At 37.6% G+C, this 144,179-nt stretch overlaps 1 protein-coding gene across 2 annotated transcripts; it reads right to left on the bottom strand.

Moving 5' to 3' along the window:
• Positions 1–32,067: 32,067 nt before the first annotated feature.
• On the bottom strand, positions 32,068–94,262 carry HNF4G (hepatocyte nuclear factor 4 gamma). Of its 2 annotated transcripts, none has more exons than XM_065053836.1 (10): positions 94,018–94,262; positions 50,147–50,315; positions 48,330–48,424; positions 45,175–45,281; positions 40,899–41,054; positions 38,778–38,865; positions 36,520–36,672; positions 36,103–36,339; positions 35,494–35,616; positions 32,068–35,098 (listed from the first exon to the last, which is right to left on the bottom strand). In XM_065053836.1, exons 2-10 carry the CDS (start codon positions 50,290–50,292, stop codon positions 34,980–34,982), a joined length of 1,224 nt encoding a protein of 407 aa, XP_064909908.1. In that variant the 5' UTR covers positions 50,293–50,315; positions 94,018–94,262; the 3' UTR covers positions 32,068–34,979. The 2 variants fall into 2 exon arrangements, with proteins under 2 accessions (XP_064909908.1, XP_064909907.1); XM_065053835.1 differs by lacking the exon at positions 94,018–94,262 and adding an exon at positions 53,261–58,401.
• Between the last annotated feature and the right edge of the window lie 49,917 nt (positions 94,263–144,179).

Genomic DNA, 144,179 nt, shown 5'->3' with positions numbered 1-144,179 from the left:
AAGAGGAATAATCAGATTTATAAAGGGTCTAAATTACAGAAGACTTTGTCAGTCAGAAGCACATCTCACATTTAATTGAGAAACAAATGGGAAGCCAGTGCAACCTCTGGGGAAGAGATAACAATGCTGCCCCCACTAACCAGATACATCACTGCTTGCTGAACCCTGAGACACCCTTAGGGGCTTGTTGCAGCCAAGCAAACCAGAGGTAGCAAAGGTTTAGATAGTGCCAGGAGATCTTGCATCTGAACAAAGATTTTGCCACAGCTGTGCCTAATACGAAACGAAAAGGACACACTTGGCCAGTTCAAGTATCCTGCCCTTCATGAACAGCCAAGGTCTAAAAGGACATCCATGGTTGTGAATCTGAGTAAAAAAGCACAGGGGCTTCCATTAAAATGATACTAGCCTTGAACCTGCAGACAGTGAACCCCAAGGGCAAGCACACTTGTACATCTGCCACACCCAACCTTTCTTCTTTATTTTTTTTCTCTTTCAGTGTTTAGTGGTATCCAGCACTACAGGTCTTGACCCTTCTAAAAAGATGATGTGATAACTATATGCTTAAGGCTGGTATAAGGGTGTTGAGGTCCCACTTGAATAAGCTGTCCAAGAGGACTAGATGATCTCCAGAGGTCCTTTCCAACACCAACCATTCTGTAAAAGAAACAGAAAAGGAGCTTTCCGAAAGGTAAACACCGTCTGGTCCCTTAGTTTTGGGTACTGAACACTGGACTCACTAAGCTTTACAAAGACAATCAAATCCTTGATTTCACCTATCTCTGAATAATGTATTGGCATTGTGGACATACTAGACATTGCTCTGTGCTTTGTCACTTCATTCATAACAGCTGGGAAGACACGGCTTTTTCTTCTTGCCTACAAATGCAGAGAAACACACACATGCACACATATAAACAAATAAGCGCAGGCATACAGCCACATAAAAATTCACAGTAAAGCTCAAAATCAAACAGAAAATTTGCAAATGCTCTAAATGTAACATGCAGGCTAACTAGACACACAACAAAAGACTTCTGAACCTTTATCAAATACAAATTAACAGGAATACATTTGAATGGTTAAGACGAACATTGCCTTTCAAATAGGTTCATGACTATTTCCTCCTTAGCATAAAGCCGGGAAAAATATTGTTGCAGCTCCACCCAGTGGAAAATGGGGAAAAATACAGCGACGAAACAGTCCCGGGGGGCCGCGACCCCTCGGGGGACGAGTCCCCGGCAGCGAGCGGGGGCAGCGGGGCCGCCGCGGCCCGGCCCCGGCGGGAGCAGCACCGACCCCCGCGGCCGGCGGAGCCGCAGCCCCAGGCGCAGGCAGCGGCCCTGCATGCTGCTCTTGCTTACGGGGTGCGGGGAAACGGTCTTTTTCAACCATAAAAAATGCTCTGCTTTGGAGATCAAAGATAAGAGGTCAGTTGTTTTATTTTGTTTTGTTTGGTTCTTTTATTTCTCAGGTGAGGCAGCTCTGTCTGAAAACAGCGCCCTTTAATACTGGCAGGGTCATTCATCAAAACAAAAGATAAATCTGCCAAAATTATATATGATTTGAATCAAAAGGAGTCTGGATTTTCCTATATGTTCAGTATTTTCCTATGACCTCTGCCAAATTAAAGGTAAGAGGATGTATTGTACACACAGTTTACTGCACTGTTGATTTGTGGCTCTCTAATACATCTAATTGCTTCAAAGTTCTTTCCAAATAGAAATGTGGCAGTATTGTATACGTAGGTAGACATGGGAGAATCAATGGGATGGTTACTTCACCTTTGCTTGACATTTCCAAGTTGACAAAATATGAGAATCATGATGTCATACAAATGGATTACCTCTTTATAGCAGGTATTGAAGGTAAGAACTGCAGAAGAACTGTAGGCAAGGGGGGGGGGGGGGAAGAACAAAACAAACCCCCACCCCAAACCTTGTAGGTTTTAGCTCTCTAGCAGCATGGTTTTCTGAAAGGCAGTGAATGCAATGGAATGTTCTCAGCTGAATCCCTTGATTTACTTTGTTTTTATTATTCACTCTTTGAATATTTTCTTACTGTTTCTTTCACGAGCAGTCTGTGTTCTATTGTGGCCCATTAAAAGGATCCATTTATTTTAAAAAGTCAGAGTACTCTGTTAAGACCTATTACATGAAAAACATCTTTTGCTTCTATATTTTTACCAAGTTGTTGCACTACGCGGTTTCTTTGCTCTGCATGTGACAGCCAGAACTGACCTAACATTTTGCAGGGCTTTAAACCACTGGCACTAAATATCGGGGCTTGAACAGCCAATGCTCCAGCCCTGCTGCCAGAGGGTCAGTCTGACACTGAGCTGTTCCCTTCTGCTAGAAGAAGTAATATAGAAGAGAGAGATGCAAACAGCAGAGATATTAATGGTCAACAGACTGCAGATGAGTGGGGCTATACTGCTTCTCCTTAAGTAGAGCATATCCATAGATTAAGTTAAAGCAGAAATAGAAATCATTTCATCATACAAATAATTTCATTCATTCCAAAATATATAGTATTTGTTCTATACCGTAAAGAAAATAATGGCAATCTTGTGCATGCTCTTACAAAAAATGCTTGGTACCGTATGGGGTAAAAGTGAAAAGAAAGAAACCTTACTGAATGTCGTTTAAATAATGAAAATATTTAGCCAGATTGAAGCTTTCGAGTATTACAGCTAATTTGACAGTTTACAGACTTTAATTCAGTACATGAATATATATTTGTGGAACTGACTCCACATAAGCAACAGTGGGAAGGAATCCATCCACCACAATTATTTACTTCAATACTTGTATCTATTTTAGTTTGTTTCTCTTGAGAATGTAAATATTTTTTTCCCAAAGAAGAAACCTGAAAGGTGCATAATGATTTCACTAAATTCACATTAACTATACAGGGTAAATTAAGCAGAAAACATAAAGGCCAAACACTGTACACAGTAATTAAGCTCAATATTACAGGGCTGTACTGTAATAATTACAGCCAGTATTGCATGCACACTCTGATAATTCACTTAAATTGCCTTCAGAACATGCCAAGAAAATCTCCTTTACTCAGACAGCAAAAAAGATTTAAAAAAAAAAAAAAAAAAAAAGAGATAGAAGGAGAAGCAAATTTGTACTTTTCATTTTGAAAACTATCATTTTTTCTTTCCCCCATCTTGTCTCTTCTGGAAAAAAAAAAAAAAAGGTCTAAATAGAAATAGAGCATTTGCTGTTGTCTTTCTACTAAAGCTTTTAAATTTAAGGAATAATAGATGCCTGTCTAGACAACCCTAAAATTGTTTTAGTTACTGATGTATGGATGACTGATAAATGTCATCTTTTCTGCCTGCAGTGCATTTTGCATCCAGTCTAGTGACATTTGTCTCTAGCTGACCTGAGTCTGCATTTTTCATTTGCATTAAGCATTTAAATTTTACAACTCTGGAGCTTCAGGATTCACTGTTTACCGGAAAATACAATACCATTCTCTCCTCCCCCCTCCACCCCAAAGGAGAGATGCTTTCTTTGCATGTCACATGGCCATTTTTAATTAAACCAGCAGGGAAGATTCTAATCAGACAAAGGCAATGGAATTTGCTTCATACCTTTCCAAGTGAAATAATTATTAATTCCCTAGTTTCACATTTCTCATACAGATAAAATGAAATATGTAGCATGGGCAGTGAAAGGAGTTTTTTATTTAAATATGGAGAGTTTTTCAAACAAAGCAAAAAACATCTAAGTGTGGCAAATAACAAATACGTAGAGATGTAAGAAATTAATAGGTTTACCGCTTCCTTTTAAAATATGCTTTACGGTGTTAATATCTTTAGGCATGTGATTGCAAGATGGTAGAATCACCTCATATAGAGATTTCCATTGCAAAACAGATCACTGTATTTTCGAACACTTCTATTGAGAAATGTTTGTTGCTGCCTACTTTGTAATACAGATGGTTCCAATATTTTACTGTGTGTGAACCCTATTCTCCAAGCCACCATTGCTCAAAGTATGATTTTTGCAATACGTCACCTCAGAGGACTGAACTCAATCAAAAAATCTTTGCAACCTATAAGTAATCCCCCTGATTTTGAGCATGGCTTGTATTGTAAAGACCATGCAAATCTGGGATTGCACCAAGCCTTTGCTATTCACAGTTACTGCAGTTATTTCAAGCTTCAGACTTCTTAAAAAGTCACCAAAAAATAATTCCTCAGAAATTGTTTTCTGTTAACATTTTTGGTGACAAAACTAGAACCCTTTTCATTATAAACACTTAATACCATTTTTTCATTGCAGGTTTTTCCTGCCAGTACTTTCACAAATGTTACCAAGGTAAAAGCTGGAGGGACTGTTTTGCTCTTTTGTTGAACTAACATTTTGTTGAATGGCTTGGGAGGAACTAATGGAGACCTGAAGCAGTGTCCAGCTTTACATACACGAACAGTGCCGTCGAGGCCAAGGGATTTGCATACTTCCCGCTAAGCTTGCACGCAAGTAGTCCACAATTGACTTTTTGTTCTACTAACAAAGATACGTCAGGTATCTGCCCCACTACAAAATGCCTGGGCAAACATTTTGCTCCACTGACTGGCACCAGCACAGTTCCTCACAGCTTTCGGAGAGTCTCACTCCTGTAAACCATTTTCTTTGACAGAATTATGGAAAGGTTTCTCTTTGGTGTAAGCCTATCAGGACTGCTCAGCTGATACAAGGAAAGGCAGGCGCTTATACAAGCACCTATGTTAGCGCAATCTCACCCTACCTGGTAGGGGACTCCTTGTAGTGCCCTTGGTCTAGAGAAATATTTTCTTGGCAGTTTTTTTGTCAAGCTATACCTTGCTTGCTTTTCATCCTACAGAGCTGGCTCTAATATTTTCACCTCTCCAGCACAAACTAGCACAAAAAACCATCAACCATCAAGCGCTCCCAGCAGTCACAGTGACAGTGGGAAGAAAGAATTTGGGACATGTATTTTTTTACTAACCACTGCTGCTAAAAATACAGCTGGAGCCTAGCAAACAAAGCAAAGTGGAAATTATTGATGTACATTTTTCACAAACATAGAGGGTACAAGTTCTAAATGGGACTTTTCACCACATCTAGTCAAATAACCCCACCCTCCAAAAAAAGGTTATTTTGAAATAGTATCAAGAAACCAAGTGCTCTGAGCTCGGAGGAAGTTGTAGCAAAAGGAAAACAGAAAACAGTTAACCTCCACCTTGTATATAAATCAGTGCAACAGATGTAAAAGTAAGTGTACATTTGGAACCTACTGACCCAGAACATCAGCACTGAACCTTTGTTTTCTTTCCAATACAACTCCATCCTGTGGTTTTTGCTCAGAAGGCATAGAAGACAGAGTAGTTTAATTCTTTTGCAGGATTCATTGAAAGTAACATTTCTGCCTTGTCTTCTAATGCATCTCCTTTCCTCAGGAGAGGTGAGGAAAGGTGTCATTGTAGGACAGCATCCAGTATTCACGCAATCTAAGCTGCCTGTTATCTTAAATGCAGGGATCAGGTATTGCCAGACCTGAAGGAAAAAAAAATAGCACAGAATCACTCTAGGATTGGCTTAAGTAGTCTCTCATCAACATTCAGCTGCTGTGCGATGGCGAAGAGGAGAAAAAATAAAACGCCCCACAGACACATGAGAAAGAGAAAAGATAAAAGGAGGCCTGAATGAAGAAAAATGTGTTATTTCTTAACTGAGCTGTGGATTAGGAGGAGGAAAGAGGCTTTGACATGGCCTGCAGCTCTTTATTTATAAGAACATCCTTCCAGTGATCTGAACCAACATCAGATGGGAGCACAGAGATACTCTTCATCTGCTTTCAGTACCCTGGCTCCTATGCAAACTTAGGGAGATACTAAGTGCAAATTTGTGTGAAAAGGCTTGTTATCAAAGGCTAGGAATGGATTTTATTTCAATGTTTCATGCAGGATCTTTAAATTCAATGCTAGGAAACACACTAGAGGTTTACAAGCTTCTCGGGAGTGAAGCTCTCTTACAAGAGCTCACATGTACTATACATCAAGGTCCCAGTCCTGCAGTTAAGCCTCTGTGAGAATGTGAGGAGCCCTGTGCAGTCCATCCCAACTTCAGGAATGCAGAAACCTATGGAAAGATGAACAGAACAGGAAGAGCAGTTCAAATACTGGTTTAACTTCTAAAGCAGGAGGTCTGCACCAAAAAATCAACCAACCAACCAACCAAAAACCTGAACAACAACAACTACACACACACAAACACACAAAAAAACAAAACCAAAACCACCCACCAAACACCGACCAAAAAACCAACCAAACAACCAAAACTTATAAAAATGTGTATAGTTTATTTTTCCATGTAAGTACTTATAAATACACGTGTACTCTAGTCAACAGAAAATTGGCAAAGCTCTTACAAGGCTTCATTTATTTCCTTTCTTTACGAGGGTCTTCTCAAAGTCTCATTTCTTTTCTAAAGGGCTAAGTAAGCATTTTTCTGTGAGGGTCTGGTCTACTCTACATTGCAAACTAAAACTCTTTAATTTGCAAAAGAACTGAACATTGTCTTCCTGTGACATAAGAACTCTCTCTCCATAGAAGCAGACCCTTATCAGAAAGCTTAGGTCTTAGGATCCAGCTTGTACATGTTGGAGAACAGTTGTGTTAAACTGAAAGTGAAAGCACTTTTAAGGAACTCGTTTTATGTCACTGAGACAGGCTCAAAATCATCCTTCTGAAATTTCTTGTGTTACACCAGTACAAAACTGATCCAGATTTGACCATTCAGGCTTTTTCAGGAGAAATGGAATAAATGTGTTTTCTTTTACAGAGGGGCAGATTATTCTCTTTCGTGGGGCTTTTTTGTTGTTCTGACTGCTGAAGGAGACAATTATTAGGACTGTCCTCTATAAATCTCTCTGTTTATCATTTTTATTTCTTTATTTGTCTATTTTTAAGCCATTCTTCTGACTCACTTGCCTTGAAAATTACAATAGGGTTTGCTTGACACCTACAGGGAGATTCTTCATGGCTTTCTGTATTCTATGCATCCATTTATGTATATAATGTAGCATTTAAATACAGAAATAATGCCATACTATATTGGAGAAGATTGCATCCACCAAATATTTGCCTGGGAGAGATAGGACGCTAGATAGATGGAAGTTTGGAAATGACATTAAAGGAAGGACAGATTGCAAATTGCTTGATCAATACAGTGGAGCAATGGAGAGAAGAACTGAAAAAAGTCTATATCCTATAGGGATAAGGAGGAATATGGGTCAGTGATGAGAATTCTATTGCCATAATAAAAGAGATGGAAATGAAAAAGCAGAACTTTCATGCAAGGCCAATAATTGTGTTTGCATCCAATGGCTAGTGCTTGAAATAAGAAACAAACCTATAAAAGCAGAAAAGTAACACAAAAATAATAATGAACAGTTGGGTCCCACTGTGCGTGACTGCTCTCTCTGTGCCCATTCTGCCTCTGCAAATCTCTGCCTGTGCCCAAACACACTTCTGGAGTTGGTCCACACAGTTTTTATAACCTGCTTCTAACAATGCTGATATTTCGTAGACATCTGCACTCAACTGTTGCTTATATTCAGGGATCTCCAGGGGCTGTGGAAATGGCACACACTAGATGTTCTTGGTTTGCAAATGGGGAAACTGAGGCCCATAGAAAGCAGAATTTGCATGTGGTCCCATGGGGACTGAGTGTCAGGGAGCAAAAGCTGCTGTAGGAGCCTCCTTAACAGCAGACTGTCTTCGAGCCCTCTCTCTAGTGACCAGCCAAGTCCCTGTCTCCAAATATGAAGCTCATAGGAGGTTTCGCTGCCGTAAGACAGAAAGAAAGGTAGCACGGCAGTTCCTGGGTGAGGAGGGAGCTCAATACTGCACAGAAGAGGCAGTCTAGGAAGTTCCTAGAGTGTATAGAGGACAATTTCCTTCATCAGCTGGTAACTGAGCCCACTAGGGGCAAGACCCCGCTAGACCTACTGTTTACAAACAGAGAAGGGCTGGTGGGAGATGTAGTGGTTCGAGGCTGCCTGGGGCATAGCAACCATGAAATAATAGAATTTTCAATACTCAGAGATGCAGGGAGAACCATTAACAAAACCTCTACGCTGGACTTCCAGAGGGCAGATTTTTGCCTATTCAGAAGTCTAGTTCAGAGCATACCCTGGGAAACAATGCTTAAAAACAAGGGGGCCCAGGAGGGTTGGACATGCTTCAAGCAGGAGGTTTTGAGTGCACAGGAACAGGCTGTACCAGTGTGCCAAAAGGCTAGCCAGCGGGGAAGACAACCGGCTTGGCTAAACAGGGAGATTCTGAATGAAATCAGAAATAAAAAGAGACTTTACCGACTGTGGAAAAAAGGGCTGGCTACTTATGAAGAATTTATGGAAATAGCTAGATCATGCAGAAAAAAGATCAGGGAAACAAAAGTGCAATTTGAAGTTAACTTGGCCAATTCTCTCAGGGATAATAAAAAGTCCTTCTTCAAATATGTTAATAACAAAAGGAGGGGCAAGGAAAACCTCCATTCTCTGTTGGACTCTGAGGGAAATATAGTTAACAAAGATGAGGAGAAAGCTGAGGTACTAAATAGCTACTTTGCCTCAGTTTTTACCAGTAAGACAGGTGGCCCTAAGGACAACTCATCTCTCGAGGCGGTTGACAGAGACAGGAAGCCAAATAGGCCCCTTGTATTCCAGGAGGAAATAGTTGGTGATTTACTGAGCCATCTGGATCCTCACAAGTCTATGGGACCAGATGAGATCCATCCTAGGGTGATGAGGGAGCTAGTAGAAGAACTTGCCAAGCCGCTCTCCATCATCTTCCAACAGTCCTGGCTCACTGGGGAGGTCCCATATGATTGGAACTTGGCCAATGTTACCCCAGTCCACAAAAAGGGCTGCAAAGCTGACCCTGGCAACTACAGGCCTGTCAGCCTGACCTCGGTGCCTGGCAGGGTTATGGAGCAGATCATCCTGAATGGAATCACACAGCACCTTCAGGATGGACAAGGGATCAGACCCAGCCAGCATGGGTTTAGGAGGGGCAGGACCTGTCTGACCAACCTGATCTCCTTTTATGATCAGGTGACCCAGCTGGTGGATGAGGGGAAAGCCGTGGATGTGGTCTGTCTGGACTTCAGCAAGGCCTTTGACACTGTCTCCCATAATATACTCTTGCACAAGCTGGTAGCCCATGGCTTGGACAAGTGTACTCTACGCTGGGTTAAGAACTGGCTGGAGGGCCGGGCCCAGAGAGTGCTGGTGAATGGGGCTGCATCCAGCTGGCGGCCAGTCACTAGTGGTGTTCCCCAGGGGTCAGTGTTGGGTCCAGTCCTGTTTAACATCTTTATTGGTGATTTAGATGAGGGGATTGAGACCATCATCAGCAAATTTGCTGATGACACCAAGTTGGGAGGGAGTGTCAACCTGCTGGAAGGCAGGAGGGCTCTGCAGAGGGATCTGGATAGGCTGGAAAAATGGGCTGATTCCAATGGGATGAAGTTCAATAAGGCCAAGTGCTGGGTGCTGCACTTTGGTCACAACAACCCCCTGCAGCGCTACAGGCTGGGCACAGAGTGGCTGGAGAGCAGTCAGACAGAAAGAGACCTGGGGGTACTAATTGACAGGAAGCTCAACATGAGCCAACAGTGTGCCCAGGTGGCCAAGAAGGCCAACGGTATCCTGTCCTGTATCAAGAATAGCGTGGTCAGCAGGACAAGGGAAGCGATCCTTCCCCTGTACTCTGCATTGGTGAGGCCACACCTGGAGTATTGTGTTCAGTTCTGGGCCCCTCAGTTCAGGAAAGACATTGAAGTGCTGGAGCGGGTCCAGAGAAAAGCAACACGATTGGTGAAGGGACTTGAACATAAGACCTATGAGGAGAGGCTGAGGGTGCTGGGGTTGTTTAGTCTAGAGAAGAGGAGGCTTAGAGGTGACCTCATCACTCTCTGTAACTACCTGAAGGGAAGTTATAGCCAGGTGGGGATTGGTCTCTTCTCCCAGGCAGTTAGCAACAGGACTAGGGGGCATGGGCTTAATTAACCTCTACCAGGGGAAATTTAGGCTGGATATTAGAAAGAAATTCTTTACAGAGAGAGTGGTCAGGCATTGGAATGGCCTGCCCAGGGAGGTAGTGGACTCGCCGTCCCTGGAGGTTTTTAAACTGAGATTGGACATGGCACTTAGTGCCATGATCTAGTAAACGGACTAGAGTTGGACCAAGGGTTGGACTCGATGATCTCTGAGGTCTTTTCCAACCCAGTCGATTCTGTGATTCTGTGAGGCACAGTGTCCTTGGTGCTGGTGGGTGAAAGGCTGCCCTTCACCAGCTGTGAGGTTTCGCACAATCCCTGTCTGCAGCTGAGGGTCCTCACCCTTTCCTCCCATTTAACCCCATGGTTACCTGTGTCCTGTAGTGCTGGCTCTCACGTAGCATGGTCTCTACAGCCAAAGCAGTGAAAACATGAGAGTTCTGCCTAGAAATACAACTTAGCTCTGTATCTTTTAACTCCCAGCTCCAGACACCATTCTTTTCTCCAAGGCAAATTCCTGTGCATCCCCCACGCTCAACTGCATGACTGTAACACATCTCTGTCTTCCAGACGGTGTCTTTCCTGCCATCGTATGAATCAGATGTATAAAACATGAGTCTTCCTTCTCAGCATGGGAGACTGCTGGTACAGACTCCATTACAATACAGCATCAGTTACAACCCTTTTCATGTTCATCATATCAAATTCAGACCTTCATAACTTCCTGACATACCTATTTTGTGGGCTGAAATTACTTGAGTGTAGCTTCTTCCTAAAGTGAAATTATTTAGGCTGTAAAAGTTTTCCAGCTATTTCCAAGTGTTAGCAGAAAAACATAGAAACAAGAAACACACACAAAAAAAATAGTGCTGTAAATCTAAATGTTGAAGAGATTCAGAAACAAAACAGTTCTCTGTAAAATGAATTTTGGCCTAAGTAAGGAACAGTGTGCAGATTACTCCCCAAAGAGCATATTAAAAAAAAAAAAAAAAAAAAAGAAGAAGTGTATTGGTCATATTGGCAGGGGGAGGGTGTGCACTTTAAAAAAAGCCTATAATGCCTAAAATGCCCACACTAATGAATCTTCCATGTTACCTTATAAAAGATGACAGAGGATGCTTTACGATATAAAAGATGATAAAGCATGCTATACTGAGTGAGATTCACCAGTCTCATGTGAGATCATGATAGTAATTTTTTTGCTTACTATAAATCTCCTCCTTTCTAAAGAATGTAGTTGAGGTTTTCCACAAAGTTTTAAGATGTAATTTTTATGTGAAACTCATGACTTTGGAGTTGCCAATTTCAAAAATCTTGAAAAGTTTAAAGAAATTAAAGGTCTTAAATGTTGTTCGGAAGTTTTGTTGAAAATGTATTAAATTATTGATTTAGGCTAATACCAATGGCTTTATTCTCAGTTGTTTTTTACCTCTTATTTTCAAATGTGCTTCATCATAAAAAGCAAGTGGTATATGAAGTGCTGTGGAGATGGAAAATATTTACAATTATTTTGCACTGGTATAAACAGCTAGATGAAGTTGAACACAACAGGGAACCAGTCCCCTACTTCTGTCTGCAAGAGCCCCTAGCAAGGTGTACATTGCACAAAACTTCTGTTTATTTTGGACACACTGTAAAAAGCAAGGACAAAGGTCAAGTGGTTCTAGTCAGCCAGAAAATGGGAATGCCTGTTAAAACTATACTTTCTTGCATTATTGATTCCGCACTCCTTTGTTTCCAATTTGAAACAAGTAAGTAGCATCTGTCTATGGCTTTAATTTGTACTTGAACTGGTTCTGCCTGCTAGTAGCACATTCCAGGTTGCAGCAGTCCAGAAAACCTAAAAGCCTAATTACAGGTGACTTCACAATCCCTCATGTATTCTTTCCATCAGCAATCCACACGTAGTTCTGTTGTGTCAGGGAGGCATTATTTCTGATGGATTTTTATGGGATAATACCATCCCTCAGTTTAACAGGTTGGTCAAGGAGCTCTACTTTCACCTCCCCAGGACACAGGAAAATCAAGTTGTTTTCTCCCAGCAAAGAAGGATGTGCTAGTGCCATGGCGGTAAAGTCAATGGGTAACTTTACACTGGCTCTAGCAGAGTCTGGATCCCACATCTTAACCGATCTGCATTTTAAATCTGTCTAGGTTCTTAAATATCCTTGACAGCATTGCATGGTAACTAGCAAAGCTCTCAAATGGCATTTAAAAGAAGTAAGATTTGATTATATTTTGTTCAGTGAGAACTATGCAGCCTTCTTACAACTCAAATACGAGTTAATGTCACTTCATGGAAAAAGAAGGAAACCAGATCATTCGAATTACAAGATTGTTGATGGATTAATTTGTGACAGAAGAAAGTGAAAGTGAGGTGGTGACAAGGGAATTAGTTAACAAGATGCAGTAAGAATGCTAGGAGAGCTGCTCTTGCTTTACAAATACACTAGACTTTTTGAAGATACTGCTAGCATGACAGATAAAGGGAATGTTACAGCATTATATATTTAAATTTTCCAAAGGCATTTGAAAAGATACTGCACAAATGGCTTATTTTGAAAATAAAAGCTTATGTGATGAAGCGGAAGCTGCAAAATGAATGAGAATGTAAGAAGAAAGAAGAGTAAGGAAAGGAATAATGAATATAATACACTTAGAATGGAAGGTATTCTGAGAAGTATCGCAGAGCTCTGCAGGCTTAAACCAGGGCACCTGCACCTTGTTATTTAATCTTTGTAATGCTTTGCATATAGACTCTTTTGACTGAATGATGAAAATACTTTATGGGAATGTTGATGTAATTTTTTTACCTTATTTATAGTATTTATACTATATTTAAAGTACGAAGCTCCTTCCTTGATTTCACAGAGATGGAGAAAGAGGTTAGCAATAACCTTACCATTACAAAACTCAAATGTTATAGGCTTAATTGTTACAGAAAACCTTTTCCCCTCCAGAAACAGAAATTACTTTTCTGTAGTACCTCTGTTATGGCTCATCTTATGCTGAACACTTGGATCCCCTGGAAAAGAAATGCCTAGTGCATTCTGTAACCAAGATGCTACAGCTTCTTATAAAGTTTCTCATTTCAGCTTCTGTGAATCACTGGCTCACTATCTTCATGCATTATTGTGTTATTAGATATTCATGCACAGAATTTATGTGGTTCCATTAACATTGTTTTTCAATTTTATAATTGCACTCCTAGAATGTGAGAAGCACCAATATTCCATTTTTGTGGACAAGGAAAGAGACAAGGAGAACCTTAAAAGGCTGGCCCTTTAAAAGTAACAAGATGCGGTACTGCAAAATTCAAGCCATCACCTAATGGACTCCTCAGTAATTAACCCTCCATGAGACTCATGAACCTAAACCTGGTTTGCCCTTTTGCAAAGCAAATTATAGAAAGAGCATAAAGTAAACTGAATCTAAAGCAGTCACACAGAGGTATGAGATCTGCATTCAGGTTCTGCCTCTGCTGGAGCTAAAACAAGAAATTTTGGCATAGCTCTGCCAGTTTTCGTGTGAGTACCATAATAATAAAATACTTGGCTTTCTAGTGAAGTGTAAATTTATCTTATTGGAGATACTCTGTCCTTTATAAATGATTTAGTAAGGAAAAAAGGAGTGTCTCTTTAATGCAGCAATTTTCATCTATCACACAGAAAGTCTTGTGCTAGCTCACGGCCATGAAAATAAAAGCAGAACAAGGATCAGAACCCAGTTTTCCCCAGCCCCAAGGGAAGTGATTTTAACACTTAATCACTTTTTTGTCGGATGCACAAGTCAATAATATTGCTCAAGAAATACCTGTTTCCGATGCAAACTTCATTATCCCTCATTCTAAGCTATGTGTCTGTTCTGGGAAAGTTTTAGCTCTTATGCAGTTCTGTCCATATTTTCTCACATAGCCTTAGACAACGATACTGCAAATGGTACCAAAGAGCTAATTAAAACCTGTTTTGAGGAACCTAAGAACTACCTGGGCCAAGAACCTTGCCGAAAATCCCACAAGGGAAAAAGATGGAGAAACGGAACCCATTGCTCCTGAGTCCACAGATTATGTATGAGACATTCTCTTATCAAAATGGAGAAAGGGAGACCATATTGTGGCATTTCCTTTGACTGATCACAATGCAATTTGTCTCATACCACTTCAAAACCTTGGTATTCTACCATCTTTTCACATTTCCTGGGTAATTTGACCTTTGTAGCCGTAGTTTTGAAGAAAACACTGTAATTGAACAACATTTTGAAGTTGATGTTTTAGCAGTGGTACTTGTAGAGAAAATTTAGAGGCCGTTGAATCAGGTTCAGCATGGATTCCTAATTGGGCAGGAACTTTCTACTTGAATGCTATCCTCTTATTCCAAGCCACGCTACTGCAGGTGAGATCGGCAGAGGTGATTAAATTCTCTGGGGCCTTATCTAATAGAAAAACTCCATTGACTTGAACAAAACTGGGACAGACATTACACAAATAAGAAAAAAACCCTGCTGTCAAGGATGTTCTTGCAGGCTAGTTTATGATAAATCATTCCACACATGCTCAAATTTAACCTCGTGCTTAATTCTTCTCAAACCAAGTATTGCACGCAGTTCTGAAGAAATTTTTGGAAGGAAAGTTGTGCCTACAGTAAATTTTGAATATGCTCAATATTAAGATTTACTGCTTGCTTAGGGTATCTGAAATTCAGTTCTTTTCCAGTATGAATAATATAATCTCTCTTTTGTTGATATCCAGGCATCTGCAAAATACTTTGGAGGACAAGAAATTATGGAAGCACTTTGGCTCAGAAATTGCAAAGACAGAACTTGTTATGAGAGATTGTGATTTATAATACATTTTGTATTGGCTTGTATTTTGTAATTGGGACAGGATATGATGTTACTTTGGATTCTTAAAAAATTCTGCGTTTTCTCCTGAAAATTCATGAACATAAAGTACATAGGCCTCATGTAGGCATGCTTGAATTCATACTGTACCTCCAAATAAATGTGCATCTACCTGAAAGAGAAACTATACATATGGTCCACACTGAGCAGTTAACATGTCTTCAAATGGCTGTTTACTGTGATGTTGAATAGTGGGAAGACATCATTCTAGTCTGCTACCAACAACTGTATTAAAACCAATAATACTCATTTGACCATGAATTATAAAGCAAAATAAACTGTGCAAAAATCCAGCCGTAATTGGAAGAAAAAAAATATCAGGAAATGAACAGCTATGAAGTCAATTCTAGGGACAGCAATATAATTCAAAAGATGTTCCTGATGTGTTCTGCTCTCCTTGAATTTCCTGATCTGTCTTCAAGGTCACTTATGTGTAACATCAAAAGCATTATTCTCAGTTTAATGAAGGCTCATCAGCATGGTTTGAGGAAGTCACAGCCTCACTGCAAACTAAAGATGGAAAATGTTGATGACTGTTACTTCTTCCTAGAAATTCACAAGGAACAAAAACTCCAACAAGGCAAGGGATCTAACTAGCAGAAAAACAATCCTCAGGCTTGCATGTCTGTTGGATAATACAACTTGTAGTTTGATTATTTTCTTGTCTCTCTCCCCTTTTCAGCTCCAGAAAGCCTCAAGGTGGCATGATTTTCATGAACATGCTCTATTGAGCACTGAGGATAGGTTCAGGAGTAATGTAGCATGGACTTTGCATAGATCTCCAGAAATTCAGTGGGGGAAGGCTGAGAACTTGCCGGAAGACAGAGCAAACCCTCAGTGGAAGAACTGGTAGGAAACTATCCGCCCATGGGCTTTCCCATTAAAGCCTCATTAATGAAAGAATAAAATAAAACACAGCTGTGGGTTGTGAGACTTTTTCCTCAATCTGGGCTGCTGCCTGTGCATTTGATGCTCTTGGCTATAACATACATTTTCATTGCCTGTTATAGTTCACTGGCATCTTATGAAATAGAGCCCAATCGTCAGGCTTATCAAAGCTCTTCTGTAACAAACTGCAAATATGCACTACAAGACAGAAAGTATAACAGTTTCATCAGCTTTTATTTTAGAAGGTGGAGACTATACTAGGTATGGAACAGCTTTGTTGCTAGGGAAAATGTTAATTGATGAATAGTGATAGAAATAGGATTGTCTAATTTTCACATCAGTATAGATGCAAAATTGTTTATACTGGCTTATTGCTACAGAGAGGTGTTAGCTGTCAGATCCCATTGATTTCAGCTAAGATGTCTTAATTAGTCAATTCTATTGATTTTGATGAGGATGTCATGAAAAGTAATTACATCTAGCACAGTCATTTTTCTATTTTAACATTTTGTCTCTTTCAAAAAAGCAGACTTTTAAAATTACTAACGGCACTAATACCAAGAAGTCAGCCAGATTATTTGGTTTAAGAGTCAAGCTAGACTCCTAAGACTACTTGTCATCGTTTTGACAATTTTTGAAACAGACCACCAGAGCTACACTCAAAACTGTCAAAAAAAGTTGTGTTTCAATACTTCTTCTTCCCCAAGGCCTGATTACAGTTTGGTATTCTTAACTTACTTATTGAATTTTCCCTCAAGTAGTCTTTGTGCCTGAAAATTGTTGAGCTGTTCCATCATATTAGCAAGAAGTGCTTGTTCTAGTATAGTACAACAAAGACAACAAAGCTCAACCAGTGTTATGTCACTTCATTCATTTTCACCTCTTTTCTCTTCTATACTTCATCGCTGACAAGATCTTCTCTATGTCTTTGTATGATCAAAGTCAGGAAAGTTAGTTTTTGGTGTACTGAATATGGATCAAAGAGTCTTTTTATCTAAAAAACTTGCATTTGGTTAAAATCAATATACATATTTTATAAAACATTTCAGTGTAGTCTCAAATGCTGTTTCGGTCATTCTTTAATTTAAAATTAATCACATTTTACAGATAGATGAGCCCAATTAAAAGTATTAACTCATAGAAGAATGCTAACCACACTTGAATGTGAGTATATTTATCTAAACTGTAAGGAAAGTTCTCCAGAACTAGGACAGCAGGAAACATTTCTTCTACTGCTCTTATTTAAATAATACCAAAATAAAAAAAAAAAAAAACAACCAAAGAATAAAAACTGATAATAATTTTAAAACAAAATCTAATACAGCCAACTACTTTTCATTAAAATTACCAAAATTTTTAAGAAACTTTTTTGATATACAGAAGTGGAGAAAAAAATTACCATACGATGGCCCTTTTTGTGTGACTCTGACTGCTTTTGCAAGTAAAGGTAAGACATTCTTTCAAATTTCTCTTTCTCTGAGTGTCCTGGTTTTGTTAAAAACAAGACCAGTTCTCTTTAAGTTTTCCCACGTTCCACTTAAATTGACCAATTGAGAGTATTCCATCCCATAATTGTCATACCCCCTATATAAGAGGGTGATCACCAGGGTCACGCTCTCTTCGACCACGGCCGGCACCTAGAGAGGACCCTGTCTGTCTGTCTGTCTGCCTGTGATCTACACGCTTGAGGCCCTGCATCCCTGCAACCAGTTTCGGGTTTGCTGCGAAGTCCCTCCCATGACTTCCGGGGGCCTGAGCTGCACCTGCTGGAGCCGCCAGCTCCGCACACCCAGCTCTGCTGCTGCAGTGACGCCAGCTCCACATTGAGCATTCAAGATCGGTTTTGTATATTTTGTATATATTTCCTATTTATTAGTAGCGTTAGTAAAACCCTTTAAAACTTTCCAACTTGATGTCTAAGTCTCTCTTCCTTCCCTCTTATCTTCCGTATCCTCTTTCTGATCTAGAGGAAAGGGGTGGCAGGAGGTAGGAGGGTAACAGGGAGCATCTGCCATGGTTTATTGCTGCCTTGCTGTAAACCTTGACACTGAGCCTTCACAAAACTATTATATTCCAGTTAAGGCCAGTTGTATATCAGTGTCTTTCCAATGTGAATACCAAGAGCAGGCCCAGAGTTTTAGGAGTTGGGTAGATGATTAAGAGATTAGAAGTAGTAGTTTTGGAAGAAAAACTGCACAGAGATAATAAATATATATATTATACATAAAAAGCAGTAGCCTGATGTCATGAAGTTTGATGGTAAACAATGGAGTCCAGTTTCAGAGGAAATTTCAGACTTAAAAAGGAAAAGTTCCATACTTCCTTGCCTGTTCCTAAATTGCTTTTCCCCTTCATAGTATAGGGATTGGAGAAAGTAAAAGAGAATATCAAACGGGTATGCAATTATCAGGTATTTTTTTTCCTCACAGGTTGGCTCACTGCAAGACACTGTCCTCTGCATAACCATGAGTCTCCTAGTTTGTCGGATCAGTCCTTGGAGCCCCACCGAAACAGAACCTCATCCCTTCCAGTAGTCCAGAAGTAGCTCTGATGAGCTGCAAGGTCGCTTCACGTACTCTTCTTAAAGTGTTATATGGTTGTTTTGAGAAGTGGTGAAACAGTCTAAAGAGATTCCCAGTATCTTATATCCAGGACATTGTGATCTTGTACAACTGCTCTTCTTTCACAGAAGGCCATTTTTTTAATCTTGCTGTTTCTGTATCATCTTTTTATTCAGTAAAATGTCAAATCTTCCCATTTCTCTTTGTTCCTGAAATGTTCAGATTTCTCCCCAAAGCTTAAGTTGTGGAAACTATCCGTGAAGCTCGATACAAAAAAAGCAATTCTCAGTGAGATTTGTGGCTACCATTTTAATACTCTTTATTATTCAGGTGCACAAGTTAAGTGTAATACGGTCAACTTAGATCGTTACAGATTCTGTGACTATTGTATTTATAGTGCACAAGATCTAGCAAGCAATAGAGGACTTCGTGCATTTTAATATGCCCGCCTGAATACCAAGAGGATTGTTTTATATCTGTGTCTATGATGAACAGTGTTATAGAAAGGGAAGATCTCTTATTGCAAAATGACTAGACCAGAAATAGCTTTCTGTATATTACCTCCTCAGTTCCTTTAGGATCATCTTAACAAATTTGGGACTAGTTCAGTGTTTAAATTAGGGTGATAGTTTATAATGTGCTAAACTTTTATGATTACGAGAGAAAAAAACCAATGTCTTCAGGTGGTACAGTAAGTTGGAGTTTCCATGGAAGAAAGAATACAGATCTGTCTTATTCTAGATATCTAACTTTGGGTATAGAATCACAGAATCATAGAATGGTTGGGGTTGAAAGGGACCTTATAGATCATCTAGGACACCTTCCACTAGACCAGGTTGCTCAAAGCCCCATCAAACCTGGCCTTGAACGCTTCCAGGGATCCACAACTACTGTGGGAAACCTGTTCCAGTGTCACACCACTCTCACATATTCTTCCTAGTATCTAATCCAAAACTATGCATAAGACATAAAATTATATTGGTCCATGCAGGGACCAGTTCCTTCCTAAAGCTGCTGAAACAGTTGAAATAGTTTCATGTTCATTGTATAACTGACAGAGAACCAAAGAGTTGCATTGGCTAAGAATTCTTACAACATTGTGCCAGTATTTATGTGCATATGATAGTTGATCGATGTAATATAAAAATATATACAAATATAATTCATATGTGTATGCACCATAAGATGCATACTTTATTTAAATAAACTCACAAATATACACATTTAACATAAATAAATGTCTAAAAATGTTGCAACAGAACCTTTTCTATCAAAAAATACAATTCTGAAGGGTCTGAACGTCAATATACATCAGAGTTCAATTCTTTCTAGTAATATGAAGTTGGTTTTATTTTTCTTTTAGATTGCTTTTGTCCCACTAAAATGAGTTGGACCTGTGGATTATTTTGTTTGCTGATGTGTATGAGGGTTATGTGTTAGAAATATGGCATCTCAGTTTCTCATTAATCTCCTATACAAATCTTGGGCTTGTGGAGTTCTTATGAAACATTTGGGTTGTAACCTAAAAAAGTAGGTTATTAATATCCATCTGACATCTTTTTGTTGGTAAGTCAGAGGTCAAAAGCAGCAAAATTAAAAATTTCCATTTTATCTTTGGTCAGAAAGATACTGTGAAGAATAGGGACTGTCAAAGGTGACACTGAGCTTATGAGCAAAGTCAGAGACAAAATACTGGACGCAGAGGCTGTATGCATCCTGCAGGTCCTGGACTTCCCTAATTATTGCAATTGTATGCCAATTTTAGGAATATATTAAACAACAATTCAAGTAGGGCAGAATGTGCATAGTCTAACACCCCTTGACCATTGCACTGCCAGAGCACACCCCTCCCAGCTGTGGGACTCCCCATTGCTGCGGCCAGCAAAGCAAGTGACTGAGGAGCATGCTGAGCCCTGGAGATGAGAAATGGCCATCACAGATGGAACTGCAAATAAGTTTACAGAAAAAATGTCCTGTTCTCACGGATAGTTCCTCTTTTTCTTCTGGGAAAACTTTTTTTTAGTTTTGCTACCATAGGTTCCAAAGATAATAATCACAGTTTTCTGTCTCTCCTGTGCTCCCATTTTCACATCACCAAGAAACATGACCAGTGTTTTCTTACTTGCCCTTTTAACTTTACTGAAACTCATTTGTTCATTCCTATTTCTTTTTTTAGTCTCTTACTGAAAGACTGTTTATTGACTTCACCCTTATGACTTTTGAGTTATTTAATAGACTAAAAAGTTTTTTTGGAAGACAAAATATATTTCTCCTTTCCTTTTCTACTATTTTGTTAGTATGCTCAGGAGAACTGTAGTGTATAAAGCTCTGAGTCGTCAGATCACTTAATCCCAGGTTTAAATCTTTTTGAAACACACAATTAGGTGGGTGTTCTACTGAGTCAGTTCTTCAGGATGTGATATTCTTTTATGAAAGTCATGCGGGTTATAATAAAATGTAGGGATCATTGAACTGGTTCAAAACTGTGAATTTAATTTCTGTGATTTTTTTTCTCCACTGTGCCTGATAAGATTAATATACCTGTAAGTCTCAATATCATTTTATCCAGTTTATTCAGGAGACATATATTGCCTCTTTTTCAGTTGTGTAATACCTAACAGAAAGAAAAACAGATTCTCTTGGTTAAAGTATCTACATGTCAGTACCTTAGGCTGATTGACCTCAATGTGTCTAACTTCCAGTTTCTGTAATTCTTATTTGCCTAGATCACCTCTCTAAGCAACACACATAGACTAATGTTTGCAGTCTTTTAGCATTTATGGCCAGATGATTCTCTGATCTCCAGAGGAGGCATGAGCGATCTGTGGCCTATGCTTTTCCCCAAGGAATGTCCGGTTCCCATGAACCCTGAAGGGTCAGATGGGCTTTTCCATTGGGAGATGGAGCGCCAGGACCTGGAGTGCAGGCTCACACTGGAGCTCACATTGAAGCTTGCAGAATGCATGAAACCGAATGCAGTATCACACACATCTAGCTCTATTGCACTGGCCCTTGAAGATCTGGCTGGAAATAAAAATACTTCCCAGGCACAGAGAAGCTAGCCAAGTCTGTAAGGCTTAGGAGATTAGAGTCAGTCAGTTATTGGTAAAAAGATCAGTTATTGAAAAGGATCTATGCCAAACATTTTGTGGCACAGAGGAATGCTTGTAAAGATGCAGTGCTCAAATATAAAGTAGTGCTTTAAGATGCATTAAGTACTACAGGAGAGAAAAAAAGAAAAAAAATAAAAAAGGAAAGAAGAACACCAGGAGGAAAGAAAAGATTCTTTCAGTCAGTGTATACTTAATGGAAACAAAGACCCACCAGTCAACTGAGTATTTGCTTGAGTGATTCTGGCAGGAACCCTTTAAATCAGCTTCCTTTTCCTTTGTTACCTCAGCTTTCAAGTATTATGGATTTAGTAAATAATTATGAAGAAGACCATATACAGTTGTCTGCTATTTTTTTTTGCTACTAGTGTGAGCGAGGGCATTTGAACAAGTAATTCACTGGGGACTTTTTCCCAGTTTGTCCTAGGTCCTAGTTTCTTCCCATTTGCATTAGTGCCCTAAAGCATTTCATAGTTTTGTTACTTGAAAAAAATGAGCTGCAGGACTGTATTTACCTGATCACTCTCACACAGCAAGTTCAGTCAGCAGAATTTTCTGCAGCCATTTGTTTATTTTTTGTTGGTGGTGGTGAACTGCACAGTGACAATTGTCAGGATACTGGAACAAGACTATGTTCCCTAACATGGAGGTCAAATGATATTGTAGCTGGTAAGTAGCAGCTCAATTAGTACGTGAATCGTTTAAAATCAAATTGAACGCAGCAGTTGACAACATTCTTTTGGGAGCAATCTTGAGCTTGCAGAGAGATCTGCCTACTTTGGAAAGTAGCCTCAGGGCTGCTCTGACCTGTATCTGAGGGCTGGCCCTGCACACAGCAGCCCCAGGATGAATGAGGGGAGGGCTTAGGTAAGAGTTCCTCTTCCTGTGTATTGCCTCTTTCCCCAAATTGGACCATGCTCTTAGCCATCATACCTGGAGACCTGGCCTGTGTATCAGCACTTGGTTCCTTAGCCACTTCACTATCCCGGTTCTTAAAATGAATGCCATGAGAACATGAAACTGAAATCATTCATTTCAATATTATTGCAAAGGCTTCCTTTCTTTTTTTTTTTTCTGTCCTTTTTCCCCCCACAACTTTTGAACTGGCAGAACAACTGCAAATTGGGATGTTAACAGCAAGCTGGGACCACTTGTAGCCATCAGACTTTGGCACCTACTTCCTATTTCTAAGCATTTAGTATGAAACGCCATCCTCCCTTAAGTCTTACAGATTTTCCCACCCCATTTCCAGGTACACCATCTGTCTTCTATATCATCTTGACTATCAATTTGTATAACAGTTACCATATTCAATTATATTTAATTTTAAAATTTACTTGCTTCATCTGCCATGTCTTCATCTGTAGATGTAATCATCTGGATCAATTAAGAAGTCAAACTCAGAGAAGCGACACAGAATCCTCTGAAGAAAACAATGAAAACTGAGTCTACAAAGGGAAGAGAGAAATATAGGCCTACCTTGCACAGTGCAGCATAGGTGAAGAATGACAAGCTAGCACAGACATACCTGGGAACGTTAGCCCGGGTCTGAAGACAGTTTAGCCATCTCGGTGCATTATATCTTTGAGATTAATGTTGTACTGACACAGGAATAATTCTTGCAGCATGACGGCTGGCATGCCAGTGAGAGCCCAGAGGCAGCTCAGAGGCCACTATTTGCCACTTTGAGGACCAAAGAGGGGCTGAGGTCCTAGCTGACATCCCCAAAACTCTTCTCTGCCTAACACCAAGGTCCCATAAAAAGGTCCTTAATTTTTGCTTGTATATACAGCCAGAAGCACCTTAGCCTCAATAACTTTGAACTTGATCATGTTTCATCATGGAGGTCCACAGCCTGCTCAAGAAAATTGATGAAGACGAGGGCAACATGCTGTTCTGCCATTTAATTGCTAGCTCAGTGGTTAGCATGCATGCAAATTCCCATGTAGAGATGTCTGGACTAGGAATGTTTAACTTTCTGGCTCACTGCCCACTGGTCAAATTCTCATTCTTGATTTAGGGGCTGTTTCCTTACCCTGCCTGGGGCATACCTTAAATGATAACCATTGCATCTCCTAGGCTAAATGATGAGTTCCCTGTGTTATCCAGTAGCAAATGACGACAGGTTTCATGCTTGTTCTTCAATTGGTGTTTGCTCAGAGAGACTGAGTGTCCTTATTGAGGATGCATCCCTCCCCATTGCTGGGTGCTTGAGGTAGGTCAGACCCTTGAGCAGAGAGAGATTCTGCAGATACAAAATTGGGCTGGCGCTTCCACAAGGGAAAATATATCACTGCTACTATAAAGATTTCAGCTTACTCTTTTCAGTGATTTATATACTGCTAGTGTATAAACCTTTTTGTCCCTATATGAACTGTAAATGGTAGCCACATTTTTTCAGATATGACAGTCTCATGCAGCAGGTTATTTTTTTCCATTAGAACACATGCCATTAAATCCATTATCCTTTCTAGTTTCTCTGTCAGTGCAATCTGTCTCTTTCCTTTGCTACAGTTAATGCCACTATTAATTAATGTTATCCTTAATTCATACCTCGTATATTTTTTAAAGTAAATGCAGAGCTTGTAATGAGCTGGACTGGCAGATTTTGAGATCAAAGTCACAGATCCTCAGGGATACTTGGGCACTTAATTACCATTTAGGTACCCAATTTCCATATATTTCAGTAGTAGCTACATGTCAAACTCCCTTTGAAGGGAGTGCCAAAGTTTAGGTTCAGGTATTAGCTATAGCACAAAGTTCCCATCGCTAGACTCATTTTGAGGGGAACTGTGTCAAAGGTGTTAGAAGATAGTGCAGACTCTTATAGTCCATTCAGTCACAGACCTTCCTGCGTGGATGTGGGTGTAATTCTACCTGCAAGTTTTGTGATAGGACAAATGTTTCTACCCAGCAGATGTCTGAGTAGTTAGTTCCACCAACACTTTATACACAGTTGGAAAGAACTACTCACCCCCTTCAAAACTGTCACCAATGTCCAGGGATAAAAATGAGAATTTTCAATCTGTGATTAATTTTGTATTCAAAATTATGAGAAGGTAGAGGAGCCTTTGCAATTTATACAGGGCACTTAGCTCCATCTGCATCTTCTTACATTGTTCCCTGTGGACAGGAGAGAGCTGCAGCTTTCCTGAAAGCAGTTGTGTTCTTTTAAAATTCTGTGATGGGCTGAAGCACTGTACTATTTTCCATTCCGCGGGGTGGCATGCAGTGGCATGTTGCCTGTCCCTACACAGCACAGCATGTTAGAGTGCACTCGCCTTTAAGCCTATAAGCAGTTCCAAGGAATTCAGCCATGAGTCTGAAGTTAAACATTGCTTAAGTGCTCTGTTGGATTGAGTCAGCGTGCTAAGTGTTTTTTCAGATCATATCTCAAATGTCTTAGCATCCTGAAGAGCTCTACCTCATGCCCTGAGGGCAGATGCTTAGTCATGTACACTAGGTTACACTGGTGAGTGATACCCAGGTACTCCTAATTTCTGTATGAACAGAGGTAATACAACCCCTATTATCTTTCCTCAAGTTCACTTACTTATACAACAGAGTTTGATCAAACTCCAACGTAGGTTTGCCCAATTCTGTCCCCCATCCCACTGCAGGAGGGGGGAGTACGTGAGTGGCTGTGTGGCATTTGGCTGCCTGCTGGGTTAAAACACAACAGTCGTAATATTGCATTGTAATGTTTTTCATATCATAGAATCATAGAATGTCCTGAGTTGGAAGGGGCCCACAAAGATCATCGAGTCCAACTCCTGTCCCAGCATATTGCAGCCCCACAGTTCACTCCAGTGGAGCAGCTGCTTTGTTGGAGACTGAGCTGTCTTTATGCCACAGAAAAAGATGCAGAAGATAACTCCCTTCCAGTTACAGGGTGAGATAGCCCTACAGACATGCTCGAGCAGGCACTCTTCTGCTCCCTTCTTACATTAGCCGTCATCTGCACCACTTAGCCTCATAACCACCAAGGACACAAGTCACATGGGATTGACCGAGCACTCTCAGTTGTATTCCTCATCATCTGAAATGAAAGAATATTAAAGGAGCTTGACACTCTACTTCAAAGGTCAACAAATAACTCTCAGATTCTCCATATATAAAGCAAATGACAGTGGACAATGGGAACAGCTTTGTCTCCTGTGCTGGTTGTAGTTTAAAGCAAAGTGACAGGAAATAATGAGGTTTAAATTGGTGAATTGGTTTGTGTGTACGGGGGATTAGTCTGCAATACACATTGCACCCAAATTACAGAACTTCAGAGAAGAGCAGCTTTAAAGCATTGTAGCACACACTGACTGCAATCATACCTCATGTACAGAAATACTTGTATTCCTCATTACCATCCCAAATGTCATGAACTTAAATTAAAATCTTAAACTGCCTTGCAATAAAATTGAGTGGTATTAGAAAATGAACACTGCTGAAAACTGATTTTAGTAAAGTGAAAGCTAAGATACAATCCAAATGTTACATTTTTACTAATACTTCAGCATCAGTATTTATGAATGAAATAAAGTGCAAAGAGGCAAAGGATGACTCGTGCATTTATTCTTTTTAAACAAAAGAATAGGATGAAATAACTGTGCTGCTTACATCCTTCCAAGCACTCCCCATAACAATCCAGATGTAGACTGCACAGAGAAAATGAGTGGCAGTACATAGACCTTTGTGTCACCATATGTCTCCCTGTGACATGAGGAACTACCGTGCAGTTGCTAACATGTTCAGAGGTCATAAACAGTAGGTAGTGAGTTCAGCAATAGTGAGTAACAGAAATGACAGGATGCTCTGCATCTTTCTAAATCTGATGCTGGTTTCTCTTGCCCTTTCTAGTTATTCTACTGGGTGCTTTTTTTTGGCCCCAGGAAACTCAGCCTGAGCTCACATAAAATGGGGCTAGCAGTGTGACAACACAAGTGCTGTAAGCTTGATGGGTTCAAGGATTCTCAGGCACAAGATTCAATAGAAATTAAGCTGTAAATAAATAAGGACTCTTACTCTGGGAAAGATAAAATTCAGGTGGGAAAGAGGACAGAGCAATGCAATTAATAGTTATTGCACTAAATAACCTTTATCACCAGCAAACAATATTATTAGGGTTGAAGGCAGTAATTTGGGAAAATAGTTCCATTCACATGCTTTAGTTGAAGTAGGTCACATCAATCTATTTAGTGTGCTCATGGAGGTGTACTCTTTGAATCTGAGAGTTTCCACTGCTTTGGCTTTTTTTTTTCTTTTTTTTTTGGCATTTTAATGTCTTCATTCACTGCTCTCACTCCCCCACACTAGGCAGAACATGATGATGACATCTGACATAGCATGGTCAATTCCAAGCATTTAAAATCTGAAAAGAGCGCTCAAAATACCAGAAGGAATGACTTGTATAAAAAATCAATAAGCTGAATTGTTTCCAAATCAAAATAATATTCATTCTGATTTTTCTGCTTGTAAATGTCATTGCTTAGGGAGGTTCTCTGTTAACCTTGATGCCTTGGAGCTTGCTCTGACCATGACAAAAGAAAGATTCCTTTTCACATACTTGTATACGTCTAGAAGATAAGGCATTGCAAAAGGTGATAGTGCTGTGTAAAAGGCAATACTGCTGTCTTAGCTACTTTGCTGACTGCCCTTCTGTGCGGATCAAGCCTTCTTGAATCTGTCCTCTCTAACTGGGTACCCTTGAGACAAACAACACTTTATTTTTTCAAGGGATTGTTTTCCCACTATTACTCCTATCTTCAAAGTGCAAATTTCTCCTTAAGCAGGAGTTTCCTCCTGTAGACAAAAGCTGAAAGCTCCAACTGTGCTTTCCTCAGGATCAGGGAGATGTGGATTCCTCTCCTGCTCTCCAGAAGGACTCATCCTTATTTTCATTTTCAAATTATTTGTTGGTTAATGAGCAGCACCTCAGGCTGTCAGTCTCTAAACAGGCAAAGTGTCACGGGGTGGAATGTCTGCCTCTATGTATTTAATCACACGATGCAATTTTAATCAACCTGCAAAAAAACACAGACTAAAATAGAGGACAGATCATGCTACAGCTAAATTGTGATTTTGCTGTTGAGATAAAAAATGGATATTAATGTTCATGTTGCAAAAGTGTACTTCACAGTACATAAATTAAATATATAAACTTTGCTATTTTATAATACATCTGTCTGCATATTTTAGAGTATTGTTCCCCTTTTATTACATTTCTGATCAAGACTAATGCTCATTAAAAAATCTAATATGACAATGAAAAATTTTCTATGGAAAATTCTTGTCCTCTATTACAATTGCTATCTGCTTTACTTTTTGGAAACCACAGCAAATTAGTCTTGGGCCATGGTAATCTTAATTATATCTTGGAATAGATGATGTTGGAAATATATTGAATAAACTCTTTTGGTGAGATTGCCTTTGCCTCTTAATGCAAAATCTCTATGTTCATATGCTTGCATTATTTAAATTACAAAAGGCAGGCATCTGAAAAATGGGATGCTTTGTTGGGCAGTCATATTCATGAAAATTCATTCTGTTGTGAGGGGGGTCAAAAAAACAGAGGGGGGAAAAACTGCTTGCTGATCAAAATGTGACATAAGGTGCAGCATTTCATTTAAGCAACAAAATACATAGACTAAAAAATAAAGTTTAATATGACCTAAAAGCTGTGTTTCTATGAATTTGGCATATTTTTAGCAAGATGGCAGCTGTAACACAATCTATTTTGCTGTTTTATTTCAAAAAGATGGGAAATAGGGGCCATGATAATAGGTGATATAAGTAGTCTGCAGATCAAGTGGCTGATGTTACTTGTGAAGCTGACAGATGAGAACATCACCAGCTCCAATGTTTTTCTTTTGCCTCTGCATACGACTAAAAAAACTTGACCAAGTTTTTAGCTCATCTCAGTTGGCTTGTAGAGAAGTATGAAATAAAGCCTGACTTAGCACAAATGGATCAGATGCTACCTTGATCACTTTGCAAGGTAACTCTGGCTGCTGGAATTGTAGAATCAGCTGGGTGCTCACTGTGTTACAGTGTTCCCAGAATGAGGGAACTTGCAGAGCTGCTCGAAGAAAAGTTGTCAGGACATGTACACATGTAGTGCAGGTGATGCAACTGGCAAGTTCGGCTGTGCCACACACAAGAAGATGCAATGATAAAAGGGGACTGTTGACAGTAGGCACTGCCATGGGTTACATGGGTTACACTCCCATGGCATTACTGCCCATTGATGAGGAATGTGCCCAGGCCTCCCCACACTGCAGGCCTGTGGAGAGCCAACAAACTGTCTGCAGGCACCTGAGGGCATGCTAGGTTGCTGGGATATGTTTCATGAACTGCTCAAGAAAATTTGTAAATGAATCAGCTGTTCCAACTCAATCCAATGTTTGCAATATACAGGTGATATACTGTACCATAAACCAAACTATATCGAGCAAAACTGTCTGATCTTATACCTCCAATGTAGAGGTTCTCATAATCTCGTAATGGAATGGATGGTGTCAACAGATTTGTGCCTTCTTTCCTTTCTCCATTCACTAAATTCCTTTGAAAGACTGTCATACACCTTGTCATATGCTCTATTATAATATTTTCCTCTAACCACTCACGATCTCCTTTACAGAATCATAGAATCATTTCAGTTGGAAGAGACCCTCAGGATCATCGAGTCCAACTATAACCTAACTCTAGCACTAAACCGTGTCCCTAAGAACATTGTCTAAATGCCTTTTGAACACCTCCAGGGATGGTGACTCCACCACTTTCCTGGCCAGCCTGTCCCAATGTTAACTTCTTAAGGTAATTTAAATCCCAGAGAGACATCTCCCTGAGCAATCTTTATTGCAATATTTACTTGAAGACTTTCCAGGATTCTAAAACTGAGAGACAAACTGCTGTCTGTTTGGTCAACCTACTACCAAAACTGTGAAAGAGGTTATGTGGGATGCCAAACCCCACAAAGGCCCTGAGCCTAATCAGACAAAGGAGGTTCTCAACCACTCAAAGAGTGCCCTCTTCCTACAGTAACACTCAAAGAAACCATCCAATGCCATTCAAATCCAAGTCAAAGAAATGTAAAAAATGTGAATTTCTAGGCTTTCTTCTGTAATCTCAGAGCACAGTGTCTAAGCTTTAGATGAAACCGTCCATTGATCAGATTGGTTAAAAGAAAATCCTCAAGATTTGCTGCTTTTTACCCCATGAAGCACAACTCATCATGTTAGAGAATGGTGGCATTCACCCTTGCAAAAGGACAAAAGTGGTGTCAGGCCCAGAATCACCGGCACCTGTGATTAAGAGCTCTGTTCTGGTGCAAGGACGTATCACCACTATGTGACCTGAAGCAGCTGTCACATCGGGCACGCTTAGTGAGGAGGTGACAACCCTCTCAGCCCCACCAGTAAATCTTGTGCTGATGTGGCCTCTCTGACACTGAACTCAGATGAACTAACAGATACTGTCAACAGCAATAGTAGCTACACCACAACATTAAGGAATAGAGATAATTGTTGTAAGAACTTTTTCAGGCATAACATGTTAGCTCTCTCATCTTGTTGAGATTTTGCCCATCCTATTCAGAGGCTATTTAGCTATTTTGATATTCAATAAGAATGATTTGTCTCTTTACATCTTAGGGTAGAAGACAGAAACTCTCTTTCACTGTAGGAGTCTTTAAATTTGATTTCTGTCTCTAAGTTTCTTACCCTTTCATAAAAATATTTCTCATTTTGCTTAGAAATTAGGTGTCCATTTTAATTTTATTTTTATGGAAGAGATTTTTGAAAGTATATTTCCTGTAGTTCAGCACCTTTACTCGTCTCTGTAATCAATTTATATTTTGGTTTCACAGAGGACTCTTTATTTATAACTAAACTTTACAATTGATGAAAATATTTGGATTTACCACAAGAAAACAAAGAATCAGAAGGAAGTAATGATCAATGTCGGCCTTGATGACAACTATGTTTCCTTTCTTTTTATATTACAAAATTAATAGAATAGAAATAAACCTGTTAATGCAATGACTTTAAATTTTGGAGTAAATATTTATTTTTTATTTCTATTTTTTTTTTCCCTATGGAGAATAAAGGGAAAGTTAATCGCTCTACATCAGGGACACTATGAAAAAATTAGACATTTGCAAACCCATACGGATGATTTATTAAAGACTTTCAGGAAAATGTGGAGCTAATTATTTTCTTTCTATATATTTTAGCATAAATAACACAAATATTGGAGGTGCAGAACTAGAAATAGTCTGTTGGAAATACATAAAAAATTTTAGTCAGCCACAGACTGACAGACATCCTTCTGGTGAAAACAGCACTGCCAAGAATACAAATATCAACCAAGACCTATAACAGTTTTTTTTCTTATATTCTAAGAACGTTAAATTTTCTGTCACAGAAGGTTCCTGGAATTCAATAAATACCTTCACCCATGTTCAGAATTCCTTAGTTGGGAGGAATTGTGTACAATGTTTGGAACTGAAAGCTAATATATCCATCTCTCTGTAAAATATACAGCCCTGATTCACCTTATGGAGCTGTTTGTAAACTTGATTTATAGAAATCCTTAAAGAAGAGTCTGTCAGCGCTACATGGCTTTGAAGATGTAGGGGGTTTTCCATGTTTTCTTCATTGTAGGCTGAAAAAAAACCCTCTTCTATTCCCTGAAATCATTACCTTCCTTCACCCAAGTCAGCATTTACAAGTAAAGGGCAGAAAAATCCTTCACCTAGAGTAATCAGCCACAGACACAGCTTCCCAAAGGGACCTAAAGATCTCCAGGGCTCAGAAGTGAAGCCTCTTCCACCTCCCACCACAGCTTTGGCTTGCAGCTCTGCACTTGAAGGTGGAGCACATGTGAGCAAAAGCAAGCAGCCCAATTCATTGTGTTATTATCACCCCCTCAATTAAAAAAAAAAGCAAAAACAAACAAACAAAAAAAAAATACAAAAAAAACACCAATTCTATTCAAAATCTACTCAAAGGAGACATACAACTGAACATACTTTCCAATGCTAAGGAGATAATGATTATTTAAAAAAAATACATCTTAAAGAATCTTTCTAAAGTTTACAAAGTCTTTATCTACAAAACAAATAATGGCTTAGTTGCAACTGAAGTGCCCTAAATAGGAATACGCTGGAGCAATGAAAGGGAGTGATTTGTTAAGTTATTCCTGTCCAGAAAAGAAAAAAAAAAGGCAGTAGAACATATGCTTCATTTTAAACACAGCTGGAATTAAGCATGTGCTTCAATTCTTTTCTGAGTCAGAATTAAAATTGAAAACCATAGCTATGTAATACTTTGCCATGTTACAGTAGAATCAACTAAAATGTTGCCATCATATTCTTTCATATGATTTCAATATCCTGCTTGAGCAGAGGGGTTGGACAAGATGACCTCCAGGGCTCCCTTCCAATCTCAGCCACACTGATGTTGTGAATACTGTAGAGATGAAAGCTTGTTTCAGTTTTATATTTACTTATAAGCAATAAAAGGCATTGTCATTGTTTATGTAAATAGTCACAAAATTAGCAAAAGGCAAATGTGTCATTTGGATCATTCATTTTTCTTTATTGAGCTTTGATGAAAAACAGTCCATTTGAAATATTTCCAGCAACCATTTCAATTCCAAATGCTCAACACAAAAACTTGGTATCAGAGTTCAAACATATAAAGTTACATCTCATTATAATTTAATATTTAACAAAGCTAATCATTTCTGATTTTTTCATAATTAAGTTTACAAAAATAATGTTACATTTATAAAATAAATCAGCTTTTCCCAATAAATTACAGTGGTGTTCCTCTCATTCAAAACTGCAATATATCATACAAAATAGATAACAACTTTTTGTCAGATAAAATACTAAAGTATATTTTTCATCCAGTACAATTTGGCAGTGTGTTAAAACTTTTTATTGTACACTTGATATCTAAAGTACCATGTGAAAACTAAACCCGTTCAGCTATTATGCACATTGCTTATATGAGGCAAGGGTGGGGACAACATTTTATTTCCAGTTAAATGTTTTTAGTTAGACCAATACTGCCATGTTTATGCAATTGACTTAGTTAATCTGACCCAGTGAAGTCATGGAGATCCATCTTCAGCCAAACATTCTCTCTATGACTAGTACACAAAAGTGGCTCCCATCAGTCAACTTTTGGCTACTCAGTATCTCTCATGCATGCTTTACCTTTGCATTTCCTCAAAAAGGATTGGTGGCCAACTTGTAAATATAGCACAGTCTGGATCCCCCTAAAGTTAATGGTAAAACTTTGGTACTTTATTCTGTCATAAAAAAACATACTAAAAGGAACTTATAAAAAGAGCAATGCATTGATAAAAAATAAACAGTAACCAACAAAAATAAAAACACTCTACAGAGCAAAAGGCAAACATTAAGAGCTACGATATGCAGACTTTACAAAAGCAACTACTTTAAAATAACATAAAGAAATACAGCAGCTATTTGGTGGTAAGTGTATTCTCATTAAAGTCTTTTGAATGTTCAGGTCAGCTCAGCATTTACTGTGTTACATTTCCTGCCTGCAAAAAATCTATCTGAAGGATCATAATAGTTGGTTTGAGTAACTTTTAAAAGCCAGAGTTTAACTACACTATCTTTGGATGCTGTGATTAATGCAGGTATCTGGTTCGGGATGATCAGTATCTCACCTTGCAGAATTTCTGACTCCTCTATGTTTTCTCTTTGCAATAGTTTGGCAAACTGCAGTACTTTATTCTCTTTTTTTCTCTGTTTCTCTCTTACATTACTTCTGGGAAGAAAGTCTACCTTAAAGTACTAAAAAAATCATTGCTGTCTAGAATAAAATGTGCAAAGAGGTGATTTTCTTATGACATCAGTATTGTATGAACAACAGGTCACTTTACACATCACAATAGATCATTTTCACAAATTGTTACTGAGTGAGCATATGCCCAAGTGAGCATGTGTCACAAGGTCCCCTTTGTGCAAATCCACAGAGGGTCCAAATCCAGACAGGTATTTATAGACTCCAGACACAAAACTTAGTCGATGGTGGCTCCCCCAAGACCAGCAGGGGAGGAAGAAGAGGAGAAGAAGGGGGCTCGTCACAGTAAGTCAATTCATCCCAAGCTTCTGAAAAACTCTTAAAAATCCAGAGAATGAGCATTTGGTGTGCTGGTTCTTTTCCAGTTTGAAATACCATGGCTCAAACCAAGAACATCTGGAACTGAACTTTGGCACATCTGCTGCTTGAGTTAGTAAGCCATACCACTCCAGACACAAAGCTACTACATAAGTACAAATACTCTGTAAGTTAAGTTTACAGTGATTGCTGAAACATGGATTCACTAGCCAGTTAGGCTAGTAAACACAATGGCTACATTTACAGTAGTAAATCAAACAGTAAAGAGGCTATACTCCAGTCCTGAGGTCAAGTGGCATATTCCTAGTTATATTCTCTGTGCCCCTATAGAGAGGTGACCATGTCCAAAGCACCTAGTGAAACGTGTCTTAGACTGGCTTAATTCCCAAAATCTGTCCAGTTGTTAGGGAGAGTACTAGTTAGTCTTTACCAAAAAGCATACCAGTCACTGTTCTAACAATTTTGCCATATAAATGCCTGCACTCATGCCTTGGTACTGTTCACTTGGCTGATATAGACATCACCGTGTATGCAGATTTTTAAAAGTCCTCAAACATGTCTGCACATCACAGGCCCTCTGATTCATACAAACAGATAAGCAGGGAGGATTCAACTCTTTTGTTGAATTTTTACTTGAAAGGGAAGATTCTTTCAAGTAAGGGGTTTTTTTGTTACAATTAATTGGGTATTTTTGTCCATTATTTTCTCCTTTGTATTTAATACATATGGTTTGTTTGGTAGCCTTCTGCTTTACCATTTAAGGAATCTTGGCTTTTGTTTGATTAACCTGCTTTCAATGTCTACAATTCACAGCTAAACAAGCGCTAACAAGTTCCGTCACAATGAAAAAATTATTAATATATACACAACTAGAACAATAATATTAAGAAAAAAACTAAAACAGAAAATAAAAAATTAATCTGTGCAGTTAAAAGATCTAAAAATAATATCAACCTCTATACATATTTGTCAGACTGCAGTGTCCACAATTAGAGTTGTACATGGCAGTCAGAACAGTGAGTATTACTTTCCAAATCATGAGGTGTTTTAAGAAACACCCACAGTAGTGGCTGCTGCGGAAATAATTTCCATTATCATCCTGAGATTTTAAATGTGCAAGTGTCCTACCAGTTTATCTAGTGCATAAAAAGGAAGGAGGAAGGGAGTGAGAGAAGGAAGGAAGGAAGGAAGGAAGGAAGGAAGGAAGGAAGGAAGGAAGGAAGGAAGGAAGGAAGGAAGGAAGGAAGGAAGGAAGGAAAGAAGGAAGGAAGGAAGGAAGGAAAGAAGGAAGGAAGGAAGGAAGGGCAAAATAGACAAACATTATCACAATGGTTTTTGTTTCAAAATAGATTGTTGTGCAATTACTGAAGCCTGATTTGTAAGTGTTTTGTATTCTTGCCCAGAGCCTTGAGGAGGGGAAGGTAATGGGGTTTCTGGAGTTGCTGAAAAAGAATATAGAAAGAATTACATATTTTTGTATTCCAACCTATTCTGCATACATATATACCTACTACTGTCCCAAAAGGAAGTTCTGTTACATTTGGCATGCTAGGTAAATAGAATATTTTATTTATCAGATTTTTTAGTATTTTAAAAATTGTGCATGTGAAACCAATGATATATCAGAATAGTGCTGAATTTTAAAAATCGGATTAAATTCATGTCAAAGTTGCTTACTTAAGATTGTTTATATACTTAATTTTTTAATGCACAATTATTTTCATTTAAGAATTATGATTAAATAACTCTATGAGCACTGACAGGCCACCATTCTAATCAATATTTTTAACTGTAACACTGAAATGTTATGACAGAAGTTTAACTTGTAATTACTTACAAATCTGTTCTGTATGTACAGGAGCAGACATTGAACTTATGAGGATAGTTTGGCCAGTTAATGGATCTTGGGCTAGGTGAGGATGTACTGGATGATGCAGATGACTGGCATCATTAGAAGTACCTGCAAAAAGAACACGAGCACATATCAATTTAAAAGAGCATGTTGTTGCCAGTGAGTTATATCGCAATAATTACATTTCCAAAGAACAAATATTTTGATTGGCAATTTGAAAAATTGTCTCTGGGTATTCATTAAACAATTTAACCAGACTTCAACCATATTAAGTACTGTGTTTATTTTCACTGTTTTGACTGCATTAAGAGTGGATTTCATTAAATATTTGTAAGGATTCCTCCATCTGCCTAGAGAGTCTTATGACTAGATATCCAACAATGACTGAGAAGTACACAGCACAATCTGAGGTTGTAAGACTGTGACTAAACGAGCGGCCTAGACAAGAAGGCTTTAGCTAACAATCATATGACTCAAAACTCAGCCAGCAAATCAGTGGTCAAAGTGCTTGCTTATGTCATGACTGTCTCAACATCCCAGTATGCTAAAGTTGACATAATACAACATGGTAAATTTAAAAAGTTGTTAGCTTACCTCCCAGTAACATTTCCTGAAGCAAACTGTCAATTTTAACAATTCCAAACAATTTAACCAATTGTATTTGCTCAATCATTTGCCAAGTGATGCTCTGGAGTGTAGGCAGTAGAAGCAGAAGTTCTCCAAATCTTCCTCGGGAGTCATACTGACGGTCATTAATATAATCCTCTAAACTGATTTGGACTTGGAACCGCATGTTCTTAATCTTCATTGGATTACTCAGACCCTTTGCATCTTAAAAAATGAAAAAACTTAAAGTCAAGGCAGATTATGATTTGGGAGAAGTGCCTTACTTTTTTTCATTTTATTCTTTTCCATCCAGCTAGATAATGTGAGCAGGTGCAACATCAACAAAAATTTCTTTCAGTATAATAACGTGCACAATAATTCTGAGAGATATTTTCAAAAAGGTACCTGGATCAAAAAACACAATTGCTTTCAAGCAAGCGTACTCATTGTCATCTATTTGAATTTCCTGGAAGGGTCGAACTAGTTCATCTAGAATCCGATTTGCCACTCGGCTGATCTCTACTTCAGTACTGTTGCGATGGATTATGTAATTGTTGCCTTGGAGAGAGAGAATACCAACATATGGATTTATATAAAGACTTTGATGTAACATGTTAGATATAGTCCATATTCAACAGCACCTTTTATTCTGCCTAATCAAATTGTTAAATTTTTTTAAATTAATAACTCTTCTTTGTATCATGCAAAATTGTTCTTTGCAAGTAATGTATATGTGTGAAATACAGCTGTCACCCATTAAATAATCTGTGCATGTAAATACACCAACACATGCAGCTGCTGATTAGTCCACAAGGCTGAGGTCCATGTTTTAATCCAGAAGCATGGAGCAAGAAGACCTTTATCTTTACATAATAGCTGAATATAACGATACACTGATCTTAAAATTTCATGTTTCCCCATTAAAATAATAAATCTGAAGCTGAATGATCAGTGTTTGTCAATGGACAAAGAAGCCTTCTTCCAGAGGAGGCACCAGGAATATTTCTAACAGATGCTTCTGCTATTCCTAATAAAATTTAGAAGCACCTTAATATTTTCAGTGAAGAATGAATTTTCCCTGCTCTTTTAATTTAAAATTTTCATTTTGGGGAAGTCTCCATCATGGCATCTTAATTTACCTTCTGTCCAGAAACCATTTGATTTAAGTGCTGAGAAAAGTGGGAAAGCCACAGAGCTTCCAGAAGCCATCAACCAGTTTTTGAAATAAAAGCTGATGATTATATCACAAGACATCCATACTAAAATGACTCATAAGCTCTACAGATATGTACCTCCAAATATCAAAAATAAGCCTTGGAGCCTCAAACTGTTTCTTCTTTCAGTATATATGCTGATGATGGCGATGTTGACTATAATTTTCCGCTGATTATTTTCTCACTATTTGCCCTTATTACCTTCTAATCCAAATAATGATATAAATATTGCCTTTTTATTTCTGTTAATTTTGTCAGTAAAACTGTATCTAAAGAACTATGTTATCAATGTAATTTTTTATAGTCTTTAATTTGAAAGGATTGATGTTTAGAGTAGTATCTCCAGAACAAGCCCTTCCTGTCCCTTTAATGTCACCGTATGTGTAAAAATAAATTGAAGCTGATTAAGAGCTATGTAAATGAAGGCCCAAAGAGGAAGCAGAACAAGTAGCAGAAAACCCCCTCACACCGCACAACCAGCAAAGAACCTAGTCTGAGTCTATATTCTGCATAGTCTTGCCTCACTTCAAAAATTCTGTCCAAGAAGACATACACATTTTCTCACAAAACAGCCCAATTGCTGCACATGTTTAATGAGACTGTTTTTGGAAGGGTGCACTTCAGACGGGCAGAGAACTGTGTCAACCAACACTAACAAATGCCTCATCACATCACTATTAACACAGGCACACATCTCATTATATTACTGTGCCTCTCTCTTGTGTGAATGGAGAGGAGATATGCTTCCACCACACGATGATGTCCGCTTCCCTAAAGTCATGCTCTTTTTATACAACCCAGTGAAGAAGACATTTCAAATGACCAAGAATATGCTTATATGGCTGTAACTCCTCGCTGTGCCATGAATGCACCCATCTCCCACATAGCAGCGGACAACAGGCAGGCTGTTTACAGGATGGCCACATGGTGACTGTGAAGGCTGTGAGAGGACTCAGGAAAGTGGGTTGCAGGGAACAGGCTGTCCAATTTTCTACCCTGTAGGGTCTTCTCTGACTATTTCTGAAGGGCTCTTGGGAAACATCCAGATAAATGTTTTTCACGAAGGCTGAAACAAGTCTATTTGCCAGAGAATGGCTGTTCCTCTTTTAAGCAAAAGTTTTATATGGGGTTTTTTGTTGTTGTTTTGTTCTGTTTTTTTATGGACAAAAGTGCAGAGAGGTCACTAACGTAAAGAGACAATCTGCCAGAATTTCCCTTAAGTTGCAGTTTCTGATATCAAATGAACCTTTAGCTGTATTAACTCACACAAAACTGTCCGCCGGCTTTTGCTGGAACAGGGCACATGACATTATGTCATTAATAGCTACTTGGCATTCACAGAATACATTGTTTTGATTGTGCCAGAACAGTTGCCACACTTAAGTGATTATATGGTTGCTAATGTACTGTAGCATCATCATTATTAATTAAAACAAAACCAATATTTACCTAAAAGTAAAATGTCCTTATATGCCATGGATCGTTTTGCTGCTCCGAGCAACAGGTGTTCCCCAGCATGTGCTCTTAGGAGGGCAACCTCAGGAGGAAAACAGTAGACTTAGTAGAAGATAAAGCACTAAGTTCCAATAAAGGCAAAATAAATGAGGTTGCATATTACCATGGGTGTATTCAGCTATAGGTACAAGTTTAAGACTGTTAATATTCTAATGTAAAATGTAAAGTGGATGTAAAAACCTTAGCACTGTATTAACAGCACACTATAATTAAATTGTCCTCTGTCACTTCTAGCATTTGGTCTAGCTTTTAAACATGTGGGTCTGCAAAATACTTCTCAAAAATACTTGAATGTTTTTCCTAGTGCCTATTCCCTTGTGTTAGTTAGGTGGAACTTAAAAGAGCTTTTTCCCCAACAAAGCCAGATATGCTAAAATATCCACTACTGTCAACAAAGAGGAAAACTGATTCATACCAGGAAGGCACTTAAAAATGTGGTATTTAATTTACTCTTTGTCATCTATTTACTTTGTTTGTTTTTAATGTCTGCTTGAACCTTCAGTGCTGGCCTCTATTTCCTCAAGGAACTCCTCTCTTGGCAAGTAATTATTTTCTTCCAAATCTAAACCAATACTTAATGAGTTATGTAAATGTACACAGCACCTAAGAATACTTAATTGTTAAGACTTTTCAGATTCTCAGTAGAGTTAACTTATCTACTCTGGCCTGCTCTATGGTTTGTAAATCAGGCTGATTCCCAGATCAGGAATCATTTGTTCAAAACCAGATGGTCTATTTTATAACTAAATGCACAATTCCCCTTACAAAGAGGCTATCACAGATGCAAAAGTGTCATTTGTTTTAACTCCCAATACCTTTGTTTATACTCTTCTAAGATACTTAAGGTTCTGGAGTATTTCCCAAAAGGTACTTTTCAAGCTGCACAGCAGCAGTGTTTTCAGCCTATCTTTGTAAGCTGAGTTTTTTTAATACAGACAGGAACTTTTTAATGAAGTCTGATCCCTTCTCTTTTCTTTCATGTTAACAGTAAAAACAGAAATATTTTTGCTTGCTTTGGTTCCCTTGTGTAACCAATGCATTTAAAATTCTCCTTCTTTCACAAGAACAGATTTTTAACTTATTCCAGTATGTTGAGCTTGTGCATACATATCATATTCTGTGGATCTGTAAAGACATCATTAAGCTACTATTTTGGGGGGTTTCCTGTGGCCTGAAACACCTCCATATTCCTGAGGAAGAGTATAAAAGGGAATGAGCTCAGTCCCAAACCCAAGGATGATCTAACCCTCCTTGCAGGATTTTGTTAAAGACTAAGAAACTGAAGAGGCAAAAAGGAGGAATTACTCCTCACACTTCACAGAGTCATTTTGAAGCTGAATCAGATTTCAGTGGACTGGAATCAAGTGATCCTGAGACATGAATTAATCTCCTGCCCAGGTGGCTGGTGAGAGAACTGCTTACCACAACATGGAGACACTGGTTCTGAGCTGTGATGATAGATCAGACCTCTGTCGTAAAAACCCTTAAACATTTTCAAGATTTGATGCATTTTCTGCCACACTCATTATATACAACATAGTTTTAGTATATTGTGTCATATGAAAGATTATTTGCTATGGATTGATAACAGTAAGTATGGCATTTGCTAGAGATTTTAATGGCTTTTTGTTTTTGCAGGTACAGAAGACCTGCTTCAAATGAAAAAAAACAGGCTGTCTTAAACCATATTATAATGAAAGGTGAACATGTAATAAATACTGTGCAAGATCAGAAAAAACATGGGTTTTTTTTTATAATTTTTTTTTCATTTTTGCATGCAGCTTGGTATCTCTCCTTCCAAAAGAATACAGAAAAACACAAAACACTGGAACACATACTGGTTTGCCGTTTCTTTTTTTTAATGTGCTAGAGCCTTATAAACTTCCTCTATTTTTTTTTGTGGTGGTGCTATTTCTAAACTTTAAAAAATTTTAATATGTTCCATCTCTATTTGATCAGAAAAAAAAAAAAAAAGGAGTATTTTATCATAACACTTAAATATCACAGAAATAACAGGGCGGTAATTAAAGTTCTCTCTTTGGTCTCCTCTTATACCTGGTCATCCAGTGGTAATTCACAGAAGCCTGGAATATATTTAGCCCATTCCACCAGGACCAAAAGTTGTTGCTTCATAGATTCACAGACATCACTAATACTAGCAATTTTCTTAACATTTATGTCAGTGCTAGCACCAGGACTGGAGATTGAGATCTGGCCATAGTGAGAGAAAAAATTAACAACGTTAAATTTCATATAACTGCATTTTTACTGGTTAACAGCATATTTAAGAAAAAATCACAGTAGTAATTATGCATATTCTTGAGAAATTCCTTCACCATATGGACCATTAGTCTGCACATAAATGATACAATTTTATTTATAATTATTACCAGTGTGTATTATAGTATGTTAAAAATTACACTATTCTTATCTTGATACAATATTTTCTCATTCCAAAGTACTATTTTTAAATTTTAAACCCCTTATTTTGGAGGGGGGGCGAGGCAGCTTTTCCTTTAACATGGTTGATATTTGCTTAATTTCAAAAAAAGAAAAAGGAGCTCATAGGAGCATGCAGTAACATTAAGGTCGAAGAAAGAGAGAGATAAAGGGGTAGCATGTTCTTCTAGTGAAAAGATAAGTATCATTAACTTTAGAAAGTAAAACAAGGGTTCTTTAGTGCCTGGAGGAGAATGGTTTGTAATGATGAAGCAGCAGTATAGGCAGAGGCCTGAGACATTTCAGAGCAAATGTAAAGGATATGAGTGTGCATTAGACCACCTGCAGTGAACAGTGTTCTGTGAAAGAAGAAGACAGCAATATATTTCTGGGCCTGAAGCTGGGGCACTTTCACATAATCACTGAGCCAAACCTTGAAATTCTTAATGACTTTTCAAGTAAAGGAACAAAACCAGGCTTGCTCTTAAGCCAGGCAAGAAAGACAACATAAGATAAAGCCAAGCCTGAGAAAAGGTTAGTTTATAGTTGCTATTATACCGGGGAAGAAAAAAGAATAAGAAAGAAAGAAAGAAAGAAAGAAAGGAAGGAAGGAAGGAAGAAAGGAAGGAAGGAAGGAGAAAGAAAAAGAAGGAAGAAGAGAGAAGAAAAGAAAGAAGCAAAGCAAAAGACGAAAGAAAAAAAGGGAAAGGTAAAGGGAAAGGGAAAGGGAAAAGGAAAGGTGGGAAGAAAAAAGGAAAAGGAAAAGGAAAAGAGAAGAAAGAAAAAGAAAAAGAAAAAGAAAAAAAAAAGAAAAAGAAAAAGAAAAAGAAAAAGAAAAAGAAAAAGAAAAAGAAAAAGAAAAAGAAAAAGAAAAAGAAAAAGAAAAAGAAAAAGAAAAAGAAAAAGAAAAAGAGACCCCACCACAACAACTGCAAAACCTCACCACTGTAAAAGGTCTATTAAACTGACTTTCGCCTTACTTTTTATTACAGAAAGCATACTTGGGAAATTCTGTAATTTCATTATCTCCCCCCACCCCAAAAAAATTCATTTAATCTTCCAGTACTGTGTAGCTACAAATGTAGCTATTTAGGTTGACTCCTACCAGATCCCCTTCACTTCCAGATCAATGTTAAATCCCCCAGTGAGATCTGTGGTGAAACCTTATTATCCTTGGGTCACCAAAAGGAGCTACACTTCTGAACTAAAGCTCAGTGCTTCCTACATAATTCAGTAGTCTAAAATGCTGAAAACATCTTAGGTATAAATGGCAGTTAACCGGCTGAACATTAGTTCTCAGGAAAATACAGCAGCTAAGCAGGAGAAAAATCCTCAGACACCTAATTGAAAGGTTATAATGTAAGAAAAAGTTAGAGGTATTGTCTCTTTGTAGACACAGAATTTGTAAAACCCCTGCTGTAATCACGAGTCCATTTCTGGCATCTGTTCTACAAAAACATAGTTGAAATACTGAATATAATTGAGGTGAAAGTTACCAGAACAATCACTCCAGAAAACCTTCAGTACAGAAAGAGGGTAAAGAAATTCAACATATTTCATTTTTTCCAGGAGAGTAAGAGGAGTCTTGATCATGATTCAAAAGTACCTACACAGAGAAGAGAGTTCTGATAGCAGGAGGCACTCTGATCTACCAGAAAAAGATACCACCATGCATCAACTACAAGTTAATTCAAGAAGGTGAAGAACAGGCAGATTGTTTAACCATTAGACCTTCTGACTCATGAACTTACTACGTTGTCCTTGCTTTTCTATCTTTTAACCAAAGCTATGCATCTTTATAAATTGTGTCTTACAGGACAATCTATAGACTCTGTGCTGAAATTACTTGCCCTGCCTCTGCTGGGGATTCATGGGATGACTCCCATGGAGCTCATTATGAATGCCTAGGCTTGCATCACTTCAAAAGCATATGGGGCTGAGAACTTTCCTTTCTGTTTCTCAATTGCTTTAACCTGCCTCTCATTTCTGGGGTGCAACAAGGGAGTTGCTGACTTCACTGAATCATATTTCAGCCCAGGTTGGAGGGGACCTTGAAAAGTCATCTCATCCAACGTTTTGTGAGAAAGGGAGACTAGATGATGTTACCTACCACCCTGTCCAATCACATCTTGAAACACTCCATTGACGGAGACTCCACCACAGCCCTGTGAAGGTTGTTCCAGTAGTTGATTGTTCTCACTGTAAAAAATTTCTTTTTTATAGTGAGATGAAACCTCTCCTGGTGCAACATGTAACTTGATGAACATGACCATATAACACTATATGCCTACTTATCTGAGAACCATCAGAGACACATCTTTACTCCTACGATAGTCCAGCTTGTCCTTTTCATATTTATACAACCTAGAAAGCCTCTCCTGGGTTCATAGGAGAAATATCAGACTTGGATAATTTGCCCCTGTAAAGGATCTTCAGGGAAAAAATAATTCATTTTCTTTATTTTAACATGAAACATTTAAAAGGGATGGATCCCACCTTCTTCTTCATTTCACAGCTGAAGGACTTAGCTAATGATTTGCGACACCACAACCTCCTCCAAGTCCCTCCACTGAACTGAACTAATCTTACAGACTCACTAAGATTAAGAAAAAAACATAGACTTTTAAGAGACTTTTAAGACAACTTTTCTATCATGTTAATGTGACTCATGTTCTTTGAGGCCAAGAGTGTTTCTTCACATATGCTTGGCATAGTGGGAGCAATTGTCTCCTACTACAACATACCAAGTAATAAGTAGAATAAATTTATGTGTATACTCAGGGTGATGTTTTAGGCCAGGAATCTACAGGCTGAAAAGAACTTTGTGGCAGGAGAGGCTGAGGATGTGATCCTGTTTAGGACAGCTCTTAGTCCTGAATTGCATTTACGAGTTGTAAATGATTAAGGGAGTAACACAAAAAAAAAAAAAAAAAACAAAAAAAAAAAAAACAAAAAAAAAAAAAAAAAAAAAAAAAAACAAAACAAAACCGCACAATAAGCAAGTTCAAAGAATTACTAAGGAGGTAAAAACAGGCATATTTTTCATGCTGTATAGGTATGAAAGGTAGAAAGGTCCATTATGTTCAGCTAGTCTGCCCAGACATGCAATATGTGCCAAAGACTATCACCCAGTAATTCCTGCATCAATTCTTTACAGGCAGTTCCACCCTAAGAGAGATGCTGATAAAGAATGAGATTATGAAACATTTGGGGATGTATAAATCAGTCAGCATGAAATCATAAAGGTGGCAGTTAAATTCTAAGTAAGTTAGTAGAGGTGCAAGAATGCAGAATCAATGACCATGATTTATCTGAGGTGCAGAAAAGGACTGGAGACCATTCCATTCAGCAATTGATTGGATAGGAAGAAAAAAAAAAAAGGAAAATGAAGTTCAGATGAGACAAAGAAAATTTAAAAGCGAGATGTGAATAGACTCTGCAGTTGGAACACTTCTGTTTGCCTTATTTATTATGTTGAAGGATAATAAAAAAATTATTTTTAAAAGAAAGTAAGGAAATGAGTGTCCACACCCCTTTGATTGTAATGTCTTTGGACAATTTTTTTGCTAATGTTTCGTGAGAAAGCCAGTGTCAAAAATAGATAGATGCCACCAGCTCCCTGAGACAGCAAGTGATTTAAAAGCAGTCAGAACCATAAAGCTTTACTAAGAAGGGTGCCTAGAACATATTGTCCTGGACAAAGTAGAATTTTTTTTTTATTGACTTTGTTTTAAGATTACGCTTTCTTTCATTGCAAAGCGGAAGCTGGGTGCATTTTGGAAGTAGAATAAAGTAATCCCAATAATTATATTCAGTAAGAAACTGAAAAGTATTTAACCTCAGAAAAAATAGTTTTAAAGTCATAAAAAAATGTTGTGGTTCATCTCAGTACCTGACGGGAGAGTGCCTCAGCTTGTGACAATGTGCTAATAGAGGGAATGTTGCAGCCATCAAAAGTGTTTCTTCTTGTACTTATCCTGTCCCGTTCATTTTGTACAGCTGGAAAAGAATAATAATCTAATTTATTGACTTGTAGACATTGCCACATAATATAATTCCAGAAGTTTACTAGATAACTACAATAATCAAAAAGTATGACATTCAAAAGAGTCCTTGTGCTTTTAGTTGTGAGTAATGAGGAAGGGTGACAATACATGTTTATGGTCTTTATCTGCATATAGTTTGCCTGTAAAAGCTACGTGTAACTAATCATAGATACTGAATAATCAGCACTTTTGTGACTGTATTACAGTAAAACCTCTTCTTCCTTTGAACTTGAACACATGCTGTCATTTTGTTATTTTAACCAGTTTAATAAGTGAGGCTTTATGATAATAGCAGAAATGGACATCTCCAGACTGCTGAACAGGTCAAGAGGTGCAGCACCACCACTGACAAAATGTCTCAATCAGAGGAAGTGTGAAAGCCTTACTCCTGCTCTCCTCTGAGAAACCTGAAACAGGAATGAATCATGAACTAAATCCACTAGTAAGATAATTTTGAAACTTAAATCACATGGTCCTCCTCAGTGACATTGCATTCCTAGGCAGTTTGCAGAACATTAACTAAGTTAAAAAAAAAAAAAAAAGGCACTAAAAAAGTTTCAGTCCAGTAAGTTTTGTCTCATGGGGTCCAAAAGAAGGCAGTTGAAAGGGCTTTGGATAAAGAATCCTTAATCAGCACATGTAAGGCTTATGAAGCAACAAGGCTAAGTTTTGAACTGAAAGAAGGAAAAATAAAACTATCAGTCAGATTTTTCTGAGACCTAGATCATGTCCAAGGTTAGACCAAGGGGAAAAGAAAAAAAAAAAAGTTCTGCTGATCAAAATCTTTTTATTGCGCAAGGAATCTCATCATCTTTTAAGAGCAGCAGCTTTATTTCCAAAGATACGTTTGCTGTTTTGTGGGAAACAATCTGCATTACAGGATTTAGGAGTAGTACCAAAGGCTTCAATAAAAAAATAAAATATTCTATACACTGAATAGTTTTCAGGGTTTATCTGAACAATGCACATAGTTTATTCCAGAGGTGTACTAACTTTTTGCCAAGGACACTCACTGATGGGCCTTTTATTAAGGTCACAGTAAGAATTGTTGTGCAGTGATAAACACAAAGCGGTAAATGTTCCTGTAGACAGGAAAAAAAAATAACCTTTTTAAAAGAATGGAGAAAAAACTGAATCTCAGCAGCTTAAGTGCTATATAGACAATTAAAAGAAGGTCAGCACCGATTAAGTATTAGAAAAATAGTAAGCTATTCTGACAGTCACTAGTGAAAGCCATTGGTGGAGCACTTTGATAATCGTAAGGAAATGCTTCATTTTTCTCCTGCGTATGCATAATTTTTGATTATTAGACTGGATTCTCTGTCTTGCTAAAGTCTTTTTGTCAGCTCAGGCTAAAGTTGCCTTATACAGAGACTCCAAGACTCCAAGGGGAAGGGGGAATATTTGCTCAAAGAGAGCTTGTATAGCTTTTAGCAGCTGAATCCTTTCTTTCCTTCACTCTGAAGGAAACAATTTGCTAGAACCAAGCTAAGAAACTATCATGTAGACTATGCTATTCATATGCTATGAGACATCCTCTGATGGTATAGAGAGGAATATAACAACACACAATTAGTGAAATTTACAGTTCAGCATTTTGAATTATTTTGGCATTAGGAAGTCTTGAATAAATATGGCTTGGATGCAATGAAAAGCAAAAGTTGTATAGGTGGTGGGACCAGAAGAAGCAGAGCAGTGTAAATGATGTTAAAAGTTTCGTGTGGGATATATCTTCACAAACATGAGTCAGCAGCATGCCTCATGGCAATGTCAGCTAGACATGCACCAAGCTGCATTAGCCAGTTGAGGGAAGTGATTATTTCTCTGTTTTAGGCTCCACAGTACATGAAAGTGGGTGGAAAATGGAGCAGTGTCCAGTGGAGGGCTATGGAGATGCAACACACAAGGTGAACCAGAGAGAGGCATCTTTGTTTATGAGGAAAAGAGAGGTCTGAGGTGGAGGTGGGGTTTACAGATAATGGAGACAGATTCTTCTCAGATGCACATTGAAGGACAAGAGACAATGGACACTAACCCAATTGGGGCAAGACACATTCCAACTATAGATAAGGAAAAAGCTCTTTCCACTGAGGGTAGTAAAGCACTGGAAGAAGTTGCTGAAAGAGGTTGCGGAATCTCCCCTCTCAGGGATGGTATAAATCTCTCTGGAGAGGGTCCCAGGCAACCTGACTGAACGTAGAAGTCAGCCTTGCTTTAAATGGGGGCCTGGAATCGATAACTTCCAGATGTCCCTTCTGAGCTATATTATTCTTTAATTTGAGGTTTTAGAAGTCTGTGAAGCTCTGCTTTTTGCAAAACTTTTATGGCTTTTGTGGACACACAGGTCTTCCCTTTTCTTCACATCAGATTGATAATATATATACGTCATTGATTTTAATGGCTTCAATTCCAAAAGGATAAACTGTGTTCAAAGCAATCCACAAGAATTAGCAAACCTATTTCATACATACAGAGTGTAAACTGTTTAGAATATCCCCATCCAGCTGCAAGGGGAAAATCTGTTTTATCTCATACTAAAACCCTATAATCACTAGCAAAGCGATACTATAATAAAGATATACAAGAGTATAAATAGCTTCCTTTATCTTAAGAAATCTGTGTATAGACTAAAAATATTATAGACTAGTTACAGTGCAGGAGAACTGTGCACCTTTACATTGCAGACTGGCCTTCAGGCAGATATATCATGCTCCTAATAAAACAGGTGGCAAAGTTTGTGATGAAATAACTATTTTTGAGTGATTACTTGAACCAGATCAGGAAGACTTTCACCTCTACATCATAATTGCCAGTGAAGCAACAGTCTCAACAATCCCGTGCAAACATCCTCTGATATTCCCACTACCTTTCTTTTACTATTGCTCTCCTCTTGTGGTCATTTGGTCTTTTCATGCTGGAGTCTTTGTAGAATTTTTATTACATTTCAAAACTAATTTAGATTATTTCTCTCTGTATATCAAATAATAAATGATTCTATTACCTTCTTTTTTCATTCCTGCTCGAAAACACTTTTTTAAACGACAATATCTGCATTGATTCCTTTTATCCTTGTCAACAACACATTGCCGGTTGAATCTATCAGAGACAAGAAAAGGTAGATGCATAAAGCATTACTAAAGCATCACCCTGATTGTGCAGAAAAATAAAACAACAAACAAACAAACAATCAAACAAACAAACCAAAAAGGCAAACAAAACAAAACACAAACACAAACAAAAAACCCCAAAACCTAATCTGGCCTGTCAGGACAATATCTATAACCACAGACTTTAATCTCCTATTGGATTTTTCAATTTTTTGTTAATCAGTCTTGAGAGTTGGAGGAATATATGTGTGTGTGTAGGCACATATATCCATTGGAATGGGCAAGTGTGGAAAATTTTGGAGTTATGTGCATCATTTAGATCTCAGTGTATTTGTGAGATATGCCAGCAACTGGCTGCATCAAATGGCAGTGAGGGGGGAAATAAGAAAAGCTACAGATAGAAAAAGGAAAGGACAATCAAGGAAACAGCCAAGTGTCACTGTCATGAAGAGGTCCTTATCTGCAAAACCAGCACCCTTGGGTGGCAAACTACTCCTTCTGGGAGATACCAAAGAACAAGCTACATGTTGTATCATTACAGATGACAATCTAAACAGGAAAGGGGAAGAAAATTTTCTACCACCACAATGACATAAAGACATGAGGAAACACACAGAGTGTGACACTTCAAGAAGGCTTACTCAAGCTCTCATGCACACCTACAGGTGTGCCTAAGGGGAATGCATATGAGCCATCCCCTCCCTCCCTGTTTGCTTCTGCCTTTTTGCTGTGTGTTTGTTGGAGAAACAGATCTATGTTTTGCAGAGCTCTTTTTGAATTTACTTATGTCAGCCCTTGTCACACCACTTTAGGGGTATGTCTATGCTATATCACTGTGGTATTTTTATAAGGGAGAGATTTCCTTATAAGAGGATTAAGCAACCACAGAAGAGTGTAGCAAACAACATTTCCAGTAATAAATCATTATTTAAAAAAAGTTTTCTTCTTTAGTGATTTGTCTAAACTCACAGAGCTTTCCACATATTCTGTGCACAACTTAAAACTGATATTTTATGCACTTGCACCTGCACAGAGCAATTCGTCAAATATGGTGCACAGACATGCAGTGTGATAATTCGGGCAGCGAGGCATCTGGAAATTAGTACATTGCCATTCAGACTGACAGGGGGCAAAATGTTCATTCAAAAGAGCAGTGTGTCAGCCAAAGTGGGAAGATGTGCAGATGTGCTTGCATAGCCCTTAAAAAAAGACTCATAAATCTTAGACTTCCTATCCAGAAACTGCCTTCATAAGAAAAAAAAAAAAAAAATTAGAAAACAAGAATTATAATTTTCACATTGCCACTGAAAATATGAGAATTTTTCCTGGTTTTGTTTTCTTGGTGGTGTTTTTTTTGTTTTTGTTTTTGTTTTGTTTTGTTTTGTTTTATTTTTGGGGGGTGTGTTTGTTTTGGTGGGTTTGTTTGTTTGTATGTTTTTCAGGAGAATCACCTTTGCAATCATTAATAAAAGAGGGAAATAGGTCTTCAGTGATGTAATGACATCAGCAATATCAACAGATTTCTGGAATGTAGTATCTGGAATGTGCAATATCAAGTAGTCTTGAATTAAAGACATTTTTTTCCAATCATAAGAATATACCATGAACCACACGCTCATCATCACATAGTTCTGAAAAGTCTGAAAAGATCTGGATGTAATTTTTGCTTGCATTCATTCATTTAGTGCCTCTAGACAAACTTTGGAAATACCTGCATGTATAGACGTGATTTTTCCGGATACTGCGTCTAAAGAATCCCTTGCATCCATCACAGCTGGAAGCACCATAATGTTTTCCAGTCGCTCGGTCTCCACATATTGCACAGAGACCACTGACCCCGTTGTCAGCAGCATTCATGTTGACAGATTCTCCTGAACTGTCTGAGGAGAGGGAAGAACAACATACGTAGTTACAGACAAAGACTTTCAACAACTACCTCATGAACAATTTGTACTTAAATGAAGGCTTTTTCTGGCCTTTTCACTTTTAAATGCCGCTCGCTTTTCATATAGCTTTTTATATACCAGTTTATATATGGTTCTGTCTATATCACTATCTGTCCAGATCAACACTTCGAAAGTTATAGAGATGTCAACAGAATTTATGAAGTTCTCAGCAACAAATAATTTTATTCAAAATTCTTTCCAACTGAAAAGGGTTAAAAATTAAAGTGTAACTCTGGATGTACAATTGCATATGTTCTTACAAACATAAAGATGAACTTTGGCACAAAGCAGTGTTGCCTAGTTAGCTGGCAAAGATCTCATGTAGCAGTTTCATAGGAGCTGGCAATAACTGTCAACTTTCATAGAAAGATACACCTGCATATGTGACACTAAAAAGAATTTGCACAATCCTTGATGAAAAAAAGGTCATGCTAAGAGGACTGTGTGTTATTTCCTTGAAAAAAATTTCCAAAAGAACATTGGTGCAGACTTTACTTGCACAAGAGAATATTAGCTATGTGACTAACAATTAGTCATCAAATATGACAAATAATACTGAAGAAATTCACCTGAAATCAACACAGACATATTTATTCTTCTTTGAGTAACAATTTTTAACAGACATGTGCAAAGAAATAATTGTAAAATAGGAAGGAAGGAAGGAAGGTTTCTGTTCTGCCTCTGGATTTACAAAATGAAAGCTGCTTGCAACAATTGCCCTAAACATTTGTAGTTGTTCAGTCAGGAAAAGAGTGCCATGTTAATTAGTTAGTCAAACATACAGTCAAAAGTCAAGTATGTAAATTCATGAACAGGGGATAGGTCAAAAACTACAACTGTTAATATTGATACATATTATTACTCATATTGTACTAAATCCAACTGAAAAGTATTACACAAATATATTATAAAATTTTCATTGTGTTCTGAAGAGCTTTGAGTTTAAACAGAATTCTTTAGACAAAGAGAGCAGTAACATTTTTATTCTGTTTTACAGACACAGAATTGATATGAATTACATTAAAAATCGATTAAATAAAAATGAAATCTTAAAGGTAAGAATTCAGTTCTGTAAAGGTTTTATTTTAAAATTACGTTTGTCATTACTGGAAAATTATTTTTAAAAATGGGTTACAGAATTACTTTAGCTAGAAAAATGTAAAATCTTTCTTTTGGAGTCTGGTAATTTTGCATCAAAATGATACAGCAGAGCAATTTTAAATGCAATATTCAAATTTAATGATGAAATATTTCATAGCAATATAACTTGTATATATATAAAAGTATATGCTTATTTTCCTTGGTATTGTTCTGAAACAAAACATCTGGGAAATTGGCCTGATTTTGCAAAATTCTTTGATTTCAACAGAACTGCATGATCTGCCTGGATGTGGCTTGTGAAACATCTCTGAATTATTCCCATTAATTTAGACAGCTAGAAAAGACACATAGGAAGGTTCATAAGAGGCAGCTTTCTGTTCCAGACTAGCACTGTAGCTACAAGACAATGTTTCTATAAATTCTATAAGAAAATACTTAGGTTAAACTCAAAGCAAACTATAAACACAAAAGGGCTACACCTAATAACTAATAATTACCAAACTCTTATAGTGAATAATTTAAATAGCTATATCACCAACACATAATGCAACACAGCATAACCTCCCTAATCTGCTTTTCCATTCTATGTAACATTAACAGATCTGACAGGGTGCTATTCAGAAAAAAAAAAAAAAAACATATGACCAATGAAATCACCCGTATTAGAACAGAAAGCAGAGAAATAATCTAAAAGTTACATAATAGTTGTGATAGCTCCAAAATCACTTTGGGCATAAAGCTCTGTTTTTCCTTCCTCAATCAACAACCAAATCGACCTTTTTGTTTACTCAGCTTGCTGTAAAGTAACATCAGAAATACAGATAAAACTTCAAATCCAACAATAAAAACTAACTTAAGTTCTAAATGGCAGGAATAAGTAGAAATGCAGGTGCTAAGTATTTTTCCTGCAAATCACTAAATACTTGTTCTGCCTTTTAAAAATACATATTAAATATATCTATGAATTATATTTTATGATACAATAAACCAATTTTTAGGTACATTAGATCATTTGGAAAGCCATTTTAGAGTAGTTTAATTTGCCTTACACTTTTCTTCACTTTAACAGACTGACATTTTTTTTCCTTTGGTCAGCACTTGATGGCAGAATGAAATGGTGTGCTTCCTATTTCAAGCATAACTTATCCATAGTATTTATTAAAAATTCATTGCATTAGAAATTACACCTAAAGTTAAAGTGTTACACCAAGCAAACACAAATAGTTTTTCTCAGCTAAACATTAGCCTCTAGCAAGCCAAAGTGATTTTTTCAAAAATGTTCATATATACGCCTACCTAGAAAGACTAAATTAACATTTAAAAAAATAAATTATCAGACCAGCAATTATAAACTAGGCATCAAGAAACAGTAGCTATTTTTTTTTCACAAGCCACTGGATAATTTTGTGCTGTCCTTCTGAATGTTATATAGGAAATATACTTTGATGTCCGAACTGTCAATACTAGTTATTCATTTGTCTTACAGTAAATAAAACAACTGCTGAATACGCCATTTTCTTCCTTTGATTAACTGACTGGTGACAGTACAGTTCAGTTACTTTATTACATACAACCTCTCTTTTATTTTCTTTAATGTTAAAGAATTATATTGTTATTAACTTAGAGTTTGTGATGAAGTGTAAAAGATCAGATTTGTAGTTCGAAAACAATCCCCCCAATGCTCCATTAATAAAACATTTAACTAACACCTTATAGCACTACTAAGTTTCACTTTTTCTGTTAACTGGCTTGATTTTGCATCACAGAGAAGAACTCACCATTGCCATTATACAGAATCTGCATAGTTTCAAACTCCAGTGCTGTATATGTTGGATCTAAAACTTCACTGTAGTTTGCCATGTCCATGTCTAGCATTGGTTCCGAGAGCCTCATCATTGAACACAAAAACAGTGAAAAAGCTGCTCAAATGTCCAACCTTCCCATTCTGTTTCACAGTGATTGATAATCCAGAGTTAACTATAACTGTGTCACTTACGTGCTGCAATGGGAGGAGCTGGAAAACTGCTTCTGCATGCTATATTCTACCTGGTTTTCTTTTTGGTTGGTTGGTTGGGTTTTTATGATACAAGGCAACCCTTCTGATAAACTTGGAATGCTTGATGGAATAATCTTATCAGGAGTTGTTTCAGTTCTTGAGTGAACCCAAGGACGTGCAGGAAGCTTCCTGTCTCCTATGCCCAGCTACACATCAGGTGGTATAAATGGTCCTAAACAAACCACTCTCGTTGTTCTGTGCAAAGAGACTGTAGGTTCATATGTCATTTTTCTCTTTTCAGAACAACAAGGAAATGTGATACAACTATGGACTATCCTTATACCCAAAACATCCATAATATTTTAAAACACAGTTGAAAAACCTCCCATTCTTACAACTGTTAGTGTTCTTTAACAGTGGCAATGAGCTTAACCAAGGTCTCAAGCAACACAAGCTGTGCAGCAAGAAAGGCCAGTTTATAGATCCCGTTCATCACACACTGTGCTGCTGCAATGGCTCTAGGCAGTGGACCTCACACACTCTCAGAAGGTGGCTTCCTGCTCCAACTCTTCTTCATACAAGATGTGATGGCAGCATGTTTTTGGTTTTTTGTTTTTTGTTTTTTTTTCAAGCACCATTCAGACACTCAGGGAAGAAAAATCTTTCGCCTTCTCTGAAAAGAAGAATCTCTGGGTAGGTCCACTGCTCATCAGTTGGTACACACAGCACGTACAAACGCAGTTAGAAACCCTCCTTGACTCTGTGCAAAAGACAGCTGAATTTGTCTTGCTAATCAGGTGTTTTTAAATGCTGGTAGAGGAATTTCAAATGGTATTGCTTGTCAAAAAATTATCTATACAACACTGCCCTTTACACTGCTGACCAACAGCTACATTAAATATACAGCAAAACCACCCAGTTCACATTTAACTAACAAGAGCAAATAACTATATTTAGGGCATTGAAATGCTTATTTGAATGGAAAGAGTGCCTGCAGTTGCTGTTCAGTAGAAGTAGCTAAAAATCGCACCATTAAAAACTCGTTGATTAAAAAAAAAAAAAAAAAAAAAAAAAAAAGACAGACAAGCTACTGAAAAAAAAAAGAAAATTTACAGGAAAAGACCCAGAAAAGCATTCCAAAATTCATTTTTCTCATTTCCAAATACCCAGGGCTGCCTGAGAGGTGGAAATCATCCTGTCACCTTGTGAACACACAGATACAGTATTGGGCTAGTTCTCCTCCTGGCCTTGGTGGAGTCCAGTGGCCTAATTAGAATTCTTGTAGAAGCACCAATCACCAAGCTATCCCCAAAATGAAGAGCATTTACGATTGTGTTACTTGTTACAGAAATTCTCTGCAGATTTTGGAAGGACTCCACAGGGGTTTCCCTTTTCAAACTACTGCTATTCCTTTTGCTTTAAACAACTCATCCATTATTATATTCAATGAGACATCAAAAACCTGCAAAAGTTACTACTTTAAAAAGAGCAAACCTGCAAAGCCTTCATATGAATAGCACGTTTAATAATGACGATTATAACTACAAATACTTCCTATGCACTACAGAAGACAAATAATACATGCAAAAATTATAAGATATTTAAGTTTATGACTGAAATGTTACAATATTTTGTGCCTATAATAATGAAAAAAGTACTACTCAGTCTTATTTCACAGTACTGTAGGTGTTCAGACTTTCACTGTCAACACAGCTAATATTTCTTAAATTTTTCTTAAAGAAGGATACTAAGTATATTCATAAATTAAGATTGATGTTTAGGAAATCACAGTAGTTTCATCACAAGATGGAATCATTTCCTATTTTCTGATGGTTCATTTTGAAAAGTTTCTTCAGTAGTAGAATTTGTTGTATTAGCTGCAACTATTTGCATAGTGTTTGCTACGAAGCTTGTTCAGAGACAAATGATTCATTGCATTAAATATGCTATTTAAAATAATATACAAAACTTTACATATTAGCATGAACTATCTTTTGTTCCTTAGTGCATAAATTGATAGGATTTTCTATAAATAATATCTGGCGCTTTTTTATACCAAAATTGTATGCTGCACAAACGTGTAAGACTAGCCGAATTTTATTTCGAAACTTCAGTCCCCAAAACACTCTGGCATATGAGCAACTTTAAAATAAGGGAATGAATGTAAGATGGAAGATAGCATGTATGACATGATCAAATCCTGCTATTCATACCACTGCTAGCAGAATTTCTTCAATGCTGCCAAAACAAGCCCCTCAGTGACTACTAAAGAGAGGGAATGAATTGACCCTTCATACTTCTGTCATATAAAAACTCATTTCAATTGATTTTTTAATATGGAAAAATGTACACCATAAGAAAGCCGTTCTTTATACTATTTTTTTCATGTTTTGCTAAGGAAACTTCTTACAGTCAAATCTTTCATTCATAAAAATCTGCTTTCTGGGGACTTTTTGGCATCATGAAGTAAATCATGAACAATCAATGTATACTAAATGACTACTGTAAAATATTAGTATGTTTGCTTTCAATCTTAGGCCGATCAGAATGCAGTCTGGGAATCAGAGCAGTTAAGGAAAGAAGCCAGTGATGAACAGCTTTTGGTCCCATGTCAATCCAAGCTTTATACTGTTCACTAGTATTCAGACCCCCACACAGTAGATTTCTTTCCATATTGGACACCTGCACTGTTTTCCAGATTCTGAATGACCTTGCAGATTGTAGTATATGTTCTTTTAAATATTAAGTCACCCACTGCTGACAGCAAAGAACTATTAGCCGTAGGTAAGAAGAAGTTTTAGGATTGTATAATTAGTCAAAATTTGAAATACTCCTTTCAGATATGTGACACTCTGAAACTGAGTAGGAAATTATTTTTTCAAAATAAATTTTGCAGTAATTCTGAAGAAAGAGAAAACTACACAATAATGTTTTTGTTCATGTGTTTTTTTGTTGTTTTTTTCTTTGAATCTGATGACCTCACAATCACATACAGAAAGCATTCCTATCTTATCTTTAAGACTATTAACTCTGTTAATTTTTCAGCTCTCCATATTAAATGTAATCATTCTTTCTGATTGTGGTTTAAAATAGAAAACAAGCTAATAAAATCAAGGTTATTTCCATAAAAGCCTTTCTGAAAACAAAAGCGAATCTCAAGCTACAACTGGAAATAGTTCTGATTGTCTTCCTTTTTTTTTTTTAAATAAGTACCAATATGTCCTTTTATTATTCCAGCTTAGTAAGAACTGTAGTTCCCTTTATTAAAGTCTTTATTTAAAGGCTGTTGTTTGGTTTTTTTTGTTTCCCACATGTTCTGGTAAGGAATACATCTTCACAGCACTTCACACTTGTTTTGCAAGTACAGTGAGTTGTGGTGGACATACGTGGAAGGCATCCCATTTTTTTCAGTAAGTCGGCATATTTATGAAGTACATCGATAAAGCACACATTTTTAAATGCCTCCCCTCCCATTTCCTAACACACACGTGAGACAGGGTTCACCAGGAGTCTATATTAACAAAACCTAATGAAAGCACATGAGCTGAGCCAGAACATTGCCTTACTGTAGTAAACTTGGCCAAAGATTTCCAAGTTAGAGAACTTATTTGCCAAAAGCTTCCCATGCAGGAAGTGGTGTGCAAATTTCCACACACCAGCGGGGAATCTTGTATTTGGCTTACAAAGACACACACCCATACCAGAGATTGAGCGTCCAACTCCCACAACACACCCTCAGCACCAGGGAGAACACTGCCAGTCACCGTCACATCAGCTCTGCTGCCACCCACCCCCAAGGATTTCTTAAATGGCCCATGAGTAATCACTGGGAAATGTTTGCTTGTATTCTAAAACATATAAAATTATGACGTTTGACATGAAAAGATTTGTAACACTGCAGCATTACTTTATCTGATAGAGATCACTGGCTTTTTTTTTTAAATACAAATGATAGACTTGAATCAGATCTAAAAATTAGTGATAAAATCTAAACATGCATTAGTATGCATAAATAGCCTTTTGTGCTTAAGACCTAAATATCTTGATGAAAGTATGTCTACAGTTCTCTACGACTTTAAAACATTACAGCAAGTCTCTAACATTGTCATGCTCCCCGCTCAAAAAAAAAAAAAAAAAAAAAACAAACCACCACATTCAGAGCCAAAAAAGGACAAAGTTGCTTTTGAGCTCGTTAATGTTAAAGGATTTTTCAGAACAATTAGTGAATCATAAGAGTAAATGAGTAAATGCACAGCCCAACTGCTTCCAATAAGATGGTCAAAGGCATCATCTCATACACACTTCTCAAATCCAACACCAACTATCAATTTTCCCGAGTAAATTTATGGCACTTAGATGTTTCTCTGCCTTTTCATTTTGCATCTTCCTTTTGTCTTTTTCCTAAAAATATAGTGGTTAAATAAAACACTAGAAAAACAAAGCCAGTATCAGAATGGAATAGCAGTTTTTCACGACACACTTATTAGGCCAGGTGGTAAGATTAGCTGCAACAAATCATGCCAGGTGAAATATAAGTAAAAATCTAGGCTAAGCCTGTTTCCATTACACACATTTTCAGACACTTAGACCACCCCAGGCATTCTACAAAAATGAGATTCTTGCACATATTGAATCTGCCTCTTTTTTCATTTGAATTGGTGATTCATTATGTTTGGCTCCACTGTACCATAAGCCAAAAATACATAGCTTTCTTTAACACGTTATGATGAGGGTTTTTCGTTGTTTTGTTTTTGGGGTTTGGGGGGGGGTTGTTGTTTTTCATTTTGGTGTACCAGGGAGCAGACCACTACTACAAGCTCTGAATTATTTTTATGCTTTTGGCCTCATAAAGTGTCTGTCTTGCAAAACAACCAGCTGCAACTTCAACAGCCATGAATATGAATAAACATAGAAAACAAAGAATGTGCCTGGCTTCTGACTTGTCAGACACTACAGACTAAACCTGTTTAGCATATTTTGCAAGCTGTAAATATTGCCAAAATAGTTATGAAGATATCAATGACTAGTCTACATCAAAGTTTCAAAGCTGAGTTGGAGATTTAACACTCCAAATGCTATGAAGTGCAATTTACAATTTTAATCTTGCCTCCACTAGGTTCTTTGCCCTGACTGCACTTGAGGGGAAATATCAAATGAATATGAAAGCTCTAAAATATTTTGAGCCTGAATATTTGCTGCAGGATAATTTACAATGGCTGAGGACATAGCCCACTTTAGGATCCTCTCTCCTTATTCCAAATATTATCTGCAATTCATTCTAAAAGGATAAATGATTTACTCACTTTATATATCACATTGTCATTGAGGAGATAGCACTACTACTAGCACAGCAACAGTAATATAATGGTGCAAAAGGAAGATGTTACATCCACTACTTGAAGTCAAAGTAAACAAAACTGTCTGGTTATCTGATTTTATTCATCACTTAGACATGCTCACATACATCAATTTACAGAATATTAGTGGGTGCCTTGGGTAACATCTAAGAAAGATTCCAGTTCACGAACGCTTAGTTGCACTCTCAGTTTAACAGAAACGTGTGTTTCGAGGATGATTATTACATTGTTTACACCATCAGTTTTCACAGACCAAAATTATCAAGGCAATATATTCCTCATTTTCCAGATGCCTTGTGCTACTTTGTGTCAATGGTTTAGTGAAACCAGCAGTGCACCTGTGTGTGGTGGTCCTGCTGCTACACTCTCCTGCCCTTGATTACCTACCAGGATTGCTATTATTTCACTTCTTTATTATTCTCATTTGCAGTGAGTTTCTTCAACTAAGGAGAACTGAATTACACCTATAATAATTATATATCAGCAGTGAATACTTAAACTTTCTTCTGAGACATTCCATCCTTCAACTTAGCATATGGGTTTTAGGTAGCCTACCACCAAGTAATGCCACTTCTGAAGAGCAGAAAATAGTCCAGAAAAAGCCATCTCATAGCCTAAAGGTCATGTAGGGGCCACTGTGTATAGGTCACCATGAAATGTCAACTAGTAGCTTTGCAATGGTACTGACAGAGAGCAGTGTGTCTGGGTGATGAAACAGTCAAGGCCATGCTGGTGCCTGGTAAAGCAGTACATTTCTAAGGGAAGATGTAGGAGGACAGGTAATGGTGAAGTGCAAGCCTGATGACAGTCAGAACACAGTATGCCCAGTACAGGTGTTAGGAGGTAAAGACTAAAGACACAAAGTAGTTATATTCCTTTATCAAACATTTCCAGTAGACTTTGCAACATATGTAGAATCATAGAATCACAGAATCATAGAATCATTTAGGTTGGAAAAGACCTTTAAGACCATTGAGTCCAACCTTCATTATCTTACACAACTATACTAAATTTCTGGGGGAGAACAGAAAATGCAAGACACCTGAAACTTCCCAGATTCCTCAATAATTCTGTAATTCTCACTATAAATCAGATATCAAATGTTATGCAGATTTAAAATCTTGGCTTATATATGCATATATATGTGCATAAGTATGTGTATATATGTACACACAGGGAGTTATTTTTGGTGGCTTTGTGACAGCTGAATTTGCAGCCTGAATTATCAATAAGTACACCTACAAAAATTGATTTGATGGGGGAAGCTTTCACTCCTACATACTTGACCCTAGTAATTATTGACATTGTGTTGTCCATGTGCAGATTCTCTCCATCAGCTAGCAGTAAATCTGTATTTTGCCACTTCAGTCCATTCCTGTGCTTGCTTTGTGTCCAAATTAAGAGTAAATTTGCTAACCCTGTCTGGAGTTAGCAGGCATTTTTCAAAAATTGTGCATTTTCATGGGGAGGAAGGATAAAAAATGGCATACTTTTGCTTTTTAAATACCAAAAGATAAGGTTTACTGTTAGGTATTCAAATTAATATCAGGAATACTTTAGTATTTAATATTTCTATTTTAACTGAGCATTCTTTAGTTCATTTTATTCTTGAAAACTCATGATAGCCATCAATTGTTGCCAGTTTAGAGGGCTTAAAGGATTTTTGTAGCATAGAGTTTTGTGGTGAGATTTGCTGAGTTACAGTTAAATGGCTGGAGTTACTTGTTAATTATTTGCTTAGATCAGGTAACTTATTATTTTCTGATACACACAGGAAAATTAATCAGAGACTTGTCCCAGAGAGCAGAATGAAATGAGAAGAGGGAAGAGTTCAGACAAAGTCAAACCATCATGATATTGATAAGCAAATCTTAACACTCCTGTTCAGTCATCCCCAGGTGACTAGGAATTTCTTAATGAGCCTCCCTGGCAGATTCTTATGCAAACTTGCTCATAAACAATGTTTTATAGAGCCAGTTAGACAAATTTTACTTGTAATTTATTCCCATCTATCTTGAGAAATACAATATAAATATATATATACTTTTTTTTCACAGATAAACACCCTCTGTCATACACAATAAAAGAGTTCAAAAAAAGTTAACCAGTATCAAAGCAAGGTTTGTTTGTTTGTTTGTTTGTTTGTTTGTTTTCAGCTTGCCTAGAGTCTTTCTTTTCTGTATGACGAATTAATCTCAGCAAGTCTTCTAATTTTTATATCCTATCGCCTTCTGAATGAGTTATATATTCTACATAATGTTTGAAAACAAACTAGGCACACTTCTGCCCATGCTAGTGACTATATAACTCTTGGTCCTACATAAAAAGCTAATTAAATAACTGAATAGTCAGGCAAGTCCCATTATTTTCAGTTACTCTGTCTAAAATTAAAATTTTTAACCAGAGTCTAAACCGACTCATCACATTCCTGCAGAAAGAACGTAGTGTCAACACATTTGGCTTAACTCTTCCAAGACACTGGCATAGTTATGCTTAGCTTGACAACTTCTCTCATTTTTATTATTACAAAAAAACAGTTAATAAGAAGTTCAGAGTGTGTTAAAGACTAGGAGTTTAAACTGAAAGTACTGTAAAGGGGCAGACGATTCAAAGTACTACCCAAATAAAGGAACAATATGAAAGCTTAAAGGCATATATTCAGTTTCAATATTTTGGATCAGCTCTTTAACAAAATAACTTAATTTTATGCATCAAATAAATACAAAGATTTTCAGAACAACTCATCTCCTGGAGAGGCATGCAGGTAAAATACCCTGATTTTCAAAAGGATACTTTTCCCTCTGAGAACAAAATATATTATGGAATTGAGTACTCCTGAGAATCTAGCTTGCAAAGTGTATTGAAACCAACAATCCAGAGCTTCTAAAAACCCTAAAGTGGGCCAAAGAAACCATTATACTAGGTCATAAACCAAGAAATTTCACATTAAAATTATTACATTATTATCCTTATGAGAACAAAATCATTCTTGGTTTCAGCAAACGTGCCCTTGAAAATACAATCATCAGGGCTGTTCTAAGAATCAGGAAGGCCCTGGACACTTGATATCTTTATGGGCAGAGGCATCCACACTAGTAAGTGCAGTAAATTCAGATCTCAGTGCACATAAAACAGAATGCTCTGCAGAAAGAGCTTCAGTCTATTTGCTGCACACATACTGATCTGTTCTGCCATTGGCCAGTGGTTATCTCTTAATTTTAGCACATGGTAGGTGTGTTCCCAGGTAGGAATAAAACATTAACTACTGTGAATTCGAAGAAATACAGATAAATCTGCTCCTATCATTTTTAACAGTGATTTTAATAAGTTCAAAATCAATAAAAAACCTTTTCAAAAGCTGATGATAAATATTAGAATAGTAAAGTGGGCTGCACCTCTTAGATTAATAGAGCCAGAACACTGATCAGGCTGAGCAGGAAAAAATTCACAGGCATGGAAACTATGAGAGAAACAGACCTGCAAAGTTGTATTTAATCTCTATCTTAGGAGCAGGAAAGAGGAAACTGAAAAATATTCATAGGTGCAGTTAGGAGTAAAAACAACACAAATCATCAACATTCAATCTGAAAATTTATGTGTAGCTGAAATAATGTATGTTACTTGATCAGTTCTACCTTAAATATTCTAGATAACAGCTGTGTCTGGGTGGGATTTCTGGACATTACCAATATTCACGTGGCCATATCCTCTTTTTTTTAATGTATTCATGTAGGTAGGCTCCATCGTTTTCTCTGAGAATCTTTCAGTCACTAACATTATGTCCTTATCTGTGAGAGAGGTTCAAACTATATTGCTCTTTTTTATAAACAGAGAACTGAGGCAAAGGACAACTGAAGATAGTGTTTATGATACTTGAGTCCATGTGCCTACAATACAGTCATCTGCATGCAAACTAACTCCCTTCGTATACAATGATCAGTAACAGGCACTTCTATACTTCTATTGATTAAACCTATTTTTTAACAGTAAGTTGAGCTGAATCTCCTCTCAAATCACCCATTTCTTCCCACTGGCTAGCTAGCCAAAGCATTCACACAAATACAAAAGACACCTAGAGTTAAGTGAGGTGAATCTACCCAAATGACTCCCCAAAATCAGAGGAGAGAGCTGAAGATGGAGACCCTAGATGGAGACCTACGTCCTGCACTATCCACCTGAGCACCTTCTCAAAACTGAAAGTATATCCTATACCCCACCTGTTACAGGTTGTGAATGCCAGAACAAAACATCCTTTATCAAATTTTAAAACAACTCCAAATATTGTTATGCTCCTAGTTTACATAATGGATGTTTGTTCCAGCTTAAGAAATGCTTCAGAGGGCCTGAGCTTCAGGAAGAGGGTCGCCCAGCTTAACATGTGTGTAATCATAAAATATTGGGCGTTAAACCAAGTGAGGATTAACAGAATCAGACCCAAGTATCTCTGCGTTAAAAAAATAAAAAATAATGGAGATACGTGTAATATAATAAAAAAATAAGCTAGGTGAAGAATATTCCTCATAACGGGAAGTTAAAAAGCAAGTGTTAAGTTACTGTACCTAAATAGAGGACCGCTGTCCTGCATGGTCTTGCCTGTAGTCCTGGTCTGTGAATGTCTACCCAAAATACCTCTGACTGGAGAATGGACCACTACAATTACCTTTGGAAGGTACACCGAGCACACACACAGGCTCAGAGCCCAGCTGATACCTGCTCTGGACTGAGGAATCAGAAATAGAAGGCACGTGGAGGGGACAGGACCCTTTCCCACCTCTCTGGGACACTCTTCAGGTGCGTCTCCTGGGGCCAGGACTGTGATGTGCTTTTCCCACACTGCAGATAGAGCCACAGGAACAGCTAGAACTTAGGCTGCCTTATCAAAGTTATACTCTGTGTTGAACAAAAGAAGAAATCACAACTATTCTGCTAAAGGTACCTCAGCAGAGACACAGAAGTTGTGGTTTGGTGATTTTTTGCAATGTTGTGGTGAAGATATACATCTTTTCATCTGATTAAGGAGAAAAAGCAACTGTAAACTGTACTGTGTACTGATTAAATGCCCTGGCAACACTCACTACCTAAAACTGATTAATCTTCCTGATAACGTTGCTTTAATTAGACACATGAGAAAGTATCTAAGATGACAGTCCACTTTTGATCAATAAGTTCTGTAAAATACATCAGCATTTAAAACACATTATTATTTCAATAACCCCTACCTGATTTGTGAAGACAGCAAAAGCAACGCCATGTGAAAAGTTAGTCTTTCAACTTCCAAAAAGAAGCAAAACACAGTAGAAAATAATGTCCTAATCAGAAGGACCACAAAACGGATTTTTGTAGAAATCAAGAAGGCTGATTCAGTAGTGGTGGTGTGCAAGGAAAGGAAGATGACTTCACTTGGGTAATTAAAAGGTCACTAGTGCGTGTATCCTAATTATTTATGTTAAGGTTTTATTACGTATACAACAAATCAGTCATTTGAAAACAGAGTGGTAACAGGATTTTCTTTTTTAACTTATTTCGGGTCTAGAGATGGAGGTACTGTTGAGGCAGACTGACTGTTACATGTAGCAGCAACACCACAATTGTTGCACCAAAGAGAATATCAGTGTTGGCTGTTTGAAATGGATGTCCTGCTTGGTCTAACAAAAATGCAACTTTTTGCTAATACTTGGCTTTGCCTGGACCTTTGAATAAGTACAACTAAAATACTGAAACTTCTTTCTTACAAATTTGTTGATATATAAAAATGTTAGGGATAGGAAAAATGATAAATATTTTCTAATTGAAGATGGATGTGACTTATCTAATTTAATTTGTATAGCATTCTTGGGAAAAATAAAATTAAACAAAACTACAACACTGTTGTCTACTGTTGTCTTGGAAGCAACAGTTAAAAAAACCCCAAACAAACAAACATAAACAACCAAGCAAAAACAATAAACCAAACCAAACCAGACAAATTCTGAAATCAAACTATTTCTAGGAAGTGTGACAGAAATAATCATTTTGGGATTCCAAACTCTTCAGAAACGCTGAATCCTAAAGAGGCATGAAGACACAATCCTTGTTGCAAGCAGTTTTGTTTTATGCAATACTTTATCTGATATTTTTCATCTGCTAAGAAAGCAAAGCAAAAAGAAGACTGAGAGGTGAAACAAGACACCAAGTTCTTTGTATTGTAGCTGATTGTTGTGCTGTATTGTTTTGAAGAGAAGGAATAACAATAAAAATGTTTTTGATGTTTTTGTTTGGTTTTTTTGTTTGTTTTTGGTTTTTTTTTTAATTACTGTCTTAAAGTTATTTCTTGAAGGGGATCTGAATATAAAATTCAGTCAAAAATGAAGAGAGAAAGAAGTGAACTAGAAGGCTGGGTATTTGTATGACAGTCAATAATCAGTTTTATGAGTCCAAAAGGAGGAACTATATGAAATACCACTCTGACATGAGGAATCCTGAATGCATTCTTAATCCTTAATTTCAAGGACCTCAGGAGATCATCTAGTTCAATTTTCTCCTCAGTGCAGGTCAGACCAAGTTGCTAAGGGCTTTATTCAGTCATATCTTGAAATACTTTGAAGGATGGAGACTGCCCAACCTCTCTGAGCACCCTGTTCCTCTGCTGGACCTGTTCCTCCTTGGTCTTCAGAGGGGAGATTTTTCTCTGTACTTCTGGTCTGAAATTCTCCTGTTTCAACTTACATCCATAGTCTCTTGTCTTCTCACTTGCCTCACAGTGAAAAGTCTGGGTCCATCTTTTCACAAATTGCATTGAGGTACCAGAGACCGTTATGACACCCCCTCTCCCAAAACCATCTCTTCTCTGGGCTGGAACAGCTCTGGTCCATTACCTTCTCCTCAACCAAGCAGATGCTCCTGCCCCTGACCATCTTGGTGGTCCTCCACTTTATTTCCTCCAGTTTTGCCATGTCCTTCCTGAACGGAAGAAGGGAGCAGGGTGCAGGTGGGAGGAGGCAAAACTGGATGCACTGTTTTAGATGCCACCTAATAAGTGCTGATTAAAGGGGAATAATCACTTCTCTCAGTCCCGCTAATACATCCAGAATGCTGCTGACCCTCTGCTCCTGGAACACTGCTGACTCATGCTCTTGCTGTCTACCAAGACCCCTTGGTTCTTCTCAGCAGAGCTTGTCTCCAGTCTCAATTCTCTCCCCAATAGAGGATTGTTCCCCAAGTGTGCCCCAGTTTCCTAATTCTCAATTGAATTTTTATTCTCCATTGAATCACAATACTTTCCTAGCCTCCCCTCGCTAAAATAGTACAGCATTCTCTATTTTTCAGATGTATATATAAATAAAGTTACCCTGATCGACTTGGTTTGGAAAGATTGACTTAGCTGTCTTGAACAGTTTTAATTAAAATACTGCTATATCTGTTCACTTAGCCAGAATAAGAAGTCCACCAGTTGCTTCCACCACTTCTGGACAGATTTCATAGAGCCAGCAGAACTCTACACCTCCTGCTATCTGTCATTCATCTGACAGTTGCCTCCATCTACACGAGTAGGGCATTAAAAGCTGCCATTACAGCTGAAATTAAGGAGCACTAATGGCTTGCCAGCCATGTTCAAAGCCTGAGAATGTACATCTTACAGAAAGAGACTGAAAGGACTTGGTTTGCCCATCTCAGGGAAGTTAACAGTGAGAGGGAGTTTATTCTACAAATAAATCATTCATGGTAAGAATTGTGGTGGTGGTGGGGAAATTATTTAGACAATAAAACAGTGCTGCCATAAGAACAAAGGCATAAATTCTAGGCTGGCAAGTGAAAAGCTTCTGAACATGGCAGGGTTATGGCACTGTAACAAACCTCCATTTAGGTAGTAGAGGCAAGGAACCTAACTGGTTTTAAGACATGGAGAGAAATTTATGAAAGGTATTATATGGGTTGGGGACATCAGCCAAGTTTATGACTCCAGAGCTCTCCTAGTCTTATGTTGCTGAACATTTGTATCTTTTTTTTTTTAAGTGGTCACTTAACAATGTAATGTGTGTTATTTTAATTATGAATTAAACAAATATAAATGACAGAAAGTTAACCTTAGTGTGATAAGCAATTAACAGAATTATGCTGTGACCGCAGCTGATACATAATTAACAACTGCTGCAAATGATGTTATCCATCTAATTTGCTCAGATTGGAGTAGCATTATTCTTAGGCATGTTTAGCAAGTTCCGCAGTAATGTGCACTTGAGTGAAGTGCTCTTTACTAACGTGTTCAAATTCACAAAGCTGTTATTAGAATTGCAAACAAGATATATACTAGCATCATTTCCTCTGCCCATAATTTTCTCTTCTTTGGAACTATCCTTGACAGAAAATCAAATTGTAACAAGTCCAAAGGATGTTTGAACAAATTGAGCAAAAGTGGTGTTATATAATTAAACAGGGAAAATGTGCAGAAAATCGTCCTGATGAACCAAGTGGGACTGAATCCAAAACACGTGAGTTGCTGCTGAGTAGGAAAGAACAAGAATCATGGAGTTCACTGGGGGATACAGGGAAGCAGGCATGGTAGAATTAACTTAAGAAAGTGGAGATGGGAAAAATATTTTTTCAAGTGTTGCATATTTAAGGCCCAGAGTTAAAGAATATCTGATCATTCAAAGCCTAATTAAATCAGTAGAAAAAAAATTATCACCTATCTTTCCCAGAAGGATACTGGAAAATCTGGACAACTGGAAAAAATAGTAACATATGATGAGGGAGCAGTTGCCCCTCACAATCATGAGTGACATGTGTCATGAGCACACAGTCATGGGTGAACAACATAATTATATAATTTGGCAAAAATCTTTGGGGTGTGCATACCTTTCACCAGCCTACCACCGGAGCACGTGATCTTTCCAACAATTGCGTCTCCAAATGGTCATGATTTCCTGAGTGGCATGTTGAAATAGGACAGCCAATGATACAGTCTCTAACAAGCAAGTAGGTTACTGAAGCATGCAGCAAAAGTTTACTTACATTTAATAAAAGAAAACAACAGAGTACATAAGTTTAAGTTCTCCATTTACAGATGAGGGAAGGGTGATTTCCTAGGCTGTGTTTCCATCCTCTCATCTAGGTAGTATCTGCAGCCAATAAGAGTAAAATAAATGCTAAGCTACCTGCAATGCAAACCAACCATGCTCCTAAAAAAAATTCTTATTAGGATTATAAAGGCTGAGAATACAGTGCTTTCACTCAAAGTACAAAGGCATTTCTGAAGATTAAAGAAACTTCAGGAAAATGCTTAAGTCATCAGACAACGTTGATGCCAGCTTTTCTTCCACTTGTAGAACAAAAAAGCATAGAAATTATACAATGTCTTGAAATACTATCTGGAAGGATTACATATAGGGAATAAGAGACAAAATGGTTTTTAAGACTGCAGAACTGTTGACAGAGAAGCATATGAATAAAAGATTCCCTGCTCTTTGGATGACTTTAATGTTTAGGTATTGAGTAAACTACATAATAAAACAGGATTTGTAGTAGAAAAGACTGAAAGAAAAATAAGTTTAACTTGAGTATATGTGTGGGGAGGGGGGATGGTTCAAGAAGGATGAAGGCATGAAGGAAACAAAGGGACATTTTGTAGTAACCTTGAGAACTACTTTACACCTCTTGCAGTCAGCCTCACCAACTTTTCTGGGGTGACTTGCACTTTTAAATGCTAAGCTTCAGCTGTACAGTCACTATTTTTTTTTTTGTTTTATGTATATTTATGTATACCTATCAATTCTATACATTTTTATATATGTGTAGTCTGTACGTTTATGAGCAATTCTTAAATGCAAATAATACATACACTGACACCCATAAAGTTCAGAGTTTTTTTTTTTCTGCATCCCAAATAAAACTCCCTGCTATTAAGATCCAAATAAGAGCCTGTCAGTTTTAGTTTTCCTTATTAAAATAAAATATCCACTGGCTTTGTCTAAGACAGCATTTTTTGCTCTGCTTTGTACTTTGCTAGAAACCTTACAGGTCGTACATCGTTCTTTCCCTTGGAAGAAAATGACAACAGAGAAAATCACTTCTAGACACCACGGATGAAACTAGCTCCCTGTATTTAAATACAACAGGACTTTAGTCAAGAGCAGAGATTCTTACAGTCTAAATTGTAGGTCTGCTGAGGCACTACGTTCTTTATTGATCTGTTAAAGTGCAGCGCATGCAAAATAAAAAGCAGTAAAATTATTAGCCCATCAGTACTTTTAGTCCTCAGAAGTGATACTGCTACACTAGTATACCAGATTGATTCTGGCAATATCAGAGAGTGTTTTATTTAATAGTTAAATATATATAAAATTAGTCCTTATCTGCATATTTCCATGCATGGACCATGGACCAGAAACATAATTGGGCTAATTGTGGAGGAAAAAAGCACAACTTGTAATGACACAACCTCTCCCACTGGGGCCACTATAAAGGCACATAAAAATCATCAGCTGTGCTAAAGGGAAGACGAAGCCTGGAAATGGATCTGTTCTTTAAGTCCCTCTGTGCCTCTCTCCCTACTCTTGCTTATCTATGCAAGGTAAATTAGTCTCTCTATCATCCATGATGACGAAAAGTTGGAATCTCAGTGGGAAGCACACACTTTTTTATATACCTCTTTCAGTTCTACATTTTCAGAACTCCCTTACACACCTAATCCTACAACCATTAGTAAGGCAATAAAATGACATAAAATGAGCAAAGAGCAATAAAGCGATCATATTCCAGCCTGTTTATTTAGTTGTGGTCCTTAATGACAGAGACCTTCGTACCCAGTGATACCTGGAGCTGCTGCTAATTCTCCTCTGTCTCAAATCCCTGGTTATCATTACTCTCAGACTTCTGCCTCATGTTTTAAAGCCCACTTCACACAAACCATGGAAAATAAAAACCTCAGAGAAAGAAAGATTAGTTTTACAAAAAAAAAAAAAAAAAAAAGGCTTTGCAAATTCAGCCCAAATCCATTTTATTTTAGAGAGATACTGAAAGAGTTGAGTTAGCGTGGTCAGAAGGATGGAAGAAGTGGACTGCCTCATCAGATGGGTACAGGCTGCACTTCTGCTGCCCGTACCCTGACACGGCTGGATGTGAGTTACATGCAATTCAAAATTTGCATAGCTGCACTGAGGTTGAGTTAAATTCTGTTAATCTGCACCTTAGCCTTTGAATGCATTGTCCAAATTAGGTACCTAAAATGGCTGAAACACCAACAGAGCTCAGTGGTTATTGTTTAATGCTAGATTGTAGATATATCTTTGGTGGTAAGAAAGGTATTTAAAATCTAACCATGTACTTCTGAATCTGATGGTAAATCAGACTTTCCTCACCATACTTGACAAGCAGACAAATTTAAGCTGTACTAACCATAGCATGTTGCTAATATTTTTACAACCACTTCTATGTTGATCTAAACTCTGTTCCTTTGAAATATCACATCTCATCAATTTAAAGAGCTATAGTTATCAGTTAACTGTTTAAGTAGATTTTCCTCTATCTTCACCATTTATATTATTCTCTAAGAATGATAATTCCCATAAGGGGACACTCTGATAATCTACACTGACTTCTGAATGATACAGATAGAGTTACTTCTAATGGGGACCAAGAACATGTGCTTGTCCTTCAGAAGAACCCATTTTTATTTATAAATGGCCAATAACAATCTATGAAAAAAAAAAAATCTAGGGACCGATCACCGCCCAGTGCTTCGTCACAGTGACAATTACAGTCACAGTCACAGCCAAAATACATTAACTTACTTCCAGGCTGCATATTTCTAGTTTCACCTTTTGAACATCCCTGGTTGGCTGGTTGTTCTTTTCTTAATTGGCTTTATGTTGTGTAAGATGTCTACATAATTTCTTTAGACTAGTATTGAAATTAGATTAATTATTCAATGGAAACATTTTTCAGGATCAAAAAATCATAATATTTCTGAACCTGGAAGAGGCCACTGTTGGATTTCTTGTTACATTGCATTTTGTACGGCAGTTTGAACAGGATTGGTCTTTGAATTCCTGACTTCTTAGTCTGAACGTAAGACCTGGAATTTTCTTTCAAATAATTGGGGGGAGGAGGGGGGGAGAGTGGTGTGTGTAAATCTGCATTTTCCCTGCTATACAACACATCTATTGCTTTCCTTGTGCTTCTCTTGCTCTCTCCATCTCTAGACTTTTCCAGAGACATTCCCTCTTTTGAGTAGACTTGTCAGGGAGATTATCTTTATTACAGACTTCAGCAGTGGTTTGTTCCTCTTCTGTGAGTTCTGGGAATCTGTCCTCTTTCAAACTGGGATGAGGTGCACAAATGTGGAAGCCCAGCCATAAACTACCAACTGCTCAGAACTAAATAAATTACGTGACATGTGATGTGTTGCATTAATAGTGTAAGCAAAACATGCAAAAGGTTGGATTTGCACAAGCAAGTGCATGTGGTATACAGGAAACACATACAGCTTGGCAACATTCTTCAAATAGCGTGCTCTAAATAGAAAAGTTGGTCAAAAACTACTCTAAAGAAAAAAAATCCGCTTTTTCATTTGAATTTTCAAGTGTCCAAACAGTCTCTATTGTGCAAAAAAATGACTTGCTGAAATAAAAACACCATAAAAAAGAGCTATGTGTTGAATTATTTCATTGAGCCAGGATACAGAGTAAAGCACTGTGTATAAATCACATAATTTTGCTTAAAAGCAAGAGAGAACAAAACATGGACAGAAAGAAGAAAAAAAAAAGAAGAAAATAATGGGAGAAAACCAAAACAAAACAGTGCCCCTTTCAGGATGATTGAATTTTGTTTAATCCATAGTTTACTGTATGCTACATAATTTTACACTCTTGACAAAAGTGTCAGGCAATTGGAGGAGGGTTGGAAAAACATGCAGTTTTTTGTCAACTTTATGTCTCCCTAAATTCAGAAGACTTTTCTGAATAAATAAACTAAAAATAAATCAGGAAACAGCGTCAATAATGGAGTCTGAATTATCCAGCAATAAAAAATTGAAAAAAAATTGAATATATTTAAATAGAACTTTCATAACATAAATAGTGGCAGTGAGATTTAACTGGCAATGGAAAAAAAAGTGATTTGTAGCTGACTTACACCATGACCTTTTAAAAAAATAATTACACTGCCTATGTATACTGGGGCTTGTTTACTTACATATTTAAACTATTGTAAGAACTCATAGTTAAAATGTAGCCAACATGTACTTTACCTAATCTTAATAGCAAAAGCTGGCACTGATGTCTTGGGTATGCAAATATATTCACATTAATAGTTACAATTTCAGGTTCCAGAATGAAAATCAATGTCAATTTACCTGGATATTGTAAATAAATTAACAAAATATACAGAAAAAAATAATGTCTACAAGTTATTGTTACAATTTTATTTTCATCACATATATGTAGTGTGCTTTGGCATATAGATGGATAGAGACAAAGTTATGCAGTTTGGTTTAGGGACCATTTTATGAGAGAGTCATGTTTAAATACAATACAAATATCTTTAAGGAAATGTGCTGATAAGTTTAAAAGTTGTAAAATATGCATTTATATAACAGATTTAAGCCTGGATTTTCTAAGATGAAAACTTCCATAATTCTGTAAACATTCACCATATGCACTCTTCGGTCATTAGAGTAGTATCATCAGAGATACCTGATGGGAATGACAACTACTAGGCTAAGTCAAAAATGTGGTCAATATATACATTTTTTCTGAAAAAGCATCCCCAAAATAATGGCACTGAAAAATGAAAGAAAAAAGAGGGAGTAAGCTGGTTCTCAAAATGAACAAAATTTAAGTTAATCTAAATATGAAAAATTCTTAACCAAATTTTAAAAAATCCTTTAAAAATTTAACAAATTTAAAAAACTTCTATCTAACTCTAATAATGCAACACTGAACCCAGATTCATATTATATCAATTTCTGCAATTCTTTACCTCTTCTCAGACAAATAACAGATTAAGTCCAGAGTTGGATCACAGCACAGTCCACCTGCTCAGCTAGCCGACAAGATTAATCTTTTTTTCTCTTTGGGAATCTGTGACCAGTGAGGAGCAGAATGATCAACCAGCTTTTTTACAACCTCTGGATGAAATTAATCATGTCTCACCTTACAAGTCATTCAAGCCCCTGAAATTTTTCATTCTGTTACCCTTTCATGTCAGTCCTCTTGTTCCTTATCCTTTTCAATCTTATTACGCTTTTATTTTCCCGTGTTAATGAACATAGACTTTTACCACTCATTCTGACAAGTTCATCAGTGAAACCACTGCTCATTGGAGGTATCCAAAAGCAAATGATATTAATTTTGCCAGAAGTGTTAGTAAATTGTTGCTTTATAAAGCGACAACACTTGATTTTCCAACATATCTGCATTAAGGTAAACAAATATGATCACACAATAAACTTCCAATATTTAACTGAATGTAGTCATAAAGTATACCACTCAGTAACCATATCCACACAGAAAAAGTGCTTTTGCAGCACTACATCTGAAACAATAGCAACATGTACTATCCCCCAGATAGCACTAGAGGACAAAGGACACAATCCCCCTTCAAACAAGCCTACGAGGAAAGCTATCTAACACTCCTAGTAATATGTAGAACTAGAAAAGACATTTGAGGCTAGAAATAGTATTAAATCTAGAAATATTATAGATTCAGGTTAAGGCTTGATGGCAAGTCTAATAAAAGGTAATAAAATATTAATCAGACCAAGAAAATAAATTTTTCAGTTGTTTTATGCCATAAAAGTGCAACTCTGCAATTGTTTTTGCCATAAAAATATTTATTAATGTTTCTATAGGCTGCCATTGATTTTAGTTTAAACATTCCATTAATTATTGGAAGACATGATAGAGAAAACATTGTGCAAAGCAGTAGCTAGTCTCCAGGAAATGAAATAAAATTATATGATTAGGTGAGATGATGAGACGAGATGACCTGAGATGAAACAAAAAGAAACAAGAAACAGTGAGACATGCCAGGCTAACTATGACCTTTTCATAGAGAACATTCTGTCTTCACTGGTTCTGAACACTGAAGAAGGTGGTGAGAAAAGAGGTCTTACACCTGCCTACAACTTGTCTTCCCAAGAAAGCATCAGTGGACAAACTGAAATGAGAAGCACACACAAAGTACAGACGACCAGCAGAAGATCAAGAACCCCCATAAAGAGGAGCTGCAGAGATTTTTCAAAAGTATTCTGACACCTTAAGATGCAAATACACACTATGAGAGAACCCATGGCTCTTGATAATAGCTGGCCTCATCCTATTGGAAACCAGCATGGTGAAAAACATGATTCTCAACTGGAAGAGCAGAAGGACAAGTTTGATCTCCTTCAGAAGAGGCTGAATAAGAGGAGGTACCTTGTACAGAGACTTCTCCAAACCAAGCAGGATTCCATCTTACATACACACACATAGCCATGCTATTCACTGTACCACCATTCTCCAAAGAAAAGAGAAACAGCAACTATTTCTGATGGTTTTGATTCTCTTGTTCCTTTTTGCTGGTAGACAAGATGGTGAGTTTGCAGACAATGTGTAGGATAGGCAGGCTTCATTTCACTAGATGTCTACTTGCATGTTTTGATGCATGAACCCCTTTGAAAATCTCACCTCAGTCCTCAGTATTCCCTAGAGAAGTGTGATGACAGGAGTTTGCACCTTCTAGACCTTTTTTTCTGTTGAGCTCATTAGTTGTCAACTAACTGTAAATGGTTAGGGCAATCATAACTGCCAGCAGTTATATCGCTTACAGTTTAGTTCCAGGTGAACATGAAACAGATTTCAAAATCTTGGAAAGTATAAACATCAACTGATTAACCTGAAAATATCTTTTTTTGTAGTAGAGATATTCTGATAAAAGAGTTTGGATTTCTCGTGGGGGTTTGTTTGTTTGTTTCAATGTAGTAATAATAATAATAATAATAATAATAATAATAATAATAATAATAATAATAATAATAATAATAATAATAATATGCATGGACAGGAATTTCATGCAACTAAAAAGTCTAAAATACATGATAAATTTTAATTTGAATGACCCTAAAGTAATTGAAATAACAAAAATAATTATTAACTACATCAATTTTTCCCCAAACTGGTTTCCATGTATCTGATCTACGTGTGATTGTATCACCTACTTTCTGCTGTACTAAGACAACACAGCCAGTAGCAATTGAGAAAACACATTAGACATAGCAGTTAGTTTGCCATGAAATTCTAGATGAGTTAATGACAGATAATGGCCTACAATTCATGTGTGACTTATTTTGGCAAATCTCACTGATACAGCAATTCAATCACACTGCATCAAGGCTGCACTAAGTATAATCAAATGGACTTGCAGAAAAATCAGCAAAAATTACAAAACACTTAAAAGAAAAGAAAGTGACAAGCTTAGAAGTCCCATGAACTCAGTGGATTTCAACTGTTTTAACACGTTTTATCAGGATTTCCAGCACAGAGTTTGTGGAGAAAATAACAAAAGTGTCAGCTCTCATTAATACCCTGTTCCTTACCCAAAGTTATTGAAATAGTTACTAAAACCTGTCCAGTATCACTGTGATGGCTGCCATCTTGACTGACACTAAAGTGAGGTGTAAAGCGTATCTTTACAAGCTCTCTTCTATGTTTTTAAGTGGGTTACCAGGTCCACATCCAATACTCAAGATTTGGATGCACACTAGATGTACCCTGTGGCAGTAGGTCCACAGCAACAACAAACTTTGCAGCCTCATGAATCAACCACTTTCAAGAAGCCCAGATGAATATACTGAAAAACAGAAGTCACAGGACTATCTAGAGAGGTCTACGTGTGACTTCGTTAACAATTTCCTTTCCTTATAAAAGTTAACCTTAAACCTAATCCTAGCCCTACCCTTTGTTTTCTGTCTATTAAACAATTATTAATCCAGGCAAATTCCTTGCATCTTAGCCCATGATAGCTTTTTGAGGAAATTTGCCAAAGGCTTTTTAGAAAATTAACTATACTTAACAATGTCTAAAATCATAATCAGAAAGCACTTTGAAGCTCCTAAGCCTGACATACCCCAGCTTTACTACATACTGTACTGGGAGGAGATCTGGAAGGGCACCAGCCCCCTTGCTTCCCGCTCACTGGCCTCATCAGCAGGAGAGGAGCTGTGGCATTTGCTTGCTCTCTCAAGACAGGACAATCAGGTACCAGGACACAGAGAACACATCACACCAGGAGGTCCACTGAGGCACGCCTATGTCAATAGCATAGCCTTTTCCCCATACCTAGCAACTCCTTGAAAGAAATACAAGCTTACACAGTGTGCACTCCCACTGCAAAAATTCTTTCTATTAGAGATTTAAACATTTATTTTTTTGCATTGAGCTCACACTGGACTTTGCAGATTTCATCTGCAGCCCTTTGTAGAAAAACAAACAAACAAACAAATAAATAGATTGATTAATTTGCATGGCATTTGCCATTTTCTGTGACCTTCCAGTCCTTTGATACAAGGATACAGGGTGATGAAACAGACACAGACTAGCGAGACAAATTAGTAAATATGAATCTTTCTGTACCAATATAGTTGAAACAATATCTTCATATACCTTCCTACTTGTGATCAGCATGAAAGTAACACCTGTTTTACCAGTACCATGTGCAAGAACCTCATGTGGAAAAGTTGAACAAGTGAGACAGAAAACATTTAAGGTAGAGCAAGAAGAATCCTGGTTTCCCACCTCCTGCTGCCCTGAAGATGGCTCCCACACCACCTTGGGAAACCACCTCCCTGCCTGTCACCCCAAATGCAGCCCAGCCACCTCAGACCCTCAATGGCAGCTCATTCTCTGAAGCTGCCACCAAACAGACCAGTGATAATGGACTCACCTAAAACTGAAAAATCCACTCTGTGATCAAAAAGCCATTGAAGTTCACAAATAATAGATGCTGGGGCACAGTCGGTGGAAAAGTATTATTAACAAATTATTAACAAATATCTGCATTCATTTGTGCTGGAAGGTCCATTCTGTATATGACACGTTACTAATTTTTTGTGGTTTAGGGTGGTTTGGGAAATACTAGAACAAAATGAAGTATAAATATACATACAAAAAGCCAAACAGATACTAGAGAACTTGAAATATCTTTTGCTATGGGAATTCTAAATAAAAATTCAGGAAACATATAATCAAACAAAAAAGACATTGGAGTAAGATTTGTCTTAAGAGATCTTTTGAGGTTCCTTCCAATCCCTAACATTCTGTGATTCTGTGATCTGGCAAAACTAGCCTGTTTCCACAACAACATATAGCCTGAAGCGTAAACTTTATCATTATTTAGTTTCCTCAACTATCTTTATTCACCTAATAGCAATACAAATCTGTGTAACTGTGTAGATAGAAAGATCTCCTGTGTAATCCTCTTGCCTTTTAATTAATGCTTTTAATTAATGCTTTTAATTAATAAGCAGCAGACACAATAATTATCTAAAGCTGAATTACTGGTTTTACCTGTCCATTCTCTTCAACAAAAATAAACAGGAACAATAGAAATGCCTTTGCCCTTCTGCTACTGTTTCAGTGGAAATCTAGAAATTTAGGGCTTATTAGACTCACTTTTTTGTAAATTACATAGAGCTTGACATAATGTTGTTAATTCACATACATAAAGATGGGCCCTCCACAGAAATGTTGGCTTTGGTAGCAATGGCCACTCCTGGGCAGGAAGAATATACTTTATCTAAGTAAAGAGACAAAAACAGGTCAAAGTAGCTTATTAGCAACAGCTCCTGTATGAAAAGCATGCATCAAAATGTAACACCAACACACCATTTCTTCCAAGACCAGACATTTTCATCAAAAGAAAAATTATCTGTGAGAGTATGTGTAACAGTGCCCTCTATTGAGGATGTGCCCAAACAATACACTTTCATTATATGGGTAAAGAGATTTTGTGTCACGGCTGATAAGTAATATGGACAATTTTAAAAACTGAATTATTTCAGCACCAGCAGTGAAGAAGTTAGGTGTTTTGAGATTATAACTATTTTATGCAATTGGTTTATCCTCATTTTTAAATGCAAACTTGCATGAAGAAAGAGACAGTAGCCTTGACTAGGTGAAGATTTATGAGTGCTATAGACAGCATAGCTACTTTTATGGCTGAGAATGTAATAGATCCTAAGCAAACACTGATAAGTCCTCTGTTCTTCTGAGAAGTATCCACCCACCAAGTGTCCTGACATTGGAAAGCCCCACAGTTTTGATAAGAATAAAGACAAGCTAACTGTAGAAAACAACTTCATTTCTTAAGTCAGTTGAAAACATTCATCGAATGTTTTGCAGGCAAGACCTGTGTCTTCCTCTGTTACTGGACAATGACCACTGCATTTTCAATCTTATTGAAATCTGTGTGTATATATACATATATATACACACATATATATATCTGTAAAATTTATATATACACATAAAATACATGTCTAAATATACATACATATATGTGTATATACATACATATAAAAATTAAGTTAAAATGTTAGAGAGACTTGCTATTGAACCAAGAAGTAAAAATCTATTTTCAAAATCTTGAATTGTCAAACACAACTAAAGGTACTTCATAATAAAAATACTTTATATGAAACTGGAGTAGTTGAGGCCTCAAAATACTATTCTGGTCTAGTATATTATCTACTATCTGGGGTGAAACCAAGAGTAACTTTACTGGGAGTGTCATGCTCCTTCATCAGTACCTCCCAGTGATCATATATGGCCCATCTCTCAAGGTACCATGCCATCCCTTCCAGGCTCTGCAGTGCCACCTAAACTATAGCAGTGTTCTCGTAAAGGCAGGAAGACTTAGTAAAGTTACCAGAGATGTTTGTATCTATGGTATTTATACTGCATAAGAATAAGAAAGTTAATATAATGAAGATACTATACTAGTCAACTTTTCCATCTCTTAGGACAATCATTCTTCTCACTCATATTAAATATGCCTCATCATTCTCTTCCTCTAACTGTGGTGACTAATTAACTTCACAGTTTTTAAGAAAGGAACTTGGCAAGCCCATTTGGATGTTTAACAAATAACCAGCTGTCCCCAGAGGACTTAAAGAAGTCACTTCCAGCCAAGTTCCTTTGGGCCAGGTATAAACATCAAACAGAAAAACACCTCAGCAGGTGGCAGCAAGAAGTGTGGGGGAACAGGACTGGTAAAATGCCATCAGCGAATAAAATAAATCTTCCTTTTACATTATTTTGCAATATTTAGTCAATTTATTATAGAGACTGTGATGGTTACAATGGACTTTGTAGGTCTTGATTATATTGTATGGCTCATCAAAGTTATGCTTTAGTCTTCTATAATACATTTACTTAACACCTCCAAACATCGAGTCATCAGCTTTCCCAAAATGGAGGCACCAGTACTTTCAAAGGAGGACAAACCAATTAATTTTACACACATACACACATACACACACACATATACACGTTCACACAAAAAGAGTGTGGTATGTTGTAAACAACAATAAAAAATTACAATACTTTCAAAAAATTAAAAGTTCTCCCTTTTTGCAAATTGTCACCCTGGCAAACATGCAGCTCGAGTGAACTTTTTTTTCAAAATCTAACCCAGTTTTGACAGAAAACTCCACATATGGAAAACAAAGCCAATTTGATTTATTTTAACAAATACAGAAATGAAGGGGCTGTAAAGTCAGGTCTGCAGTAGAAATATTAACTTTACTGATAATACTTTAGCAAGCACTAAAGATCCTAGAGCAAAGGCTATCTTTTTGTTACGGCAGAAAATGACATTCAACCTCATGAGGCCAACAAGCATCACTGTAATATATGAAAAACGTAGTAATTGTTCCGATCAGTTTGGGATCTTCTCTGAACCTCAAATGTAGGTTAAGTTAGAAGTTAGCAAATTAAATTACTGGCTTTTAAACTTTACCATCATACATATTTTGCATAGTGCCATAGATACTTCTAAGTTAAGGCAGCTGCAAAGGAGTGAAACAATAGTGTAAGATGTCACCGTTTGCTTGTACAAGAGAAGTAAGAGCTCTGTACAGTCACCTTATTCTAAGCATTTCTCACTGGTGAAGTAATTGGTAGCTGAAAGTGCTAGGATGAGGATTTGGTTATTTCGTGCCAAATTGATAACTTTGGTAGAGTGAAAAAAATTATCCAAGGTAGTTGTAAAAGATACTGCATGGGAAATTAGTGGAAGAAACACAGAAATTTAAAAGCAAACAAACAAACATAAAAATCACATTTCTGCAGAAAACCTTATCAAATTGACAAAACCTGACCAATTTGTTACAGACCTTGTTGTAAGTTCAAAGTCAATAAGATTTGACTGCTATGGACATTTTTTTTCAGGTACTAAAAGCAAGAACATTAAAGAGTTGAAAATACTGTCCTGTCTGGGGGTTGAGCCCAGGCTTGTTACACTTGCTACAACGCTCCGCATTTCCCAGGGCGCAGCACAATCCCTCGTGTGCCACCACAGCCGCTGCTCGTCACTTTCTCCCCGAGCGTTTGTAAAAGAGTTAAAGAAAGCTTTACTGAAATTAACTCCTTATTAATCAAAGGAAAATCAATTGTCTCTCTTTCTCTCTCTTACGGCGTCATGAGCAAAGAGGGGACAGTTATTTGGAAACTGGAGAGCCCTGGCAGCACCCCTGAATTTTTTAGCTCAGTACATCTCTGTCGGTGTTGCAGCACGATTGCATTGAGCTGACTTCATTCTTCTGTTCACAAAGGAGTACTTCATGTGTCTTAAATCAGTCACAACTTGCCCTAGTGATTCTAAAGGAAAAAGTAAGAAAAATAAATATCCTATTATTCTAGATTAAACAAACAAACAAACAAACCCGTCACAGAACACACAGATTTCTTTGAGTACTACTTATTTTTCTTCTCCATTCCAATATCTCATTGTACTCTAACAGCAATGTTGCATAATAAATAAAATAAAAATAAATCCACTCTAATAAAATCTATTTATTATTCCTATTTATTCTATTTATTTATTAGCTGTGTTACATTGACAAAAAAAATGGTTTGCTTTCTTTGGCCTGTGGGATCACACCATTACAGATTCTTCAACACAAAGTTCAAGAAAACACAGGATTAATATTTTTTTCTGGTTTTATCAAGTTTTTATAGTGTCTAGGTTTTCCATCTCAACTGTTCTTGTTCAAACTAAATCTAGTTCAGGAAAAAAATCCCCACCTTATTTCCCTGAGAACCTAGTTATTTTATCTACTTCAACAACCAAGCTACTCTACCTTGTCATTTCAATTTTCACATATTTTCTCTTTGTGTATTAGCTCTATGATTCAATGAAATCTCATCTCTTCAGCCCACTGCCATAAACTACTGTCCGGAACAAAGCTCTCTCTCAAATTCAATCTCAAACAAAATGAAAAAGAGAAAATCACAAATGAGAAAGTAGACCACAACCAATCCTATGGGTCCCATTCTCGCAAAGTCTGAAAGTTATTTTGCTTCATCAAGTAAACCTGAACTACGGGAAGGTGCTATCACCTCTCATGTTGCTGAATGAGAATGTGATAATAAAAACAAGACCTCATTCCAGGGACATTGGGGTGTCAATGTTAATCACTGATTTGGCTGAAATGCACTTCTTGATCTGAAAAGTGATTTCCAGATGAAATACAAACAGCTGAAATGTTATTGTTTAAATAAATGGGGATGCAGACTGTCACACATCTGGTGGAATCTCTGTTGCTAAACTATGATTACTATAAATAGTAATTATTTACTCTAACAGTAACGCCTAGAAATCCTTTGTGCTCATCTGAGTTTTCTCTCAGACATTTAACAGCCCTAGTAACCAGGAAGGGAAGAAAAACCTTTATATTTATGTCATCTGTACCTCTGCACAAAACACTGAGCTGCAGAGGATCTCACAGTTTAAAGAACTTTTAGACAGGGGCAAATTTATTTTTATTTCCAAATTTAGTACATTTGTTGTACTTTTTTATACTGCCTTTTGAAAGTTTTGTAATTACTGTCTTCAACTCTCTGAATGCATTTTTTTTTTCTTCATGTGTCTTCAATAGCTTTGTAGAGAGCTCACTTGCCAAAGCCTCCCAAAGAAAGCTCTAATAGTTGTAACACATAGGACTGACTGGATTAAGAAGCTTTTCATTCAAACAAAATCTGGCAAACACCACAAATAAGGCATTTATGTAGGAAACCTTTATAAATGCTGGAATGAGCCACTATATGTGAACCTGCAAGTTAAAAGGGCTGAGCAAAGAATCTATTGAGGTTCTCTACAGTTAGAAAATACTTTGTCACATAATGGTGACTGTAAGTAATTTTTGCAATCAAGAACAAGCAATTGTCTGTATCCATACTGTGCCATTGTTGAGGTACAAGCTAGACAAGCTCATACAAATGCTTCAATGGAACTACATGCATGTGTTTTAATTTAAATTATGGAATTCGATTTTCCTTCTATCACAGTGATTTTAAATTGCCGTAACTCAATTAATTGAAGTTGGGTCAGCAGAGCAATCGGCAAGTGTGTACAGAATTGGGGTAAATATTCCTACATGCCACACAATAGCAGTTACGTACTAATCATAGCACATTGATGCCAATGTTCCTGGAGTCTCCGTGACTACAAAACCAGTTTCATTTTGTTGAAAAGCTGTATTTAGAATTCTTTATTCACCTGAAAATAGGAAATTTGAAGCTATTTTTTTACTTCTCCAGCTGAGATTTTAAAAAGTTAGTTGCAGTGAAAAACTGTTAGCTTTTCTCCATGACTTTTCAGAGTCGTATCTCTTTCTTATCAGGTTTACCCTGATGTGATTCTGTAAGTGTGCATAAGATTTATTGTGAGACATTAATGAACTTGACAATCTGCAATATATTAAAAGTAACTCTCTACAGTTCATATGTATATGTACCTTGTAGTACATACACATTTCTCCTTCAACTTTCCCATTGCCATATTGTAACATAAATCTATTGCTACTACTTTATCTGGAAAATGCTCATTTTTCATGTGTCAACGTTTTGTTTTCTTCTAAGCAGAGGAATCCTTCCTTCCTGGACTCCTGCAAGGCTCAGTTCGGAGCCCTCTGTTCTCTTCTTGTCTGGGTCACCACCTTCCTACTTTCTAAGCATTGAATTTGAGGTCAACAGTCACCTATAATCTTAACCACCACACCAGTTTCAGTGACACTTATCTATAGACACTTCAACACTTGTTGACGTATCTCCTTCTCCTTTGTCTCTGCTGTTTAAGTAAGTTTTAGGCTTACAATACCAAAGCCCAAGATTTGCCCAAACAAAGCATCTTTCATTATTTACCCCTTCTTTCTGCTCATTCTCAACTGCTTCCATATTTCATACTTGCAGCATCCATCTAGTTCTTATCCTTCTGCATATCATCTGCTTGCAAACTGCTTGCTGATTCCCGAAACATTCTCTGTATATAAAAATTTCCTTGGCATACAGCCAGAGTGTGCTTTCCCCGCCCCACCCCCCCAAAAAAAAACCAGCTTACTCAGAATCCCAGTCCTAGCAATGGAAAGTTTTGCAGAATTTGTCTGTTTTCAAAGATACCTCCACCTAGAAGTCCAACCCTGTTCAGCAGTTGCTATGACTGATGTCTGAACTGTCCTGGCCATACTGACTCCAGGTGCTGGAGGCCAGTCACTTCATTTCACTGCTTCCAAACACAAGATGGGAGAGCAGAGCCTTTGGAAATGTGCCCTACACACATCTTCACCGAATTCCTCATCTTAACTTTCATCTGTTTTCAATTCAGCTACATGTCCTCTGCCCTAAAGCAAGCTCTCTGGCCCTACAGATGTACAGACTGTAATCCATCCTCTAACACACAGAATGATGCTCCTGTTCCTCACCCAATAATAAGTTACAGAAAAAAAATAAAAAAAAATTCCTCCAGCAATAACCCTCTGTGTCACCAAAGTATTTGACTGGAAGAAATCTATAGCAATGCAAGAAGAACATGGTATGACACATTTTTTCATGCTGCAAATGCCCACTAACCAGGTACATCTAATATATGGCTAGCTGTTCTTCTTGTTTCTTTAGCAAAAGCTTGAGTACTCAAAAGACAAAACCAAACCAAACCAAAACAAACTAGCTACATAAACTCCCAAACACACACACAAACCCAGGCATATATGATCTGCCTTTGTTCATAAAAAATTACCTTTGCACACTATTCTTGTCTATTAGTACTCAAGTCTATAAATAACTTGCACACATTCATGTTCATTCAGCTAGGGCAAAGTAACTGATGGAAGTGGAAAGCTGTACTAAAAATAGGAGAAAAATATATAACAGGAAAAAAAAAATGAAAACCAAAAACCAACAAGTTTGACCTTCATAGAGGTTACACAATTTACAATTTTGCTTAAATAAAAATGTACATAGTTGTTCTTCTTTAGAGAAACACAGAAAGTTTGAAATTAGCTGTTTGGACATAGGTATCAACACAGACAGAACAGGCACCAAGACTCAATCAAAAGACATCAATAGGCATCAAGAAATTACTCAGGGGATTCAAAAGGTGTGGGATTCTTTCCTTCATTACAACCAACTCAGTTTCTTGACACAGATTACTAAACCTTTATTTTTTATTTAAGCAACAGTCTACAGTAAGGTTCTTACGTGTGGGATATCATTCTAAGGTGTTTAATTGAAGTTCCTAGAAGTTGAAAAGTGTGTTGGTCAAGATATAGACTAGTCAATTATTTATTACAATGTTATTTTAAATTTTACATTGTAATTTTAGATATGATTTTAAGGATTTTTAAAAAAATAACAATAACACCAAACCATTGATATATTTATTGGGTTTGGGTTTATTTTAATGGAGATTATTTAAAAAAAAAAAAAAACAAAAAAACCCAATTTGAATAAGCAAAGAGCTTCCTTAATTTAAAACTCCTAAACACTGACTGAATGTTGGAAATAAATATTGTAAAAAGTAAGAATTTTTTAATAGAGCAGCTGTTAAAGGCTTTTTTTTTTCTTACAACTATGTGTAGTACAGTTGCATCTGCATTGGTATTGCTGCACATTTTACTACATGAAAAAGTAGGTGTCACTGTACTTACAAGCATAGCAAATCTTCACACATTCATTACATGTTGCACTCACTATTTTCTAACTCAAATAATGCCTATCTTCAGTTTTTTCTCTAGGTCGTCATCAACTCCATCCCATTTATTTTGTTTGCTGTAATTCCCACAGGGTTACTACAAGGAATTTCGAAGATTCAGTATCATTAAAGGTTGTCAACTATGCATAGAAGTAAGTGGCCCTTTCTCACATTATAATCTGCTCAAGGAACTTCCAGCACTCACTGGAAGTTTGATATAAAAGTCAACAATATTCCTCTGTGTTGTATGGTGTCTTTTCTCTCAGAAACTCAATACCTTTTGCTTCAAAGTTCAACTGTGCTTAAGTATGGGGCCTGTCTGTAAATCAATTTCTATGTCTATTCACATTGACCATCCACCTTCTAATGGGTGACTGTACAGAATTTTTAGGAATGCATTTAATGTGGTGCATTAAATTTCCACAAAAACAATGTAGCAGACAAAAGAAAGAAGAAATGTAGCAGTGGTACAACACATCGTGTATCATCGGTAAGTGTCTGATGGACCGCAGTTTCAGAACCGCTGCTCTGGTCAACACTGGTATTCATAGACTAGCAGATATATTTAGTGTTGTAAACATCCCCTTTGGTTGGAAAAATCAAATTAAAGACACTGTTTAATATTACGTGGCTGGTTTGTTTTCTTTTTCTTTTATTCTTTCTTAAATTACAAGGCTAATGAGGCATACAAAATGATTCTAAATTAATTTAGGAAAGGATGTAAGGCTTGGTTTATGGGAAGGTTATTGATTTTCAACAGGAATCTAACTATGTCACGTACTAATAACTACATTAAATGTTTTGTATCAGGGCAAGAAGCCAGGCAAGTTGCAGACTCATATGATTCACAGATTTACTCCCAGCCATAGAAAATATACATTCATCCAACTGCTGTAGCTAAAGCTTGAGATACATTACAAGTAGTTCCCAATGTTCCCAGCTGGAAGATATCCTTGTACATACACAAGCTCCTCTTGAAGTTCTAATATAACTACACCAAGTCTGGGGTCAGCGTCATCTCAAATAGCCAACACTGGGGTTGACATAAAATGTGTTAGAATTTTGAATTTGCTGATATTAGGATCAGGACAGAGAAAGAGGAAAAAGGTAAGGATGTTTGTGTTCTTTGGAACACCAAATTCAAACTGTATATGGAAAGTACCTCAGCTGAAAGAAAGGGATTCATGCAAACTGCAGCCACTAACAAGCCACAGATTTTTCTTGATATCTGAAAAAAATATATTTTGACTTATCAAGGTTTACAGGACATGTTGAATTCTTTCTCTAGCTAAGAGCAACGGACCATCTTTAATCTTCCATGATCACAAGCTGCACTTGTGGTGGGCAGAAGTATCCTTTGCAGAGAAGTGCACCACAAAATCCATTTTCAAGATTTCTAAACCATTAATGAGTTGATGCTAGAACTCCCTGAAGTTTCTGCTTCCAGTTGTACTGGTCTGAGGTAGAAAAGAGCTTTTAAACTGAAAAATAGAAATCTATTATTTTGACCACCTAAAATTACTAGACAAGGCAGACAAATAAGCTGTTTTCATAGTGACTTTCTAGAGCACATTGTCTTTCTGGGTTTGATAATGTGTTTAGTTCTAAAAAGCAGCTTCCTTACAACTGCTTAACTGTATTACTTTGCCCAGCTAATGAAATACTTCTGTATCAGGAGACTTGTTCCTTCATGACTTTCCATATACAGCTGAGGTTTAACCTTGTTGACTTGAATTGCTCTACAATGCTGCTTTTTGTCCTCTTATGAAAAGCAAGAGATCAGCCTTAAAAATTCAAGGCTACTAAATGCAAAAGGACACCACAAAGGGTTAAAAAGTTTGCTACGATCTTGCAGATATGTTCTACAGGCCGTTTGAAGCTGTTCTCATTTTCTACCTGCCAAGGTTTTGGCAATTTGTACATGTATCTTAAGTTCAGAATGCTCATTTACACTCTCTGGTACCAAAGAAACTTGGGAATGAACATTGAGAGTGTTTTTCATTTTCTATTCTCTTTCAGCTTCAAATACATCTTGGGAAATAAATTACTTGACCTATTGAATTAAAACAAGATAAAAACTCCACTATTAAATTCTGTACTAACAGAATTCATGGTAAAATTTCTTTTAAATTTTGAAACCTGTTCTCAGCCAGAGCCTGCAAACTACTTCACATTTTTTGCCCTTGAAAAGTAAGCCTATTAATTGAAAGTTTCCCAGTTTTGCTCCATTATTTAAAAAATCTCTCTAAACTTGCTATTGGAAAGATTACTATAGTGGAGTTACTTGTTCTCCTATTTTCCACTAATCAACATGATGTTAAAAATGAGAAATGAGTTTGCTTCAGTCAATTTTCGAGCAGGAAACTACTTCTACCATTATATATCCACCAGTCAGCTTACACTTTTTGGCAAGAAAAGAAATGACTGATTTTGTTGACAGAACAATTTGTTGAGATCTGGCTGCAATACTCTAAAACTTCAGCCTCAGCTCTCCTCTGAACTGACCGTTCCTTCCAATGGGGACAGCAGGGGTGGGCACAAACCCAGACCTTAGCCATGGAAGTTCAACATCCACTAGATCAATGCAAGCATCCTTGTATTCCACAATTTAAGCAACTATCTCAACTGCAGATAAATATATGTATTAATCCTGGCACCTGTGTTATGAGTTGGGAGGTGAGGTGCACAAGTAAGTGGCACTAATGCCTTGGGCTGCCTCGGTTGTTTCATTTGAACCTGAAAATGGAAGTGAAAAGAATCAGTCTGCATCAGGGAACTTGGACTGTTTCTGCTCTACTCTTACTTATCTGCAAATAAAAGCATCTGAATGAAGCCTGAAAAATTTGGCTGAGGAGATGGACCCCAAATAAACTTAAAAGCCCAAATCAGACTTGTGTTCTGTGAAATACAGAATGCACCTACATTTTAAAATGTAGAATGGATTATAAGTTCCTGGGGGCTGGGGCTCTGGTTTGTCCCATTTTTGTTTTACTCTCAATGCTAAATAACAGCAGTTAAGGAGATACAGGCTCTGTAAAGTACATTTTATTTGACATAAATTCTTTTCATCTTGACTCACATTAAATCAAAAAAAGCCGTAACCAACAAACAAACAAAACCAAAAACCACTTAAGAAGTTACCCTACTACACCTGTGATTACTTCAATGCATTTTATATTTTTACTACTAAAACTTCTTGCCCTGAGGCTACTTTTTGCTCTTCAGGGAAATTCTAGTGGAGGATTCCTTTTTTTAAAAAAGAAAAAAAATAATGCAGATAGTGTTTTGTCTTTGATACAACGATCTGGTCTTCCGTGCAAGCTTGGACATCAACACCAAACTCAAAGAGACTAGTTTGTATCCCTGTAATTTATCTAGAAGATCCTGAAATGAAGCATAGCAAGGTAAATCTCATATTATCTCCTACTAAAACTGAGTGCTTTCCTTCGCATTTCTTTTCCCTCGTATCACAGCCAAAGTTATTCATATTACTACAATCAAATCTAAACTTCTGCCTTAAACTTATGTCAGACAAAGTTCTGGCACTTCAGAAAGCATTGTCTCTAAGTCTCCCTAAACTACTCATTAAAATTACATGTTTAATATTAATATAAAAAGTCACTGAAGCTCAGAGAGTCAGATAAAAAGGAAAATAAGAGAAAATTAAAAGCAATAATACAGAGTAAGACACTGTAAAAAGTGAACTGAGACAAAAGGCTCGAAAGACATTAAAGCCTCTTTAAAAATGTAAATATTTTTGAAATGTTTTGGATTTGGACATTAAAATCAGGAATGTCACTGTTCTCCCAAAAGGAAAAAAAAAGATATTAAATAAGGATAATACATACCAATTATGTAGATAGCGTCTACCACCAAAATCAGATCTAGCAGTAAAAGCTATGCGTTGTTTTCAGAATTCATAAGTAAAAAGCCTGCTTTCCTTTTTGTGACAACAAAAGAAGAAATGCAGATCGAAGCATAGCTGCCCAGAAACTGTATGAAACTGCACACGCAGCCAACAACATTAAGAGATCTCTATCCACCTAATGGGTTCACTGCATGGCTACCAAACGGTCCAGCAGAAAAGACTATTTTCAACTTGTTTAGCAGTTGCGAGCAAGAAAGTAATAAACAGACAAAGTATTTAGAAATTTGGTGAACAAAATCCTACCAATTTCCAAAATTATAATTTTACCCTGGGAACTGCAAGAGCAGGTACAAGCCAACACCTGACTATATCAGTGAGTATGTATTAATGTGCAATCACAGAATGGTCACCATCTCAAGTAGTGTCTAGACCTCTCCTCAAGGAATTTCTATGTCTAATGTAATGTCAGTCTGACACCTCCTTGCAAAAGGAATAAATATTGTTATTTTGAAGGGAATAGCAAAAGACACTGTCTGCAAAACACTTTTAGGTATGATTCTGAAGAAGGTGGTATCAATAAGAATCATCTTTCTCATCATAGTCATCAATTTAAAACAAAACAAAACAAAACAAAAAACTGTCTAGGTGTGGGAGGCACAAAAGTGCCTGAGATATGTGAGGGAACATGGTCATTGTGGTGAGCAGTCTACTACCATCCGGACCAGCTCTGAGAGCATGAACTGGTCCCATTCTGTGCCCAGTGCCGATACTTTACATATCAGCAGTTAATGAAAAAATGTCTTGTTTAACAAATAAAAAGGGACACTGAACCTGCATAGCTTTCTGCCAGTGAGACCTATTTTGGTTAGCAAGTAGCTGGTTATTGATGGACATTGCTACCAGTCTTTTCTCAGACAAGTGTGCAAACCACGCTGGTGTAGCCTAGCAACCCCATACAAAAATGATTCTCAAAAAGAGGATTCTCATTGCAGTGTGTCCACAGATGCATTATCAATTGCAAGCTGAATCATGTTTGCCATTTCATGGAGGCTCAATCCCCTTTTCCCACCTGAGTCTAATCCTTGCGTTTGGGCAGGTACCGTCATACATACACATTGAGAAATCCTTTTCCATCTGAGAACTAAATACAAATAAAAAACCAGAAGTCTAGGGGCAAACTTTACCATGGTAGGAATAGACAGTGGAAACAGCATTATTTGTATAGGTCTATTACAGTTGGATTCCCAGATAAACAGAAGGCAAGAAATATTCACATTGTGGCTCGTATACTGCTGACTGTAATGTATGTCCTTGTTGCCTGGATACCTCTAGTGAATTACTGAGCAAGGGTGCAAGTCTTTTTCCTAGCCAGTATTAAATAAAAAAATCCCAGCCTACTGCTCCTTAAGAGGCAGAAGATGCACATGGAGGCTTCCTGTGCCCATGCCGGCCAAGTGCCAGAAAGAGAGAGATCGGGCCTTGAGAAGTTTAAATCTTGTGTGTTGCCGAGCCACGTTATGAACTAGATCTCATACAATTCATCACCCAAGTTGCAGAAAAATAGTTCAAGAACTCAAAATAATGAATTCTGTCATTTCCAATAGAAGTGTGAAGGGAGAATTATGAATGAACCTTTTAAAAACACGTATGTGGAGGGAGATTGCCCTTCTACAAAATGAAAGCAGCAGGCTCCTATTTAAATGGCCCAATCCTGAAAGCGAGACCTTTCATTTTCAATTAACTTAAATTGACAATTGAGAAAGGTTTGAAAATGTTGTTGAAGCCTTTCAGTTTGATAGATCTCAGCTCTGACACCACACACAGCATTCTGACCTGATTTTTAGGGTATGATGTTTTAAAATTGAAAATTTGAAATGAAAAATATTTGATTCAATCAAAGCTGTTGCAAGACATTCAAATGTCTTAATCTGAGAGAAATGCATTTTCTGTATTTTCTCATAATGACATGTTATATAATGCGTCATTCATTAAGATACATTAAAACCTGAGCCATGCCTTCCTGCAACCTTATGTTACGTTAATTAAGAAATTAAATTCTATCACAGAACGCATTACCATGTACAACATGTAACTTTTTAACACAGAAATAAAATCTGTATTTACATTTTAAAGCAGTCTATGTTACCAGTCTACATTACCAGAATTATGCAATTATATAATATGACAGACCTCATATCAACACGACACAACATAGACAAGTCAAACTAATTTTCAGACTTAATATTCGTTTTTGAACACAGAAGTGGAAGATTTCTGAACACCTGAACCACTTCATTAAATTAAGAAATGAAAATAAATAAATCAGAGAATATTTCAACGATCATAAGCAAGAGACAGAACTTTGAAATCATTGAGAAGTAAGGCAGAGAGATCCCTGCATTGAAAGAGTCAATTTATCAATTAATAAATGGAGTACATTGACTCTGTTACTTGACAGCTGTAAAAGTACAAACTGCTCAACTCAGAACCACATTATACCAATGATGCAGTACTAAATCAGTTTTGGATTATTACTGTTTCATTATAAAATATTAAATTCTCAAATAAACAAAAACAAACAAAGAAAAAGTTTGTTTGTTTGTTTGTTTTTAATCACATGGGTTACCACATTACTAGTTTTTAATTTTTTTAAGGAAGTCTCTTTCAATTAATGACCCACTAAGAAGAACTAGTATTGTTTAAAGTAATGTTTTATCTCTTGTAACCAGTGGAAATTTATGTATGTGATGTAAACTTGCACTGATGACATGTGCTGGACCCCATTTTTCCACCCTAGTCATAAAGAGCTTGCAGAGACAACAGGGACCAACTTATTGTAGTATTAAGTCTATATGCACAATATAAATTCTGCCACAAAATTTGAAATAAGAACCATGTCAAGCACAAGGACCAAGTTCTGTTCTTGCATTACTGTTTGGTAAACTCAGTGGGATCAAATAGGATTTGATTCAGATTCAAATTGGGCCAAGGAAAACTAGGTCATATCTTGAAGGATTGGAAGTAGTAAAGGTGTGTTTACACTACAATGCTTTTTTATGGAGTTTGCCTGAAGAAGATTTAATGACGTGTGCAAATTAGCAGTAAATATCATTTGGCCTTCCAAGCGACCGGTCATCATAGCCATGCCACAGGAATCTCATTTTCCTTGTTGTACCTTCTGTGTTTGTCCCTGGTGGGTGGCAGGATAGAAGTACCTCAATGTCACCTGAAGTTTTCTCAGCACACTGCCTAAGTGTACTTATAGCTGTCTTGGAAAGGCAAACTGGACCTCTGCATTGCTCTGGTTTTACACTACTGCTACTAAGTACAAAAGTTTGGAATAGAGATATTCCTGGAGCTATATGAGATAAGGTGTAGAGAAAGTTACAGTTTGTGATAGGAAACATGAAGTTTGTATTCTGGTACAATATGTGTCCAAACGTGTGAGTAGCTAAAATCAGAGGGAACATCATGAATAATATAAAAGCATCCTGATCTTGTCCTACACCTGACTTTTTCTTCTTTCTTTTTTTCTTTTTTTCTTTTTTCTTTTTTTCTTTTTTTTTTTTTTTTTTTTTTTTTTTTTTCTTTTATATATACATGAAATGAGTGTTAGGCAGCCCGGTGCACTTCAGTAAGAAAGTAACATGGAGCTGAGTATTAGGCAATGGAAATATCATTTTTAAAGTTCTTATTTCCTCTCAGCACTTCAGAGACTGAAGGACACTGAGGAGTGTAAACTGAGTTACAACAGAGTATTTAAGCATTTTGTTCCTTTTTCCTTATCATATGACTGTAAAAAGGAAACAGGAAAATAATGAAATTATGAAAATAGTGTTCATAACATTTGAAAATCATCTGGATGTGTATTAATGTTTTATATGTCTCCTATATAAGTTCTAAGGACTTCTGTTCTTAGGGAATATGGGAAATTACATAGCACTTTGTAGTCTTCTCAGCACATAAGAGACTCAGGGACTTTGAAAACTGTGTAGCATCATTAGTCTTATTCACCAACTTAGTTTTAACAAACTCAGCACCAATAACAAAGAAGATGTCACTTTAAACTGCTCTACTGTCTTTGTAATATGATGAGAAATCACAATAAATTCAAGTATAATATGTGCAGCACTGTACAAGAAAAGTCCTACACAAAGGAAGGTCCAGTTTAACACAACCATAGTTTACTATGGAATAGTATTCACTATTGCAAATGTGAAAAGTCACTTTAAAATGCTGTTATTTCAACCCACTGTCTATTTCATTAAATGCTTGACTTTATCTCCCATTTCAGTGTACAAGAACAGATGTTCAACTCACAGGTGTGACATATGAAAGTTGGCTTTAATGAAACATACCCTGCCAATAGCGCACCTGTAACTTTGTGAAAGCATTGGAAACACTGCTGGATCCACCTGCAAAACTTACCATTGGCTTGCTTTGCATGTTTCATGTTTGAATTTTTCTCTTTTATAATTATTTTTCCACTAAGGGAAGTATTTTGGGATTTGCTACCGAAGTGCCCAGCAATGGCCAAGTGCCATTACTAGGAGCAGCCCTACAATAACAAAGCCATCTGCTGCACAGGTCATCATGAGGGCGGGGGCAGAGAAATAAATAAAGGAGGCAAAACCAAAAAGCCCTTAGAAAAATCTTCCTAAACCCGATGCAAAGCCGTGACTTCGACTGCGAAGGAGTCACAAATGCCAGCACAGGCTCAGGCAGCAGCGCGACCGGCCGCGGGGACGCAGGACTATGGAGCGGCCCTGGGCTCCAACGGGCTGCAGCGGCCTCGTCCCGCGGCCGGGACACCAGCACACCCCGCCCCGGGGGCCCGAGGCTGCGCCCAACGCAGACCATTTCTCTGGAGCGCCCCGGGCGACGACAGCAGGGACACGTGACTAGGCATATCTGTATATATATTTATATAAAAATGAAATACTCCCCCCCAAACCGGCTGCTGTCCGTTTTGCCACAAGCCGGGTCAACTTTCCCCACGTTGCGTGTTTGCTTTCTTCGGCTACTCTGCCGGCCGGCGCGGCGAGCTCCGCGGGGCTGCGCGGGTCTGTGCTACTCGTCGGCCGCCAGCACCACCAGTCCCCGGGAACTTACCGGCGGGGCCGCCCCGTCCCTCGGCCTCCGGCGGCGCGGTAGCAGCTCAGGGCGGTGGCATCCCCCGGGCCACCGGCCTCCCCCGCACCCCCTGGCTCCCCGCGGGCGTCCTGGCGCTGGGCTGCGTGACTTGTTTGGCGTGGCTGGCACCGTCTTTACCATATGCTGTAGTGGGAAGGAGGAGCAGGAGGAGGAAAGTGTGTATGTGTGTGTGGGGGGGAATTAACTTTGCTCAATGGCGACAGGGCAGCAGCCTCAGCCCAAGCATCAGATCGATTTACTAAACAAACTGAAACGTGGGTGTGGATGTTAAACAGTAACCAGCAGCCGCAATGAAAACCGAAAGCTGCTGCTGCCGCCGCCGACGGCGGCTGGCCCTGCGCGCAGCCCACGCCCCGCCGGCGGCCGGCCCAGGTACTCCCGGCCCGGCCCGGCTTGGTCCGGTCCCGCTGGGCTGAGGCTGGCGGGAGCCGCGGCGTTGCGGCAGGGCTTCGCCCCCCAGGCCCAGTGCCCCTCAGGCCGGGTCTGCGGCAGCGCCCCCCGGCCGCTGGGCCGAGGAGCGGCCGGTCCCTGCTCCCTCGGCTTCACCACGCCGGCCTGCTACTGCTCCTGGGCAGCAGGCTATGAAAGAAATCCCCAGCCCTCCCTGCTCTGCTCCCGGGAGGCGAGCCCCGCAGAGCCCCAGGGAGCGGCGATCCCCGCCCGCAGGGCTGCCCCGCTGCCCCCTGGCCCGCAGTCCTCAGCTCGCCGCCGTGTTTGGTAGACACAGATTTGCGGGCGCCCAAACTTCAAAGGTTTCCCACGTGTCGCTACCTTGGATCCATTGAAGCTGTTACAGGGGGGGAATAAGCCCCCCTCTTTTTAGTTAGGCGCCTGGTTATGTAATAAATGGGATCAAATACAGGGATCCACTGCAAACTCTGGGTTCCCTGCTCTACAGAGACTTCGTCGGCCTCCTAGCTTCGGGAAGGTCGTGACACAAGGAAGTATTTATAAAATAATAATTGTCATTGTCCTCCGATTTTGAACATTCACAGACTCGAAACAATAATTAACGCCTTGCCTATCATATCACCAGCTCACACCCAGGGAGGCATCAGGAAGAAAGGAAATAATTCAAGGCAGTGAAGGTGTTGTCTTGTCACTCCAAATATCATCCGGGGAGGGGGACTGGGGGCGCTCCCTAGGCGTGTGAGAGAAGGATATTTGGTAAAAGTTTCCATGCAAAATTGAAGAAAGACACCGTATGAAGGGACTGTTTCGCCGTGGATGGGTGAACATGCCTGACTCCCATAACTGCACATCCCTGCCAGTGATTTAACGACACTCTCGCTGGAGAGGGACTATCACAGGAAGGAGATTGGAAAAAAAAAATATATGAAAAATGTTCTCTTCCTCCAGCCTCTGAAAGCGGCCGGTGATTGATTGGTTTCCCCAGTGAGGACATCAGCGAGTTACCTCCACTTTCTTACCGATGATACTTTGCCATGCTTTTGTATCTCGTTAAGATGGACAATTCCTCATTTCCAGAGTTTGTCCGTGGAAACTCTGGATCCAATTTCTAGGGGCTTTCGATTGTCCCTTGGAGGGAACAAAGGGAATTTTGCTTGACAATTCCCCCATATTACGAAACATTAATAGTCACTGGAAATAATTGCCCAGATAGCCACAAGGAAAGTGTAAATATATCCAAAGTCCTGCGGTGTTATTTCAAAGATGGTTTTTAAAAGGCCAATAAAAGTCGCCGAAGAAGACTTGTTCCTGAGGAGTTCTTGCCCATCTCCTGCCGCAGATAAAATACTGCAGGCAAGGGCAGCACTGACAATGAAATAAACGTTACTGCTACTGGCTACAGTGCGCCTCGGAGCAACCCGCAGGTGCAAATAGCCGGTTTTAAAAGTGACTGTCACTTACATGAGGGTTGTTTCTTACCTTTCTTCTGAGAATCTCAGTCATATGCCGTGGGCTAATAACCGGTTTTCTTACATGAATAAAGAGGATTGATCGGAGTTTCTTTGCTGTCTTAATTAGAATAAAGTTAACATTCTAAAGCCATGTGGTCATCTTTAGCAACTGTATTTCCACACTTGCCTCTAGATCACAAACACAGATGCGGGCAGATTTGGTGGAGAGGGGCGCTCAGGACGTTTTCATTCCAGTCACTTCAGCGTATACAAACGTTATTATTATTATTTCTGCAGGAAAGGTACTGCTTCGTGCCAAAAGAAAATAGCTTCCAGAATAGTAAATGGAATTTCTTTCCTGTGCGGGGAATATTTGCGCGCATTTCTCATCACATAAGGCCACGTTTGATTTAACCTTAATGTAACTATTGGTTTTCAGTTTGACTCCAGCGTTTCCTTAAATGGTTTTTATGAAGTGGTTGCCTCTTTTAGTTATTAACAACATTTTTGAGGAAGAGTGGGGGCAGCACGGAGTTCCTTGACGGTCACCTCGCTGCCAGTACTACCTTTGAAGCAGCATTTTCACGTGTCACCTCCACCATGAAATCATGCGACCGCCCGAAGAGCCGCAGTAGCTGCGAATTGCCCCGGCGTCCGTGGCCGGGAGCCCTTCCCGCTTTCCCCCAAGGATGGAGGCTCTCGCCACCTCCAGTCCTATCCTCCTTTTCTTGAGGATGGATCATCAAACCACCGGTGCAGCGGCGGCGACTCTGCCCAGGAACGCTGAAAGCACCAGCTGGGCCATCAGGGGCAGGAGATCACCTTTTTGCTCACCACATCTCTCCCCAACTACATCCTGGGAGGCAGGGCTGGGAGACGGTACTGAGGTTAGGGAGGGAAGGAAATCCACGTAGCCTTTTGCAGCGGAGATAACGAATATTTCCAGGCGTGGACCTCCGGGGGGGAAGTCCCAGACCGTATAGCTTCTGTGCTAATTTGGCGAAGCCCCTCTAAACACTTGGCCGCCTTTAGCTGTAGCCGCAGGTGCCTGTTACGCGCCTGCCTGCGGGGCTGGGGCCGCCGGCTCAGCGCCCTCGCCCCGCGTGGGGAGCGACCCGCGGCCCGGGCGCGCAGCGCGGTAAGCTCCCGCAGGGCAGCTGCCGGCCACCTCTGCGCGGGTCTGCCCTGTCCCGACCTGCTCCAAGCAGGGTTTGTCCACCCCCCGCCGGGCAGGCGCGCGGCAGTTTATTTGGGGAGAAAACACGGGGAACTGGGGGGCTGCTTCTGCAGCCGGCGGGGCAGGGGCCGGGGCGGCAGCCAGGCTCGGGGCGGGGGGGTGGGGGCGGCCGCCCATCACGGCAGCCCGCCCGGCCTCTGCTCGTTTCATTCCGGTATCATTAACCTGCGGGTGAAGCAACTGTTTGTGTGCCCTCTCTCCCTCCCCTGGGCTGCTTTTTCCCTGCTACTGATCCATCCCTCGTAAATCATTTATGGGGAACTTGGCACTTCTCTCCTCGCAGGAGCTTCCCTTGAAAAACTTTCCCATCTTCAGGCAAGCGCCTTTTCTTTGTTAGCACGAATAATTGATAAAGGACCCCAACGTGCCTTCAAAAAGCATCTAAACGGCTGTCGGGAACTATAGTCACTTAGGGTCACGGGGTGCTCGTGGTTTTAAAAGCGTAATACAGGAAACGATCAGGACCAAACCGGTTTAAAGAAACAGCTAGTTTTATGTGGTTACCTGAAATCATAAATGGGAAACGCGGTCTAATTTTACACGTTCTGGTACCGAGCGTTCAGGCTGATTTCTGCAGGACCCTTCCCTCCTCTCTTTGATCAGGGGTTTCTAGTACGAACTAATGTTTCTGTGTTTTCTTGTCTCGAAAAACAGAGTGAGAAAGTGCATTGTTCAAAAGAAAAAGAAAAGCTGTAAACCGCTTAAAACTCTGAATTGTGAGATTACGCCGGCACCACGCGGCTATGAACCGATTTCAAGGGCTGCATTAGAGACTCTTTTCTTTAAAGGTTCCCTAGCTAAACTATTAATTGCCAGGGTTTCATAAAAGATTTGCAGACTTTACAATCATTTATGATCCATGCAATAAAAGCTCGGAGATATGGGCAGACTGGTTCAAGGTGTAATGCAAAGATGTATTAGGTGCCCTTGGCAACTATCTGTGGGTGCTGTTTGTATTCTCCGAACACGCCCTTCGCTGCAATGAACATTTCTGCAAACCGCGGGTTGGGTTGTTCATTTCCAGAGCTCTGAAGGTTCACACAAAAGAGCTATAGATTTCAGGCAGGGGAATCAAATGATTGGAAACTCATTCTAGTCCCCCGAAGAGTTCAAATGCAAGTGAGATAATTACCCTTGACGAAAAGTAAACTTTGAGGGAAAATATATGCCTTTCCCCCTCGTAAATTAAAAGCCCGCGAGAGAGCAGATTTCAGTGTTCAGACCTGTAATGCTCTTCTGACCCCCATCAAGGCGGAGATTACATTATTGTCCGCCACAGCAGAAGGCGGAGAGGAACCCCTCGAATCGGAAGAAAGGTACCTCAAAGGGTATTGACGGTCCTCCAATGATATCCTATTTAGGAGCCTCACAAGCGAGCACCCTAGGCATTTTAAAGATTATCCCCCTAAAGATCTTTGAAGATTATGCTAATGACTGCAGATTGCAATAGTTTACTACGAGAGCGGACAAACAAAACCAGCCCCGTGGCGGTTGCCCATGGTAATTTTCTGCCTCTCTCTTAAGATGACTTGCTTCCCACCCCCCGCCCCTGGCCGTTCCACTCATTAGCAGCGCAGTAAGGAGAAGCGAGGGGAGAGCTCCTGCTGCCCCTCTCTGTCTAACGGGGCGGCGGGGGGGAGCTGCGGCTGGGCGGAGGCGGAGGGGTGCGGCGGCAGCGCCGGGCAGGGCAGCGCCGGGCAGGGCAGCGCCGCAGGTAGCGCGGGCGGCGGCGGGGGCGCCGTGCGAGACCCAGCCGTGCCACCTAGCGGCGCCGGGCCGCGCTGCCCGCCGCTGCCTGCTGCCCGCCGCTGCCTGCTGCCTGCTGCCCGCCGCTGCCTGCGGTCCTCCGGCCCCCACCGCCTCCGCCACCGGGCACAGAGAGGCCGCGGCTCCGCAGAACCGCAAGGAGCGAGGGGCAGCTGCCGGCTCGGCCGTGAAGGACTGACTGTCAGTGGGAAAGTGGGAGCATCCAGCCAGCGTGCTGAAGTGTCACACGTCAGGCGTCCCACGTACAGCTGGGGAAAAGGAAACGATCAGCAGCCGAAAGGTTTCACCCTGCCTGAATGGTTTGTTCACTCCCCCATCTTGACCCTTTCACCCCACAAATATTCGTCATGTAGATAGATTGCTAAATAGAGTGAAAGAGCCAGGGTCTCCATCCTGCTTGTTTCACCTGACCCATGCCAGTGATCTATCAATTCCTTCCCTGGAAAAGGACATTCTCTGATCATTCACATAGGTGGATGGAGGGCACATCATCATCTAGGGCACTGTCATTAACATAATGCTAGTGACTGTGTGGAAGTACAAATCATGTACACCATGTTTGTTTTTCTGATTAAAAACTGTGCCAGGCTAAAGCAGGAATAAGGACTAAAAAGCACACATGCAGTTACTGATGTAATGAGAGCAAATATAATGAAAACTGTTCCCCCAATGAAGACACTAACAGCATATTCGGATATATTATTTTGTTCTTGTTGCTTAATCCAGACCATGTTCATGGTATGCTTTATGCAAATCACAATTAATTTATTTTCCTCCCAAAATACAGTCAAGAGATGCATGCATGAACAAAAGATGAAATTAAAAATATTTCATAGTTATTGTAAGTACTTCAGCACACCATATCTAATAGCACTGGTCATAGCAGATCAGCTTTTTAAGAATTTGTTGCTTGGTCTATGCTTGTGAAGTGTATTGTTCTATCATTGTTCGATGTCTTTAATGTGATTTAGAATACACCTTATGCTTATTTATAAAAACAATCAAAAGGGTTTATATGCATGGCAATTTTGGTGTGGGTACGTATCTGCCAGTCTGCACACTCTGCCCAATATGGGCACCTCCAAAATGATCCTTACTCAAGTGGAGACTTCTCCCGCTATGTTTGAGTGTGCAGTGGTCACCTTAGACTACCTCCCAGGAGATACAGGTCTTGGGAAATACCTTGGAAACTGTAGAACAAGTAAGCAGTAGAACAAGTAAGTGGCTGTTGATGGAGAATTAAACAGTACCAATGTGAGAACACAGCAAAACTGAAATAGGATAGAACAGAGATCAACAGGATGAGTGTGCATGTCACATATAATTGGTACACCATGTAGTTCTGCCTCATTGATTCAGTTAGACATGACTGAATTCAAAATGTAGGCAGGGCAAAAGGAAATGTTCTTTTACTGATAAGTGAGTATAAGTGTGAATACACTGTGTACACTGATAAACAGTGTGTATACATTGATATTGACAGTGTAGACATGGCAAATGAAAATCATCTTTTGTTGAGAGTTGGGAATAATTCAATCTCCCTGACATCAACTGATAAAAACTTCTGCAATGTTCTCAGCTGGGCTCCACAGGAAAAAAAAGAAAGCACCCTGGAAGTCTAATGAACCATTTAAACAAATGCCATTTGTCTGTGTTAATAATGATGGGTGAAACTAGGTGGTCTGTCTGGGCTATTTTTACACTCACATAGATGCAAAGAAGATGAGACAATTCAACTTTGCCTAAATGTTAAAGTTTTTTTTAACAACTATTTTTATATCATTCCAGAACGTGCTGCGCTTGGAACTGGATTTAAAGAATTATATAATAGCTTTGGGTGTTAAATTGTTTTAAAAAAATGTTTTTTAACTTATTTAATTTGTAGATCACCGCCTTTTCAGAGGAGGTGCAGACTCATGGCAATATTCCCATTTTTATTTACTCTTTTTTAATTACCTGTCACGTTCTCCTTAATCCACGCATACCACTGTGATTCTTGACCAGCAGCTAAAAAGCACCGCTTTAGGAAAATGCAAGCCAATTCCTCCCAGATGTTTTCAGTTGAACTGGTTGCACTATAACTGCTTTAACACAGTCGGCTCAGAAGCATGTGGCTTGGGTCTCTAGTACAGAAGAAGGCCTGAGCGTTGGCTTCAGTAGCTGAAGTTCATGAGGCTGAGCCAGGTGAGTCCTGAAGAGCCCTGCCAGTCCCACCCTTGCTCTAAGAACTTCTTCCCTTGTTATCCACCCCCTACCTGAAAGCTGCCAGTTCCTGAGATATGCCACCAACCATGTCAAAATGATTCAACTTCAATTAAAAATTACATCAACTTGTTTGTCTTTTAGTCAGATGATTCTAACAGTACTGGACATGTGTGTGGTTGTGGTAGGTGAACTTAAGAGGGGATATAATGTTCAAAATACAGATCAAAAGAGGACATGTAGCTTGCAGCAGAAGGTGAGTGGCTGTATTCTGTGTTAACTACAGTGCTGGAAATTTTGGAAGTATAACTTTAATCATCTGTGAAGGGGAAAAACTCTGTTTTCAAGTTCTGCGGTCACCAGATCCGGAAGGGGTAGGCCTTGTATGTGCTCTTATAATTACCAAAGTTATTAGAACCTAGTGACAGCTGTGATTCTTGTATATTCCTCATGCTCTATACAGAGCACAGGAATGTTCAGAACACATGATAAAACTCTGTTGTGTTCATATTTATGTTAATATTATAGGCCAATTTTTATTTCTAAGGTAGTAAAAAATGGAGAAGAATGGCGTTTTAATAAGCTTGTTTTACCACTGCTATTTAACATAGCTATAGATCTGAAACTCCACATTTACATTTCCAGGAAGAACCGAATAATATAACACGGTCTCCCTTAAGTCTAACATAAAGCCTCATTACAGCATGAGAATTCTTATATTCTAGATCATGAACCTAAAGTTGTCATTTATTTAAATATTTTACATAAAACTAAAAGCTTAATTAAAAAACATGTAAAAGCAAACATTGCTTAAGATAGTTAAGAGAGAATATATTTACCTATTAAATAATTCGTAAAATTCAGTCACTATACCCAGGAAATACGTCAAGGTCACAATGAAAATAACCACACTTCATAAGTCTTATGACACTATATAAATTAATACTTGCTAACTTTCAGTGTATTGTCTCATACTGATTTGTACAAACATGCATTTTCTTTCAAGGAATGGGAGAGATCAATGCATTGTTTTGCCAGCCTGACAGCAGGATGTTTTAGTGAAGCAGTGAGATTGTTTTTCTCTTAGAAAGTTGCATACTAACATAAGTGAATTTGAGGGTGTCCACATTTCCTTGAGAAAAGAAAACAAAAAGACCATTTCAGTCAGGGTGATGTGTTGATTAGAAGAAATGGAATGGATCAAATTCATTACAGAATAGCTGTTTTAAGAGTTATTTGTTTGTCTCTGCAATATAAAAGATGTAAACCGAAAGAGGCATGCTGGGAAAGGGTACATTGAAAGGAAATTCTCTCCCTCGTGTGGAATACATTTGATCCTCCAAGAAAGATGTCCTTGGGAAACTTATTATTGTCTATCGTCTATGCTACCATTGTCACAGAATAGCTGATTTGTCTTCAAAGGATGATCTCTATATATATTTATACATTTGTAGAGATATACTACTTAATCTGCTTTCTCAATGGAGTTACTGTATGATATTTTGCCACATTTTTAGGCTCTCTATCTTTCAGTTGCTAGTTCATTTACCTAGTATAATTAGATGTTCCTCATGTTGGGACAAATAGAAATTCTGGGGAGAAGGCCAGACTCACACAATAAAGGAAACAGACCCCAGACTCCCTAAAGATGCAATTGCATGCTCCACACGTCTAGAAAAGAATTCAGATAAGTATACAAAACATGTACAGAAGCAGAGTGAAAATATATTTTTCGGTTGCTTGATGTGAACCATGTGCACTGGAACCTACTTTTCCAGGACTTGTGTTGCATATGAACTATCAGTGTGCACTGGATTCATCTGCTGTTATTGTGTTTGAGCCTCAGGGCTGGAGATTTGTATTATGAAATTAATTTCAGACTTTTCTACTAAGCATCACTTCTTGATACAGTATTGTATGAAAAGGAGAAAGGGATTCATGAATGTGAATCTTAAATGGGCTCTATGACTGAAGAAAATTTCAGATGAAGGTTCTTGACAAATCTTCCCTTCAAAAAGTATCTTATGCAGACTCGTGAATGAACAAAAGTGACCAAACCAAACTACCAGTCTGTAGGCTGGTAAAGAAATGCTTTCAAGGGAAGAACAGCTACTTACACACTTCAGAGCTACTGTCAGAGTTCAAACAGATAAATTTACAGTAAGTCAGCTATATTCATGTTTGTCTTATTTTTGTCACTCGAATATGTATAGTTGAAATACATTTTTGCAGCCCTCTTGTGGGCCTTAGTTAAAACAGTTGAGCTAGACACAGAAGCTGGACATTTCTGTATACACATAGCTATTGAAAGAGTAAACTCTCTAATTATAGTTTTAATGCTTCACAGAAGGAAACTTGGAGGAGAAATTATGCCTTTTCTTAATTTCATTCCTGTGCATGTAGCAATTTTTAGAATTTGAAATCCAACTCTCTACAGTAGTTTCTGTAGTTTATATTTTGTGAGAGTGTGTAAAATGTAAACTGTATCTTATTTCTCTAAAAATGTCAGGAGAGTATAAATCAATAATAGAGTGGTAACTGTGGAATTAACTCATGTCACCCATGTACCTTCACATTAGCATCACTGAGAATGATATTACCCTTTCAGTGGTTCCAGTAAAAGCAATAACATCCTTTTCTGCTAAAGTTAATTTTTTAAAGTGAACTTAGCACTCCCGAAAGGTGATAGATTGTCAATTCCGTAAAGTGAAGTTCCTTATTTGGTCATTGATTAGGTACTGTATGGGTAGTATGTAATTCCACAAATTATCTAGTGATCCAACCCTGTCCCAGAAGGATAGAAATGAAGTCTGATACTTCTTTCACTCATTTCATTGCAGCATCACAGCTCAGATGTCAGTTGTAAGGGTAGTTTCTGATGCCATTGCTGTCAATTAGCAGGCAGAGTTGGAATTCCAATTCTGTTTTGGCAAGCAATCACACATTACTGTAATCAGTATTGATAAAAGGTAGATGGCCACCATAGACCTGCAAACTTAGGCCCTATATCCTGTTACCAATCCTCTGAACTGTTTCATTTGCAAAATATCATCAAATAGCAGTTCAAAAGGCATCAGAAAATCCTTGAAACAACTGAGGAAGTTAAATTAAATGTAATAAGCTTCTGTCAAACTGGTAGTAAGATTTTGAAAGCTTTATGCTTACTGAGGAAAATGAAGAAAATTTAGTAAATGGGCAAGTGGAAGATAATTTCATTATTCTTACAAGTATATTTTAATGTATGAGTTTTACACCATACTGTAGTACTAACCAAGTCTGTGTATATTTACCAGAAGCCTGAAAGATAATGGCAGTCTGGGCCTTGAGATTGCAAAGATTTTAGTTTAGTTGTTCCTTCCACCATAGATCTCAAACAAAGAGAAGAATGTCTCTGTGCCTCTCTCTACCCTACAAGGAAAATATGCAAATACTTCCCTGTCTCAGAGTGGTATAGGGTACAGAAAAATATAGAGATATTAGGAACTGTTTTGATACAGTGGCATAGGGGAATCAGATACGAAAATGAGGTAAGACTGTGTCAGGATTCACTCTTTAATTGTTGAAAGGTTTTTCTTTCCTCAGACGTGGCTGCAGGGAAATGTTTGAAGAGCAATTACTTAAAGCGGCACCTGATCTCTTTATAGGTGTATTTCTGTATTTCTGTGTGAACATGGAGCTATTCTTATCGAAGTCTAGAGCAGAATAAAATAACCAGAGCTGCATCTATGATAGTGTGTCGGAGAGGTTCTTGCATTCTCTCTGTGCTTGGGTCAATGTGTACACACTCTAGTGCAGCAAGGACGATTTCAAAGTAGTTTCCTTCTCAGTGAAGGTGTTCTGCCAGGCTACCATCCCCTGTGTCCCATTTGCAGCATGGACACAAGGATTCTCAGGAGTTTGTATTTGCTGCATGCAGGGAATTTGGTCAGCAGCAGCAAGATGTGGAGTGTTGGTACAGAGATCTGCATTGCACTGCCTTTTAACTGTAGATGTATGGACACCTGTAGGGCTGGCATCTGGCATGTTCTTGACTGCCAATACACACACAATCTGGCCAAAGAGTCCAAAGACCATAGCAGACTGCACCAGACCCCCTTTTTTCCTCTGTTGATGTAACTGCAACTAGCAAAGGGCTTCAAACTTTGCTTTCTGCCCCAAGTGAAGAGTTTTGCCATAAACATTGTCCTCTACTTTTCTTTTTCTTTTTTTTGGGGGGTGCGGGGCTGGAGGGGGAGGGATTGGGAGGATAAGTGAGGATTTTGTCTCTCATTTCAGTCTTTTCTGAAAAAAAAAAAAAAAAAGTAAAGCCTATGCAATTTTTAGCCGGAGCAAATTTAGGCTCTTGGACTATATGTGTACTAAGGGTTCGGGGTAAGACAGGAGCCAACACTCCCATCTCTTTTCCTGTGATTTTATGGTAAGGAAACCTGAGAGGTTAGGCTGCAAATGAGCTACAGTGCTGTCTATGCTTTCTACACCGTTTTTTATCTAGACAGTGAAGTGACAAGAGCTAGAGGGTATGTTGGACATAGTGCACATAGTCAGAAGTACTTGTAGTATTCCCATCGTATTCAAGTCCTGCTGTTTTCTTTATAGTGAACCATTCTTTGAAGCTCTGTTAGGACTGAATCTTGTCTTTTGAAATGTGTCAGGAGTAAATATTTTGATGATAGGATGATGAGATATTTTAAAATGTTGCAGGACTTAGCCATATCTTTTGCTAAGTGTATTAGAGGGTGTGTTTCCAACCTCTTTGGCTTAGTAGAGTAAATCCAGATTGCAGAATGCTGTTGTGCCAGGTTGCACTAGTGTTTTTCCTGTGGTATTCCTGACTGGTTTTCAATACTATTGAGCATTCTGCCATCCAAATTCAAACTTCCTTCATGATATTTGCATATGTGGCATCTCTTCTTACATTTAAATCCAACCACTCCTCAGTGTGCCATCTCATTAATTGTACACTGGAAAAAAGAAAAGCAGAACACTGTGACCTGTGTATGTGTAGTACTTAGTGAGAACCTAGGGAATTATTTAATGAATTAAATCACCTCAAATATTTCTTCTACATTCTTGAATATCCCACTAGATCCCATATGCCTGTAGAAATTGCTGCAGGGCTCAGGTGGTCCCTCATTAGCCATAATATCATTAAATTTTTCCATCTTTATGCTCGAAGTAGCTTCAAATAAAGCTTGATGGCATAATTCTCGGTGGCCATAATTAACAAATGAGGCAGAGGTAGGATGAGAACCCACACTTATGTGTGCAGAAGAGATCTATGTTGGTGGTAGACATCACAGTGTTTACCCAGTGGCAGCAAGATAGTGAACTCAGCTGTCAATTTCCATTACCCCCTGCAGGGACAAAGGTAGTGCTAATTAAAACTCGCTATGCACAAAAGGGCCATTCCTAATGAACATGTACTCATGAGACATTTAGCTGTGTCTCTTGCATCTTCAGATGCATTAAAAGTAGCTTTCATGAGAGATTTTTCTTCCCAAAAAGAGTTGTCAATTTTCCTGGAGGGTTTCAGTCTGTACTTTCACTTTCTTTGTGGAACCACACAGGCAGAGCATGCTGAAGTAGGACATGTCTATTAAAATACTGTCATTTTGCAAAAAAGATGCAGCCTGAGTTTCTGAGTCATGTCAGGATGTACTGTGGTGGCAGGAGAAGAGCTCTTCCCTTCTTTCTGACTGACCGTGGGGGTTGGAAGAGATGATCTCTGGAGGCCTTTTCCACCCTAACATACTCTATGTGTCTATGATCATTTCTGCACCTCTGTGGACTATGATTAATGTGATAAATTTATATGAGCACAAAAGAGTTAATTTCATAAAAAATGTAATGCTGCCAAGTCAATGGTAAAATTCCTCTTGCCTTCAAGTGAAATAAAACGACTTTTGTTTGAGGCATAATGTGAATTTTTTACACTGAATACATTATAGAATGTACAGGCAAACATTACCACACAATTGTAATGATTGTTTATCATAACTCCACCCTGACACGTACTGACAACTGTGAGCATGCTTTGACTTACAGATCTTCTGTAAATACTTACTCTGGTTCAGCACCAGGTCATACTAGGAATCCTATTACATCTTTTTTTTTTTTTTTTTTTCTGTCTGTCTGAATCTGTCCTCAGAGCAAGACCAGACCTGAGACTTGCAGCACATTCTGAGACCCCACATCTTAGGGTGTGCCTGATATGTTTGCACAGCAGAGAGCTGCCAGGCTGCTTGGCATAACCCTCCTTCAGAGCAGTGTGCTTGTGAAAAGGCAAAGAATTATTTATTTGACTTTGAATAGCAATTTGGAACACGAACTAGTATTATTTACATAACCAAATGGAGACAGGCACTTGACTGCTAGCAAAATTCAATGTGTTCACTCAATGTCTGAGAGAGCTTTTGAAAATCCTTGATGCTTGCACTAGTGTCTCTGTTCCACACTGGTGAGTGTGCTGTGAAAGTCTAGACACAAGGATACAGTTAACAGGAATAACTGAAGCTGCAAAATAAGGCTGTTTACTGCGGTATTGAGCACTACAGCCAGAATTTCAGGTTTCAGCTTTGCAGAAATAGCGTGCACCCTGAAAACGTTTTCACTGTTAAAGGAGATCTGCGAAGTCAATGTCAAATGGGGAGTAATGCTTGGAGGTTGATCTCTTGCATTTCTCATAGTAAACACTAGATGGCCATGTGGCCTTTTTCTTCTTGCCATGTTAAAACTCAATTACGAAAAAGCCTGAGCGATGTTCTTGACGACTATAAACAATATCACATTAGGAAATTTCTCTAGAAAATTTAGCTCTTGTTAGCCTGATTGCATCAGGGTCAGAATTACACAATTGTATATAGTACCTGATAACTACACACTGTGTCCTATAAGAGATGTAGTAAAAAATAATTTTTGAAAACATCTTTTTATGAAGAAAAGAAAAATTTCTGATAACAGTTCCAAAGTAACCTTTCAAGGAACATTCTGGTGTTGTAATATTGTTTATTTTCATGAAATAAGATCAATTTATGTTATGGGTAAATGTTCCCATATATTGCTAATCCCTAAATTAAGAGGCATTTCATAGCTGTCAGTCTATAAGAAGATCTGAACACTACAAATAATTTTCACTCCTAAAGCATAGGCATCTTTAAGAACAAAACTTACACTAAAGAGAAGAGTTCAACATCATCACGCATGGTGGTCTAGGGTGAGGTTTGCTTTTTCCTTTCTGTAATGCATTTTTTTTTCTCCTGCAATTGTAACTTCATAAGATTTTATTTTATTTTATTTTATTTTATTTTATTTTATTTTATTTTATTTTATTTTATTTTATTTTATTTTATTTTATTTTATTTTATTTTATATTTTTAAGCCCTAAATAATTTAAAATAATTGAATGGAAATTATTATCCTCCTCACATTTTTTTGTAGTAGTAGTATTAAAGTATTCTTTCCTTGAAAAAGCAATGTTATTCCAAAATTACTAGTAAGAAAACAGAGCAACAAGCCTTCTGTTTTTAACTTTTTAACAGGGTCTTTGACTTCCACAGGTTGAATACAGTTCCTACAGGTTCTTTTTTCTTCCCATATTTTCTTTATCTCTGGTAGAAATTTTCCGTCATCTGGTTTTTGTTCACTGTATGGTAAGAGGCAACCTTTATGTAAGTGATAGATCCATTTTACACGGAACTCTTAGCACTCAAATGCAGAAATGATAAAAATGCCTTATCTATAAATTATAAAATAATATTTATCTATAGAACTATGTAACAACCTTCTCTTTCTCTCTTACAATAGGCATTCAAAAAAGCCAGCTACACTATATATTCACAGAAAACCTACTGTAGACTCTGGGATGGCCTAATGAACGTCTTTGATGTTCCCTACATCACTGCACATTCCAGAGTTGTTTAATAATGTAAATTATTAAGTTCTCTGAAATTCGCTTCAAAAAGTTACCCCTGCTTATGCAGAAGATGTATATACTTTTCATGACTTCTTTGGCTGCAAATTTGTTTAGGTAGAACTTTATTGCCAAATTAAGGTAAATCCTGGCATTATTATGTCTGATTAAAAATGCATTTCTTACTTAGAGTAGTACTGGATCCCCATACTATATGCCATTATGATGTTCAATCTTTATGTTCTGCCCAAAGATTTGAGGGATATATTTAAAGCAGTTTTCTGGATTTTAGGCAGATGGCTTGTTCTTCATTTATGTTAGCCTCGAGTGGCAGATCTTTATTGACCATAAATTTCTGGCACTCTTATAGTGCAGCTGCTTCACGTTTAATATTTGGATGGCAGAATGCTCAATAGTATTGAAAGCCAAGGAATTGGATTTGAGTTTAATGCACTGCTTATTACTCTCAAAGAGCTATTTATATTGAGGGGATCAACTATGTATGAAGGCTGTTATACCAAACACATGAGCAAGCCTTTGCTGTAGATGGGTTGAATCCTTGTTATAAAAATTTCAGGGCACATGCATTGTTACTCCAGGTAGTTCCCATTGCCTTCTAATGGGTAGATCTGAGCTCTTATATTTTGCTTGTTCTCAAGATATGTTTGACAGCTGTGAGCAGCTTTCAGTGAGATTCCAGCACACTTCAGCAGGCAACCCTAACCTGGTCCATGTTCACTGCTGACCCTCCTTACAGCAGGAGGCTTGCCTGGATGGCCTCATGAAGTCCCTTTTAACCTAAATTGGTCCCTGATTCAGGAATTTAATTTGCATTCCTGAACAAACCTTTTGAGACTTTTAATGACTTCCTATCAGCTCCTACCTTTCTAAACTATCTGTGGCTTTCTGCCTGTTCTGAGAGAAGGCAGAAGTATGATGGGTTTAGTTTCCAAACTATGAAGTTGGTCTTCTAGGCCTACATCTACAATGTGGAATAAAACAGGGCTGGAGCATGGGGCTGAGCACTGCATCACAATTGTCCTTGCTATTTAACTTTCAGTGAATTCATTGGCATAGCTTAGCCCCTCTCAGCCAGGGATTTGCCTGCCAGCTAACAGATGAATGCCTGGATATTCTTGCACAGGTGGCTATTCTCAGTCAGCCATTCCCAAAAGGTAGTGTAGATGTAGCCATTCTGTCTCTGAAGGAGGAGAGGACTTTCCATGGAGATGTAAGGTGGTCGGTGTGACTTTTCTTCAGGGTTGAGCTTCCCCTGGTCTAATCTGTCTATTAGGATATTCTCATGCTCTGAGGATCACAGTGAAATGTCTGCTGACTTCAGAGCAGGCACCAAAGTAGATTGCAAGCATAAAGTAATTTGCAGACATAAAATTTGTAGGTTGACTATTGCTGATTGAGAAGTAACGGGTCTTGGGGGACTCTTCATTCGGAAATTTGATTAATCATGCAGATTTTCTACCACTGGGCACTTTGTTCAACAGTGTAAGAGCTGAGTGGAAGTTAAGGATGTTTGATGACATAGGTGAAGCAAGCTTAACTGACAGACCTTTCTTTCTGAAAAGATTGTCAATTGAACATAACAAATGTGATTGTTCCTTAAATTTCTTTCAGTAGATGACTTCTGTAAAGTTCAACTATGCTAGAACCTTACCAGAGCTATTGTTACTAAATCTGATCTCTGCTTGCTCTGTTCAGAAAACTGTTTCCATGACTGATTAATGTTGCTTGAGGAGGAAGCCCTTCATAAGCTGTGACAAGCACTGTAGATTCAAATATATTGACTGCTAGATGGTGTAACTGATGGCTTTCTTGCTTACAAGTTTATAACTTTTCCAATTTTATATTATTTGCATAGCTTGCCAGATATATGAGTATTTGTAACAAAATTTGCCAGATCCTTCCTTTTGGTCTAAAGTTCTTAAGGACCTTTGGAAAGGCACCAGCATGTCCAGCAGCCTTCTGTAGGGTAATATTAGCAAGTCCTTGTTTTATCTCCTGTACTGGAAAGGGTACTGAAAATATAAAGGATGTCTGGGAGTCTGACATGTTTTAACAAATTCTTTATAAACTTGACTTTGTCAGGAATTATTTACAGGAACCGTCATGTTTCTGATATTTATAGGATTTGGATTCACTTGCAGCAGCTTGTGAGTTTCTTGATTTGCAGAATCAACAGGTGGAAGGTTATGTTGACTTTGCAAAGTTGGTGATCTTTGCAATAACTTGCTATGATGTTACCAGCAAGTTTTGTTACGTTCAGGTTCCTATTTGGTTCAAACTCCTCCTTTTGGTGACCTTCAAGAAGGAAATGAAGCCTAACGCAAGTCTTCAGAAGAAACAGGGTACAGAAAATCTTTTTTATTTTGTGATATCCTTAAAATGTTCTCAATCTGCAATTCTATTTATCTAGTAATTCAGAATATGCAAGCTGGCAGACATGAGCTTTTGGCACTGGCTTTGTTGAATGGAGCTTCTTCTAAGAACAGTCAGGCTAGATGTAGAGCAGGAGACTTTCTAGTCCCATGAGGTAGAAGTTGGACTAGGGGAGAGTAGAAAACAGATTGCGCATAGAGCAACACACACCATAAAGCAGAATTGTAGCACACTTGCCAGGTACCAACCTAAAATATTACTTGTTTGGCACCAAAATAATCAAAGTCTGTTTTTTCTTGTTGTTGTTTTGTTTTCTGGAGAGACCCATAAACATACTTTTTCTTCAGCATGGCTGATGCTCCATATTTTGTGTATGATGATGGCTTTTTAAATCACTGACACAGTAGTAATATGGTTTAATAATCTCACAGTGTTGTAGCTGTTGATTCCACATGGAATGTCTTGCAGGTGCTCCCTGCATGGAGGTCACAGGTTTTAGGCACAATCTTATTTAATTCCATAAAATATATTACTTGGGCAGATTTCCTGAGCTTGCAATTTGCTTGTGTAACTAGTCTGTAGTGCAGGCAGCAGTTGGTAGTAGTGGAATGTGTATGCTCATCCTGAGGTGATAGCCTTCTATCCCACCTGACTTTTCTGAAACACCAGGAAATCAATATTTTTGTGATCACTGACACCTCACATTTGTGATATTTTTTCTGCTTTTTTTAGTATCTCACCATATGGTCCATATTCCACTGCAGGATGCATTGTGACAGTTTTATTACCCTGTCCTAGCTGAGAGAGTTCAAGAATGTTCCGCTATTATCAATGATCTGTTATAACTGCATCGCTCAAAATCAACGGGCACACAAGACATCTTACAGATATTTCTAATTGGGATTATACCACATCAGTATTGATGATGCCAGGTGAAAATTCAAAGCTGATAGATTAAAAACAGTTATATAAATAAATATTATCTTCCATATCTATATCTATATATATATGTATATCTATATATAAAAAAAATAATACCACACCACTTTGTGAAAGCAGGGAAATAAATCTCTTGCTTCAGAAATCCATCACAGTTTGATTTACATTCTTGTAGTGCAAGATGATGTAGTACAACGTATCTACTTTCCCACTGCCTTTTGTGTTTGCATGTGGGATTTCGCTTTTGCTGTATAAAAAAAAATTATTTTAAATGGTAAATGATTCTGAGAAAATAAAATTTTACTTAAATAAGAAAAATCAGCTGCCTTATTGTTGCCTGAACTGATGGTGTCATGTCTGGACAAACCAGTGTGGCAAACCCATATTCATGTGATTATACAACCTGAAAGGGTCCAGCCGTAACTATCATATTAGTAAAGAAGTTGGGAAACTTCTTTTTCTTTATGTGTGTCCAAACTGTTACATAAGTTAATGTAATTCTTGATATTCTGAAATGTTTAAGGTATGATTTGACTTCAATTTCCTAGTCAAATAGTCAATCTTTATCAAATTAACTCTCCGACTGGTTCTGACATCTTGCTATACTGTCTGCTTTGTTTTATTGGTTACCGTCCGTGTGCATCAGAATTTCAGAAGTAAATAAGATTTTCCTGCTGCACTGTCCAAGAGTCATCTGAAGATATGTGCCATGGTGTGCATCATTGTCCCAGAAAAGTTGTCCCATCATTGTCCCATGGACAGAGTTGGCAGACTACTACTTTTTTGCAATTCAGTGTTACCAGCTAGTTACTACAAATATTGAATAATATGTTGTCATCTTTTATACATCTGAAGGCTATAAAACACCATAAACACTTAAAAAAAATCTTCGTACAGAGTCATATTTTATCATATCAATATTGAAAAGCTCTGCATATAGGCTATAGTTTCCTGTTCAATGTTTAGCGTTGAAATTAGTCAGTTAATTTTATGGTCTATTGCTGTTTGTAATATTCAGCTTAAAAAAAAAACAAATAGAAGTTTACCTTGTTATTTTTTAGAGGTTATGGCATTTGAGAGTTGTAGACATTTAAAATCTAGAAACTCCAGCTTTTCTCAAGGGAAAAATATCAACTTTTTTAGCAATGTCTGCGGCAAACTGAAGTAAAACAGACTGTAATCATATATCAATGTAAGCTCATACCTAGCCATTTCTATTAGGAAGTGTATAGGTACAAAATAAGGAATGAAGTAGCACTGCAAAGGAATAGTGGTATGGAATTTACCAGTTATTCAAGCATTTGCCATGAAATTTCTGTCTCCCTCCTGTCAGAATAAAATAACACTGGGTTTTGGAGCGTGATTTTTAATCTAAATAGTTTTCTTGATCCACTTCACAAAGCAGCCTCATGAACAATTCTGTGGGCATATCCTGGGCTGCAACAAAAGTAGCTGGCCATCAGGTTGAGGGAGGTGATTCTCCCACTCTTGCTCTGGTCTCATGAGATCCGGCCGGGACTACTGCATTTACCTCTGCAGCCCCCAACATAAGAAGGACATGGACCTGTGCGAAAAAGTCCAGAGAAGGCCACAAAGATGATCAGAGGGCTGGAACACCTCTCTGATGAAGACAGGCTGGGAGAGTTGGGGTTTTTCAGCCTGGAGGGAAGGCGGCTCTGGAGAGACCTTATTGCAGCCATTCAGTACTTAACGGGGGCCTACAAGAAGGCTGGAGAGGTATATTTTACAAGGGCAGGTAGTGATAGAAAAAGGGATAATGACTTTAAGCTGAAAAAGGGTAGATTTAGATTAGATATAAGGAAGAAATTCTTTACTATAGGGTGGTGAGCATTTGAACAGCTTGCCCAGGGAAGCTGTGGATGCCTCATCCTTGTAAGTGTTCAAGGCCAGGTTGGATGGGGCTTTGGGCAACCTGGTCTAGTGGAAATTGTTCGTGCCTGTGGCAGAGGGGTTGGAACTAGATGAGGTCTCTTCTATCCCAAACCATTCTATGATTCTATGATTCTGTGATTCTATGATAACTGATATGACACTGAGATGTAGAGTAGGAAAAAGTAGCCAAAGAAAGGGCAAGGGGAGGAAAACTTTTAAAGTATCCATCTCCTGTAATAACACATACTGAAGTGCTGCAACATACTTTGTTCAAGGGCCTTATAAAATATCCATGATATTATAGGTTAAGATTCTTGTGGAACAAATAATACTCTTCAAGGAAAAGGGCTTATACTAAGAAACATAAGCACCACTATCCTCAAACCATGGGTACATAGACAATGTTTTATCTCCTCTGTAACAGACAGAAAGCACTCAGGCAGACCTTCTTCCACTGCTTCCAAGGACTCTGTCAAAGCAACTCTTTTACATTTACACAGGAGGTACTTGTCTCAGACAATGCTGAGCTGCCAGTTTCTTAGTGGGATCTCTTTAGAACATACAGGTTATTTCCAGTGACAATTTCAGCTGTACCTTTTGACACAAAATACCTTTGTAGTCTCTAAGATATCTGATAGCACAGGGACTTTTGGTATTATGGAAGGTGCTATGACGTAGACTGAGAAACTCATGGACTACTGACAGATAAACTGAAAAGACACTGAATCATATACCTGTCTCATCAAATCTATCCCGCTATGTGTTTGCTAGGAAATAAGGTTTTCATAACGTTTCCTTCTTTAAAGACAGTTCCCTAGACTTTTCTATTACGACCTTCAGCCGTAATGGGAAGCTGCATCCATTCTTTATCCTGAATTTATATTTATAATTTATTATTAATGCCAAATTAAAGACCATTTTTACCAGAATAAATTCTACCTACACTTTTTTCAATACTTTCAGATTCAGGTATTCTTCCTTTGGGATCTCCAGAGTTGCAGAATTTCCTCATTAATCATACACAGGCTGAGGCATACATAACTGAGGCACAATGAAACTGTCCTTCAGAATAGGAGGAGCACTGGAGGAAAAGGACTGCAGCAGAATCACACCATATCTGTTGTCTTACTTTTTTTGCTGTTTCCTCCTCAATTTTTCTTTTTTTTTTTTTTTCCATTCTTTACCTCTTAGAAACCCTCTACAATTGAAAACATCCCTGAGCCACCCACTCATCCTGAAGTATGCCCAACAAGCAATATACTATCTCTGAGTATTCAAACTGTGCATTGGTTTTAAATCTTGTGTGCTTCCTGTCTTTATTATGTTAATTGTTATGGATTATGAATGTGGATCAAATTCATGAGAGGACTAAATATAAGATCCTAGAAAGTGCAGGCTGGAAGGAACTTCAGGAGTTCTCTAGTCCAGTCTCTATCTCAAATTATGATCAGTTGTGAGATCAGATCAGGGCTTTAACCAGTTGAGTGTCAAAAAACCCCGGAGATGGAGGCTGAACAACCAGCTGGGCAACCTGCTTCGTAGCTTGACTGTCCACACAGTGATTTTTTTTCCTTATGCCTAGTCAGTGGCTTTCCCATTTTAGCTTGTGCCCATTATTACTCATTCTCCAGTCATGCACTGTTAAAGAGGGACTCACTCCATCTTCCTGTTAATTTCCTTGTACATGTTGGAAGGATGCTATTAGGTTCACCTGAAGAGAAGAGTCTCTTCTCCTAGGGCTTGCTTCTCATCCCCTAACCATGCTATATGATTAAGAGCTCAGTTACATGTCTTTCCCAAGAAGTCAGTGTTAAAACTCTCATCACCTGAAGAACACTCATATATATTTTTCCCTTCAGTAGTGTTTCAGGTTTATTCCTTTGCAAACTGCCTTGATTAATTCTATTATCTCTGCTCAAATGGATGTTTTTGTGCTTCTTCCAAAACTCACTTTCAGTTAGATGAACCAAACTGCTTAGGTGTGATGGGTGATTCTATGGGAATTGGTCAATCTACTCTATTATTTTAAAAACCTTTATTATTTTAAAACTCTATTATTTTAAAATCCCTTTATTTTTTTTTTCTATTTCAGATATTCTACAAAATTGGTATGGCAGGTTTTTTCTTTGTCTTTGAATTTCTTTCATGCTACCCAAAATTAATTTCAAGCAACTGCAGGGTTTGATTTTTTTTTTGCATACTGCAAAACAAATCAGCTTTTTGCTAGTATTACTGTATTTTATTCCAGAAATTCCCAGAGGTAGAGAAATCTCTTAGAAAGCTGGTAAAACTAAAGGTAAGAGAAAGGTCCTTTAACTTCAAATGTGGATGCCCTCTTAACTCTTAGCTGTACTGCTTCCAGGCAAACAAATACTGCCTATCAGCCAAGCCATCAGTGGTTTATGGTAGTTTTTAGACAGATGCGCCTCTCAAACACTGAAGCATTACAATGAAACTTCCCTACCCGGTTTGCAAAATGTTACACTCTCAGGCATGAGCACGTTTAAAGCAGAGCTTTCATTACCCTCAATATCTAAAACTAAACACAATCTGGACAACCACTGTTACATCTAATCCCACTCTGACAGAGCAAACTCTCAAGATGAGGAGGACTCTGGGGCAGGTAACGAGCCCCTCGAACTTCTCATAAAAATTCTGATCCACAAAGACAAGCAATTTTGACCTTGCACTCATTCAAAACTGCTGCAGATGATCCGTGATTGTTCTAATTAATGAGTTTACTGTCTCTTACCATATGAAATAACAAGCAGAATATAATTTGTTGTGTCTAAAAACTGAAAGTAGTTTCACCTCATTTTTTTTAGAAGGTAAATTTATTTTAATCTAATATTTTTTCTAAAAACATTTATTAGTTTGAACATGCATTAGTTTGAGGAGGCTTGGATACAATTTTCACAGTCAATCAACTGGATCTGAATTGGTTTTACCTAAAGACTTACAATCACTCAGCACAATATGCAGTTGGGAGTAGCAAGTATTATTAAAAATATCCAATAAAACCAACGCTCCTATTGCTTCAAGGACAGAGCAAAAAAAGACACTTAAGCTGACATTTGACCCATTCGCATTTAACTAATAAAATTGAATGCAAAACCACTCCAAATAAAATCTGGGGTTCAAAATAAGCATATGCGAATATAGGAAAAGGAAATTAATGAAACGCCTTTTTAAGATTTCTAGCCCTATGAGGGTGAACAAAACAAAAACACCAGGAGCTAATCTCCACAGGTTTCAAACAAGTCCTCAAGATGTTAAGAAAGCGTACCCAATATTACAGTTTCTGGTTTATTTTTTTGTAGTGTAACTGACCTATAGGGATTTCCCAGGGGATGAAATCGATTCTGCTCCACTTGTTTCTTTTATAATCAAGAAAAGCAGCATCATAAAATGCCACAACTCTGGCCTCAGACTGCTAAGAAGTTTGCTGCTCTAATTAAAAAGTGAATGTTCCCAATGTTTTGCCAAATAAAGCTCTTTTATAACAAATAACCTTTTGATGGGGAAACCACACTGTTTAGACACCAAAAAGTAATTTTAAGGCTTATCTTGAGTCTGTGCCATGGTAAATACAGGCTAGAGCTTCTTGCCTTTCCTCTCTTTACTGAGGAATCAAACCAGACATATTTCAGCAACCAGCTTGTATAAATATTCTACTGTAAATGTGACTACAGTTTGGAGTGAAAAATTCTGTTCTAATGACATTTTTAGAAGGATTACACACACTCCTACATTAGGGCAATGGTTCTATAGGATAAGGTTGTGGCAGTGTTTCTATTATTAACATAAATTCATAAATTTGCACTGCTTTTGTTCAACTGCCACAGAAAAGCTCCTTTTTGTCTGACTTTTTTGGCCTAACTCTTATGTATCTTTTTCCTACTTTTTTTTTAAAGTTTGAGGCTATTCAAGAAAGTTGCATTTTAACTGAGAAGCTCAGAAAACTCAGTAATTATATTGCATTTTGAAGATACACAAAATGTAGATGTTGATAGTTATGGGCTCAATCTCACAATTCAGCACATAGATCTGTTTTTACTAGAACACCCACAGGCAATACAGTAAAGGTGAGAGAAACCATTGCACCCTCACATGCAAACCTTGGTGAAATACACCTGTAGATAGATAACAGATCATAGAATCATAGAATGGTTTAGGTTGGAAGGGACTTTTAAAGGCCATTTAGTCCAACCCCCCTGCAAATGAGCAGGAACATCTTCAACTAGATCAAGTTGCTCAAAGACCCATCCAGCCTGGCTTTGAATGTTTCAAGGAATGGGCCATCTACCACCTCTCTGGGCAACCTGTGCCAGTGTTTCACCATCCTCATCATAAAAAAATTTCTCTTTTATATCTAGTCTGAATCCCCCCCCTTTTAGTCTGAAGCCATTACCTCTTGTCCTATTGCTACAGGCCTTACTACCCCAATGTTCTTTATAAACCTCCTTTAAGTATTGTAAGGCTGCAAAAAATGTCTCCCCAGAGCCTTACCTTCTCCAGGTAAAACAATCCCAACTCTCCCAGCCCTCCCTCATAGGAGAGTTTTTCCATCCCTCTCATCATTTTCATGGCCCTCCTCCGGACCTCCTCCAACAGGTCCATGTCTTTCCATATATAGGTCTTTCCTCCACAGCCGCTTAATTTCTTGGCTTAAAAGTCCTTTGTTCCTTTCCATCAGCTTTGAGGTACCTGTTAATATATGGCAAATCAAGTCTAATTCTATATTAATTAAGATGTCACAGTGCAGCATCTGCCTTGAATATTTTTAGTTCACATCCTCAAATTTCCTTGGTTTAATTTGGTTCAGTCCTGAATACTGAACTCCTGTTAGTAAATTATCTGAATGAAAAGTTTTCTTGACAAGATGCTGAAGGTTAACAAAGGTGAAGCCAGCTAGACCACTAATAGAGCAACATATCATCAAAATCAGCTCGGTAGAGCCAGGTCTGGGGGTTGCTAGAATCTCAAAATGTTGTCACTTCTGAAGGTTTTTTTTTAATACATCAAGATCCCTGTGTCTATGATACTTGCAAACACATAATGTTATCCCTGGAAATGAGAAAGTAGACAGCATCACAAGTGATGTTGATTTGTCAGTCTGGTAGATGCACAGTAAAAGGGAAGAGGTTGATGTACCAAATATTTTGATATCCACATATCTTTATATGCTACTGTATTTTACAGGGTATATTAAACATTAATTTTCTGATGTCATATTGCCACAACAAGACAAGAATTGCAAACAGCGTAGAAGTGCATGTAATCAATTTTTATGACAAGTTTTTGGTGTGAATGAAGAATAGCAAACATAAGCCATTCTCATTACTGTATTCTTGTTGTCCTCTATAGATGTCACACCCAAGGCAATCTGTTCTGTTATTCTTTTTAAAGAATTATATTCATATTAGTACATATTCTTGAGCAGAGCAGTTATCTATGATGGCCACTTCCAAAAATGAATGTAAATTATCATTGCTCAGACAGTTCAAGCAAAGCATGTCAACCATGAATTATAGTTATGGGTATTTATGAAACATCTGTATGCTTCAGAAAAATTAAAACCATTCTGTAAATTCTGGTTATTCAGATTCGATTTTGATGTCTATGCAAATCAGCATACAGTAAGGCTGTTATAATGCATGGTTTTTAATGAATTGCAGAGTATACTTATGAGCCATAATTAGAGCTCTTGGGAACAGTATTACCTAAATCTAATTTGCTGACAGGCCATCGTAAGGTCAAGCAAGTCTTTAAAGAAAAGGACTCCACTAATCTGAGATCAGAGATTTCCAGATTTTTCTTCAGCTTTGTACCACTGCATATTGATGCACATGTTCAGCAGAAAAACTAACCCTTTTTTATAATAATTCACAAGGTTCTAAACACTGCTGTTACAATTGACTGAAACCATTAAGCAATACATTATAAACTAATACACATTTCTCATACTATGACTATGGTTTTATATTTATCTTTGTCCTTCACAGAAAAATAATTTTGAGGATTTCAACAAGATAAAGAAACAAGATTCTATAAACTATCAGGTCTTCCTTGTGATTACACTTCTTGACTGCCATTTTTATATAAAATTATTCATAAAGCTCAATTAATTTATCAATAACTTCCTCATTTCCTTTAGCTGCAATTACTGTTTACTTGAGTTCATGTGTTACTTCTATAACGATATAATACTGGCACCTATCACCTTGCAGATGGCTGTTGTGTATAGTGACAATGTTTTGGCAGAACTGAATTTTCCTCTATATAATGAGATCTTTAACTTCAGAAAACAAAACAGGGAAATGTTTTGTTTGTTTGTTTGTTTGTTTTATTTCCTATGTTTTTTTCCAACAAGTCTCTTGGCAAAGTCTGGGAAATTCTTGTTCAGAAAACATTAAGGAATGTAGGTCAAAAGTCCTTTTTAGGACTGGCATATGGAGTTTTCCATAAACAATACTGCAGAGGTTTGTAGTTCAATTTAGGAGTTGAAAAGTGAGCTCTGAGGTATAGATTGCAATTATACAGATATACTGCACGTTAAAATATCAATCTCACAATGCATAATTATGTTGAAAATATGCTGAGGTGGCTAGTATCTAAAAATATGATAATAATAAAAGTTTATGAATTGGGACTAAGAGCTATTCCAAACTATGACAGTGAAGAAAAATAACGGATCCTTATGTCTTACTATGCAGAAAGGTTTTTTAAATTCTAAAGTCACACAGAACAATGGGCTTATTCTGATTTATCTGGAATACACTGAGTAAATCTTTGCCATTCACAGCTCTTTTTAATATGGCATGTGTGGATAGCTTTGAACATTAACTTCATGGTTTTCTTTTAAATATTTTTTATTTATTTTAGAAGCTCCAGGTGAGGCTAAATTCTCATTCTGCTTGACACTCCACAGATAAATAGCAAAATAGACTCCCTTCCTCAAGGAATTTGCAATTTGAGTAGCAGAGACTGAGGAAGGAGGCCAAAATAATCTAGCTTTACTTTACAGAAGGGGAAAATATGGCATAAGTCCATGAAGTGATAACTTTTTGATTTGTTGCTCACAAATTACATTCTGATAATGATGAAATATATTCCCATTTTTAAAACTGTAGACAAACACATTGCTTTCCTGAATTACAGAAGCAATTTCAAATTAATAATGTGAATTGTTACATTATGTAATACTCTTAAAACTAACAATATGAGTAACTCATATTTCCCTTACAAATAAAAACATAAAGAATTTACTTATTTCTTTAATTTGGTTCTGTTTGATTGGTTGTGTGTGTGTTTTTTTTTTTAAAGAAACATTTTCTTAGAAAAATAATTCACTTTCATTAGAGATTTTTTCCATTTTTTAAAGTTATAAAATAGTTGCAGTTTTCTAGGTTTATTACTTTGTGAACTCTCTTGATGAAATATTTCATTTTTGGAAATCTCTCATAATTCCTGAATTTCCTCTTGCTTGGAAAACCCTAATTTTTATTTGAATATTATAAAGCTTGGAAGAAGCCTCTACTTAAGCAACCTTGACAGAAATACTGTGCTGCCTCCTACTAATTACAGGTAATTTTTCCTTTTGGGAGTCATTAAGCCTCTTACAACCTCAGGTCTCTTCTCAAAATTGCTTTTTATGAGTCTTTTATCCACTTTTAACCAATTCTTATTCAATAAATAGTTTTTACATAGTGCTTTGCAAATGATAGTTTTCCTAAGGTAGCTTTCTCCACATATTTTGTTTTCTGTGGTCTTTTCTTTCTGCTGTCTCCATTCATTTCCTGCTGCCATTTCTCATCATTTCATCTATCCAATTCAAGGCCTTGTCTAGATCCACGTAAATTATTCCCACTGAAATTAATAATCCTTGCAAATACAAAATATTTCCATCCAGGAGTACTTGCTTTTCTCTGTATAAACCCTGTCCCCTCTTCAAAGTGTTCAGACACAAGACACTACATCTTCAGTTTTAAAGATGTCTGCGTAATTTGAGGACAGGCGAATTGGAAGATTGGCTGGTCCAGTTGGTGTATGAAAGCCCAAATAATTTTAGCCATCATTCCCATATTGAATTCTTGAGTTGGATGATAGAAAACTTTGGGTAATCAGTGGTTTGGTGAACCAGAGAAACCAGCTAGTGTTCCCAAAGCATCCGTCACAAAGGACATTCTTGGGAATTTCTGCATAATTTCTTTTTATTTCCAGCAAAATAAGGGATCTGCAGGGACTGCTGGAGAGGAGCCCAAGTGGCCATGGATAGGAGCAGAGGGAAGCAGCACACGAGAGTTTTGTATTCTTCCTTGTTTTCTTTATAAACACCAACTATGGACACTTGCTGTCCTTTCCAGTTGTAACACTTCACAGGCTCCTTATGCTTCACCTGCTCTTGAAGAGTTCAGTCACAACACGGTTGGTTGTTAACTGCAACACCATTATCTCTGAAACATTTAAAACAGTTAAAACTGAGTAAGACACTGTAATGTGAATATAGTCTAGACAGATATTCAACATATTAATATAAGAAATTGTAATTAGTTATGATTTCAGTTGATTTGTGCTACCACTGATAACTAAAAAAAAGACCTGATGCATGTGCATTACTGCTCCAACTATTGATTTTGCTTTTGGGCCTGATCCAAAATCCATTGGATGAACTTAATATTTGTAATCAGATCCTGACACTGGAAATTATTTGGAGCACATGGTATACAATTCCAGATATAAATAGAAAAAATGATCACAGGTCAGCAGTTTTTAGTAAGCCATTCTGAATAATTTTCTCTCCTGACTTCTCCACATCTCAATCTATAAATTCAGAGCAAAACCAGAAGTACGACTAGCACCACAATTATTTAATTATGGACCTAGGGACAAAGTGGCTGACGAGTTAAAAGCCTTGTGAAAAGCTCACTGAGAAAAATAACCGAAGATTTTTCATTGCCTTCAACAAGCTTCACATAAATTCCAAGATCACGTATTTGTGAGTGAGCCCAGGTTCACCTATTTGAGTGTTTTATTTAGTACTTCACAGCTTCTTGTATAAAATGTGTGCCTTCCTCGATATGCAGAAGTGTTTCTCATGCTGTGTTTAAAATCTATAATATATATACACATACATGCATATGTATGAAAGCTAAAATATATACAAATAGCCAGCCATATAAAAAATCCTTTCATCATGAAAGAGCAGTTTGTATGTGGATGGGATGTGTTACCTGAAAACATGTGATTGGCCAATGTTTTACTTAAAAATACTTGTGACAGACTTGGTTTTATTAAATCAGTCATTGTGAAACTTAATGTAATGCTGAGATGATAATGGTGCTTGGTAGCTCTAGGCTTTCTATGGTTATTACTATCTTCTGAAGCAATAATCCAAAATACTTAGAAAGAGATTTTTAACATGCTGTTTCACTGACCCAGCAATCTTTAACAAGCAAAAGTAAAACTGGTATTTGTATTGACAGTCCCCATGTTGTTGTTCTTAAAGTATTTACCTGATACTGATTCACACACAGGAGTTGTGTACAAATGAACACACCAAGGGGAGCAGTCATTAGCTGCCTACAAACAGTACAAAAGCTGTTGCAACTGATATGAAGGTTGACAAAATCCTTGGACAAACAAAGAGGCATTTGAGTTTTCCTCTGTTTTTTCTATCAGCTCTGTAACCTCTTTCAGCAAATATTATTGTACACATGGAAAGTTTTCCAGCGTTTGCCCCCCAGTGTGGATTCTCTGGCTGGCAGGGCAGGGTGGCAAGAACCACTCAACAAGCAGCCTTTCCTCAGGTATTGTGTGTCTCCAGCATTGATATGTGGAATATTTTTCAGGTCAAACTTTAAGGCGTTTGGATTATATGACATATTAATAAATAAATAGGGAAAAGAATCAATAGTTTTCAAAATTGACATACAGATAGAGAGTTTGGATTCTGGGAAAATGTCTCAACACCGAAAAAAACCCTACCATGTGCTGTAAAACACAAGACAAAATTATGCCCAGGTTTTCCAAATGCTCATGGATGTACTTTATTACCTTGAACAGTATCAGGCAGTCGAAGGGTGCAAAGCATAAGAATCAAGGAAGAATGTTACTATGATTGTAATGATATAATTATACCTATTTTAACTTTAAGCTCTGAATTTCCTGCGTTGAGAGCTCATTTGTGTCCTTTTTAATGGTCTAATTTACCTTCAAATGTGAGCAGTAATCCATGTGAGATTTTTCTGGAACACTTTGAAGTCCCAGATTTGAAAGTGCCTCTTTTGCCAGTTATCTGAGGTGAGAATCAGGTCAGCAGTATTGTTTAAACAGCTTTAGTCTGAAAAGGTACAGTTTGATTAAACAAAAGAAAAAAGGAAAAAAGATCATATTTTTGCCATTTAAAATGTGAGTATTTCTGAGAAACCAGCCTCATTCAATAAAAAAAGTACCTTGTGTCTCTGATACTTGCCACATAACCTTAGAAAGGACACCATTAGATCATTCCTGGCAAAATATAGCTTATTATTCCTCTTACAAACTATTTGCTAGGTGCCAGCATTGTGCTGCTTCACAGAATCAGGAAGAGATGGAGACATAACTTCAGCCATGAGGATTTTACAGTTTAAAGATGCAGATCGGATAAATCCATCCCAAAATGCATAGGAAGATCCATAGGAGAGCTCTGGAGGAGTGTGTTGCCATATTTTAATTTGAGTAGATAACAACGTCTTTTTTGAAATGATTTAGCATTAGTGGACTAATAAGTTAATTTTTAAAAAGTTATTTTAATTAACACAAAGAGCGCAAGGGGCTGATGCTAACACAAACAGGTACATAGAAGCTATGGAAAAGTAACCCAGAGGCTGTGACAGGCTACAATGAGATGACAAAGAAGGACAAGTTGAAGAACAAGGCCAGAAGTTCATAATTGATGTGAAAGACAAAAAAGCCAAGAAAGAGAATCAGAGAGGAGAATGATACAGATCTTGTGCAAATAAAAGGTCTGCCTAGATTGAGATACAACATTTTAAATTAAATGCTAGCAAAACTTTCAATACGTTTTGATTGTCTCTTGAAAATACCAACTTATCTCAGGAAGCATGACAGCAGAATAAGATGTAGTTGTGGATATTTTAGTAGGTGAAATGTGCTTTCAACAAAGTAGGAATGTATTTGCAGAATGTATCTGGGGAAACATGCCAGGAATTCCAACTTCCAACCACAATCTTGCTTAAGTAATATTTAAAAAAAAAAAAAAAAGAGAATAAATTTTGTCTTGTTTTGTTTATTCCTTCTTATAGTTTTCTACTACATAATGTTTTGCTGGTCTGTGATGCTTTCTGCCCCCAAATGCCTCAAGGAGTTGCGGCTTAATCTAGTTTAAATTCATTTCTCTCTGTTGTACATGGGATAAAAGCTACTCTTCCAATTAAAAAATCTGTTCCACTGACTTACACTAATGAGTAATTAGCTATTATCAGATATCTCAGGCTTAAATAATTAATATAGCCTTTGATAGACTATGGTGAATGGTCAAATAAAGCCAATTAATTTAAGACAATGATCAATAGCTCTCACTTATAAACTATATGGTTTGGTTCTATAACAACTGTCATGTATTCAATTTCTGTGGTATAACCAGAGCATCTGTTTTAGAAAACAGAATATTCCCTGGTTATTAATAAAGCTGGGGCCACTTTAATTGTTTTTGGATGTCAGTATTGTGTTACTCAATGCCTGCTGTGTTACATTCAATTCATTTTCAGGCATAAGATCACAAAAACAGTTTCATTGAAACCCACAGGGAAACTGGAGGTTCAGGTTGAACCTTTGTCCTTAAACTACAATGTTTTCATCTTCAAAATTCAATCTCCAGGGAAAAAAAGAAAAAAAAAAAACAACAAACATAGCCAGCATAGCCTAAAATGAAATAACAAATCCCTCAGTGCTCAGTGGTCACTTGGGGCCACATGGAGTAACACCACCACATTGTTCCTGTTCCTAAGGGTGATAGTAAGAGCATTTCTCCAAATTTAAAGCCCAACGCAGCTCACCTTCAGTCTCTCAATTCTTTTGTCAGGGCTGTGATTTGTCAAAGGACTAATTCCAAGGACACATCTCAGTTGGACAAAGACATAAATTTTAAATGTAATTGAGAGTGACATTAATTCTAAAATTCTACAATTCCACCCCCACACAAGATTTGTAACCTCAGTTTTAGAGGCTACTTTCTTGTTCTTGGACAACTTCAATGGCAGGACAGCCTTAAACTTTCGGACTAAGGAAATTGTCTCAGTTATATTAGGATGAAACAGGCATGTTTTCTGTGCTAAGTAGCATCAAAGGAGTTATATCAGATTTTTTATATCAGCTTTTCCATATTTGTTGTATAAACATCACAGCCTGGTTTTGCATACTTTGCATATATGTATAAATCATACATGCACATATTTAAAATGTCCATATTCTTTCAGAGTTTTGAGCTACAGGTTGCTAAGACAGTTGCAGTATCTTCCTTTGTTTAGTTTATTTTAATTTTTCTGATTGACAGTTGTTAAGATTTGAGGTGCTAATCCTCTTTTGTTAGCTCTGAGGAACCATTTCACTGATAGTCAACTCCTCCTGTTTCTGGAGACAGGATGTTTATATGATACATCTTTGTTGCCTTAAAACAGGTTCCTCAATGCGATCTGTGCTCACTGATCATAGACGCTAGTTGAAAAGCTGCACTTAGCTGTAGCTTGTACCAAGATATATAATGACATTTATTAACTGCTGGTAAAATCATCTATATCGGCCCATCAGTTCTAGCTAGCATTTGACTGTCCACATATGTGAAATTTCCTTAAGAAAAACATTGTTTGTTGCCCATTTTGGAGCAAAATGTGAAGATTTATAAAGACATTGATGAAAGGTGGAATTTTAACTTACAGAAGAGTCAGTGGTATTTATGACGTGTATTTTGTCAGCTAAGTGCGAGGATTCCTCTGAACGTCTGTCAAAAGTATGTCTTCAAGAGTATTGTGCTTTATTTGATGATTTGAAGCCTATAGAGAACACACACAGTGAACACTGTCTGTTGTCATATCTACTTTAACCAGTAAGATTAAAACTTGCTCTGGCCGACTGATGTTTACAGGTTATGTTCTCTTTAGGATTGACTATTGTCCTACATAATTTACTCTGAAGGTTTTTTTTACATATGGTGAACATCTGAATTCTGTCTTTACATATTTTAGACTTCTTTAAATCAGAAGAAACAGAGAGGTATTGTGGTGATGTATGCACAGTGTTATTAGTTGAAACTGTAACTGAGCAAAATTTCCGATAATTTAATTCCCTTCTACACATTAATTTACAGCATGTTCCAAAAAGATGGACCCAGTTTCACAGGTAGAGAGATTTCAAATTTGGTCCATCTTTTTGAAACACCCTGTATTTGGAGAGAATTATGCCAATGTTTTGGAGCATGACTAGCACGCTTAAAAGAAATATAGATAGATTGAAATACAATGCACCAGCTCGGCAATGAAAATGTTAACAGAATTAAAGGTGGGATAGTCAAAAGTGCATAGCATTTTCCAGTTAAATCTATTACCGAGGTCTTACTGATTTTAATGGGCACAAACTTAGACAAAGGCTTTGGAAACTCCTGTTTTACATACAATTGTTTCATTTACTTGAAAAAATGCAATCGTTTTACATTGCTAGTATATTATATATGTACCAAGCAGAGCTAGTACTACAACATGATCAGTATATGTGTTCAGTCTCTAACTGTGGTATGACAAATGGATAATCCTGATAAAAGCATTCCATTATTTTCATTCATTTGCCTTTTGAGCTGAAATCTTTCACATTTCTACTGATTCTAAAGGTGAAAGTTGTTAAAAAATACATTGCCTATTGTATTTTTAGTTGTGGTACTTAGAGTAATACTAATAAAAATAGAACTATGCAACCATGTACTTAAAAACATATTTCAAGACAGCATTAAGACTGACCAAGTATTGACACTTAACTGCCTTTCTCTCAGCTACTGTATGTTCATTTGTATAAACTGTTACATGGCATTGATTAGCTACTGTCAAAACCAATGGCAAGATCATTATTGATATACATGGTGGGTACAGCTGAAAAATCTGAACATTAACTACATCTTTGTGAAAATTACCCAAATTGAAGTAGATTCCCTTCACAAATAGCGAGTATTGGAATAGACTACCAGTGAAATTCTAGACGAAATATTTCTGTATGTTTCTTACAGAGAAAAAAGTCTAGATTAATGTTAAAGTATTTACTCAGATTGCCTTGCTTCTATTGTAGATAGTAAGTTGTGTCATGTGTGTCTTTAAAAGGTGTACTAAGGACTACATTGGGTAATACTTCAGGAATACATTAGATTAATCAACATTTTGAGTTTTGGCTACCCAGTTTTACCAGAAGAGTTTCAGTGCTCAAAGCCACATAGATTTCTATAGTTTCAAGGTGAATATTTATTTTCCTTTAATGTACTGGCCTTTTAAAATTATTGCAATATTAGAGAGCAACTTAAAAATATAAACATCAGATGATGAGTATCTTCAGGGTACACTTTTTGAGTTTTATACTGAAAGTAAATGTTAGACATATAATGTTTTGTTATTAGAATATAATCTATTAAATATATTTTATTTGTCTTGGCTAAGTAGGGTATTCCTCCAAACTACTATTTCTTGCTTATGTATTAATTTTTTTTTCAATATTCACACTTTACCTTAGGTCAAAACAAAAATTACAGTAAAATGACATTAGTTGGAAAAAATGTGACTATTCAAATGCTCTAGTGCCTGTGTGTTTACAGGACTAGATCCTAAATTTCCACACGAGTTCCTTCTGTATTGGTAAAAGGCACAATAGAAAACACAGTAAAATGGAATGAAAACACAAAATTGTTTCAAAGTCAGTCACAAAGTCTTTAGGATCATAAACAAGGCACTGCATAGTCAGGTGTATCAAGGGGACAATGCTATAATGCATTAATTCCCTACACTCTACTGCCATTGGATACCAACATACATTTTCTCCTATAGTCGTGCTAAAATTACCCACAATCCCCACACTTCAAGAAAAGAACTAGACTAGAAAATCTATTGATATATTTACCCATTAAAAACCAACCAAACAAGCCTCACAAACCTTTCTTTGACTAAAGAAGCAAAAACATACGCAGTCTGATGATAGAACAGCACAAGCTTCAGCTCATGTGATTGAAAAGGGATTGGACGTGAAGACCTTGTAGGTGCCTGGGTTATATTACCCCCAAGACATTCTTGATAATGTAATTGGGACCAGCGCTGTGCATTCCAAAAGCACAATAAATTACTCTTTGTTAGTTGTTTTCATGACTACCAGGGACCAATCATTTCTAGTGGGGATGTTTTTTTTCTACCCAAAGAAAGTAGAAATTGCATTAGAAGCTTTAAAATTATCCTCAATTTCCCTTCAATTTGGTGACAGAATTTTAACAAGTTGCTTCCAGGAACCCTTGAGAGCTTCCCTCAGCATCTCATTCTGTTAAAACCTTAGATACATTCCTGCAAGTACTATGGAATTTAAAACACAGTTACAAGCATTTTTAAATTGGCCTTGGTACGTCACAGCTATTAAAATTTCTATTAGTTTTTTACTACATGTAATTCCCCCATAGCACCATGAGTTACCTAATAACAAATTTACTCTTCTGTATTGAAGGTTGTATGGGATAAAGTTGAGAACAGTAACGTAATGTAAAACTGTTCAGTTGGTTGTGACTTTCTTTTTCTTTCTTTTTTTTTTTTTTAATTTGTTGCTGTTGGTTTGTTGTTTTGCTTAAATTTTCACTCTGATTTCTATCATATTTAATAGATGCATTTTTGTTAACCATCGTAGCTTTAATGTCATGGGTAACAGACCTCTGTGAAATTTGCAACTACTTGTTCAGCTCCAAAGCATGAAACTTTTCAGCACATTATGTAAATTGTTCCACTTCGAGTCCACAGTCTTTCATGACTTTCAGGTAAAACATGGCTTCTTTCAAGCTCCAAACAGACCAGGAACTCATTAGTGTAGTATCCTCAGCCAGAGAATTTGTATCGCGTTTTTGTGCAGTTCCTATTTCAGAGAGAAATGAGACAGAAGATCTGTGTCAGGGGAAATTTGTTGTAGACAGAAGTATGTTCTTGGTGCTCTGTAGAAGTCTACAGAAATCCTATGTGCTTCAGCTGTGAGTTTTGCTGATTACTTAAGTATTTCTCATTTTTGTTCAGACTAATGTAAGAAAAAATGTGCACAGAATAATTTTTACAGTTATGAACTAGAAGCAAAAATCTCTAGTGCTTGCTTTCAGTTTAGTGCAGGAACAACATTCATGTTTGTGAAGGCTAAATTATTGTAACAATCCTCTCACACTTCTTAATAATACTAATAAATACGTGGAAGTCTAGTATGGAAGGAATACCACACTGGCTCTGGCAAGGTTAAATTTGCCTCATGGGAAGACAGGGTCCACAGCATAGATCAGTATATAATTAGAGAAGAAAAATACCCAAGGAAAATACATTGTAGGGAAAAGAGTTATATACTGAACAAAGACCCTTGATGACTATTCAAAATCTTATAAAAGAAAAGAAAACTAATTGTTATAGTGGAAAATTAAGCAAAGGCTTGTAATGTTGGCATAACAATCTTATTGCAGGTAAAGGAATTTCAAAATCTAGTAAATTGTGAAGTTGGGGAAAAAAAAAGAAAACTGTTTCCAAAACTCACAGGTTTAAGTGTCATTACAAATACAATATTTCTAAAGCAGATATAAATGATTTAGTATGTGAGTGGATCAAAAAGGATCTAACAAATCAATTTTGTTGATTTGCTGGCAGATTTGAAGGATGAAGAGAGAATTCTTACTAAAACTTGAAGGAGAAAAAAAAAAAAGGAAATCAAGTGTAAATGAAATCAGATACTATTTTTTCCCAATCTCTTGCCAAACACTGTATTGAAGAGGCAGACCTTTATTCCAGTAAAGAAAGTTTTTTTGCCAAAAATGTGGAGGTGGCTACTTTGTTACCAGCCAAGCTGAGGATGAATTATGAAAATAAAACTTATATCTACGGGGACCCTCAGTCATCCGAACATCTTTTGCAACATGTTGAAAGTGACTTAATTCAGGAAGATCTGGATTCTAGCTCAGGCTCAGAGGGAACTTGAGGACTTTATGGTTTCCTTTTTTTTCTATCAAGTTTTATAGCCCACATTTGTAGTAAAATAATGTTGTTTGAAGTTTGTATGTTTCATGGGAGTGGTGCCTTGAAGAAGTTATTTCAGTTAAATGGCACCAGATGGAGTGTTTAGCTTGTGACAGGGTTCCAGTGTTTAGATTTAAATTATGTTCTTTATTTGATGGCTTTATGGTATCAACAGCTATTCTGCTGGCATACTTTCTTGTCCTGTGCCTTGGAAAAAATGGATAAAAAGCATATTGAATCAATTTTGAAAAAAAAGGTGCTATGCTTATATATTAACATAGAGGATTTTCTTCACTGTGAGGTTTCCTTACTTCATATCACGGTATGAATTAACTTTCTATTTTAATAGTATATGCCGGTTATTTTTTGACTATATGACAAACCCCAAAGGTACATGGACAGGACAGAATGAATCCTCAAAGGCAATAATGATAACTAATACTTGGTGTGAGAATCAAAATATTTCTGTACTATTATTGGGAGCTAGTACTTTTTTTTTTTTTTTTTAATTTGCCATTTTTTTATGGTAATGTCATCTATATTTTAGAACCTTCACTTTGTAGCAAAAATAAAAGCTCAAAGAAGACACAGAGGAGATCATCAGTGACAAATGGCAGGACACTGAGGTTGCTACTAATTGCACCATTGACTTTTAACAACTCTCTGTCTAAAAGTAATGAGGGAAAGAGAGAAGGTGTCTATGGAGTGGAAATTGCCAGCTGAAGAACAGAAATGCTAAAGGTGTCACAAATCATTTTAGGAGAGAGAAGTCATCTCAATAAGGAGTCAGCCCTTCAGAAACAGAAAACACAGCAGTAAAAATAAGTGTGAGTGATTTTATCTTCTTTGAAGGAGACTGGGATCCTCAGCCCACGGACTTTTAGTAGTGGCAAAGACTTTAAAGTGGGAAGATAAACACGTGAGAGATTTTATCTTCCCTAGAAAAAAACTGAAAGAATCCAAGGACTTTTAACGGGAAGAAAGACTCTGAGAAGGAGACTGAAATCAGGTCTCTTGTTTTGTGTACACTGTCAAACATACTTTCTAAATACTTGTACTATCTAGAATTAGAGTGGTTTTGCTAAAGAAAAGGAAACGAAAAAAAATGGGATAAAGTAAAGAAATATTTTAAACTTGCAAATGATCTCCAAAGGTTAATATAAAAGCCCAGTCACAGGTGGGTGAGACATCATCAGTGTATGAGCAGATAGAAATAGTTTGACAGAAAAATTCATGGGAAAGTTTGAGTCATCTCATCACTTGCTTTAGGATCTGAGAGAGTTAGATTATAGAACAGGTCATCTCAGGAACAGATCCATACAGAAAAAGGCCACACCACAGACAGCATTTTTCTTAAACACATTGGAAATCTTTTGGTGAACCTGTTTGTCTCTAGGTAGTGTACCTAAATCACTTGTTTTAAAACTGAGACTTAACAAGGAAAGCACTTAGGCATTTCTCAAAGTTTTGCTCCAAGTCACTCATGTCTTCTGAAAACAAAAGCAGGATCTTGAATTGTAACCAGAAACATTCTGAGAGCTAGAGGAAATTCTGGAATACATATACTCACCAAAAACAGAACTCTTCAGTAAAAAACCCAGATTTCTGCCAGAGCTCAGCTCAGGTTTCCAATAATTTGAGGTGTGGCACACTGCAAAAAGTAGGAATTCCTTTATAGGAATTCTTTCACACATTTTAAATATATGACTGAATTAGAAGAATAGTTAACTCATGTCTTCGTTTATGGGAACAGAGACATTACAGAGATTATATTGTCGTCTTTTTTTTTCTTTTTTCTTTTTATTTTATTCTCCACTAAATGATTTGTAATATACCCATTATCTTCAACTACTTGTTTGTATCTTTCTCAACCAGGTATTAATTTTCACACCTCCTTTAACTCACAAGAAATAATTTTATACTGCCTTTGAAAACCTGAACGAATTAACACTAGTAAAAACTAACAGGAGAAAGAAAAAGGTTTCACTTTGAGAAGGAATTGCTGCTGCCGTAGTCTCCTGGAAAAAAAGTCAGGTAAATAATCAGCTATGACCAGCATATAGAGACTTACCTCTGTTATTTCCCCTACCTCAACTTTAATAGTTTTAGTGTTCTGCAAAGGCTGAGGCAAGTCTGTGTGTTTGGGGTTTTTTTGTGGGTTGTTTGTTTGTTTGTTTGGGTTTGATTTTTTGTTGTATGTATATTTGGTTTGGTTTGGTTTGGTTTGGTTTGGTTTGGTTTTTTTGCATTGGTTTTCCCTACAGGTCTGTAAAAATAAAGCAAAAAAAAAATAAAAATCAACCAACCAACAAACCAAACCAAAAATGTCAACAATGCCCACAGAAAAACCCAAGCTGATGAAAAACTCTGAAGGCCCAACATATAAACCCCTAGATTTCAATAATCACATCTACATAGTCAAAGTTCTCATCTTAAAAATAGTTGATTCATTTGCTTCTCCTCTTCCCAGCAACGTGTTGGCCTTTCAATTAGTTTATTTTCAAAGAGAAGGCTCTTGTTAAAGAAGACAGGAATCCTTATTCACTGAAATATTATGACAAAGGATCTTCATGGACATAATGATTAAACAGTTCATATGCATTCTCAAATCAGCAATCACCCCAAGTGTTCATTGTCCTGATCACATTTAACACCATGACTCATGCAACATTACTTGCCTGTGCCATGTCTAGTTGTGGACACCATTTGCTCTCCGGCTCATGAATGCACAGACAACTTTCCCTTTCAATCACAGCCACAGAGAATTTGTTTGAATAATCTAGTGAGCCATAAATCATTATTATCCCACACTCCATATCTGGAAGACTATTTAGATCTATCATACCATAATACTTCCAGTTATTCGAAAGAGTTAACTTTTCCTAAAAGAGCTATATGCATGTGAACCTGATGCCCACATCTGTAGTTCCATTTTTAAATGTTATTGTGACTTTTGCCACTATTTATTCTACTTTTTCTTTCTTTAATTTTGGCAATCCAGTTATATTGTAAATCTTAACCTTTTGGCTAGACCTCTATTCATGTGTCCTGTAGCATTTCCATCATTTTGTATCCTTGGACTCTTCGTGAAATATTCAAGCTTTTCAATGATTTTTCAATATTTGGTGATTCAATAGTTTCAATGATTTTTCAATATTTGGTGATGTAATGAAGCCCTCAGAGAAGTTTTTTACTGCCAAGTCAGTTACACACTTTTATTAGCAGTTATGCAATGATAGTTCATACAAAGGCATATATCTTTATATATATAAAAAAATACATATATATATATCATGTGCATATAAATGGAAACAGTGGAAGTGGAACAGATAACACTGCTTACTCTTTGCTATTTCATCCTTAAATAGCTCAGCTGTTTTCCCTTTTTTCTTATAAGTAATCACCTTTCCCATCTGAAACAAATTAACTCCTGGGGAGGATATGTTCTGAGAGCTTTCATATGGTCCTTGTTACCAGGGAAACTACTTCTTTTGTCAGTATGTGTTCTGAAGCTCACAGACAGCGTAGATTGCTTTGTAACATCAGATGACAAGAGACAGCAAGGGCCAACTAGTTTGCATGTGGTTTCTGAGCAAAAAAATAATTAGAGACTCTCACAGCACTGGCCAAGATTACTTATCCTGGACAGCTCTTCAAAATAGAAGTGTGCAAAATTGTGTGGTTTGTCTATGTATTTCGCTTATTGTAGGTTGATGGAACAAATATTGTCCAGGGAGTGGGTGGGGGAAATGCAGTGCAGAGCATCCATTGGTACTGGGGAGTCCTCTGCTGGGGGACAATGTGTCAGGTGAGTGCTGGATGCTGAGGGTCCAGGTTAAGTAACAGTGCTGAAATAAACTGCCAGAGGAAATTGCTTCGCTTTGAGCAGGTTCTTCCTGGGTAGGTGCATCTCATCTTGAAAGTGATTTGTAACATTTACTTTGTTTTTGTCACTACACTGTGTGTGTTTTTTGATGGTATTAAGCCTAGGGCTTCCACTTCCTAGTGGAATATAGTACCTGAGAGCATATCTTTCTAATGAAAAATGCCTTTTTTAAAAAAACGTATTTTCTGCTTTTTTATTTTCTGTAAACAAACCCAACAGATACAGTGGGGATGTAAACCAGAGCTGTGATTGTACCTAATAATAATTGCTGTCTTTTCAGAAGTTTCTCTGGTTTACGTTTTCATTCTGTAATGAGCTCAGCACCCACACTGGATTGAAGGAAATAGTTGAATTTAAAATTACTAGGAAACAGGATATAAAGTGAAGCTGACAGTGAGAAGAAATGTGCCATTAATGGCTTCTGAATATCTCAGTAAGTATTCTGTTTTCAAAAGTCTGTTGAAAACAAGGCCCAATGTATGCCATATGTCTTTACTAGTTTGCTTTTTTTAACCACATCACTTTGTCTAGAACTTTAACCAGAGGAGCTGGTTTGGTTTAGAAGTGAAGAAAGACTAGATTAATGGATCTAAAGTCATCTGGATAATCCATTTTCATTCTTTGGAAGACTAAAATAATAAAACTAGGAATGCTGGATGCAGAAGCGGAAATATTAGCTTAGTTTTAATCATAATCATTCCACCATCATTGCAATGGTCCTGAAGAGTTGGAGTTTAGTCTTTCTTGAAAGCCATGTATGAATATAACTGATGTTTCAGTCAGCAGCATGTAACCCTGAATATTGGTTATGAGAACAGATCACAAAAATTGTAACACATTGACAATACACATCAAACAGTATCTAGAAAGAATCTGTACTATTAATCTGAGCAGATCACCTGGTAGTGGCTATTCAAACAGATGAATACAATCAGGAATGATAAATAATAACAGGCCAAGTGAAACAACTGAGATTACAGAAGTGGGAGAACAAATGATAAAAACCACTGCTCTTAGCTTGCGTGGTATCAGGTGCATTAAATAGTAACAAAAAGGTAAGGTGCTTCTCCCAGAAGCATAGAATCTAAACCAAATTTTTACTCATATGATGGGAGTTAGCCCAAGAAAACCAGCACAACTGAATGGCAAATTTATGAACGCATTTGGTATAATGGAGTGTAAATTATTTTATTGTGATTGCTTATGATTTTCAATACATAACAGTTTTCTATATCAAGTTTGTGTTTTTTAAAGGTACATTCAATGGGCCTGATGCAGCAAAACATATGGATGTGAACGTACATCTCATAACTATATACACAAGAAGAACTTTAGATAAACTCTCATTTGCATCAAATTTCAATGGGGCATAAGCATATGCTTCAGTGTTTTGTCAAAATGGAGATTATCCAACTTTTTGCTAAAATAACAGACAAGGAGAATAAAACACAAAACCTCTTCCCTTCAGGTCACTGGGCAAAAATCCAAAGTAAAAGACCAGAGTGTGTGAGAAGCTCAGGTGAGCTCTTCCTTGGATTCTGCAAAAACTGTATTTTCAGGTCAAGTTTGTAGCTAGCGGGTCCTGCAGGAGTTCTGCAAAAACAGAGCATTTAGACCCTGAGGGAAGAGGGAATGCTTTTCCCAATCTCTTTCAACAGTGCTCTCCCTTGTCAATTAAAAGGATGCCAGCTACTGTCAGCAAGGAAAGTCTGTCAAGCCCTTAGTGTAAGATGCCTGAAGGGAGGGTGCAGATTAAAGCAGTGTAAGAAAAACAGATGTTAGAGCATGAACTAGGGATGTTCTGAAATTCAAAGAGGTTGTTCTGCCTTAATGTGCTTAATTACAGAATTCCTTGTTGCTGTCATTAAAATTGAACCCTGCTGTTAGCTCATTCATCTATGCTCCAATTTCCATTTTAAAATTTCAGTTCTCTTAGGGGTGGTAGGACCACCTAGATTTGCCGATCCCTGAGATGTTACATCAATAGGAGGAAAAAAATATTCTCTTTATAATTCTGAACTATTTGGTGGTAAATGTAAAAAGGAAGTCCAGTGCTTAAGTTCCAGGACTAGGGATTAGATGATCTAGATTTTGTTACATTAGATATATTTGTGATGAAAACCTTGAAAGTTTCACTATTAACTTCAAAAGACCCACGATTTCTCCCTTGCTGTTAAAGCTGGAGTTAGTAATTCAGGTCAGCCTTTTGAAAAGGCCTCAGAACTGCAGATCTTAAGAGAATACAGAGCATCCCAAATATGAAGCATCCAACACTAGTGAGCTCCTTTATGCAAATTTAGTACCTAATTTTTTCTTCCTTGATCTTCCCATGTAGAAAACAGGAGAAATAATTTGGGGTTTTTATAGAGAAGTTTTACTTACTGATATTGAATCATTAATCTATGAAAATAAAATGACATTAAAAACTGCATATGATTCAACTTCCCCTCCTTCTCTTCCTGAGTTACATCAAAACTGTATTTTCAGTTTTCTGTGTAATTTTCCAGTTATCAGATTTGTCCATTCTGGGACAGAATGTAAAAGGTGAGCATTTTAGTGTAATGCATTTTTTCTAAAACATTTGAAAACTACACTAAAGACCCCCTTTCAGTAAAATTGAATCTGCTTTTGAAGAACGTTAAAAATGTGTTTTTTTTTTTTTTTAATGAATCTTGTAAAAACAAAAGGTTTTCACATTTTCATAAAAACAATTTTTTTCCAACCAAACAGCATATCCAGATGTAATACCCCTACTACCTCAAGTCATAAGAAGAAAAAATAAAATCAAGGAAAATATAAACCTAATATTCCAAATTTCCAGAAAACAAAGTAAAAATAACCAGGGTTTATTTTTGCTGCATAAATATTTAAGTTAAATATAGATATGAAAATGTCAAACTTGCGCCTACAGGAAGCCCAGGAACAATCGGAGCTTCCTTTTCAGGTTTTGAATAAAGTTATGTAAAGATGCCATCAAATGTGGTTAAGGATAGGGGAGAGGAATACTTGTTCCTGTGGAGTCACACTGTGGAAGGAGACCGAAGCTCCTGGAATGCACTTGGGTAGACTTTTATGTGCCAGAAGTCATGAATCATGTATCTAAGACAGCATGAACCTGAAGAAAACTGGCAAAAAAGGCTACTAGAGCCACAGAACCACAAGTATTTGAGTCAATTTAATATAAATATTAGCATTAAAAGCCTAGCACCAAATCCAACATTATATCATCACATAAGAACTGCATTGTTGCAATGTGGTATTCACTTTTTCATAGACCCAGCTCCATAATTTTTATGTAGAATTTTATTTGACTTCTTAAACTTTTTGTTGTCCCTCACAGCATTCATTCAAATACTCTGAATAGTATCTGCACTTAATTCCTGAATGGTTCTATATTGTTCTCCAGTTATTCTCTAATTGAGTACAAAGGCTGCAAGGTGTCACACTTCAAGGAACTCCATATTTTCATTCAGGAACTTAAATAACTGACCTGCTCTTGAAGAGATGGTTCTCATTTTTATATTAAAAAAAAAAAAAAAGATTTTTGAATGTTCTCTGTACTTAATATTGGAAGGAAGAACTATTGGATAGACTAAATATTTCTGAAAGTGAAACACTTCTGTGAATTTGATTTGTATTGTGTGAGTTCATTACTTTTGAAAATCAGCCCATCAGATTTTTTTTATCACTCTCTCAATATATCAGCCTAAGCAGAACATGTGACAGAGTATTGTAGATGATCTGTTTTGTTTAGCATTCCTGCTAGTAAACTCACGTGCTGGGGTACTGCTGAATAGTGTGCACAGTAAGGTTAGGAAAAGAGTCAAAGCAGAATAATTTGAAAATTCAAATATTCATAAAAACATATGGGGGACTGCTTCCACAGCTTGTAGTCACAACCATTGCAAATTTTAGTCACCAACAATTGCAAATACTGCTTCAGAAAGTGTTTTTCAGTTTTAGGAACCAGGCTACTGAAAGAAAATCCAAAATCTTTATTTAGTCTTTAGCTGAAGTATAACTTAGGATCCTTTTGGGACAGACTAGCTTCGGAGATAGGACATATTTGGATGGCAGTACCCCTTGCACAATGGTCAGAGTTTTTTGCTGGGAGAAAAACACACAGAACATAGCAGGAGGCAAAATGAGCACTGGTTAATGGCAGCTTGGGATAGATATTCACAGGATTCAGCAGGTAGCAGAGAGAAGATGGAAAGAAAAAAAGGAATCTCCAAACCATCAGAGATCTTTTTTTTAGTAGAACACTGAGTATCATTGCTAGTCTATGTATTCACTCTAGTACCTTCAGTCAAAGTTTCAAGTCATTGGTAAAAAAGGGACAAAACCCAAAAGCTGATATGCAAAACAAACAAACAAACAAACAAACAAACAAACAAACAAACAAACAAACAAACAAACCAAGACATCCTCCTCCAAAAAGAACAAAGCCCAAAAACTCAGGTACCACAGTAGCTGACCCCTGGTATACTCAGCTGGAATCAGAGTGGAGTCTGGGCTGTTCTATATCTGCAAAAGAATAGCTTCCAGATCTGGTCTTTGGTCTGCTCGTCTGATCAAATTATGCCAGTTTTTCCCCACTCTACACCAGGAGAGTTATTAGTAGAGAATCCTTCTGGATCTAAAAAATTATATTAGCTAGGAAAAAAGTATTAGGGTGTTTGAAGTGATATTAGGGCCTTCAGGACTGCGGTTTTGCATGTAAACTAAGTGTTTTCAGTAGTGAAATATCATAGGACAGTATATTCAAGGTGTCACTCCAGAAATGACCTTGATAGGAACAACGAGGCAGCACAGGGAGGTGATGGACTATGTACATCTCAGAAAAATCTGTGAGTCTGTCTTGGTAGATACAATGCTGACTTTGTCGACTGATCTCAGTGAGTGTTAGGTCGCTTTTGTATGTGAACAAAGCCATACATTTGCTTCTTTGGTGTTTTAGAAGATTTTGCAAGGGCTAGTTAAAAGAAGGCGGGAGAAGGTGAGTCACCTCATGCACTTCTAAAGAGACCAATAACAAAAGATAAATCATCAAAAGAAAACCACAAAAAACATAGTTGCTTCTAATTGCCCCTTCTCTGCTTATGTGACAGCTGTTGCTTTTTCATTAACAGCACTAAATTTACCTTGCAAAAAAAAAAAAAAAAGGAAGAGGAAAGCAGCATTTGTAAAAATAGTTGTTATACAAATAGAAGGTCATTTATTTATAAAAATGTATTCTACAAACTTGTAACTTCATTCACATAGTCAGATGGTATTGACATTGATGAAACTGCTTAAACATTGGTGTAAACATTTTCAATGCTGACAAACCAATAGAGAAATATTTTCTTCACTGTTTTTTACCACTACAGCTTCTATGAATCTGCCCCAAGCACAATGTAGAATGGAAAACAGCTTAGGAAGGGGTCTTCACGTCAAAATCTTTCACTTTGTTCCTCATTGTTATCTCTCATGTGATGTGGCCTCAGCTCAAAACCACATTTTCCCTGTTATTTCTTTTATATCCTTCCAACAGTTAGAGATAATTTTTTATCATCTTTACCACTAGAAGTGGTATTTCTTCTAAAAGTATATTTTTGTTTTAAAAGAAAAACAACACCCCTCAAATTTCATACAGCCTTTCATATTTTCACAATACTTCTGTAAGTACTGTACTTTCATCAGTTTAAACCAGCAAGGTTGCAGTATATTTGATCAAACCTAGAAGACTGTTGTGTTACAGAGATCCATTTCCATTGAATGAATGTAAAATGACTATCATTACACATAAGCTATTTGAGCACTGAACTTAATATAGTGTAGTAAATATTTCAACATTGGAAGCTTTTCTTTGTAAGGCATGATCATACAACATTAAAATCTGTGGATATCTTCAGTTAGAGTGAGAGCAAGGTATCTCCCCCAAGTTTCCCAACCAATCTTATGCTCTATCCAGTAGTTACGAAATCGACTGTTATAGTCACTGACAGTTCCATCACTTGCATTTGTTAACCCACAGAGCTTACAATGTGAATCAAACTTATTTTTTCTCTCTTTTTTTTTTTTTTTGAGTGGTACCAAGAGTTTATATCTGAAGTTAGACACAGAGTTTCTCAAGAAATAAACAGGCCTTACAAAACCTGGAGGTGCAGACCAAAACATTTACAGATCTTTTCCTGAGGACCTTTGAAGTTTTCCCGTGGCTGTCTCCAACCTGCTTCATCTCTGCTCCCAAAGGTTTCTCATACTCTCTGCTCTGCCTCCATGTCTCCTCACATCCCTGCTTACCTCTGTTTTACTGGCCAGCCTGTGTGGTGGCTTTTTGGAGCCAGTCCTGTTCCATTATCCAGGCAGGATCCAGCAGGGCAGAAATGTGTCAGCATCTCCCTTGGGGAGAGGCAGGAGGGAGTGCTAAAATCTTCTAATTTTCAGAAGACTCATTTGAAGTTAATGTTTCTGGCATTTCTGTCCTATAAAATTGGCTGAAATTACTGAATGTGTTCAAAAACTCTCACAAGGGCATGATATCTATCCACACAGATTTGATACAGGGGTACAAGGCTCCTATAAGTCTCCTTTCTTTCCTCAGCATGCCTAATAGTGCCACAGGCTTCATAATCTCCACGTATACTACCAGGGAGGTCTGCTTAATGATGTTCTTTCTGAGTAGGAGCTGCACGATGAGCTTATATAGTATTCTGAATAACATATATGGAATGTTACTGTAATTGCAGAGTTCATTGCATAAAAGATGTAGATCTACAAACAGTGATGATATGTAAACAACTTTTTCCAAACCTGATTTTCTAACTAGGTCATCTGTCCCTTGGTTGCTCTTATCAAGTAGAGTGGGTTCTGATCTCACCTGTTCCAGCATGTATAATGCAGTACTTCCATGCAATTCAATGAATATATAATAATCAGTGAGAACAGAATCAGACCCTTTGTGAGTTAAGTATTTGAGATAGCATCATTAAATCACTTCTGTCAGATAACTAGATTAAAGCTCAGGTTTGACCCTCCTTAACTCAAAGGCAAAATACCCTTCAAATTCATTGGGTCTCTGGACTTCATCCATAATCCATACTTATCAATTTCACCAAATGCTATTCATCCAATAAGCCGTGTCAGAAAACGCCAAGTAAAGTAATTGATTCTCTAGAAAAGACTTAATGGAAAGAAGAAAACAGGTTAGAGTAGTTAGAATAATTTTTTCAACATTTGAAATGGATTAAAGGTGGACACTGTTAAACTTTTCATATAATGAAATCCTGAATGTAATGTGCCTGTCACTAAATCTTCCAGATCTAAAACTCCAGATACATTTCACTGTATGAAGTTCTGTAGCCTGATAAAACTGAAGGGTCATAATTTATTTGCATCGGCCACAGTTAGGTATTTGAGAGTGATCTCAAACTAAATGGGATATATGTGGGTTAGGTCAGAGATTTTTCCTGAATTTCATTAGACATAACATAGGACTATGATACAGCAACTGTGGGGAGATGCTGGGTTTTGTTGTAGGGTGATAACCTCAGGCTGTTCTGTGTGCCCAGCTAAAAGAAAACAGCTTGTGTCCTACTGATGGGCTACCTTGTAGTGTCTTCTGCATTGCTGCATCTCTCCAGATGAGCTTTCCCATCATCTCTTGCAATTGATTTGTCCACAATACAAAAATACATCCTCATGTTCTGCATGAAAACACACCACTGGGTGACTGGAGGTGGTGAACACATCCATTTCAAGCATATTGCATGCAACTCTTGCAGCAGATTTCTCAAAACTGTATAGCTGCTTACGTCTTGGGGACATAACCAGCACCTGGGGGTCCACCCAGGGATACCGCCCGAGGAGCACCGCTAGGTGGCAGCGTGGTGCCACAGGTAGTAATTAGATACGTGACGCATGACGACCGCGTAACTAGCAAAATACTTAAAAATGTGTTCTCTTTCCTTTCTAAAGCTTTTGAACCAGTTGGGCATTTTTTAGATTTATTCTCCTCTTTCCGTTTCCTTTTTTAATTTTCAGAATTTGGTAGTCTAACAACCTGTCAACCATGGCTTTTTCTGTATGCCATCTATGATGTCAGAGCAAATGCCATGTTAACACAGCTGAGACTTTTCTTTCACTCAAACTGTATTTTATTTCATAAAATTTTCAGTATAAAGCACGAAGCAGAAGAGTTAAGTAGACACAGCAATCCTACTTGAACATATTTCCTGAAAAATATAGGCATACATTATTCTTTTTTGATTTGGTGTAATAATCTGTTATCTTTTGTCATGCATGTTACAATTATTTCATGCATGAGTGGAAAGGATGGATGATTTATTAGGAGTGCTCTATTCATCTTGCTGAGCAGGCTTGGGTTTGAAATTGATATGTACTTAAAGAAATACAACATCTCAGGTCACAGTTATGAAAATACATTCCTGGTTGCAGCTTCATTAAAGGTTTTCTTTTAAGAAAATATGGGCAAAAGAAATGTTGGCTGTTGCTCTTTTTGCATTCCACAGAAAAGATTATACTAATGAATGATTTAACCAGAATGATTTTCTACAGCTTCTGTTCCTGTCTTTGTATTGATTTCCATTATTCATCCATAATTACAGTACAGAGTGTTATAAAATGAGATTTGCTTTTGAAACATTGCTTGTAACTGGCTACCCTTCAAAGTTTGAAAAACTGAGGCATCAGTTTAATTACATCAGTCTATCACCAAGCATTTTTTGGAAATATTTTTAGTAGGACTTAAAACCCCATT

This window comes from Columba livia, chromosome 2 (genome assembly GCF_036013475.1).
Source record: "Columba livia isolate bColLiv1 breed racing homer chromosome 2, bColLiv1.pat.W.v2, whole genome shotgun sequence".
NCBI classification, from domain to species: domain Eukaryota; kingdom Metazoa; phylum Chordata; class Aves; order Columbiformes; family Columbidae; genus Columba; species Columba livia.
This window is presented reverse-complemented; position numbering and strand designations above follow the sequence as displayed.

Excerpts from the sequence above, each read along its gene's own strand:
- HNF4G (XM_065053835.1), bottom strand. The coding sequence starts at position 53,378 with ATGATGAGGCTCTCGGAACCAATGCTAGACATGGACATGGCAAACTAC. Across the intron at positions 41,055-45,174 it reads CTGAGGCACTCTCCCGTCAG|ATCTCAATCTCCAGTCCTGG; the intron begins GTACTGAGATGA and ends CACTATGGCCAG. Across the intron at positions 36,673-38,777 it reads TAAGGACATTTTACTTTTAG|GCAACAATTACATAATCCAT; the intron begins GTAAATATTGGT and ends TCTCTCTCCAAG.